At 46.5% G+C, this 144,179-nt stretch overlaps 1 protein-coding gene across 1 annotated transcript; it reads right to left on the minus strand.

The window, feature by feature from the left end:
• Positions 1–26,471: 26,471 nt before the first annotated feature.
• Positions 26,472–72,020, minus strand: SMPDL3A (sphingomyelin phosphodiesterase acid like 3A). The gene is made up of 8 exons (XM_075338290.1): positions 71,897–72,020; positions 64,480–64,693; positions 62,207–62,351; positions 57,146–57,242; positions 53,459–53,637; positions 44,689–44,869; positions 30,882–31,006; positions 26,472–27,086 (listed from the first exon to the last, which is right to left on the minus strand). Exons 1-8 carry the CDS (start codon positions 71,985–71,987, stop codon positions 26,748–26,750), a joined length of 1,371 nt encoding a protein of 456 aa, XP_075194405.1. The 5' UTR covers positions 71,988–72,020; the 3' UTR covers positions 26,472–26,747.
• Between the last annotated feature and the right edge of the window lie 72,159 nt (positions 72,021–144,179).

Here is a 144,179-nt window from a genome sequence, read left to right on the forward strand (position 1 = left end):
GTTTGTGGATGGCGGGGCGGTCTTCCGGGCCCGCTGTTGTGTCACGAAGACTGGGCTTGGTTGTCTCGTTACCAGTTTTGTAGCAGTGCTGAGGAGTTGTCTGCGCTGGGCGGGGGAGAGCCCAGAGGATTACGGGTCTCATTCCTTTGGGATCAGGGCAGCGATGGAGGCTTCTCGTTGGGGCCTTGGAGATTACGTGGTGAGACGGATTGGTCGGTGGGAGTCCTATCGTTTTCGGGGTTATGTGCGCCCACAGTTGTTATCTCATTGAGGTTTCGGTTGGAGTTTTTGTTTGTGTTGCTGTTGGGGGTTGTTGTTCCTTGGGCAATTTGGAATTGCGCTGTTGTTTGTTAAAGTTGTTTCTTTTATCATGGGAGTGTGTCTGATCTGGGTTTTGGGGCACTCTGTCGTTTTTCTGGGGGGGGCCCGTTGGGCTGACGCTCGTCCAAAATGGTCGGCAGTTGGGTGTGGACGGATCGCTGGCGTCGGTCAAGTGGATGGGAGTGCGTGGCATGGAATGGAGCAGGGTCGTGCCGGAGTTCGAATATTATTACAGGATGGTCAGACCTCCGAACGTGTTAGTGTTGCACGTGGGGGGGAATGACCTGGGTTCGCGGGCATCCCGCGATCTGATCAGGGACACTAAGATGGACCTTTTTTGCGTTTATGGACACGGTATCCGGGCTTGATAGTGGTGTGGTCGGATATTGTGGCCAGATTATGGTGGAGGGGGGCCCGGTCGGTGGAAAAGCTTAACCGCGCCCGGGCTCAAGTGAACAGGGTGGTTGCGCGTTTTGTGCGGAAAAATGGCGGTGTTGTGGTGAGGCACGTGGACCTGGAGTTGCCGAAGTGGCAGTTTAGGAGGAGTGATGGGGTTCACCTTAATGATATTGGTTCCGATTTATGGGACCTGGGTTTGCCTGATGGCGTGGAGCAAGCCTTGGGTGTGTGGCGGGTCCAGGCCACGTAAGGTGTCACGTGTCCTGTCCTGTGGCGGGGGTAGGTCTGGTCCAGAAGCGGTTGTAAGGGATTGGTAGCTGGACCGAGAGGCACTGTCTGGGTATGGTGTCTCCGGGTTCCGGTAAATTGCAGGCACGGGGTTCTGCAAAGTTTGGGGGGTATTAATCCGTGGGGTGATTAATACCTCATCTCTGGGTCGGAGTGTTGCGGCCAGGGATATTGGCGTAGGAATTGGTTTCTGGATCGGGCCTACATAAGGTTTTCATGTTTTGTTTATTATGTGTTACCTATTATTGTGTGTTTGGGGTCGCCCGTTGGACGGCGCCCCCTTGTGTTAGTATGTTAATAATAGGTAATAAAGGCTGCTGTGGCCAATTTGTTTAACCAAGTCATATGCAGTCGGTGTGTTATTTTAGGTTAAGTTGGGTATACTAACCATCACGACCAGAGAATCCTTCCTCAGTGGTCAAGAAAGCCATGGACCCCATAGGGGGGAGGGGCGACATGACCAGAGGGAAGGAAGGGAGTGAGGGGGTTAATAAAGTTGAAATAGGGCATTATGGGAGGATATAGGGGATTGGTGGAGAAAGGGTCCCTATAGGGGAGGGGGGGAAGTATATAAGTAATGGGGAGGGGTCTTACCTCCCCTTTTGACTCCGGACGGCGACAGATTCCCGCCCACCCTCCCTTTGTGGTTTGTGAAGGCGTTTTGTTTTTAGCTATGTTCAAAAAAAAAAAAAAAAAAAAAAAAAAGGGAAAGGTAATATTAAAAAAAAAAAAAAAAAAAACAAAAACCATTGTTGAAAGGGATGTATGTTAGTCGCAGCGGCGGGGGTAGGTCTGGTCCAGAAGCGGTTGTAAGGGATTGGTAGCTGGACCGAGAGGCACTGTCTGGGTATGGTGTCTCCGGGTTCCGGTAAATTGCAGGCACGGGGTTCTGCAAAGTTTGGGGGGTATTAATCCGTGGGGTGATTAATACCTCATCTCTGGGTCGGAGTGTTGCGGCCAGGGATATTGGCGTAGGAATTGGTTTCTGGATCGGGCCTACATAAGGTTTTCATGTTTTGTTTATTATGTGTTACCTATTATTGTGTGTTTGGGGTCGCCCGTTGGACAGCGCCCCCTTGTGTTAGTATGTTAATAATAGGTAATAAAGGCTGCTGTGGCCAATTTGTTTAACCAAGTCATATGCAGTCGGTGTGTTATTTTAGGTTAAGTTGGGTATACTAACCATCACGACCGGAGAATCCTTCCTCAGTGGTCATTATTATGTGTTTAGTGTTCCTTATTGGCTATATTCACTTTTACAATTATTTTTCTTTATTAATGTATATTAAAAAAAATCTTTAGCAACTTCAAGAGGTTAAAAAATAAAAATTCTTGTGTTCAGCTTCCACGCTAACTTGTATGTCTCTATGGTAACAGATTATAAACAAGTCTTATGTAACCAAATAGAGCTGTTAATAGCTGTTTCGGCAGCCAGTTGTAAACAGCGTACGGAGCCAAACAGCAAAGCTACAGATTAATTCCTAATTAAGAGAACAGGACCTGATCTGCAGTTCTCCTTAGCGGCCTGTAGAAATTGAATGAAGTTGTTCTGTTCCGTTCAGTTCAATGTTTGCTTTCTTCACAACCGGAGTGAATAACAGCTGATCGGTAGGGCAGCCGGGTGACAGACACTTACCAATCTGACATTTGTATCCTGAAGACAACAGCTTTAGTGGTATACAGCTCTGGACATTTGCATACTTTTTAATTTATTTTAAACAAAGTAGACAATGTTAATGTGACACCCTGGACTAGTCAGGTCGTCACAGGGTTCTGCACAATCTTTCTCTCCCCGTGCAGGGCTCAACCCCCCCATGGTTCTGGGTCCCCACCTTGCGGTACTGCCTCCACCAGCATCCAGAAATCCTAGTTACATCTCGCACCACACTCTGTCAGGCACACCAGTGGGCTGCTAAGCTGGAATAGGGCAGTCCACCTAGGGGACAGACAGATTGGTGGGAGGGTGGAAGTCAACGAGGGAGGAAGTGGACAGCAGAGCAGAGCAGACAGACAGAACAGGAATAGCTCTCAAGCAGTGAGGAGCTAGGGGAGCGTGTGGCTCCCGGGGAGGAGAAGACTAGGTCGTAGACGGTGATCTGGACCACGAGGAGTTGGAGACCCGGTCGCCGGAAATTGGGACTGGATGCTTAGCTAGTCTTGGAGGATAGCCAGCAGCGACAGTTCAATAGCCGGACTGGGATTGAAGGCATGTCGGGGTACATGGACCCTAGGTCGGGGAGAAGCTTCAAGCAACTCGGCAATTAACCTGCAAAGGACAGGGCCTATATGGACTGTTCCCACGAAGCTCAGAGATTGGGGGCACTAGCACAATGAGGGGGATAGGGCTTTCCAAGCAAAGTAGCCCACTAAAATCCCAAGCGTGAGCTCCTGAGAGCAAGCTCCTCTGCTACTCTTAGCAGGGAGCGGGACCTGGAAAGCTCCAAGCTGAGGGGCCAACTGAACACTCTAAAATACGGTACCAGGAGACAGGACACGGACCACCAGGCAGTACGGCAGGGGACGGGACCCGGAGGTGCTACCCCAAGAGGGCAGCGGCACCCAGAGACTTGGTTTACCACATTGTCAGTGTCTGCTTTCTTGTTGAGTGAGTACCTGATTAACCACTGTGACCAGCGAGCCTGCTCTCCCCCCTGCACTGTCCCCAACCATCCAGAGTCCCGGGGCCTTTCCCTACCCATGTAGGGTAACGTCATCTAGCTGCCACACTCCATCACCCGGGTACTCCCAACGGCAGTGGCAGTACTCTCTATTACCACACACCACGGGTGGCGTCATGAACAGTATATCTCCCCTGTAAATACCCCCTTCTTCATTCGGTTGTGACCCTTTAGCCCCCGGGTCCGGAGATTCTTGAGCCACGAGTAGCGACGTCCGGATCCGAGCAGTTCGACTGCTGCTGGGGCATTACATTAACATGACTCAAGCAATACACCATTCCTCTAGCTTCTAGTTTTGTTTTTGTAACACTTAGATACACGTCTTTAAGGACTTCAAGTAATTTAATTTTTTTCATATTTTCACCCTAGGTTACTATTATTTCAGTTATGAGAATATACACAAATAGGTGACAAAGGTGAAAATACAGGACTTTCTTAAAGCCCCACTCCAGTGATTTTGCTTACAGTATTTGCCTCTTTTGTTAGTGTGTTCAAGTGTTATGAAGGTAGGAACTCACTGGTGGTCATCTTCTCCCAGTTTGAGTAGCGTTCCAGTCCACTCCAGCAGTATGTAACTCCAAGGCCGGTGTCACACTTGACACGTGCCTTGCATGCATCTCGCGTGAGTCTCGCAGTGCATCGCCCGACACAGACTCATACTCTCCTCACAGGAGCGTCTCAGCTGCATAGAGATGCTTGCAACTGACCCACTCCTGTGAGGAGAGTGTGAGTCCGTGCCGGGTGATGCAACGTGAGACTCGCACGAGATACACGCGCGGCACTCGCAAGTGTGACACCGGCCTAACCTGCAGAATCAGTGTCAAGCATTGGTTACTCTCTCAGCTTGGGGTCAAATAAGCATAGAAAGAATTAGTCCCATTCTCATGCAGAAAAGTGGGTTGAATTTTTCTCTCAATTGTCATCTGTGTGCTGCCCATATGCAATATGTTTTCTTACTCTACAGCTATTAATAATTTACAGGACCATTTACAGTTTTCCACCTACAGAGTACGGCTAAAACCAGGAGAAGATAATGACCGGTGAGTATGTTACTACCTTCATTAAACTTACACACATGAAAAATCACTGCATTGGGGCTTTAAATACATATCATTAGTAAATCTATTGATTTCCTTCAGTGTTAGGGATGAAGTTTACTTTTGTTTTACCCAAGTGGTAGAAAATCAGCTGATATTCCTTTCTCTGGAAAGTAAGAATTATGAGGAGGAGCTGATCCTATGCATCATCTGAATGTTAGCTAGGGTTTTGTGCTCAGATCTGGTGAGAATTCAAGGTCAATAGATTAATTCATCAGTTTTGCAGCTTTATCAATTTATAGGTCCATAGATTACAATGGGAGACTCAATTCAAGTATTTTAAGGCAAAAATGTAGCAAATTATTTAAACAATGTATCCTAACTAGCAACTAGCAGTGACTTTTTTTAAAAGATTTACCTAAAACAAGAAGACTTACAGTACCTACAGGAATTAGGGTATGTGCACACGTTGCATTTTTGTGTGCTTCTCTTCTGCATATAAAAAAGCATCAGGGAGTCTCAGCTTACTCACGATTAAAGAAGTCAGATAAATCCTTGGGTTAACCAAGGTGATGGTGGCCGGCCGCCGCAGCCGGGTGTATTCTGGTCCCCCACCCGAGCTGGTGGTCCATATCTCTTCCCTCTGCACTGTGCTGTAGTGTTGTGGACTTCCTGGTCTGGAACTCGGGAGTCCGCTCCCAGTAATACTGTTGGGAGCCATGCCCGCTGACGCTGACCCGTGGGATCTACAGGCTCTGACGGATGCCCTATCCCTCTCTGTGGGTGGTTGTCTCTTTTTGGGACTAAGGTTGGGACAGGACCTATAATCCTGCCCTCAATAGGTTAATTAGCTAGGCCGTTGGTTCCGGTCCTGTCTTCAACGTCCAAGTACCCCCTCTGTGCACGGTTTCCGGGTGGGTCTCCGGTGTCGGTACTGGCGGGCTCCAACCCTGTCCCGGTCCACCTCGGATCTGCCGAGCCGTCTTCCCGACTCCTGCTAGCTACAGGCCCACTCTCTGCCATCTAGCCAATGTGTCCGGGCTCCGACCCTGACACCTGTCAGTTCAGCCTCAGGTTTATAGCAGAGGCCTGGACTTCACTCCACTTCACTCCACTCTCTACTTTTCACTCCTACTTTCCTGCCCCGGGCTCTCCAGACCCCTAAGTGGGCGTTTCCTTCCGTCTGCTCCCGCTCACTGGTGTTGCTGTCTTTCCCTGGGGGAGGTGACTAGGGTTTTCTGGTTTGCTGTGTGTAACCTAGGTGATGGAAGGTGTTATGCGGGAGCCTATGTGTGACTACCTGCAGTGTCAGGGCATCACAATCCCCCTTGGTTAAATACAGACCATCCACGGGCTGTCCGACCACCACCATTTATTAAACTTGAACTGTAGAAAAAGGGAATAAAACAGGTTTACAAGTATAATAACATATTTACATCGAGGTAACTTTCTTCCCTTATTGGAGGCACAAGGCTTAAACGTTGCTAACGGACCGGGCCACCTTCTGTTCGCCCCCACCACTCAAACAACCTGTTCCCTGGTGCCACCACTAAGACAGGTGACACCCCTTTACCCAAGTTCAGGAACGGGCCCAGGTAGCGCCCACACGGGCCGGGTAATAAGTTCCTTACCCGGCAGTCCTTGCTACGGGTCCCCACGGTCTGGAGGGTGGTCACCGTTTCTAATGGCGACTGACCTTGGCCGACTCTACCGCAGGCACTTCCTCCAACCTGCCTCTCCAGAGACCGGGTCGGTGTTGTATGAAGGTGGACGGTAATTATTTACAAGACTCAATAGTTCTTGGGTTGGCCTGCTAGTTCACGGCCGTGGTCCATGTTTAAAACAGTATAACTGCAGAACGGTCCCAACGGGGACACATAACTAGGGTAGCCGGGAATCTGCTACCACTGCTGCATAGGGCCGTGCGGCTCACTCGGCACCCGGGGAACACCGTCTCTGGACCAGCCGCAATACATCCTGGAACTCCGGGTTTCTATCGGGAACTGAGGCGGTATAGCAGGCGATGCGGTCGCTTCCAAGAGCTGTACTGGCCGGCACTCCCTGGCCGTGTAAGGAACAGGCTCCGGCTCCGGGCAGACCAGCAAGGCCGGGAGGGTCTGCGTTCCCTCCTCCCGATGCGGCACTGCATGGGCAGCTCAGCTCTCATGGGCCCACACCACTGCCACCATCCTCCGGACCTCCACTTTCCAATCCAGCACCTGTTGCAGTGACTGGGCTCGCACCCGGACACAGAACCTTGCCAATTCCCGCTCTTGCCAGGCAGCGTTCCCTTGGGGTAAGCGATCCGATTCTTGCTCCTCTTTAAGAAGTAGCACTCCGTCTCTGCCACTGCTAGGTGCCACTGCTCCAGCAGCCGGCGCGGCCCCGCCATCAGTATTGGGGAGGACATCTTCCCGCTTCTACCCCTTGGTCTTTTGCAAGCACTCTTTTTGCTCCGCTCTTTAGTTTCGATTTCGCCCTTAGGGTCATCCTTCCGGCCGTGTTCCCAGGGGGCGGGTCTTCGTCTTTGCGCCCTTTCTCGAGGAAGAAGACGCTGGGTTGTCCTTTTTCGCGCCTAAAAATGGCAGCTAAAATGGCGGTTTTCCAAAATTTTGCAGCGGAGCACCACTGAGAGTCCAAAACAAGGTGCACTTTCACCAGGTAAGTGAACAGGTAAGTATCCTGTTCGTGACGCCAGAAATCGAGGTGTGCCGCCCCCGTGCCAGCAGCCGGCACTGCTCGGATCCGGATCTATGGTACGGCTCAAGGGATCCTGCCGGACTCGGGGGTTGTGCAGACACTCTGACTAAAAGGGGACGTATTTGTACGGGGATGTTAGTATACTGTCTGTGATGCCACCCATGGTGTGTGGTGAGATGTGGCACCACCGCTGCTGTTGTGGGACACCCAGGGCGATAAGATGTCAGCTTGCTGTTAACCCCTCCGTGGGTAGGGATGGTGGCCCCGGGACCCAGTGACTTGGTGCAGGGGACGGTGATGGCAGGGACCAGTGCGCCTGGTCAGACCAGGGAGTCTCAGCTTATTCACTCAAGATTAAAGAAGTCAGACAAGTCCTTGGGTTAACCAATGTGATGGTGGCCGGCCGGCGCGGCCAGGTGTATTCTGGTCCCCCACCCGAGCTGGTGGTTCGTATCTCTTCCCTCTGCACTGCGCTGTAGTGTTGTGGACTTCCCGGTCTGGAACTCGGGAGTCCGCTCCCGGTAATACTGTTGGGAGCCGTGCCTGCTGACGCTGACCCGTGGGATCTACAGGCTCTGACGGATGCCCTATCCCTCTCTGTGGGTGGTTGTCTCTTTTCGGGACTTAGGTTGGGACAGGACCTATAATCCTGCCCTCAATCGGTTAATTAGCTAGGCCATTGGTTCCGGTCCTGGCTTCAGGGCCCAAGTACCCCCTCTGTGCACTGTTTCCGGTTGGGTCTCCGGTGTCGGTACCGGCGGGCTCCAACCCTTTCCCGATCCACCTCGGATCTGCCAAGCCGTCTTCCTGTCTCCTGCTAGCTACAGGCCCACCGTTTGCCACCTAGCCAATGTGTCCGGGCTCCGACCCTGACATCTGTCAGTTCAGCCTCAAGCCTATAGCAGAGGCCTGGACTTCACTCCACTCTCTACTCTTTACTCCTACTTTCCTGCCCCGAGCTCTCCAGACCCCTAGGTGGGCATGTTCTTCCATCTGGTCCTGCCCACTGGTGTGCCTGTCTTTCCCTGGGGGAGGTGACTAGGGTTTTCTGGTTGGCTGTGTGTAACCTAGGTGAGGGAAGGTGTTATATGTGTGACTACCTGCAGTGTCAGGGTGTCACAAACATTCAGCAGCGCGAATCCTGCTTTCTGAATGTCAGTAATCTAAGAAAATGTCATCGCTGATTGTAACCCAGCTTTCCAAGTATCAGCAAACTCAGAAAGTAACATTTCTGAATTTTAACCCAGCTTTCTCATGCCGGCGTCACACGGGACGATTTATCGCGGGATCGCATCAGCGATCGCACCCACCCCGTCGTTTGTGCGTCACGGGCAATTCATTGCCCGTGTCGTACAAAGTCGTTAAACCCCCGTCACACGTACTTACCTCCCACATGACCTCGCTCTGGGCAGCAAACATCCTCTTCCCGAAGGGGGAGGAACGTTCGGCGTCACAGCGACGTCACACAGCCGCCGGCCAATAGAAGCGGAGGGGCGAAGATGAGCGGGACGTAAACATCCCGCCCACCTCCTTCCTTCCGCCTTGGCGGCGGGCGCAGGTAAGCTGCAGTTCATCGTTCACGAGGTGCCACGCGGAGCGATGTGTGCTGCCATGGGAACGATGAACAAGAAGGACAGAAGGAGGACCGACATTTTGAAAATGAACAACGTGTCAACGAGCAACGATAAGGTGAGTATTTTTGCTGGTTAACAGTCGTTCGGAGGTGTCATACGGTACGATATGTCACACGATGCCGGATGTGCGTCACTAACGACGTGACCCGCGAAGACATATCGCCCGATATATCGTACCGTGTGACGCCGGCATCAGCGTCTGTAGCAGTTTCAGAAGGAATCAGCACTGAACTTTCACCAAAGTATCAAAGCATTTTCAGCAGTGTTTGAAAGTATCATCATTGAACTGCAGCTTTCCAATTGTGACCGGTCTCAGGGAAGATGTTGAGCACACTGGACAGGAAGTAGTTTAAACAGCGTAAAGTAAATAAATGATGTCGCAAAAACTTACCACCGTTTTTTCTGAAAATCCATGAGTCCCATAGTGCTCATTTTTCAACTCGTAACGAGAAGTTAATGGTTTGATGGGCGTGACTCAAGTACCCGAGTATAATGGAAGTAAATGAGAAACTCAAGTATTTTTCTGGGAAAAGGCATGGAGGTCATCATCTGGCCCCCAGTAGCCATGACAATCCATCATCACCCAACGATCATGCTTCCTGTCAGCGTGTGTTAAATGCCACAGAGATTGACAGCGGCATTTAACTGGTTACAAGCCGCAGGTGGATGTTCAATCCACCCATGACTGTTAGAGGCACTTGATGGCTAATTAAATCAGCTGTAAAGTGCCAGGGAAGATGCGGGCTCAGTGTGTGAGCCCGCATCAAGGGCAAGGACACAGCTGATGACGTATGTGTATTTCATCAGTCATGAACAGATTAATAGAGTTCTGACACCGTGTGGCCACTACACTAGGAGCCTCATTGCAGGGAGGAAATTACCGGAACTATAATCTCCCTGGCACCGTTTGGCTTTCAGTCATAAGGGCAGCACTGGCGTAATTTCAGTCACCACTCAGTGCATAGAGAACGACAGCTGTAACCATGTCCCTGGCATTGACTGATAGCAGGTTTAGCCTTACAACCTCATACTGTCTCACCTACACACTATGATGGTCACCACAGCTGCCCAATATACACTATCATGTCCACCACAGACCCGCATACAGTATAATGGTCCACCAGTCACTGATCTAGTATATTGGACCCTCAGCCTCTTATATATAGCTTAGTACTGAACACAGTATAATATCCACCAAAACCCCCAATATAAGATCCTTAACAGCCCCCAATACAGTATAGTCACCACAGACCCCAGTATGTTCTCTACAACTCCCAATACACTACAGTCACCACAAACCCGAGTATATCCCCTACAGCCCCCTATGCGGTATGGTCACTAATGCCCCTTTTAACGTATAATGTCCCTCACAGTCTCCAATTTAACATAATGTCCCCCCTAGACCCTCTTTTGATGTCCCCCACAGCTCCTCTTGTTATGTCCCTGCAGCAAGACTCTCTTGTTATGTACCTATAGCCCAAGAATTGTTTCCCCTACAGCCCCCAGTATATTGTCCCTCAAAGTCTCTCATATGATGTCCCCATCAACCCTCTTGTGATGGTGGTCCTGACATGCCCCTTTTTTGATAGCCTCCATGTGCCCCTCTTTTGAAAATCTGCCATGTACCCCTCGTTTGATAGCCCCCACATGCACCTCTTTTGATAGCCCATATTCATTAGGAAAATAATATGAGAAAATATAAAAAGGCATTCAGCAAGGTCACTACCCCTCAAAGTGCACCCCACCCCCCACCCCGTGGAGGCAGGTGGTAGAACCCTAGGCGGGTACATACCTAGTCTTGACTCTAGAAATGAGTACCCTATAAATGAAGTCCAGAGTCTGAGAGACAATCAGGTGGGGAAAGTGGTGATAGGGAAACAATGCTTGCCTTAGTAGGAAATATTCATCTTCTGAAACAACTCTGTGCTATGCTGTTTCCTTGTTATTCCCTTTAGAAAGTTATGAATAAACTAAGCGCTGAGTGTCATCAGTCTCTATGTTATAGGTTTGTGTACCTATACAAACATGTACCGTCAGCATTTCAGTGTTTAAAAAAAAAATCAAAAATTTGTTAAAAAATATTGGTTTATGTTGCTATTTTTTAGTCAATGAACCTCTGTTAGGGCTTCTGTTATTACATGTCCAGCTTACATTTTTGTTGATACCCAGGGGTGGAACAATCGTGGTCGCAAGGGTCGCCACTGTGACCTGGCACGGGGTTCAGGGGGCCCGAAGAAGTCAGCACTTTATTCAGCTGGATGTGTGTCCAAGTGCGTAGATCCAGCTGAAATATATTGCAGCACTAACTGTCTGGTCGCTGCACTGCACATTGCAGTATCGCAGGAGGCAGCAGCCAGTTCTGGAGCTAATACATGTCCCGGCTACTTAAGCAATCGTATATGCACTGCTCTCCTTGCCTATAATACTGAACACCTCTTTCCACTGAAGCCGATGCTGAGAGGTGGGCAGGATTATAGGCACAGTGATCACCCGGCCGCTGGCTTTGTGCATCTGCTGGGCGATGGTGTAGCCCATCTGGAAATCGGTGGATACTCCACTGGGCCCCTAACTCTGACAGTCTCTCCTCCAGCATACAGCACATATGCTGCATGTTCCATCCATTAGAAGAGGGGAGAAATGCTGATCATTGCCTCCTCTGCAGCACAGCCATCCATTGCACTGTATTCACTGCTCTGGAACTTCACGGGAGTATGGCTCCAGAGGAACACAATGCAACCTGAGGTGATTACTGGAGCTCCCTGAATGCTGACTCTAGCCCCACTACCCTCTTCTATCCTCCTATTTGGTCTCACAGCTGAACTCTCTTGCCCCCCTCCCCCACTTCCCTCTTATATCCTCCTATTTACCTCTCACAGCTGCACTCTAATGTCCCCTCCCCCACAGCTGCACTCTCCTGCCCCCCTTCCTCACTCCCTCTTCTATCCTCCTATTTGCCTCTTACAGGTGCACTCTCCTGACCCCCTCCCCTACATCTGCACTCTACTGCCCCCTTCCCCCACAGCTGCACTGACCTGCCCCTCCCCCACAGCTGTGCTGACCTGCCCATTCCCTCACAGCTGCACTGTCCTGCCCCCTCCCCCACAGCTGCACTGACCTACCCCTCCCCCACAGCTGCACTGACCTGCCCCTTCCCCCACAGCTGGACTGTCCTGCCCCCTCCCCCACTGCCCTGTAGCTGATGATATGCCTCACCGCTGTCTTGTGATGGTGGCCAGCTCTCATCATCTTCAGACATCCGACTTTCTTATTTCTTTGTATATACAGTGTGTTCAAAATGCAGACATACACAGTTTATAAAAATCTAGTGTATATAGCTGCATTTGTGCGAACATGTACATGTTTAGCATTTTTAAAATTCAGATACTAAAAAAGCAGAATCAATACTAAAAGGGCCAAAAAAACCTCTTAAAAATACCAAAACTCATGTACCATTAAAAAAACAACTACCATGTTTAGCTGCAACATGAATAAATTCATAATATTATTTATAACACAAATATAACATTCAGCAAAAAAAAAAAAGATGAATAGGGCTATATACTAGTATGAGGGACAAAGATTCAAGAATGGGATGGGAAAGCCGGGTGCTGAGGGAAAGAGGCACCACAGGACATGGATCTTCAGTCATTTCATCACGGTATACTATATAATGCAATTTGACATGATAGATAGTGATTTCCAGTACCCGGTAATCATCGGTAACACCTGTAATCAGTGGCCACCCTATGTGTATCACACCATAAGAATGATTTTAAGCCAGGCTGACTCAGAAGTGGAGTCGGGGATGGTGTCAGGTTAGGCCCGTTTCACACATCCGGCATTTCGCCGGATTGCCGGATCTGGCACACTCCACTCCAGCTCCGGTCACATGCTCCAATCACATGACAGTATGTGATCGGAAGTTGCTGCAATACTATTGTACTGTATTACACTGTACTGGAGTGTGCAGGATCCGGCAATCTGGCGAAAAGCCAGATGTGTGAAACGGGCCTTAGAGGCATTTTGCAGAGTTGTCATCCAATAACGATAGATAATTTAGGAGGCCATTAGACCAAGTACTGCACATTGATTTGTATGGTCTCTACTGGCAATAATGTGGTGTATAGTGAAATCGATATTTAACACAGCTGTTTCTGTATCAGTTCATTACTATGTTTCCACCCATTATGAAAGTAACCATTATTATCTGTTTGATATAATTGGTTACCCATACATTTGGCTATAAAAACTCTAGAAAATCCCTGAATTTGTGCATTTTATTAAAATAAACTGTCAATACTGCATTATATAGACATAAAAGGGCCACATAAGAAAGGTATTATTGGCAACAACTCAAAATATCAGTAAAACCGAAGCAAGAGAGTCTTTAAATTTGCCTAGTGACAAAGACACTCAGACAAGCCATAATTATAAATGTACAAAACATTTTATTTATATAATGCTGTAGGGATATCAAAAACATGTAACAAAAGACATAGAGAAAGGACCAAGGGAAAGAGGTGCTGGAGGGGAAACACCCCACGTGTCCCGGAAACAAGTCAGGGAGAACAAGTGTCCAAAAGATTTAAGAAACCTTGCAAGGGTTAAAGTAGCCCACGGGTAGATGAAAGCCCAAGTATGTAAAGGTGGCCTAATGAGCCAAAATAGTTCCAACTGTAGCCTAAACGGCAAAGCACCTACCAGGAAGATGGATCACCAAAGGACCGGGGTAGCACGTGGGGACCGGCGGTCCATCTTCCTGGTAGGTGCTTTGTCCTTTAGGCTATACTTGGAACTATTTTGGCTCATTAGGCCACCTTTACATACTTGGGCTTTCATCTACCCGTGGGCTACTTTAGCCCTGGGAAGGTTTCTTAAATCTTTTGGAGACTTGTTCTCCCTGACTTGTTTCCGGGACACGTGGGGTGTTTCCCCTCCAGCACCTCTTTCCCTTGGTCCTTTCTCTATGTCTTTTGTTACAATACTGCATTATACAGTTCTGGCCAAAATTAAGAGACCACTGTAAACCTTTTAGTTTTTCTGATCCTTCTCTTCATAGGTATATCCCCGAGTAACATATAAATTGTTCTTCCATTCCACAAACCACTGACAACACGTCTCCGAATCACCAAGCAAGAAACACTGCATACATTTTCCGAAAATGAGAAATGGTCAATATAAAAACAAAAATGCATTGCCCCCAGACTCCTTAAATAATGTAAAGAAAACAAGTCCACAATCATTCAGAAACAACACCAACAATGTTCCAACTCACGAAGAGTCCAGAAATCAACACCTTGTGGAATAGCCATGACTCCCAATCACAGCCTTCATGCTTCCTGGCACGCCCTCCACCAGTCCTCCACACCGCCCCACACATTTAACTATTAAGATCATCCACAGGCTGGGCTTCATAGCCTAGGTGTCATAGGAAGACCCAAGATGTCATGCAGGTCCACAATAAATCTCCAACTGCCACTATAACCAATTGGCACCCCTTGTTCGCATCACAAGGGGACAGTGATGGATTGCTGCATGCACAATTAGCCAACTCAAATGAATGGTCATTGACTGACAGTGGCATTGAAGTGGATACCCATCAGCAATTGGTGCTAGATATAACCTTTGCTGCTATAGCCAGATGCCAGCTGTATAACACATTCGACTTTTGCCTCTTTAGGAGCAAGCTCATTTTCTGAATCTGCTCCAACCATGCAAACCACAACTGTCACATACTGTTAAGTCAAGGTGCGCAGTTGGGTTAAAACTATATTGCAATAGCTAACATCAGAGCACGGTATACATATCAATAGCATATTGACTGAATTTTTAAAGGGAATCTGTCAGCAGGTTTTTGCTATGTTATCTGAGGACAGCATGCTGTAGTGGTTAATATACAGAATTAAACTATGTGTTTCTTATCTAGCTGTGTGCTGTTCTTAATTTGCAATGATTGTTTTAGCACCAGTAGCTTACTATTGCTTGGACTACTTCAGCAACATGTGACACCTAGTCCGACCATGCCCCTTTCTCTCATAAGCAGCTCACTGTCAATAGACAATATACATAGAGAGTTCTGATGTGGGTGTGGTTAGCTTTCTGAGCTTCGCTACATCTAAGAGCTATGATTGTAACAAATGGGAGCTCAGATGGGGTACTACTCCTGGTTAATAACAAATAATGATCCAGCACTCCAGATATAAATAAGCTCAATATTTATTTTGTAGCAAATCAAATGTAACATTTTGGTCTATAACTTAGCCCTTCATTACATCCAAGCAAAGTATAAGACATGTAATGCCATATGATTGTGAAGTATATGGCTGTCAGGGTTTCATTAATAATGCATTGGCGAGCACCATTTCTACAGGTATTCCACCATTTCCAATGCGCCTATCGGCTCTTATTCCCACCGCAGCATTAGTGAATCCCTACCTTAATCTACCATGCTATATACCTGACGGCCATATACTTCACAATCACATAACATTACTTGTCTTATATTTTGCTTGGGTCTGATGAAGGCCTAATTTATAGACTGAAACGTTGCGTTTGATTTTCTACAAAATAAATATTCAGCTTATTTATATCTGTAGTGCCGGATCATCAATTGTTATTACCTGAGATTAGTACCCCATCTGAGCACCCATCTCAATTTAACAACGGTGTGATGTATACAATAAAAGAACTCTGATTGTGTCATAACTGCTCCCCAGTAATCTAAGTGATAGATCATTGGAATCAGGATCTCTTTTCCTACATTTTACTGCTCTCAGATGAGGTAGAAAAAACCTGCTGACAGATTCCCCATGAAATGCATATTCAAGTTCTGTCGAAATTTCTTTGTAGCCTCATGCAGTTGAAGTTTGCTTTACTTCAAGTGGATAAAATACTTTTGTGCTTTCAGAGGTAAGATATACTTATAATGTTGAGTCTGCAGTCACCTCAACAAGTCAAGTCCCTTTTTAGAAGAAATGTGACAGAATCTGGTGTAGACAGTAAAATATGATGTCAGGAATTAAGAATATTCTAATATGAATAAACAAAATTGAGATTGATACACACAAAATATGGAATAGGCTCTCTGTATCTTGACAGCTTGATGGGCTAGACATTGCAAAACATATTACTGCTGCCATCTAGTGGGCAGATTTTATAATGCAACGATAATCTGTAAATTTAGAAGATGGTACTAATATTTCTGGAGTATTTCTTTTTCTGCAATGGTTAGCATAATTGTCTATGATTTCAATACCCTGCACAATAGAATTCTGATATAAACCTTCCATCAACAACTTGTATGGACAGTGCACCATGAAAGGATATAGTCCACACTAGCTCACCACAGTCGCATTCCTAATTGTGCTGTATATGGTGCACGTATATGGTGCACGGACCATGTGTGCATATACCTTTGGTGTTGCCAAGAACAGGCTAATCAAAATCCTAGGAACACTCTGCACCACACCCACCAGACACACCAGTGGACGGCCTGAGTGAAATAGGGTCGCCCACTTGAGGGATTGGTAAGGGGGTCAGGAGTGTTAGGAGTCAGTTACTTGTGGAGTGACACTCGAGAGGAGAGGTCAGGAGCTGGGCTCCATGAACTACTAGGTGGCAGACATTGGTCTGGGCCTGGTAGGAGCTGGACCATGGTCGCAGGGGATCGTGACAAGGGGCACGGACTGACAAGGAGGACAGCCGGCGGCCTTGTGCCATCACCGGGCAGGGGCCAGGGCACGACGGGGTACGTGGACCCTAGGTCAGGAAGTAGCTTCAAGTGTCCTGACCATTTACCCGAAGAGGACGGAGCCTTCAAGATCCGTTCTCCACCCACTCCAAAATCGGGGTACTAGCGCAACGAGGGGGATAGGACTTTCCCACGACACGGTTCCGAAAATCCCAAGCATGAACCCTGAGAGCAAGCTCACCCAGTTAGCCATACTGGAGAGCGGGACCCAATTAGTTTCAGGCTAAAGGGACCAACTAGAAGACAAGGTGCCAGGGGAAAAAGGTCACAGTGCAACAGGCAACACCAACGGGTACGGGACCCAGGCGTGCTCCCTCTCAGTGGCAGCAGTGTCCAGAACTTTGGATAACTACAGTTGTCGGTGTCAGCGTTATTGGACTGAGTGAGTACGCAAGTGACCCTTACTGTCCCAACGGCACCTCCCCGTCACCTTCACGGAGTCCCGGGGCATCCCCTTTCCTGTGGAGGGGTTAAACACCTAGCTGCCTACACAATCACCACCGGGTACTCCCAATCGCAGCGGTGGTACTCCGCCTTACACGCACCATGGGTGGCGTCACAAACTTTCCACACATCCCCTGTAGATAACCCCCTTGGTTTGGGGAGCTGTGCGGCCCCCGGGTCCAGAGCCTTCTCGAGCCACTGCGGATCCGGATCCGAGCAGCCCGGCTGCTGACGTGGGGGCGACACACCAGTGTATCCAGAAACAGCTTAAGTCAGTTTAGAACTTGACCTGCATAGACCAGAATACTTCCATCTTAAAAGTGTTGCCCAAAGCCTAATAATTGATGTTTAATTCTCTAATTTTAAAAACTAAGCCATGTGAAAATTTCCATTGAGAAGTCTCATATGGAACAGACGATATCAGGAAGCTGGTGCTGTAGTCACTCCCTACAGATGCTTTCACCATCCTGAAACGGGATATCATTAGAGTCTTTTTTTTCAGCAGCTTGGTTGTGCTCTATTGAGCATGCACCAGTTGTCAATTAAAGTGCCTGATGTCTCTACTCACCGCTGTTTCCTTTTAAGGCACACTGACAGTGCACTAAATCGCCGGTTGTCAATTCCAATGCATTTCCAGTATGTTCTTTTTTCATCACCATAATCACTGTGTTTTAAAAGTCGGTGATGGAGTGCATTGCCGGTGCACATTGGAAAGAAAAGAGGATACGTAGCATGCATCATAAGTTTACAACTGCCACATACTCAGTAGAAAAGACACCAGACCCAACTCACTGATGGCATCCCGTTTCAGGGCCATGAAATCAGTTGTGGGGAGTCACCACAGTGCCAGCCCCCGATCACATCCCAATTCAGATAAAGGAAAGGGGAGTGACCGCAGCCTCTGCCCTCGAGATCATTCCTTTTGAGACTTCCAGGTGCATTCGACTTCATGGGAAGTTAAAAAAAATACTCACACAGGAAGTATGTGCAAAGAGGAAATGGTAAGGAATTTCCCAGTGCTATAAATTACAAAAGTGGTTAATTTTTAAAATCAGACAAAAATTGACTCCTTTAATTTTATCAATTCAAAAAGCATTATGTCCTTTACATTGATACAACTCATGTCAAACAGTTTGGTTTTACTTGTATGTTCATTGGACAAATGTACTAGACATTTATATTACTCACTTACAGTATATAGTGCCAGGGCTGCCACTAGGAATTTCAGGGCCCCATACTGGCAAAATTTCGGGGCCCCCTTGAGGCTCCGCCCCAGCTCCGCCTCCACCCCAGCTCCGCCTCCACTCCAGCTCCGTCTCCACCCCACAAATCTTCCATAGTCTCACCGCCACTCTTGGAAAAACTTCACTTCTGCCTTGCTTGGAGTTGCATGGAGGATGCATGCAACTCCACAGCAAATAATTGACATGCTGTGGCCTCGGAAAGCCACATCGCAGGTCAGTTATTGCTGCAAGCTGTACATGTACAGTGGGCTTTTGATTTCTAGAAATCCCATCCACTGTGCATGTACTGTACCTTGCAGCACTAACACTGATCGTGGGCACGCAGCCTTAGCAGATTCTTTTTTACAGCCTGGCTATTAGGGCAGGGGGCACTAAACAGTATCTCTGATACAAAGGCCTTGCTGGTGCTGTATTTTCCTAAGGATATTCTTTATTACAGCCTGGATAATAGCGAAAAATCTCCTTAGGAAAATACAGCACCAGCAAGGCTTTTGTATCAGAATGTTGGGTGCCCCCTGCCCTAACACACACCTGGTTTAAACATCGAGGAGCTGCCCGCCAAACACAACCCACGGCCTCCGGGCCTTGACTAAAGGGGGCTTTACACGCTACGACATCGCTAATGCAAGTCGTTGGGGTCACGGAATTGGTGACGCACATCCGGCCGCATTAGCGATGTTGCTGCGTGTGACACCTATGAGCGATTTTACATCGTCGCAAAAACGTGCAATATCGCTCATCGGTGACATGGGGGTCCATTCTCAAATATCGTTTCTGCTGCAGTAACAAAGTTGTTCCTCGTTCCTGCGGCAGAACACATCGCTCCGTGTGACACCGCAGGAACGAGGAACCTCACCTTACCTGCCTCCCGGCCACTATGTGGAAGGAAGGAGGTGGGCGGGATGTTACATCCCGCTCATCTCCGCCCCTCAGCTTCTATTGGGCGGCGGTTCAGTGATGCAGCTGTGACGTCGCTGTTACGCTGAACGAACCGCCCCTTAGAAAGGAGGCGGTTCGCCGGTCACAGAAACGTCGCCGGGCAGGTAAGTAGTGTGACGGGTCTGGGCGATGTTGTGCGACACGGGCAGCAATTTGCCCGTGTCACACAACAGATGGGGGCGGGTACCCACGCTAGCGATATCGGTCACGATATCGCAGCGTGTAAAGCGGCCTTTACTGTGTAGCCTCCAGGCCAGGTGACTTGCTGTTTGTCGCCTTGAATCCTCCGCCGTGTTATGACGCTGCCTGTCTTCTGCGCCTGCGGACGGAATATTATATTCTTGATTATTACACGCGCTCACACAACCATATTGTCGCTCCGGAACCGCCGCGATATGGCATGATTTACAATGGAAGCCTATGGACGCCGGATCCAGCGTGATGTGGTAAAAAAACGGATGCGGCCGCCGGATCACTTTTTTTTAAACTGAGCATGCTCCAATTTATTGTAACAAACGGATCCAGCAAAAAAACGGATGAAACGGATGCAAAAACGGATGCGCTGGATCCGTTTTCTGACGGATCCGGTATACCGGATCCATAAAAAAAAAAGAAGCCAGATCTGTTGCATCAGGCACACGCCAGATTGTGCCTGATGCCAAAAAACTGATGTGTGAACATAGCCTTTCAGATACTGAGGTAAAAACTCACCAATACTGAACATGGCACATGACCTTAGGCTTTGTTCACAGGTGTTTTTTTCTGCAGCAAAATCTGAGCAAAAGCTGCAGTTTGTTATTAGCATGTATTTACATTAAACCAATTTAAAAAAAAAACAACAAAGAAAAAAAACTGCAAAATTACCCTATGTGAACATAGCTTAAATACTAAGGTAACAAAAACTCTAATACTGTACGTGTGCACGAGGCCTTGGACCACGAGCACACACTGAGTATTTGGTTAGTCTTTTACCTCATTATTTGTAAGGCCATGTGTGCACGGTCAGCATTTGGTGAGTTTTTTTTACCTCCGTATCTGTAAAAAATACTGAGGTAATAAAACCTCACCAAATACTCAATGTGTGCACATGGTCTTATTGTAGTAGTGAAACTATATGGGTTTGGGAATGGTGTCAGCAGATGTCTATGGCCTGCACACTGTGTGTGCTGCTCCATTTTTCGTTTCTCAGGTCATCAAAATGATGAGCCCCAGTTAGAATCGTCAGCCATATGCGTATATCTAATATATAGAGCTGAGTGTGTATATGTACAGTATGTATGTATGTGTGTGTGTGTGTATGTCCACTAAAGGAATCCGCACCGTCACATTTACAATCACGATATTTTGCACAGACACCCCATTTAACTCAGGGATCGTCATAGACCATGGGTCCCCAATTCCAGTCCTCAAGGGCCGCCAACAGTGCATGTTTTCAGGATTTCCTTAGTATTGCACATGTGATAATTTAATCACCTGCACAGTTGATGATTCCAACACCCATGCAATGCTAAGGAAATCCTGAAAACATGCACTGTTGGCGGCCCTCGAGGACTGGAGTTTGGAAACCCTGTCATAGACTATGTTTGAGGGGAAAATGTAACTCTGCGCTATAGTTATTCGCCAAAAAACCTCCTTACATTAAAGTCAATGGAGCTGGAAGCTACAGGTCATTAATAGGAGCTGTGATTGGTTGCTATAGGCAACAAAGGACATTAGTAGTATAAGAAGCTTATGATATCAGTGGAGAGACGGACAGAAAAGGAAAGAGAGAAAGGGAAAGAGACAGAGACAGCCAGGGAAAGAGACAGACTGCCAAGCAAGGAAAGAGACAGACAGACTGCCAGGCAAGAAAAGAGACAGACAGAGACTGCCAGGCAGGAAAAAAGACATACAGAGACTGCCAGGCAGGGAAAGAGACAGACAGACAGAGACTGCCAGGCAGGGAAAGAGACAGACAGACAGAGACTGCCAGGCAGGGAAAGAGACAGACAGAGACTGCCAGGCAGGGAAAGAGACAGGCAGACAGAGACTGCCAGGCAGGGAAAGAGACAGACAGACAGAGACTGCCAGGCAGGGAAAGAGACAGACAGAGACTGCCAGGCAGGGAAAGAGATAGAAAGACAGAGAGAGACAGACAGAGAAAGAGACAGATTACATGCACATATACACACACAGCCCTACAACAGGCACATTTCCTTACACAGACTATACATTACCTCATCTTGCAGCTCTTGGCCGTTGCAGTGCAGGAGAGCAGACACTGGGAGCTACACAGAGGCTGCAGCAGCTGAATAACAGGACCTGCCACATCACCGGTCATGTGATCAGGCAAGGTCCTTCATATCAGCCTCCGTTCTGCTCCAGTACATTTCAAGTACTCCTCTGCACCGATCATCACATAGATCAGAGCAGAGAGGACAGCTCTCTATGAGCGACCCGGGCCCCCCTCACTGCTCTGATGGCGGCCCCGTCACCTGAGGCCCGGTGAGCAGAGGAATGAAAAGGGAGGGGCCTGGGCTGTCAGTGTGGTGCCCTGGACTAGCCAGGTCGTCACAGGGACTACAACACGACACCCCCCACCCCAAGATAGGCACATCAGTCAGACACAAATCCTTGTTGCCCCCCTCCAGGGGCTGATGTCCACACCAGGTGGGGTGAAGCCAGGCGGTTGGCCCCACCCACTGAGGAGTTCACAGTCCTGGAGGCGGGAAAGGAAGTTAGTGGAGTTCAGCTCGGGCAGAGCTCGAGTGCAGTTAGGGAAGTGGTAGTAGAGGAGCAAACTGACTGTGTCTGGGTATGTGGCCCGGGCACCAAGAGCAAGGTTGGCAGACAGTGGTGGCCATCTGCAGGAGAGGCAGATCGACGCGGAACCGTAGGACCGGGGACGGGCGGTGGCCCGCCGGTACCGAACCGGGGAGCGAAGTGAAGGCAGCACAAACCGGCAGGGCCTGCGGACCCCGACCAGGCTTGGAGTCGCCGTTAAACAGGTCAAATCCGTTAGTGACCGGAACCACAGGGGTTTCCTAACAGCCAAGACCCGATTGAAGGCAACCGTCCAAACAGCAAAAGGGAAATACAGCTACCGCCACAGCTAGAGTTCCCAGGGCCAGAGCCTGCGGGCAAAAGGGCTCCTCCGGCACATATACACGCTGGGGAGCGGGTTACCGGTGGGAAGCTATCGGGACCGAACATACACAAAAGGTGCAGGGAAAGGCAGCCACCACCACCCGTCTGGGAGAAATCACAGCAGCCGGCTGCGGGACCCGTCCATCCAGCCATTTGTTTTACCAGAGACTTTGCATCCATTTGTGGCTGAGTGAGTACTACCGTGCCATCCGGCACCACGCTGCGCAGTCCAAGCGACCCTGCACCTTGCCAACCCTGCCTCCCCGTCACATCACCGGGCCCCGGGACCACCAACCCCCTACCCACGGAGGGGAGAGAAACATCCCAGCTGCTCCCTGCCATCGCTCCCGGGATCCCCGTCAATAGCAGCGGTGGTGCCCCAACCTCACCACAACCCGTGGGTGGCGTCACGGACCAAATCCCCAAACCAAACTACTCCTTTCACTCACAGGCGAGGAGCGCCGCTCGAGTCCCCGGATCCGGCCCACCGCTCGAGCCACCGTGCTGCAGCAGCAGCGCCGGACCCGAGCGACAAACGTGGCATCACGAACAGGATCTTACCATTCTACCGACTGGTAGAAGTGCGCCTTGTGTCGAGCAGCAGCAGCAGCGCCGAACTGAAGCGTGGTGAGCGCAGCGCCCCGCCGCCCGCAACATCAGCGGCCCTGACCCCTCCTGGCTTCTGCTCATGGGGCCCCTACAGGAGTCATGAACTCATGATTGTAATACCCTGATTCTACCCCCGTCCTGCCGGGCGGGCGGGTTTATAATGGGGCAATTTACTTTTCTGATCATGGGCCCCCTGGAGCCTCGGGCGGTAGCCCAGATTGCCCTCATTATAATCCGCCTATGCCCCTGGGGCCCAGTGAGGAATGAAAGGGGAGGGGCCCGGGCAGTCAGCGTGTCCGGGCCTCCCCTCCTGCCTGCTGCTCAGCTCACTGCACGGCCAGCCCTGCAAAATGTAGTGTGACGTGCAACGTCCACGCCCCCTGCCTCTGGGGCCTGGCGAGCACAGGAATGAAAGGGGAGGGGCCTGTCAGCGTGTCCGGGCCCCCCCTCCTGCCTGCTGCTCACTGGGCCTGCTACAGGAGTTCCAGTAGTAATGCCCTGATGGCGGCCCTGTATAGTGCTAATAAGCACATCACAGATATCATCACTGTTCCCTTTTGGGCTTTCAATCCAAATTCCCTATCAGTATATCTTTGGAGTGTGGGAGGAAACTGGAGAACCCAGAGGAAACCCATGCAAACTCATCTTACAGATGTGTCTTTGGTGGGATTTGAACCCAGGACCCCAGAGCTGCAAGACCGCAGTGCTAACCACTGAGCCACCGTGCTGCCCAACATAATTTTTATCGACTGATGCAAAAGAGGTGGCGAGGCTCTGATCTATCGGTGTTGAGTGCTGGACTGACTACTACTATTTTGGGTCTAGGTACATATAGATTATACACAACCCACAAACGCTATCTAAGGCCTCCTTCACACGTCCGTGAAAAACACGCACGTGTGTTACGTTCTGTTTTTCGGGTCCGTGTTCCGTTTTTATGTCCGTTTTTATGGTACGCGTGGCATCCGTGTGAATGGCGTATGCTAGCCGTGTGTGCGTGTGGAATGTCCGTGTGTGCGTGAGATACGTAAATGTAATTGTCCGTGTGTTGCCCGTGTGAAATATTGCGTGTGTGATGCACAATGTTGTTGCTACATACCCACTGACAGCAGACAGACAGCGTCGCGCGATGAAAATGAACTCGGATGAACTGTACCCGACTTCATTGTCATACCGCGGCTCTGTATGTGTCGCGTACTGATTAGCGGTCACCCGTGAAGAACTCACCGGTGACCGCTAATCCCCTGAGTGACTGAAGTGAGCAGCGCGATTAGCGCTGCTGTCACTCAAGTTACCCGCGGCAAGCTGGATCCTCCACCCGAGACCATAACTCATCAGTGACTTCATCGCTGTCATTCAGGCAACTTGCTGTCACAGTTGGAGAATCCAGCATTGGCCACGAGTAACCTGAGTGACGTTATCGCTGATCGCGTGACTCACCTCAGTTGCTGCGTGGAGCTGACAGGAGCGGCGGTGTTCTACTACAGCTCCTGTCACCTTCATGTAGCAGAGCTGGAAGCGACGAGGGACCTCCGTGGATTACGCCGGACATGGATGGGTTTTTGGGGCTTAATAAAGTGGTGAACGAGGGTATTTGTTAGTGTTTATTATTGCAAATAAAGGATTTTTTCACTGTGTGTGTTTATTAACTTTAAATTATAGGTTAATCATTGGGGGCGTCTCATAGATGCCTGTAATGATTAATCTAGAACTAAAGGCCCCATCACACACAGAGATAAATCTTTGACAGATCTGTGGTTGCAGTGAAATCATGGACATATTGTTCCATTTGTCACAGCCACAAACCTGGCCCTGATTGTCCACAATTTCACTGCAACCACAGATCTGCCACAGATTTATCTCTGTGTGTGACAGGGCCTTTAGTGGCAGCTATGGGTTGCTGCCATTAAGGGGTACTTTGCACGCTGCGACATCGCTAGCCGATGATAGCAATGCCGAGCGCGATAGTCCCCACCCCTGTTGCAGATGCGATCTCTTGTGATAGCTGCCGTAGTGAACATTATCGCTACGGCAGCTTCACATGCACTTACCTGCCCTGCGACACACGGCAGGCAGCCAATAGAAGTGGAGGGGCGGAGATGAGCGGGACGCAAACATCCCGCCCACCTTCTTCCTTCCTCATTACAGGCGGGACGCAGGTAAGGAGATGTTCCTCTCTCCTGCGGCTTCATACACAGCGATGTGTGCTGCCGCAGGAACGAGGAACAACATCGTACCTGTCGCTGCAGCGAAATTATGGAAATGACCGACACTACACAGATCACCGATTTTCAACGCTTTGCGATCGTTTATCGGTGCTTCTAGGCTTTACACGTTGCGACGTCGTTACTGGTACCGGATGTGCGTCACTTTCGATTTCCCCCCAACGAGATCGCAGTAGCGATGTCGCAACTTGCAAAGTACCCATAACTCCTTATTACCCCTATTACCAATGCACCAGGGCAAATCGGGAAAAGCCGGGTAGAGTCCCAGAACTGTCGCATCTAATGAATGCGGCAATTCTGGGCAGCTGCTGGCTGATATTGTTAGGCTGGGGGGCTCCCCATAACGTGGGGCTCCCCATCCTGAGAATATCAGCCTTCTGCCGTATGGCTTTTTCTTGGCTGGTATAAAAATTTGGGTGGACCGCACGCCGTTTTTTTTAATTATTTAATTACTTATCTTACTGCACAGTATAGACCCGCCCACCAGCTGCTGTGATTGGTTGCAGTGAGACAGCTGTTACTCAGCGTGGGGGCGTGTCTCACTGCAACCAATCATAGGCACCGGTGGGCAGGGAAAGCAGGGAATACTAGATTAATTAATGAGCGGCCGGCTTTTTCAAAATAGTAAAAGCCGCCGGACAGACAAGACAGAGAGACCAACCGACAGACAGAGAGAGACTGACCGACGGACTGAGGGAGCTTGACTGACATACACAGAAAAAAAAAAGACCGATATCGCTAGAAAAAAAGCACAAAACGTACACGGAGCATACGGAGATGCATCCGTGTCACGTACGTGTGCTCACGGACCCATAGACTTTCATTGGGTGCGTGTGTGCGTGTTCCGTGCAGAAAACGGACATGCATTCGTGCTATACGGATACACATATGTTTCACGCACACGGCCACATGCACCGTACAGAATAATTGCACGTGTAACTACAAACATTAATAACATTGGAGCACGTGTGTCCGTGTCTCCGGTACATACTGAAACGGACCAAACACGCACGTGTTTCAGGGACGTGTGAAGGGTACCTAACACTGTTATAATATAATCAATAAACAGGTGAGATATGCTTTTTTTTTCTTTTTTATTTCACATTTTCTTAGAATGTCCAAAAAATTTTCATATATAAAATGACTTCGTCCCTTTGGGTTGACGTTAAAAAAATGTATCCACTCCACAATTATTTTTGGTCAATAATGAGCTTGTCTTTTTCGAAGTTCTGTGGACAGACTTTTTCTGTTACTTCAACATTTTCTTATCCAAAAAAGGTTAAAAAGTAGTGATCAATAAAATTATCTCTTTCCTGTTTATCTTTGATTAAATATTTTGAATCACAGCTCTCCTTACAGAAAATTTGATGTATCCTCCATGTTGTTATATATTTTGAAGCTTGAAATGCAGCGTATGTAAGAGGGAGTATCAACATGTTGTATTGCGCAGACTTGTCTTTTTTTGCATAACTTCTCACAACCGACAGGGGTATCAAAGTTCACTATGTAATTCTTGTAGTAATTCTGGAAGTCAACACTTTGTGGCTTTTGAAATCTTGTTATAAGTACCTGTAAATTTTCAGGATGTAGATCCTGTATGTTGTACTCTTTGGTCATGATATATTCCAGCTTCCACTTGGCTTCTTTTCTTAGGTTTGCATCAGTAAGATTTAAGTAATAATGCCAGAGGTCCTAAAACACAGCAAGGAAAATAATATTATATATATGCCTAAAGGCAACCTGTTAAAATGTTAGTGATAGAAGAGTAGTATTGTATTCCCTGATAGATCAAAGGAGTCAAGAGCTAATGCAGTATTACTCACACAACAAGTGTGAGGCTACATTTGCACCCCACTTTTTGCTCGGGATTCAAATAAGGGCACTCGGAGGAGGCACGTGCGCAGATGAAGCTATCGGCTCCAGATCTCATCTGTGCATGCGCCACCTCCGGCCCACTGATCTCCCTCCAGTAGACTTAAGAAAAATGGCGCCCGGATGTGGCACATGTGCAGATGAGATCTCAGCTTGTCATTGAGCCGATAGCTTAATCTGCGCATGCGCCGACTCCAGGCGCCATTTCTTTGAAACCTTCACCACCAACAGCTTTTGGAAGTTACGTACTACATAGCATCTGGGAAATCCTCTACCCGCAGCAGTGACCTGCTTCACCAATGCCCCTGCCTCCTGTGATCCCACTCCACCCCCGCTGCCATCTCTCTTGGTAAGAGAACACCAGATCGTGAGGCTATGTGCGCACGTTGCGTACAGTTCACTGCAGAAATTTCTGCAGCGATCTGAAGAGCACATGTGCGCTTTAATTCGCTGCAGAAATGTCCGTAGTGAAGCCGATTCCATGCGCTCTGCCTGCAGCTCCTCCCATAGACAGAGCAGGAGCTGCCGGCAAAGCGCACGGAAGAAGTGACATGTCACTTCTTTTTACGGAGCGCTTCGGCAGTAGCCGAAGCGCTGCGCTCTAAAACGCCACGTGCGCACGGCCCCTGTACAATCTCCACAGACTGTGCAGGGGACGCAGGACGCATGCAGTTACGCTGCGCTACAAAGCGCAGCGTAATTGCATGTATTTACGCAACGTGCGCACATAGCCTGAGACGGACCCCATTTTTTCTTCACTTCATTTTTTCTAAGTTTCGGGTACGTCTTATAATCTGGTGTTCTTATAAACGGAAAAATACGGTATTTACTGATTAATTATAAGGTGCCTACCAAAGGAATTCTGGCAGCAGATTTTTGCTATTTAGTCTGAGAACAGCATTTGTAGAGACAGAGACCCTAATTCCAGGTATGTGTCACTTACTGGACTGTGTGTTATAGTTTCAGTAAAGACAATGTTTTATTAGCGGCATATTATAATTAGTGGACTAGTTGTTTCATGCCATGTAATCCTCCTGCTTGTGTAACCCTGCCCCCACACGATCAACAGCTTTCTGTCAATGTACAGTGTACACAAAAAGTTGCTAATCAGTGAATGGGCAAGGTTATACAGGCATCAGCATGTAAAGAACTGCTAGAACAGCCACTGCTCACAATGCACTGAGCAAGGAATGAAGCCGTGTCTCTATGACTGAAAGCCTCTCGGTAGCCAGGTTTTCACTATGACAGCCTCACAGCTTTTTAACACTATTAAAGGTATTCTGTCAGCCGTTTTTTGCTATGTAACCTAATCACAGCGTGAAGTTGGAGTTGAAATGGAGATTTCAGGGATGTGTCACTTATTGGTCTATGTGCTGGTTTTATCTCACAATGAAGATTTTATCAGGAGGAGATTATCACTGTCTGGACTACAGGGCTCATAAGCCCTTTTCCAACCATGCCTTCTGTTTTGATAAGAAGTTCACTGTCTATAGACAATGTACACAGAAAGCTGCGGTGTGGGTGGGGTTAACTTTCTGAACTCTGCTTCATGCTTGTCTTCAGCAAACGGTTTGCAGGCTTTTTTTGTGCATCATCTTCAGAAGTGGCTTCCTTCTGGGACACCAGTCATGGAGACCAATTTGATGCAGTGTGTGGTGTATAGTCTAAAGGCCCCGTCACACTAAGCAACATCGCTAGCAACATCGCTGGTAACGAACAACTTTTGTGACGTTGCTAGCGATGTTGCTGTGTGTGACATCCAGCAACAACCTGGCCCCTGCTGTGAGGTCGTTGGTTGTTGCTGAATGTCCTGGGCCATTTTTTAGTTGTTGCTGTCCTGCTGTGAAGCACAGATCGCTGTGTGTGACAGCGAGACAGCAACAACTAATGTGCAGTGAGCAGGGAGCCAGCTTCTGCTGAGGCTGGTAACTAATGTAAACATCGGGTAACCAAGAAGCCCTGTCCTTGGTTACCCTATATTTACCTTTGATACCAGCCTCCTCCGCTCTCACTGCCTGTGCTGCCGGCTCCTGCTCTGTGCACATGTAGCTGCAGGACACATCAGGTAATTAACCCGATGTGTGCTGTAACTAGGAGAGCAAGGAGCCAGCGCTCAGTGTGCGCTGCTCCCTGCTCTGTGCACATTTAGCTGCAGCACACATCGGGTTAATTAACCTGATGTGTGCTGTAACTAGGAGACTGGGGGCTGGTCACTGGTTGCTGGTGAGCTCACCAGCAACTGGTGTAGCCACGCTCCAGCGATCCCTGCCAGGTCAGGTTGCTGGTGGGATCGCTGGAGCGTCGCAGTGTGACAGCTCACCAGCAACCTCCTAGCAACTTACCAGCGATCCCTATCGTTGTTGGGATCGCTGGTAAGTTGCTTAGTGTGACTGGACCTTAAGCACTGACAGGCTGACACCCTATCCCTTTAATCACTGCAACAATGTTGGCAAAACGCCTACATCTATTTTGAAAAGGCAACCTCTGGATATAACACTAAGTACTTGCACTCAACCTATTTGGTCAATCATGGGGAGGTCTGCTCTGATGCAACCTATTTTATTAATCTCTGTATAGTCTTGGCTAGAGTGCTGCAGCTCGGTTTAAAGCGCACCAATCACCAGGAATTTCCTATACAACCTAAAGCCAGTGATATACTGGCATTCTCAGGCTGATTCTATACACACCTTTAGTTGTCAGCTAGGATGTATATTTTGTGAAACACAAGCAAGTAAAGTCTGTAAAATGCTTTTTGATTGGCAAGAGCTGCCAATCAGCTAATAGCTGGGGTGAGCTTTGATAGCGATTCCCTCCCCCTGCCTGTTGTTCCTCCCCCCATCTTTTATTTATGCTAATTCCATTATAGAAGCATTTTACCGGTTGCTTGTGCATCTTTTTCTACCACACTTGTTCTTTCCACTCAACTTTCCATTAATATGCTTGGATACCGCACTCTGAATAGCCAGCTTCTTAAGCAATGACCTTTTGTGGCTTACCCTCCTTGTGGAGTGTGTCAATGACTGCCTTCTGGATATCTGTCAAGTCAGCAGTCTTCCACGTGATTGTGTAGCCTACTGAACCAGACTAAGGGACTATTTTAAATGCTTAGGAAGCCTTTGCAGGTGTTTTGTGGTAATTATTCTAATTTTCTGAGATACAGACTTTTGGGTTTTCATCGACTGTAAGCCATAATCATCAACATTAACAAAAATAAACACTTGAAATAGATCACTCTGTTTGTAATGACTCTATATAATATATGTATTATTGTATTGAATTACTGAAATAAATTAACTTTTTGATGATATTGTAATTTGAGATGCACTTGTACTACCACTATTTACTTATTTCCGCATTAAAGAAGGGTACAAGATCATTTTGAATCTTTCTCTTGGGTTCTGTCTGTGAAATGGCCACAGTATAGATATGGTCCTATTACACATGTACCAAAATCTCACATGAACTCCAACTCATTTTTTTTTCAACCTTCTTTACAAATTAGCTCTAGCTGTTTGAGATTGGATGGAGAGCATCTGTGAACAGCAATGTGCAAATCTTGGCGCACATTCTCGATGTGTATTTGTGTATATATTATTCCTATACATAACTACTCACCTTTAAGTTGTAGTTTTTAGTATCATATTGATACAAGCGGAATCCTGGGTTATTTGAGTCCGGTTCTGAAGCGGACTTAATGGGAGTTACAGCAGGTGCAACAAATGCAGATCCAACTGGCTTGTCTGAAAAAGAATTATAAATCAGTGATGGATGTGTATACCAATGATCCAGGTCTATGTCGCGCAAACATACTGGCATTCAATGTAAAAATACAGACCTCCTGTAAAGCTTGGTGGTCAAGTCCCACCCATAGCTTAATAATGTAATAAGAATCCTGCACTCACAGGTACATAAAAATAAATGTCTCTATTTTTGAGCAATCCACGGTATATGACATATGATTTTTTGGTCTACACTAGCCCCCCATCAGATATAGAGCATATTACGAGGTGACTACAAAAAACTGGCAACATTAAATTCTCTATTTAGACCTTTTGGTTGCACAGTCTGAAGGCTAAAGATCCAATACACTTCTCTATTTATCACAGAGGAAGGCGGTTTGGATCTGAAGTCTTCAGACTGTATGCATATCTCACTAAAACGTTTACTAATGGGAACACATACTACGCACTATTCTTCTCCTTTGTTTCTTTCCTCTAATCACCCCCTTTTTTCTATTTATATAAACTCCAGTTCTATATTCTTATTTATCTCAATTCACCCGTATGGTTTAATCATATGTGTCCATACTTTATTTCTCTCACGTCTTTCTTTACATACAGTTATAGAGGCCAATAGTTGACATGGTGACGCTTCCTATCACTTCCATCACATATATGGCTCATCCTTAGTACATTCGGTACACGTTTTCTCACATCCTCTATAATTGCCACTGCCAAGCAACCTCTTGTTACTTCGGATGTGTTCCCATGAAGTGACATTGCAGTTTTTCCCTTTCCTGCAGAGAGGTGCATAGCATGTTTCCCCTGACATCCAACCTTATGTCACTTCTGGTGTGACCATAACATGTCACATTGTGGTTCTCCTTATATCCACCTAGTATCATTCAGGATATAGATGTCTACACTGCCGCGCCGACCATCACTTTACTTTTTGCATCACTTTAGTTATTGCCATCAGCCTATTCTGCTTTATCCAACTTAATTTTTAACTGTGTTTTTCTTTTCTGATGATTTACACTAAAACCCTGCTTTGTCCTGTAGCTCATTGGAAATACAAATTTTACAATACCAATAATAGGATTTATAGGATCCTGTCTCCAGCTATATTATTAATTATTATTATTATTATTATTATCTTGACTCCCTCTGAGCCATCAGTGGTCACCATCATTATTAGTTTCCCATTAGTGGATTAAACGATAAAACCCCAGATAAATGTTAGCGAATATACCATAGCTGTAGAGAAAGACATGGACCACACATCCAAAACATACATTAATCTATTGTGGCTAAACAAAAATGACAAAACTGAACATCAGCTCTTAATTTAACATTCTGATCAGACTATGTGAAGCCCACTGTCAGATCATGGTAATCCTCATAGTGGGTCACTAGCCTAAAAAAACCCTTTTATTATTCTGACCTGGGGGGCGTCAGGTCCGTTGGGTGTCGCTGGTCTTGGTCCAGCACCTCCTCTCTTCCTCTTCTTTGCGTCTTTCAGACGCAAATACATTTGAAAATCTGAGAGCCAACACTAGTGCAGAATTGAGGAGAGCTTGTCAGCCCCTGCTCTGATATGCAGCAGTGTGATCAGGTCAGCAAGCTGCTGATGTCATCATGCTGCTGCTGGTGCCACACAGGCAGTGTACCCGTCAACCCCTGTAAGTTCTCCATAAAGGAGCTGAAGATCAAATGTGTGCCAAGGGACACACACTATGGGGGATATTGTGAAAGGGGACACAATACTGGGAGTGGCAGTGGGATAGGGGGATATTATGGAAAGGGGCAGTTTGATCAGATATTTTGAAGAGGGTACGTGTGTGTAAGATGGAGATATTATGGAGTGGCTCAGTGTGGGGGAGACAGTGTGGAGAGGCTGTTTATGGGGAGGAATATTTTGGAGGAGTAGTGTTGGAGGATATTATGAAGAGGGGCTGCGTGGGGGGAGGAATATTAGGGAGGGAAAGTGTGGGGGGGTAATTTGGAGAGGCTCCATATAGGAGGGATATCATGGTGAGGGGCAGTATGGGGGAGATATTTTATGAAAAAAGAACTGAACAAGAGCTTTAATGGCTAAGAAATATAAATATTTATTAAACCCAAGTTTAAAAACACATGTAGGGACCATATATACATATAAATTAGATACAAGAAAACAAAATTTTAGTGGAAGAAGATGTGCTACTCATAAGTATGTAAAGCAATGGGGACAGATTCCAAGAACCCCACCCACAGTGAGGAGATGAACACAATGGCAAAGTATTAGTATCCAGCAGCCCCCTATATCCCAGATCTATATTATATAACCACACCAAACTCAGTTGAAGCCTATCATTAAAACTACTCTCACTCATGTAGAGGGATCTGCATTATCACCCATGATTACAGTAGCAGTGGTGGGATAACATAGTAAAAATAATTATGGCTGCTTAGCCATGAAAAAAGGGAGCCAAGCTCAGCCCGTCACAGACACCAATGAGCAACGGGGGATATATTATGCAGAGTGGCATAGTGGGGAAATGACATTATGGAGAAGGGTAGGATGGGGGAGATACTATAGAGAGGGGAATTGTGAGGCAACAATATGAAGAGACATAGTGTGGGGAGATATTATGGAAAGGGCAGTTTTGTAGGGGGATGATATTATGAAGAGATGTAGCGTGTTGGGCACTATGAGGAGACTATTATGGAGAGGGGTTTTGTGGGATATATTATGCAGAGGGGCAGTGTCATGGGGAAAAATCATGAAGAGGAGCAGTGTGGGGGAATATTATGGAGAGGGGCAGTGTGGGGAGAGGTATATTTTGTGTATGTAGGACAGTAAGAGGCAGTTATTTTTTCTAGGGGCGCGGTTTGTAAGATCATTTTTATTTACGGGCAGTATAATGATACTTTTATTTTCGAGAAAACTCTGTTGGGATGTGCTGCTGCCGACAGAGATGAGGAAAATCTGCACACAAGTTCTGGGTATGAAATCTCATTAGTGCATCTGTACTACCTGGAGGCAAAAAGCATGAAAACTACTCCAATCAGAGAAGAAGGAACCTATAAAGGTACCTGCATGTAAATGTTTATTTGTGATACTGACTATGTCTCGCCAATAGAGGTTCCTTATGGTCAGCAATCTAATGATGGCTGGTAACAATAACTCCCAGCATCTCTTTACCATTGTTAAGGACATACTGGGAATTATAGGTTCAAGCAATACAATTGTATCAATCCATAATGTGCTTCATGGCTATTTTAAAACTTAATCTCAGATCTGTAAGATTTGAGTACTTTTATGAGGATTTCTTGAGTTTCTGCTCCAAAAACTCAGTTTAAATAAGTGCTTGTTAAAACTGATACTTTTTTAGCAGAAACAAATCAGAAACTTTTCAAATTCACCTCAACTACTTAAAGGGGTTGTCCACTACATGAACACACTTTTCTCATTCCCCTTGTTCGCGCCTGTATAAAATAAATAAGCATTTACTCACCTCTGGTGCAGCCACGGTTCCAGCAATGTCTAAAGGCACGTTCCTGGGGTCCACGTGACATTGTTATGACACACAAGCCCCACGACCAATTAGCGCTCGGCATCTGCCCAAACATCTAAAAGCAGGGAGCAAGAAGCCAACGCTGATTGGTCGCGGGACCCGTGTGTTATAAAAAAGCAAAAAAGAAAATATCATTACTTACAGCAAGATGGAATTGCAGCTGTATATTGCTCAGGCCAAAAGACTACTACTACTCCAGCAGGATACAGCTAAACCCCCACTAGGTGGAGGCAACACAGGTGCAGGTGGAGCCATTCACACTCACTTCCAAATATGGAGGAGGTGATGGCTGGATGGTAAAACTGCACACTGGTGGCTTGCATAGAGCACTGTTCACACTAGCAGACGCACAGTCACAAACCCGCAGCCTATTAGGTGACGCCCATACTATTAGATCAGGCGGGCTGCCAAGCCGTACCCCCACTGCGCGCTACGTAGGGACAGAAACTCTGATAGCAAGGCCTAACAAAAAGGGGCCTGGCTGTATCCTGTACAAAAAAGTTTTTGAGGTTTTTTGTTAGCGTTATGGCCATAAGACGTAAGCCTACAACCCTCGTCACGGGAACCTCATGCTTGTAGGTCCCTACACTATATATAATATAAAAAAGCAAAAAAGAAAATATCATTACTTACAGCAAGATGGAATTGCAACTGTATATTGCTCAGGCCAAAAGACTACTACTACTCCAGCAGGATACAGCTAAACCCCCACTAGGTGGAGGCAACACAGGTGCAGGTGGAGCCATTCACACTCACTTCCAAATATGGAGGAGGTGATGGCTGGATGGTAAAACTGCACACTGGTGGCTTGCATAGAGCACTGTTCACACTAGCAGACGCACAGTCACAAACCCGCAGCCTATTAGGTGACGCCCATACTATTAGATCAGGCGGGCTGCCAAGCCGTACCCCCACTGCGCGCTACGTAGGGACAGAAACTCTGATAGCAAGGCCTAACAAAAAGGGGCCTGGCTGTATCCTGTACAAAAAAGTTTTTGAGGTTTTTTGTTAGCGTTATGGCCATAAGACGTAAGCCTACAACCCTCGTCACGGGAACCTCATGCTTGTAGGTCCCTACACTATATATAATATAAAAAAGCAAAAAATTTACCATCCAGCCATCACCTCCTCCATATTTGGAAGTGAGTGTGAATGGCTCCACCTGCACCTGTGTTGCCTCCACCTAGTGGGGGTTTAGCTGTATCCTGCTGGAGTAGTAGTAGTCTTTTGGCCTGAGCAATATACAGCTGCAATTCCATCTTGCTGTAAGTAGGGACCCGTGTGTTATAACAATGTCACGTGGGCCTCGGGAATGCAGCCTTAAGGACCCGTCACACACAACGAGATCGCTAGCGGGATCGTTGCTGAGGCACAGTTTCGGTGATGCAGTAACGATCCCGTTAGCGATCTCGTTATGTGTGACACCTACCAGCGATCAGGCCCCTGCTGTGAGACCTCTAGTCGTTGCCGAATAGTCCGGACCATAGTCTTCAAAGGCGATGTCTGCTGGGCAGGACGCATCGCTGTGTTTGACACTGTGTGACAGGGTCCCAGTGACTGCCAAAATCGTTATACAGGTCGCTACTGCGACCTGTATCGTTACTGCGTCATTGGTAAGGTCTGACTGTTTGACATCTCACCAGCGACCTCCCAGCGACTTACCAGCGATCCTTATCAGGTGGAATCATTGTCGGGATCGCTGGTAAGTCATTGTGTGTAACTGGGCCTTTAGACATTGCTGGAACCACGCCGGCACTGGAGGTGAGTATAAGCTTATTTATTGTTACGGGGGCAAACAAGAGGAATGAGTAGGGGGTTGTCCAATTAGTGGACAACCCCTTTAAAGTGGGTTTCTGGTGATGTATTAATGTATTGATGGTGGATCTGGTAATGTAAGTCCCCCTTTAAATTTTTTTGCAGCCTTTGTGAGTGGTTCAGTATGGCAATGTGGCCGTTGGACCAAAAATATTTTTGCACCACTGAACTATAGTCTGGTGGAAGGTGAAAAAACATTTTGTACCTTGGTACTAACATGTCTAATGTACCTTGATTATGTTTATGAGAATAAGTATGAATGAAAAGTGATTTTCAATTACATTTTCAGGGTAGACAAGTGGACCGATTACGGAATATTGCTATGGAGCCTTAAGATTAGAGATGAGCGAACCGGTCGCGGTTCGGCTCGAGGTCGGTTCGCCGAACGGAGCTCCCGTTCGAGTTCGGTTCGTCGAACGTTCGACGAACCGAACTCGAACTGCATAGGAAACAATGGCAGGCAATCACAAACACATAAAAACACCTAGAAAACACCCTCAAAGGTGTCCAAAAGGTGATAAACAACTCACAACACAACACAAACACATGGGGAAGTGACAAGGACATATACTCATGCGAAAACAAAACAGCTGGACAAGGAAAAAGAGGAGGAGACACAGATATATGAGTATATGCAAGGAAACATCGATGCCATTACTGTGCAACTTGAGCCCTGCTCATTTTAGGCTTCCAATCTGGATAAATTCCCTGAGCTCGACACGTACGCCTTGGGGATCTTGTCATGTCCTGCAGCCAGCGTTCTCTCGGAACCTGTCTTCAGTGCTGCTGGGGGTCTACTGGCAGATAAGCACACGTGTCTGTCCACTGACAATGTGGACATGGCTCTCAGAGGACTTTTCTTCCCCTGGGTCAGCCAGGGGACGGGAAAGGCACGCGTATTTTTGAGAGTGCTTAATGCAAAGCATCTTTTTCATTTTGAAAAGGGGGGTCAACTGATGCCAGTCAAGTGGGGTGTGTGTGGCCCAATTAGTGGCAACGAGGGAGACTGTGGTTGGAGTCCCCTCGCTGGGTTTCTAAAAGAACCAAGATGAACAAGTCATGGCTCTCAGAGGACTTTTCTTCCCCTGGGTCAGCCAGGGGACGGGAAAGGCACGCGTATTTTTGAGAGTGCTTCATGCAAAGCATCTTTTTCATTTTGAAAAGGGGGGTCAACTGATGCCAGTCAAGTGGGGTGTGTGTGGCCCAATTAGTGGCAACGAGGGAGATTGTGGTTGGAGTCCCCTCGCTGTGTTTCTAAAAGAACCAAGATGAACAAGTCATGGCTCTCAGAGGACTTTTCTTCCCCTGGGTCAGCCAGGGGACGGGAAAGGCACGCGTATTTTTGAGAGTGCTTCATGCAAAGCATCTTTTTATTTTTCAAAAGGGGGGTCAACCGATGCCAGTCAAGTGGGGTGTGTGTGGCCCAATTAGTGGCAACGAGGGAGACTGTGGTTGGAGTCCCCTCGCTGTGTTTCTAAAAGAACCAAGATGAACAAGTCATGGCTCTCAGAGGACTTTTCTTCCCCTGGGTCAGCCAGGGGACGGGAAAGGCACGCGTATTTTTGAGAGTGCTTCATGCAAAGCATCTTTTTCATTTTGAAAAGGGGGGTCAACTGATGCCAGTCAAGTGGGGTGTGTGTGGCCCAATTAGTGGCAACGAGGGAGACTGTGGTTGGAGTCCCCTCGCTGTGTTTTACATGATTTTCGAAGGGCATGACATGACTTAGAGGTTTTCTTTCAGCATCTGCAAACGGTTGGGTACAGAAATGCTGTCTTTCTAACCATTTTTAAAGAGGATTTTCGAGACCTTATGCCCACCACAGTGCCCCAAGAGCCGATGCCCAGTCGCCACTCCTTCTCCAAGAAAGTTGTGCCCGCGCTACACCAGCATATTGCACACATCATCACCGCTTCCTTGAGAAAGTCTGTGTGTGACAGGGTATATTTCACCACAGATACTTGGACCAGTAAGCATGGATAGTGGCGTTACATGTCGCTGACTGGGCACTGGGTAACTATGGTGAGAGATGGAGAAGGGTTTGCTGTACAAGTCTTGCCGTCCCCACGACTTGTGTGTCAATCCTTCCTCTGTATGTACAAGTTCCTCAACTGCTTCTGCCTCCTCAACCTCGTGTGGGTCCTCCACCTTGGCCCAAACCCTGTGTGGTCAGGCCACCCTTCCTTGTAACTGCGCCCAAGGAATCCCACACACCTCCTTACTATGCTGGCAGCAGAGCTCAAGGCCATCAGGCGGTCAAATGTTTACTTTGAAATGTAGGGGAAATGTGAGACACCACTGAGGAATTGTGGACGGTTAGCTCTGGAGAGTGAGACCGAGTTTCATCAATGGTTGTCTCCACTCAACCAGCAGCCAGGGAAGGTCGGGTGCGACAATGATGCAAACCAGTCTGCGACCCTTCTTCAGGGCAATGTGGCACACGTGCCTTGTATGGCTCACGTGTTGAACCTGGTTGTCCAGCAATTTTTAAAACACTATCCCGGCCTACATGGCCTTCTGCAGAGGGCACGGTGTAACGCCTGCCTGGATCGACACACTCAGATGGGCTGTAAAGGATAGGCTAGAGGCAAGCCACTCACCAAGCTGGACACCCAGAACCCTGAAACCCTTTAACCCCTATACAGTGATTTGGAATTACACAGGGCCCAAGTTGATCAATACCTGTGGAAGGCTGCAGTTCCAGAGAATAGTAGTCATGCAGGGTCAAAAACATTAATTGAGGAAGAGGAACAGAATGGGATGGCCAGGACTTAATCAGAAAGCAAGCAGAGGTGAAATGCGGATCGGCCAACGAGGTACATAAACAGCAAGCAGGAAAAGTAGTCAGGTAACAAGCACACAAACTCATAAAACTGAACTGGGGGTAACAGTAACAAGAGGTTCATAGCTTTGTCTGGCAGTGGTCTGCAGACAGGAGGGGCCTAAAAAAGGGTGTGGTGTCTTCCCATTGGTTGTAGCTGTATGATGGTACTTCATCTGTGAGATACTCACCACCTACATTCAGCCTGTGGTTCTGTATCTGTCAAGGTAACGCAACCCAGTGGATGACCATAACCTGCGTCCACCTGCGCCGCAGGCATCGACTCCTTTCCCATCATCAGCACTATGCACGAAAGGAACACATTGTCACCTGGCGACCGGAGTACAAATTGATTGAGTGGACTACGTTGGTGACTTAACAGCCGTGTGCGGCAATGATGCAAACCTGTCTGCGGCCCTTCGTCAGGGCAATGTGACACACGTGCCTTGTATGGCTCACGTGTTGAATATGATTCTCCAGCAATTTTTAAAATACCATCCCGGCCTACATGGCCTTGTGCAGCGGGCACGCTGCTATGTGCTCACTTTCATCCTTCGCACCCAGCAGCTCAACAACTTTCATCGCTCCTGAAGTCTTAGGGTCTGGTGGTTAAACGCCGGAAATGCGATGTTCCGACACGCAGGAATTGGAATCTGCACATTTTGCAGCGTCTGTGGCAGCACCGCAGAGCCCTGCTGAAATACGGTATGACGTATACCCTGGGCTAACTTGATCCAGAGGTGGTGCAGATCACGCTGCTGGAGTGGTGTCAGATCAAGGACCTATGCACCCTTCTACACAGTTTACAAATGTCGACGAAGATGTTTAGCACTAGCGATGCCATTCTCAGCGTGACAATTCTGGTCATCTACAAGATGGAGCACACTGTAAGCATTATTCGGAGTCAGGTGTTGGTCCAAGAGGAAGGGGAGGAAGTACAGGAGGAGTCATATGCAGAAGGGATAATAAGATGTACAAGGTCCATACGTTGAGCGGCACCTGGGCGGCAGTCATGGTGGGGGATAGGGATTAACAAGGGCGCATAGTATCAGCAAAAATTGTTGAGGAAGGTGCAGGAGCCCATGAAGAAATGGAGGACGAAGTTGTGATGGGCATGAAAGACTCAGCAGATGAGTGAAAGCTTGCTCACATTTTGGTTGTGCGAGGTTGGGGGGAGAGGGCAGAGGAAGGAGGCACGATTCTCACCTCTCTGCCACCAACAAACCAAGGACTTGGTCCTCCTGGATGCACAAGACACATGAGCGCCTTCTTGCTGCACTACCTACAACATGACCCTCGGATTGTATGAATTCGAAGTAATGCTAACTACTGGGTTGTGTGAGACTGTGACCGGGGTTATCTATGACGGCCGGTATGTCTCGCCCCGGTTGTGCTCACTCCATGATAGGAAGTAACTCCACTCCAGGGTTAATGCTGTTTCCCTACAGGCTTAAGGAAGGGTTAAAAGGAAACAGGAACGAGGGCAGATGTGCCGGGTGTGAGGGAGTGATCACATCTCCCTGAGTTCTCTGCCGGAAAGGCACATATGTACTATTGTGGACTTTTTCTTTGGATAATAAACCATGTGCTGTGAATCTTGGTGCCTGGATCCCGTGTCTTCTGCAGCGCAGCCGACGACGCTACCTCACAGTTGCCACACTGTTAGATCCTCGGTACAAGACCAAATTTGGCGAAATAATTTCTGCCATAGAAAGGGACGCACGTATACAGGAGTATCTGCAGAAGGTGGTACGGATTCTTAGATCTGCTTTTATCAGTAAACACCAGTGCTGCACAGAGTGAATCTCACCGCTTTGTCATGGATAGGAGGAAATGGTCTTTTACTTGTCCACATCTGAGGGACCGAAGGCTGGCTGCTGGGCTGAGATGGCATTGAGTACGGTGTCCCTGCAGAGTTGCACTTTTGGTCATATACCAAATGAGTTGAAAAAGGACAAATGATGGTGGAAAGGGGAACAGGTGTGTTGGAAAGGGGAAAAAAGTTTTTGTCCGTGGGTTTGGTGGTTAAGCAAAAGTAACATTTGATGAAGAAACACCATCTGTTACGGTGGGACTGGCAGATTTGGATAAGGTGGTATATACTATGTTACCGGTATATAACGAAAATTAATAAGAAAAGAAAAAGAAAGGTATATATCCCCATCAGCAGTCATTGTCCACCGTGCTCCCAGATGGAAAAGGAGAGGTTGGCAACTGGAAGGTTAAATGGAGGATACAGATCTGTGTGGCTATGAAACTAATAGTTGCCTGAACCGAGTTAGACGCCACTCGGATCTTGAGACTGGGAGCCCTGTTAGCGTCACAGGGTCCACACGCCCACCCAGCCCAGGAACTCCCTGTTAACATCACAGGGGCCATTCAGTACGCTGACCGTGTGCATTGGGGCCACACCCGTGGACAGCAGGCGCAGCAGCAGGCCTGTTAATGCCACTGGGCTGCACAAGCAGGACTTGTAGGACAGGAGCTGGTCTTAACCGTTCTGCGTTACCAACTGTGGTGGTGGCCTGCATCGACGCCCTATCCCTGCCTACCTCTGGCCTAAAGCCGCAATGGGTTCAACACATGGAGGTGTGCTCTTTCAGAGCATAATAGAAGACTGCGCACCTCCTTGTTGGCTCCAGCCCGTTTTATAACCTGGGTCCGCCCCAAACCAGGGTGGACCACAATGCACCTCCTGGAGACAAAAGCAGAGTGACACGTCATGAGTGGCATAACTAGCGTCCTATTTGGAACCGCAACTTCAATAATGACCTCATGGCTGCCACGACACAAACACCTCACCAGTCATCGTCTGACCATCAATAATGAGGTGACAAGTCATAGGGGCGGGCCTCTGCAAGCCATTTGGGAGTGGCCTGGCCACATCGTCAGGACACCTGATGCCCTGTGGTCTATATGGGCCCCCCCACATCAGGGGCAGGGCCAAAGAGTTCATTACTGGACCTAGTTTCTGATGCAGTAAGTGCCTGAGCATGGTCAGTTGCATGAAATAGAGTCTCTGAAAAAAGACTATCAGCTTTAGCATGGTGTCTCGGCACATAACAGGACTTAGACCCGGCATGGAATGCAAGTACCTGTGCAAAGAGGCTTTTCACACTAAGTGTGGGAGCATGCGCTGTATCCCGAAATGAAGACTTAGCGTCAGGAATGGCGCAGTCAGGCTGAGCATACTCACTAGGCGAAACACTGTAGTTAGGCTGCAGCTGGGGTAAATCGGCACACGCATGCGCACTAGCTGCCTCTCCACACTTACACGTGGAGGAGAAATTGCTCTTCGGGTGTGGACTTGGAGATGCTGTCTATGAACAGAAGGAAAAGCTAAAGAAAGCCTCACTTTCTATCCCTCCGAATTATCAAATGCAGCAATGAATTCCCTGAGTTTGCTATAACATTAGCGTAGCAAAATGTGCATGAGGGTGTCCTGCACAGGTGCTAGAAATAGCTTGGCACCAGTGGGGCACTAATGGAATACAACAGCCAGTTCTATGATGCCACTAAATGGCAGTATTTTTTGCTATCAATATAGCTTATTAAAAACAGAGCAGGAGGGTGTCCTGCACAGGTGCTGCACATAGATTTGCACCAGTGGGCCACTAATGGAGTCCAACAGCCACTTCTTGTATGCCACTAAGTTTACTCAATTTTTGGTATTATAATGTCTTAGTAATTAACAATGAGTTTGAGTGTGCAATGCAGGCAGACGTGCTGCAAATATCTTTGCACTAGTGGGACTATACAGAAGTCCAATAGCCACGTTTAGGATGCCACTAGGTTCACTGAGTGTTTGCTAGTATAATGGCTTAGTAACAATGAGTTGGAGTGTGCAATGCAGGCAGACGTGCTGCAAATATCTTTGCACTAGCGGGACTATACAGAAGTCCAATAGCCACGTTTAGGATGCCACTAGGTTCACTGAGTGTTTGCTAGTATAATGGCTTAGTAACAATGAGTTGGAGTGTGCAATGCAGGCAGACGTGCTGCAAATATCTTTGCACTAGTGGGACTATACAGAAGTCAAATAGCCACGTTTAGGATGCCACTAGGTTCACTGAGTGTTTGCTAGTATAATGGCTTAGTAACAATGAGTTTGAGTGTGCAATGCAGGCAGACGTGCTGCAAATATCTTTGCACTAGTGGGACTATACAGAAGTCCAACAGCCACGTTTAGGATGCCACTAAGTTTCCTCAGTGTTTGCTAGTATAATGGCTTAGTAACAACGAGTTGGAGTGTGCAATGCAGGCAGACGTGCTGCAAATATCTTTGCACTAGTGGGACTATACAGAAGTCCAATAGCCACGTTTAGGATGCCACTAGGTTCACTTAGTGTTTGCTAGTATAATGGCTTAGTAACAATGAGTTTGAGTGTGCAATGCAGGCAGACGTGCTGCAAATATCTTTGCACTAGTGGGACTATACAGAAGTCCAACAGCCACGTTTAGGATGCCACTAAGTTTCCTCAGTGTTTGCTAGTATAATGGCTTAGTAACAATGAGTTGGAGTGTGCAATGCAGGCAGACGTGCTGCAAATATCTTTGCACTAGTGGGACTATACAGAAGTCCAATAGCCACGTTTAGGATGCCACTAAGTTCACTCAGTGTTTGCTAGTATAATGGCTTAGTAACAATGAGTTGGAGTGTGCAAAGGGCAGGAGGGTACAGTGGCAGGGTTGTGGGTCTCTGGGTACAGGAAAGGAAGCCTGCCTTTCTATCCCTCCTAATGGGGAAATGCAGCGAGGAAATCCCTGACCTTAGCTACACAGACGCTCTCATCTTGTGTAGCTGTTAAACTCTGTTTTCAGGACCTGTCACCTATGGCTCTGACCCTGCCGGTACGAGCCTTTAAAAGGACTGATAGAAAGTGCTCTCCCTAAGCTGTCCAGTTGACATGGAGCGCATACAGCAGTATCGGCGATAGGACTCAGGACAGAGCTGCGCCAGTGATGTCTGACACCAAGGACGCAGATGAGATAATGGCGTCCGGACAAGCAGATACTCGTTTTTATAATGCAGGGACATGTGACATGGACATCCTATCACACATGCCGTTGCTTCTCTGGCTAAAAGTCCACTTAGCTGTGTGTGTGTCTGGGATTGGCTGACATGCTGGCCCTCCCCACTACACGCGCGTGCTTAGGGAAGGAAGACAAGGAAAAAAAATAATAAAATGGCGATCGCCATTATCCATACAGCAGTGATCTGAATGCGCTGTTCCCGCACACTATACACTGAAATTTCATAATAGTGTGAGTCACAGAGTGACTTACACTATTACAGCGGAAAGCTAGCTAGGAATTAGCTGGGTTTTTTGCTGCTAGAACCGTTCTCGAACGTATCTAGAACTATCGAGCTTTTGCAAAAAAGCTTGAGTTCTAGTTCGATCTAGAACAGCCCCTGAAATCACTCGAGTCGCGAACTGGAGAACCTCGAACCGCGAACCGCGCTCAACTCTACTTAAGATTTTTAGAAATGCCACTTGAATATTCTTACCTTTTTCATCCAAAACAACCATGATGCTATCACGGTGAGTATGTCCATAAAACTGTCCAGCAATAACATCACTGTAATTTCGGAAGATTGTCACCAGTTTTTCATTGAATCCATCTCTCATTGCTGGTATCAACATTGTAAATGGAAGAAATCCAATGGGAACATGGGCAATGATGTACACCTACAAAAATAATGTGGACATGTCACCAGAATAATAAACATAAACAAGGTACATACATAATTATTTGTAATATTGCTTTAAAAAGCAATTAAATGTAACAGGTACTTAAGATATTGACACTGAACTGGTTTACAATTCAGGTACTTTCCTTCTAGAATTCTAATATAAATGTATTATTTACTTGTGTATTTATTTTGGTTGTTATATATATATTTTTACATGAATAAAATTAACCTAACAACATATATCAAATACATACATTTCGATGCAGCAATTTACTCAAGGAACCATGAACAAGAAATGTTTCTCTTTCTATAACTTGTACCGGATCTCAATTTGCACAACAATATATTCCCTTCACTATTAACCACTAGATGGAGACTCAATCCTACAAATTCATTTTAGAGACTTGATATCCACTCTCAATATGTTGATGCCTCAGAATCTGCATTATTAGCATGAATCTAACTGGCAGTGGAGGGCCTGTGTGCTACCTACAGTGACTACTAGAAGAAAAACACTAACAGATTAAATTAGTTTAAAATTGTCCAACAGTACTGCATGTAATAGCTAATAATGGCAGTTTACATACAACTCCCAATTTTTCTACATGCTGCCTTTTTAAGCTCTGGATTAATGACCTTGCTGATCAGATTGGACATAAAGTGTCAGTCTTTGCTGATAACACAAAACTTTGCAAGATCATAAAACTGAGTTAAACTGTATATACAGTGTAACAGAATGATCTAGATGTCTGCTTGGACAAACATTCCGAGTATGACATAAAATGGAATCCCTGGTATAATTTAAATTGCAGCCTTTCCTGGTCATGTGTTAGTTTAGCCTGCAGACTGAATATATGTATGTAATCTCAACTCAAAAAAAGCTGTATCACATATACCTCAGTCAGGCTGTCATATGTGAAGTAATATATCTATTCCTCACTGAGCACAAAGAATCTTCAGGGTCATTCTCCTTAATGTTTATTTGTTTTCCAGTTGCACTGCTATAAAGATGTCAGACTAAAGCTGGGTTCACACATAGCGACAGCGACAACGACGTCGCTGTTACGTCCCCATTTTCTGTGACGCAACAGTGACCTTGTAAGTCGCTGTTATGATCGCTGCTTAGCTGTCAAACACAGCAGACGCAGCAGCGATCATAACGACACGCGTCGCTGTGCTACATGTGCAGAGAGTAGGGAGCTGCGCACACTGCTTAGCGCTGGCTCCCTGCACTCCTAGCTACAGTACACATCGGGTTAATTACCCGATGTGTACTGCAGCTAAATGTGCAGAGAGCAAGGAGCCGTGCACACTGCTTAGCGCTGGCTCCCTGCACTCCTAGCTACAGTATGTGACACCCTGGACTAGCCAGGTAGTCACAAACACAACATCACACACACCCCCTCCCCTGGATAGTCAACATCAGTCAAACAAAATCCTTGTTGCCTCCTCCAGGGTCTGATGTCCACACCAGGTGGGGTGGAGCAAGGCAGTTGGCCCCACCCACCGAGGAGTTCACAGGCCTGGAGGCGGAAAAAGCAGTTAGTTCAGTTTTGGAGTTGAAAGTGACAGGAGAGAAACTGTTAGTGTCTGGGTAGGAGCTCAGGCACTGTCAGCAAGGTCGACAGACGGTGGTGGCCGTCTGCAGGAGTTGGCGCAGTTCGGCGGAACCGTAGGACCTGCCGGTACCGAGCCGGGGAGCAGATCTGAACCAAGCACAAAGGCAGGGCCATTAGACCCCGACCAGGCTAGGAGCCGCCGACAACGGTCGAATCAGATAGTGACCGGGACCTCAGGGGTTCCCTCACACCCAAGACTCGACAGAAGGCAACCGTCCACACAGTGAGGATAAAAAGCCACCGCCATAGGCTAGAGATCCAAGGGCCAGCGCCTGCGGGCAAAAGGGGCTCCTTCGGTACATGCACGCCGGGGAGCGGACTAACAGTGGGAAACCATCGGAGTCAATACATTCTACAACGGTGCAGGGAAAGACAGCCACCATCAACATGTCCGGGGAGAGCAAAGACACTGCAGCCAGCTGCAGGACCCGTCCATCCAGCCGTTTGGTTTACCAGAGACTCTGTGAATCTGTGCCTGAGTGAGTACAACAGTGCCATCCGGCACCGCGCCATGCTGCCCCTGCAACCCTGCACCCCGGCCTTCCTGCCTCCCTGTACCACCATTGGGCCCCGGGATCACCAACCCCTACCCACAGAGGGGGAACCAAAATCCTAGCTGCTCCCTGCCATCGCTCCCGGGATCCCCATCACCAGCAGTGGTAGTGCCCATTATCACCATGACCCGTGGGTGGCGTCACGGACTATCCCCCCCAAACAAACCACCCCTTTTCACTCGTGGGCGTGGAGCGCTGCTCGAGTCCCCGGGTCCAGCCCACCGCTCGAGCCACTGAGCAGCAGCAGCACCGGACCCGAGCGTAGAGAGCGCGACCCCTCCGCCCGCGACAACTACACATCGGGTTAATTACCCGATGTGTACTGCAGCTACATGTGCAGAGAGCAGGGAGCCGGCACTGGCAGCGAGAGCTGCGGACGCTGGTAACGAAGGTAAATATCGAGTAACCAGGGAAAGGTCTTCCCTTGGTTACCCGATGTTTACCCTGGTTACAGCTTACCGCAGCTGCCAGATGCCGGCTCCCTGCTCCTTGGTCACTTCATTTCGTCGCTCTCTCGCTGTCACACACAGCGATGTGTGCGTCACAGCGGGAGAGAGACGACCAAAAAATGAAGCTGGACATTCAGCAACGAGCGGTGACCTCACAGCAGGGGCCAGCTCGTTGCTGGATGTCACACACAGCGACAGCGACAAGACGTCGCTGCTACGTCACAGAAAATGGTGACGTAGCAGCGACGTCATTGTCGTCGTCGCTGTGTGTGACACCACCTTAACAAATAAGCAGAGAAAGCTCTGAATCTCCAAATACAACATGGTTTAAAATATTTCTTCACACATTACAGCCAGTATCTGACTGAGGTGATACAGCATTTATGAGCTAAAACACATTAGCTGTATATCCTACTCAGCCCATACTGACACCTGAGTAGGATGGGCTGCAGTTTAGAATATCAGACATACCATTATATCTCGTCCTCGGAGAACCTCTTTAATGTTGATAAATGTTAAGTAATAGTATTGCTACATGTACATTAAATGGAAACTACTTGGGACTACAGAATAGGAAAATGACTTGGATATTCTTCTTACAAGTCTCTGGAGAGACCTGAAAATGTCTGTCCACCAACGTTCACCATCCAACCTGACGGAACTGGAGCGGATCTGCAAGGAAGAATGGCAGAGAATCCCCAAATCCTGGTGTAAAAAACTTGTTGCATCATTCCCAAGAAGACTCATGGCTGTACTAGCTCAAAAGGGTGCTTCTACTCAATACTGAAAAAGGGTCTGAATACTTATGACCATGTAATATTTCAGTTTTTCTTTTTTAAAAAAAATTGCAAAAAATGTCTTCATTTTAGTTTTTTTCTGTCAAGATGGGGTGCAGAGTGTACATTAATGAGAAAAAAGCAACTTTTTTGAATGTACCAAATGGCTGCAATGAAAAAAAGAGTGAAAAATTTAAAGGGGTCTGAATACTTTCCGTACCCACTATAGAGAGGGGAGAGCCAGCACTGTCTAAGAATGGCATGCAACAAATAAAAAGTGTAAAATTCACAAATTCATTCCTACTGTACTATAATGTAAAATGAGATTTTTAGCAAACAATTGATCATTAATTTGAGCCACCCCTGCCACGTCACGGCAAATCTCAATAGGGGGGTCCTACTCTATATAATATAATTTACCATTGTGCCATATGGCCTCCTAAATATTTTAATAAGCAGAACCATATAAAAGCAACATATATACCTGTGACATCTCAGATCTGCTCCCATGTTGAAAAGACAGACAACTTCGAATAAAAGCAGTCCAGGTGCCAGCATATGCAGCAAGGCCATACACACCAGCACAATGTCAGAACTAGCCCTCACAGTGTCTGACCAGCAGCGATGGATAAAGGCGGAGCAGGCCCAAGTAAATGGTGGTTAATTAATGATGCCTGTGGAACAGGGTAATGTGAAGAGGCTCCAACATTCATTTTGATAGTAGCAGAAGGAATTTGCAATTTCCGTACCCACTGTATGTTTGTATAGATACTGGCTGATGACTGGTCCATGCAGCATTACGTGAATGCCCCTATTCATTACACTGATCGTTGGCCTTTGCACGACTAGCACTTTATTTTTACCTATTGTGTTAACCCTATTTCCTTGTATATCATAAGCTGTCGAGCAGGGCCCTTATTCCTCTTGGGATGCGTTGAACTATGTGTTACTTTGAAAAGTCTTATCTTATTTTTACAAGTGCCCTCTGAATTGTAAACTGATGTGGAATATGTTGGCACTATAGAAATAAAAATTATTGTTTCAGAGTAAAAACATTTATCATGTCTCATGTGACAGCTTCCCTTCAAAGTCAACTGGGTATTGATTAAAGTGCAAGGAACACTTTTAAAGGTCATGCTGTGCTGGGGAATAAGGAAGTACTAGAGGATGCCTGACTATATCATAATAATATAGAAAAATATATACGTCACTCCACAAAGTAAAAATGGTGCCGGAATAGGGGTCCAGTCCATAAACAGTGTGAGGGAAAAACTCACTCAGAATCCAATAATAAGTGAAAGTAAGTTTATTATGGTTACAACTAAATATTGACGTTTTGGTCCACATTCTGGACCTTCCTCAGAATGTAACTGCTTAAGCATACCAAAAGGAAAAAGGAAAATAAGGAAGCAACCATTAAATAAATAACAATATAAAAAACAATAGTCCCTATTGTTATTTAATTATTGCTTCATATTTTTCTATTCTTCCTTCTGTATGCCTTAAACAGTTACATTCTGAGGAAGGTCCAAAATGTGGCCCAAAACGTCAGTGTTTCATTATAACTGCATCACAATATTAGGCCTAAGACACATGGCGACAAAAACGATGCGAGTGGAGTGCGATAAAACATCGCATGCCATTCGGACCAATATTAGCCTGTGTGTCAGCGCAGATGAGTGATTATTTTCTCAGCCCTAATCGAACCAAGAAAACAATTGGAGCATGCTGCGATTGTAATGCGATAATTGTTTCTCTCGCACCCATTCAAGTCAATGGGATGAGAGAAAAATCGCACTGCACTTGCGGTACACCAGTGTAATGTAAGTGCAGTGCGAGAATCGCAATAGCCGGCTACGGAGGAGAGAGGGAGATAAATCCCTCCCCTCCTCCGTGCTGGCCCGCACCTCCGCAGCGCTGGCCCGCCTCCCGCAGCTGAGGTCCACTCGCACAAACTGACTTCAGTCACAGGGACACTCGCATGACACTCGGCTCTGCTGTACTGCCAGCGTGAGCTGAGAGTCATGCGAGGGGATCGCAGTAATCCCCGTGTGGCCCCAGCCTTAAACTTACTCTCGCTTATTACTACATTCTGAGTGTTAAATTTCTCTCAGATATCTTAATAATAGGCGTCAACAAGCCCCCTATAAGGGTTGTCCAAGACTATTATATTGATAACCTACGGTATTTGTAAGACCGGTCATCAATATTAGATCACAAAGGTAAATATGATCCGAGTTGTAGCACCCAAAAATGTTCCCCATAGTGTAGAGAACTATGGTTTTCTGACTCTGTACACTATTCATATCTTCCAGCTGAGGCTCCAAGTATTAGCTGATTGGTGAGTTTCCTGGGTGTCAGATGTCCACCAAATATATATTGATGACCTATCCTAATAATTGGTCAGCAATATAGTACACCAGTAAAACCCCTTTAAAGAGAAATCTATCAGCAGGTTTTTGCCACCGTATTACAGGATAGGACCAATCGGAAGACATTATTATAGGATGAGGTCCAGGACAGGCAATGTTATTACAGGATAATAATATTAGTTTATGGTGACAAGTGGGGAACATAATTACTTTAGGAAGTTAATTGGCGGATGTAATTACTGTATAAGGCACAACTGGGGACATTATTATTATATAGTGCCAGAATTGAAGATACAATTGCACCACTATGGTGGTCATTAATACTATTAACCATTGTGGCCCATATATTATTAATTATTCATATATGAAGCCATAATATGAGATGTTCCAACCGCATTGAGGTGGACGCCAATACTATATGGGGGTAGAAATGGTGTATGTTACTGTTGTATTGTTGTCACTTGATAGGTATTTGAGTATAAAGACAGATATTACTACTGTATTGGGGCACAAAAAGTAATTTTACTATTGCATAGGAGCCACAAAAGGGTATATATGCATTAATATTGAATGGAGGCCACAGAGTGGGCATTTATACTGTAAAGGGTTCACATAGGGACATCACTACGGTAATTTATTTTACTTTTGGGGACACTATTAACATAAAGAGAACAAAAGGGAGATACTATTATTGAACAGGGCACCAGGGTGGTACCATTGCACTTTTCTTCTTCATTTGTGGCAGTGTTTAAATGGAAAAATAAAATGGGGTGTGTGCTGTAGACGTGGTCAGTCATAGATGTCTATATATAAAGGGGGCTTTACACGCTCCGACATCGCTAATGCGAACTCGTTGGGGTCACGGATTTGGTGATGCACATCCGGCCGCATTAGCGATGCCGTTGCGTGTGACACCGATGAGCGATTTTGCATCGTTGCAAAAACGTTCAAAATCGCTCATCGGTGACATGGGGGTCCATTCTCAAAAATCGTTACTGCAGCAGTAACGAGGTTGTTCCTCGTTCCTGCGGCAGCACACATCGCTCCGTGTGACGCCGCAGGAACGAGGAAGCTCTCCTTACCTGCCTCCCGGTCGCAATGCGGAAGGAAGGAGGTGGGCGGGATGTTACGTCCCGCTCATCTCCGCCCATCCGCTTCTATTGGGCGGCCGCTCAGTGACGTCACTGTGACGCCGCACGGACCGCCCCCTTAGAAAGGAGGCGGTTCGCCGGTCACAGCGACGTCGCCGGGCAGGTAAGTATGTGTGACGGGTCTGGGCGATGTTGTGCGGCACGGGCAGTGATTTGCCCGTGTCGCGCAACAGATGGGGGCGGGTACCCACACTAGCGATATCGGGACCGATATCGCAGTGTGTTAAGCCCGCTTTACTCTTTACATAAATGAGTCCTAGTTGGAAGAAGTCATAGTGGTGTGTGCATGGTATGAGGAAGACAGAAGAAAATGATGACTTCAATTGCAGACAAGTCACTGGATTTATAGTACTTGTTCTATATACACTTGAACTACAGAGCATCTGTGTATAATGTCACTAGTGGTAATATTAGTGTTAGGGCTGTGATTTTTGATACTGGCCAGTGTGGAGGTATTATTCGGTTATTATGGAGAGATATGAGGTCCAGTCATGATGTAGCGGTATATTTATCTCTTACACATGATGTTATTGTGACGCCTTGGCCTATCAGGTCGTCACAGGGTATTGTGCAATCTGCCCTCCCGCACAGTGTCCACCCTCCTTGGTAACGGATCCCAGTACTCCGGTGTTGTTAACAGCTAGTCCAATTAAAATCCTAGGAACACTTCCCACTTAAACCTACCAGACACACCATTGGGGGGCTTGAAGGGAATAGGGCCGTCCACATTGGGGGTTAGTCAGGAGAAAATGAGGACAGTGACAGTTGAGTTGAGAGTTGAGAGTTGAGAGGCGAGAATGAAGGAGTGAAGAGGTGAAGAGGCCACAGAGGAGAGCTCCTGTATACTAGGTGGCAGACATTGGTCTGGGCCTGGTTGGAACTGGAACCCGGTCGCAGGGGATAGTGTCAAGGGGCACGGACTGCCGAGGAGGGCGGCCGGCGGCCTTGAGCTATCACTGGGCAGGGGCCAGGGCATGACGAGGTACGTGGACCCCAGGCTGGAAAGTAGCTTCACGCGTTCCAGCAATTTACCAAACAGGGGTGAAGACTTCATGTGTCATCCCCAACCCGCTCCAAAATCGGGGTACTAGTGCAACGATGGGATAGGACTTTCCCACTACAGTCCAAAGAAATCCTACGCGTGAACCCTGAGAGCAAGCTATCTCCCCCGTTTCATTTTGCTCAAGTGGCCGCGCGACCCCCGGGTCCGAAGACCCCTCGAGCCACCACGGATCCGGATCCGAGCGACGGCAGAGGCCTGGCTGCCCACCTGGGGGTGGTACATTATTGGTATATTTGTCTTGGTATAGTGGATTTTGTTCAGTATCAGCATGGTGATTATATGTGGTGGAATATGTAATCATTGTGTGGCTGTATATATCTCTTTTATGTGATTTATTATTGGTATATTCATTTTGCTATGGTAGACTTATTTGCTAAAAATATAGTGATTTTTATTATTAGGTAATAGTATAACTTCTATTTATGCCAGATAGAGGATGAAAGAACACACTTAGGCCCCAATTCTCCAGATGGAGGCGAATGGGAGTGTTACAGTATATTTTAACAAAAATGCCTATCATACTGTATATTTGAGGCTAAGTGGACAGAGGCTCTCTCTCCCAATGCATTTTATGAACTATCATGTGTACTCTTTTGTTACCTTCTCATTGTTTTGGCGAGAAAGTTGTAATGTTTCTTGCAGCCATTCCAACTGATCAGCCGGGTCTGTTATGTTGAATGTCTCTTTATTTGGGCTATAGTACAAGTTGGTGTTTAAACTGATGATTCTAAGAGGGGGTGAAGATCCATTCAATTTGTAGATCTGGGAATAGTACCCGCCTGCAACAAGAGCGGGAAATATGTTATAGTAAAATAATCAAAAAAAATACCATATATGTATCATTTAAGTGATTTTCTTTGTGTGACAAAACTTTAATTTCATTGTTGCTGTAAGTAGAAGATATCTTTGAGAGGATTTTATAGAGGTCATATCACAAAAACATGTTTAATATTTATTTTCTGCATTCATATAATACAAACATATTTCTCAGAAATTCCATAAGAAGCCAAATATCTATAATTATCTGTAATGGCATTATACAGTTCATTATCTTTAAAGGGAACCTGTCATCAGAAATTTGGCTTTCAACCTAAATGTTTCCCCCTCTGCAGCTCGTGGGCTGCATTCTAGTAAGGTTTCTATACTTTTTGTGCCCCCTTTTAAACCAAAATAAATACTTTATAAAACTGTACCTTTCGGTTTGAAAATCTTGAAAATTATCCATGGGGGCGGGCCGTGTGGCGTCCGTTGCTGTATCTTACGCCGTCCCCCATGCTCCAAATCATCCCTCAGGACGCCGCCCACTGCGCCCGAGGTCCCGTGCACGCCGGGACACCTAGTGACGTGGTCGCAGGCACGAGTATGGGCGGCGCTGCGAATATCCGACGAATAGGTTGCCGCTATGGGAATATTCGATGGGCAATGTAAATCTATGGGAAGCCCGAATAGTTCTGAATAGTTGTTATTCGGGTTTCCATAGACTTACATTGCGCATCGAATATTCGCGAATAGTCGAATAGCGGCGACCTATTCGGCAGATATTCGCAAAGCCAAATATTTGAGGTATTTGATCATTCCTAGTAATAAACTGTATCTGCCTTCTCTGTTGGGAGCTCGCTTTTGTTTGAAATTTGATCATGTACAACTGTTCCAATATGCAGTAATGGCTTAGAACATCAATGCCAAGAAGAAAATAGAACTCTGATGATTAGGTGCGTGGTTAAAGAGGAACTTGTCATGGTCATGTACCTGTTTTTGGAGACTAGTGGCAGCTTGTGGACTGGAGCTCTTTTTCTCTATCTGGGACTCTACATTTAAATGTTTCATTTCCTTTGGCACTGAAGTAGTTAATGTAAGCTCTGCTACAGTTGAGGTCAGCTTGGCTGACTAAGTCGCTTGCGGCTCGTCGGGGGTCTGGGTCCTGCTTCCACTATGGGGATAAGAGCCTTTACATCAGGGCCTGTCCAGTAAGACCTAAGCCAACTCCATCGGACAAAAAGCTACATCCTCCTGCTCGGGTGGAGGAAAACGACCAGGCTGTGTACATCTCCTCCATCTACATGTCTCAGTTCACCATAACAACAGAGGTAGTTATTGGTAGGAAGACTGAGATGATCTCTGTGCCTGTGGACAGCGGAGCAGGTGCCAATTTGGTGGATTCTTGCTTTGCTCACGCTCAGTGTCTAATGTGTTGTACACTAACCAGATCCATTTCCATCCAGGATATTGAATCAGTTCCACTCAGCCAGAGAGAGTTAACCCATACCGTGCCAAATATTAACCTGCATAGGGTTCGGTGCATAGTGACTATCTGTCCTGCTATGTTTTGGAGGGTCTGCCCACCCCCATCATGCTAGGACTTCCCTGGTTGAAAAGGCATAACTCGGTGACTGATTGGCAGTCAGGGGATGTAGTCAGTTGGGGCAGTTTCTGTGAAACCAAGTGCTTGTGTACCACCATATCTGCGGTACTTATTAAAACCCATCTTCCTGCCCGTTAGTAACTGCCAAACCACAGAACAAAAGGGAGTGTGTGTCCAACTCCACCTCGGGGAAGATTAGGCCTCAGTGCAGCCCCTGTAGAGGTGATCGGGGGAGGGAAGTCATTTCCACTAAGTGTCCAGCACCAAAGCTTATGGTGTGGAATGGATAGAGAGACTCCTCTGTGCTTGGTTTGGTAAGGAGTTTTCCCTCTATTACCCGGTCTTGGTATGGTGATAAACGTCTAGGTCCAGACCTGTGCAAGAATGACTACATGTGCGTGTCCACCAAGAACACCAGATGAAAGTGTGTTTCTAGGGCTTTAGGCTTGAGGTTTGTCGGCACCTTTAGGGTAACTAACATTCTTAATCCTATATCCGTACAGCTGGAGCAACCCCCAGCACTTAAAACCTATCATGTAGTCCACAGGTCCTTGCTCCAGAAATGGGTGTTGCCTCTTACTGGTAACTGGAGGGACCTGTTCACATTTGAGGTAGATGATGTTCCCAGTCATGAGAGTCTGGAGGCCCCTCATTAAAGGGGGGTACTGTCACGGTTGTCTCCCTGTTTTTGGAGACTAGTGGCAGCTTGATCTCAATCTGGAACTTTGCATTTAAATGTTATTTCATTTCTTTTGGCACGAAGTAGTTAAATGTCAGTTTTTCTGATTGCAGCTCTCCTGCAGTTGAGGTCAGCTGCACCTGCTCTGTAGACACACCCCCTTGTGTTTAAATGGCCAGGTCTCCCAGCAAGCTTGGCTGACTATACAAACCATTTGTATGAAAGCAGCCTTGATGGAAGGAAGCTGCTATGGATTGTCCTGAATTTGGATCCCCTCCATTTTTGGTTCTTTATTCCCTGTTTGTCTCTCCTATCCTTTTTTCTCTTTAGTGCAGCGGTCGATCTAGTGAAATTCCCCCACCTCTCATTAGTCAGGACATCTATAGGGTTTTCGCAGGGACCCAGGGTGCTGCTTGGCGACAGTTGTGGAGACTGTATAGGGACTGGCTAGTAGTGTAGGGACAGGGCAGGTGAGGTTAGTAAGTGTCCATCTACCCTCTCACTAGTCCCAGGGACCACCATTGTTATTGTGTCCCCAGTGTTCCCCCATTGTCTGTGGTGTTTTTTAGGTGTGCTTTTTCGTTGTATGTTGGTCCAAACACGCTCACCACTCTCGTTGCGTGACAAACTTTCATTGGATTTTTTTAATTTAAACTAAGTCCTTCAATTGTCACCACTCCAATGATTTTGGAACAATTTTTATTATACTTTTGTAATGCTCTGTTTCAAAATTATGGCCTCTCCCCAGAAATACAGATGTAATTTTTTTCAAACCAACTGTGCATACATTGCAGAACTTCTCTGTGGGTTTTTCACCTCGACAATAGCCAATCAAAATAAGGTTGCACCCACAGATAAGTTGTGTGGGATACGCCCATTTGGTTGAAGGGAAAATTTGCATTTTGTTTCCAGAAAGCTTAATTTTGACATGTAAGGTCACCGAATAAAAAGAAATACTGTTCCAGTATCAGAGAATTAATAACAATTGAAGAAGGAACTCAGTTTATATAAAAAAAAAATCAAGGGAAAGGTCCTCTTTAAGCAGAAGTGGTGGCCTTGTAGCAATTAATTGCTGCCATTCCTTGCTCTAAATATGACCGAGATGTTAAGCATTGCTTGTTTTGTAAGTTTCTTGAGTAACATAGGAATTTTTCAAAGGTATCTGGTTTTGTTTCCTCTTTTGTCAAAGTCACATGATTGACTTTCAAATAGTAAACCATCATACATGTAGATAGTAACGTAATACCTTTCCAAAATGTGCTGAGAGCTTCTTCACAAAGCCATGGTTTCCAAAATTCGGCCACAGATGTATACACCTCACTTCCTGATACAGGCAACTGATCCTGAAATACATAGAGAGGACAATGGTGGACCTGTATTTGGAGCTACAATTGCAATAGTAGTTTAGGCAGCTTAGGCAACATAGTTTATAGAGAATCTCCACTTATAATGTGTTTAGGTCCAAAACTCCAAACAGTTTATTTCTCAGTAGCCTTATAGTAGTCTGAGGATTGTTTTTATTAAGTTTATGCTTCAAATCCCCTACCCAGACATAGAGCTAAAGGCGGTTGTGTCATCAGAGTCGACCCCTTTACTATTTCAGCAGTCTCACAGCTCATAAGTGTGTTTGATGGCACCTCTAGGGAACTGTATAGCATAGTGGCCATGTGGCGCCCCTGAGGCTTCCGTCGCCACAGGTCATTGCACCCCATCCAGCGGTGTGATGCCCCATTCTGGGAGAGGAAGAGAGTGAACTCCGGTCCCCTGGTAAATCCACACTACACCCATTGCTAGGAACACACTGGGACCAGGGAAAGTGGCAGACAACCCTCCCATGCTGCATGCTGGGAGGGGTCGTAAGACCCATCCCTGCTCCTATAGGGTAGAACAGGGCAATTGGGGAGGTGGGAGGAGCCATCTGAGAGCAGACACAGAGAGGAAGGTCAAGTTTAAGGAGTCTACCTCAGGGAGTGAGAGGGTGAGGAGCCAGCATGTAGTTGGAGAAGGAGAACGAGAAAAAGTGGGGAAGGAGGAGGAGGCCTGCTGGAGGCAGGCAAGGAGGAGAAGAAGTAACGGAAAGAAAGCTCCAAGTCAGTCAGGAGCTGAAAAGGAAGAAAGAGACGCTTCCTGGTGAAGATCCTGGGACTCTGAGGGTCCAGGTGACACCACGCAGAGAACAGAAAGGGTCCCAGGGCCACGGGTAGTCCTAGAGGTGCCACGGGTAGTTGTAGAGCTGCGGTGGCCTGTTCCACAAGAACATCGGTGGAGGGATCAAGCTGCAACAGGGGACGGTTCCTAGAGACTGGAGGAGTGCAAAGATCATCTCCAAACAGTAAAAACCGAGGCCCAGGGAATGTTGTAAACTCCCCGGGCCAGAACCCATAGCAGACCTTTCAGAAAAGGGGTAATCAGCCGACAGGTGACCCCCCAGCCTGGAGGCTGTAGTGCAGGCCAAGCCAGGTTTATCCTATCAAAGGCAAGGCTAAGGAAGACAGCAGAAGATAGAGACACTAAAGAGAAGGGTACCGGCTTTTACTCTCAGAATCACCCAGAAACGGCGGAGGTCCCTGACAGTGGTCCCAGCAGTCCAAGGGCCCTGGGCCCCGACAAGAATTGTGAGTAAAGAACTTGAACTGCACCCTTGAAGTTGCCTCTGTTATTTCATCTGCATAGACACTCACAAGCACCAACAGTGCCCCGGGCATTGCTCCACCTGTGAGGAGCAGTACCACCATTGCTGCTATAACATCCCCCGGAGGCCTCATACAGCAGCGGCGGCCTATTAGCCGCATACCACAGGTGGCGTCACGAACACAAACTTTATTCATCTAGCCACATATTTTACTGACACCCACCAGGGCCACGGAGCCGGGCCCCGCCACCACTGACTACCTCCGGACTAGTCCGGCCTGGCACCGGGTGTCCCATAGCCCTGGGGTGGGCGAGTCAGCCATTCTTGTGAACAGTTTTGGCTTACAAAATGTCCTTCTCTTCTGGTTGAAAGAGTGGCTATACAGTTAGGGACAGGGATCTGTGACATATATGTGACAGCATGGTGGCTCAGTGGTTAGCACTGTTGCTTTGCAGCACAGGGGTCCTGGGTTCAAATTTCCCCAACAAAATCTGTGCGACGTTTGCATGTTCTCCCCATGTTTGCGTAGTTTTCCTCACAGTTCTCCAGTTTTCTCCCACACTCCAGAGACGTACTGATAGGGAATTTATATTGTGCGCCCCAATGGAGACAGTGATGATCACTTCTGTAAAGTGCTGTAGAATTATTGACACTGTATAAGCACATAAAATAAATATGACCTCAGGGAGAACGTACACAAATAAATAGGGTGCACAGACAACCCCTTTGAAAGATGAACCTATTTTAATTTGAAAATAATGGAGGTCAATGGGCATTCTCATTAAGCAAAAACGAGAAGGATAACTATTTTTTAGGAACTCTGATCTTATAGAACAAAGGCACTATTACTAATGATGAGCTAGCAGGGTTCATATGCGGTGTTAAAAAAAAAATAGGCCTCCCTCCCCGGAAATACTCTGTTTATGGCTGGCTGTATGTGGGCGGAGTGCTGATCTGCCCAGTCATTGACTTCCATTATACTCGTTACACGAGTCAAGTCCATCAGAGCATCCGACCTGCGACTCAAGTATTGAGCACTTGAGCAATGTAGGGTTCACTCTCATTAACTATTATCCATGCTGTCAAGAATTAGAAACAGAAAATAAAGCAGATTTGGCAATTCTATCCAGTTTTTATACAGTTTTAAAAGCTACAGTAATAAAAAAAAAAAAAAAGAGAAGTAGAATCGGTTGTATACACACTTCTCTTCCCTTCACAGTTCACTCCTGGCACTCAAAAACTGCATAAAAATGACATCAGTATGACATGTGCGAATTTACTATATGTAATAAAGGCATTACATCTTTCCACAATGTATAATTTATAATCTAACAGATCTTCCCTGTTCTCTGCCTATTGGGATCTCATTAGTAACCCGTATCTGAGAACTCCCTAGTGCTTAGCAGGCAAAGGATTGCCTTACCCATTTTGCTTTTTCCGTATTTTTGTGAGCATATATAATATCAATATTTAATTTGTATGTGAAATATATTAATATTATATCCTTGGCCTCATTAATCTGACAAACTAGTGAGAATATTGATGCCTTTATCATCTTCACTAAATGGTCAGATGCTATCAGTGCAAAAAACAGAAGTACAGTGTCATCAAATATAGAAAACACATAGGAATTTCAAATAAAGCAAGTATAATGCTGTAGGGCTCAAAGATAAAGAACGAATCTTACTATTTCTACATTTCAACAGTTAGCAATATTGTAATTCACTCAAGATCTGCATATTTGTTCTCCAAAAACCCCAATGACCAACAACCTCCATGTTATACTCACTAGTGTCTGAGAACCTGAGCTACAGGAAGTCCTTTGGAGGGATTAGAAAAATGTTAGATGATTGCACCAATTTTTATTGAGACCAGGGGACCATTAATGATGAGTGAGTGTGCTTGTCATTGGTCGTTACTTGATCGAGCCTCGGGGTGCTCCGACGTGACTCAAGTACCTAGTATAACGGAAGATGATGGGAAACTCGAGCATTTTCAAACTCAGTACTCAAGGCTCAATTGAGTAATGAGCTGTGGCGAGGATGCTTGCCTATCAGTAGTGACCATATAACATGGGGGCCTTTTTACTCTCCCTTGACAGATGGGTTAGTTGAAATTCCACTGTGCTATCCTTATGTTCTCTAGAGGGATAAGCAATTTTTGATATCTTGAAGAGAACCGGTCAGGTCTCATAATGCTATTAACCTGCAGATATAGGTTTAATTGGCATGTTAATAGGGTTATGAAGATGCTTGGTTGCTGTACTGAAAATGTGGTACCAGGGGAAAATTAATATTATTTCTTATGGGACCCGCCGACTTTCAGTCATGTAGGCGTGCCTGGATCAATTAAAGTCAGCACTGACATCACTGACAGCGGTGGCTGTAAGCACTCCTCAGTACTGACTAACAGCTGGCTCTTTACTGATGCACTATTGAGCAGGCTGTCAATCCGCGCTTACAACCACCGCTCTCAATACCGTGAGCGGTGACAATAATTGCTCTGGGCAAATTTGAATAACTGAAAGTTGGCGAAATGAACTTCATTTCTCCATGGTTCTTCACTTTCAGTTCTGTGGCCGGGCACCGTTTTAAAATTAATAACCTGCAGATTAAACCAATATCTCTATACCTGCAGGTTAATAGTGTTATTGGACCTGATAAGTACCCTTTAATTCAGTCCATTTAACTTTAGGACAATATAGTATGTAGATTATATATATATATATATATATATATATATATATATTATATTTAACATTCTCTGATGTTTTTTGTGCATTACTGCCAAGTGTGTATCATTTAAGAAATACAAACAACTTAGGTATATAATACTGAGGGACAAGAGTAGGCAGATTGCAAACAAATAGACATTGTGTTGAGGCTGCCAGTAATGCTATAGGGGTGTTGATGGGGTATGAAAAGCTTTTACCAGGGTGCTACTTATTGAAAAGTGCCTACTTTTACACATCAGCGCTTCTTATAGAAGGAAATGTCTGGCTAAGGAGAGTGAGTTCAGCTTTAGAGAGTATATCATTAATATGAGTGCTGGAGCCAGGGATTACATAACCTGCACATGGCATGATGGCAGCTTAGGCTGCTTTCACACATCCGGTTTTTGCAGTGCGGCTCAATCCGGCTCAAAAACCTATACAAAGGATGTGGCGAAAAAATACGGATCCATTGCATAAGTTTTTTCATGCGGCCCGTCCGTTTTTTGACTGATGTGGCTTGATACTGAGCATGCGCAGTGCAAAAAAACGCATCCGGCGGCCAAATGCGTTTTTTTGCCACAGGACGCCGCATCCAGCGTCCATAGGCTTGCATTTTAAATTGCGCAGCACCGCATCGGATCCGCACAAAAAAGTGTGCCAGGCAACGTTCCATCCAGCCGCCGCATGGGCTATATATGCCGCATCCAGCAAAAACTGGACGCAACGGAAGGCCATACGGCACAATACGGCGCTAATGCAAGTCTATGCAGAAAAAACGCAACCGGCGGCAAAAAAAAGGTTGCGTTTTTTTTCTGCAAAGCGCCGTATTGTGCCGCTCAGCAAAAAACGGATGTGTGAAAGCAGCCTTATCTGACTGCACTAAGAATGGCAAATACAGAGCAGTATTTCAAGATTGATGGAAAGGGAGCAGAAAGAAGGGAGAAGAAAAAGTAGAAACATACCTGAGGCCAATAGTCATGATTACCGAGTGCAGGAAATACAAGCATATCGGGTAAAAGGCCACGAATAGTAGAGGTCATATTTCCAATTACATCTATCACCATTTTTGTGGACAACTCATTTGGAGGAACATGAGGTGGACTATCACTGTGGAAAAGAAATATAAGTTAGACTTGTGTGTGCTAGACAATATTGTATATTATTGAGGATTTTTCATATTTTACTACTTTTTATAGTTATTGATATGAAAACAAGGTTAGGGTTGGAAATCTGAATTTTTTTTGTTAGTATTTCTGGAGAGCTTATCAAAAAATCACAGCCAGCCAACAACTCGAATACTATAATTAATCATTAATAGTTTAATTAATATACAACTGCAGCCCAGAATACTGTTACAACGCCATTAGCTGCAATCACCATAAGCTGTAAAATGATAATCACAGTAATAAAAAACTGTATAAGTTTCTCCAGCTTTAAAAACAGGGTGAAAAACTGCCCTATATTTACAGATTGTCCAGGAATTTTTGGACATTTGGCAACTCTGTTCACAGTTAATTTTTTTTTAATTGGTGGAAACTCCTGAGAATGTGACTAGACAATGCTGAATCCTCTGAGCACCTAGAATAAAGGTATCGTCACACTAAGCAACATCGCTAGCAACGTTGCTGCTGAGGCACAACTTGCCAGCGATGTTGCTGTGTGTGACATCCAGCAACAACCTGGCCCCTGCTGTGAGGTTGTTGGTTGTTGCTGAATGTCCTGGGCCATTTTTTAGTTGTTGCTCTCCCGCTGTGAAGCGCAGATCGCTGTGTGTGACAGCGAGAGAGCAACAACTGAATGTGCAGTGAGCAGGGAGCCGGCTTCTGCGGACGCTGGTAACCACGGTAAACAGCGGGTAACCAAGAAGCCCTTTCCTTGGTTACCTGATATTTACCTTCATTACCAGCGTCCGCCGCTCTCACGCTGCCAGTGTCGGCTCCCTGCTCTCTGCAGACATAGCCAGACTACACATCGGGTAATTAACCCGATGTGTACTCTGGCTAGGAGTGCAGGGAGCCAACGCTAAGCGGTGTGCGCTGGTAACCAAGGTAAATATCGGGTTGGTTACCCGATATTTACCTTAGTTACCAAGCGCAGCATCACTTCCACACGTCGCTGCTGGCTGGGGGCTGGTCACTGGTTGCTGGTGAGATCTGCCTGTGTGACAGCTCACCAGCAACCCATGTAGCGACGCTCCAGCGATCCCTGCCAGGTCAGGTTGCTGGTGGGATCGCTAGTGTGACTGTACCTTAAGAGATAATATCTGGCCTGCGGGTTTTCTTTGGTAATTAGTTCACAAACACATTCTTGGTTCATTGTTTGCTAGTTCAGTGTTCAGTTTACTTATAAAGGCCACTTCACACATAACGAGATCGTAAACGAGATCGTTACTACGTCACAGTTTCTGTGACGCAAGAACGACTTCAATTGCGATCTTGTCACGTTTGACACGTACCAACGATTCACCCCCTGCTGCGAAATCGCTAATCGATGCCGAACAGCTTGGGCCATTTTTGGCTCGTTGGAGTCCTGCTGGGCTGCATGAATCTGTATGTTTGACACCCTATTAACGATTTCGTTGACGACGCAAATGCACGCCTACGTGACTCACTGCATTTTACTATGCCCCTAATGGGATTGGAATCGTTAACATAGTTGCTGTGTGACAGGGTCCCAGCGATTTGAAAGATCGTTATACGGGACGCATGCTCGTTCATAAACTCGTTATGTGTGACACCCAACATGCGATTTCAACAACGACTCATAAACGATCCAGAAAGTGTGACGTAGTAGCGATCTCGTTCACGATCTCGTTATGTGTATGACTGGACCTTAAGACTGCTGTGTCTGTAGGGACACAAAGGAACAAAAATTGTATACCCTGACCTGACCTGACATGGATTGTGTCAATATAGTATTGAAGCTAATGTGTGGTAAACTGTACTACCATATTGCAAAAAAAATCAAGCATTTTTTATTTTTTCTTCAGCCGCACACAACAAATTTAACAAAAAAAAAATCTCACATTATTTCCGAGCCAAATAATAAAGACAAAGAGCTCAAGGATGTAAAAAAGGAAAAGACAACTACTTCATACCAACCTGGAGACAGATTCCCTTTCACTTTTAATATACTTACGTATAATCATTTCTTATACTATAGGAAAATTGTGACATTTTAAAAGAGGATAACCTCTTTAACTTTGCAGTTAACAGTGGCATTAAATATCATTTACCCAGTCCATATCATGAAGTCAACATTTTGTCCAGATGTTTTGATATACTGGATCGATGATAAGATAAGTTCATACGGAGAATCACACATAAAATCTCCAAAAATTCCAGGACTTGAGGCATTGATACCCTTAGAGGACAAGCAAACTTTGGTGTGGTCATCAGTAAGGTGATAGGAAAAATCCAAATGAAGGTCTGATATATGCCAAAATTGGCCTATAGGTAAAGCAGAATATAGATTAGTATTTACTTGATCTTAAATTCTTTAAATTCTGGTATATTTTGGGATATACACCCCAGACATATTTACTGTATGATTTTATGTATTCAAAGCTATGTACAAAATGAGGATAAAAGATATTAAGATAAGAGTAAATCTATTTCAGGAGTAAGTATCTGTACCAATTTGAAAATACTAGATAATTAGGGTGAGGTGTCCGAATAGCCCATCCCCCCAGCTATGCCCCTCATAGAAGAAACATTGGACTTAATTTTTTTTTTTGCAATGATTCTAATAAAGAACTTTAATTAACATGCATAGAAGTAACACAAGTTCTACAGCATCTTATATATGAGGAACGGGATTCTGAAATTGCAAAAATTAAGATTTGGAAACTTTTTATGATCTTAAAGGGATATTCTCAAGTCTCTGAGTATCCCCTATCAATGAGATAGAGGATAAAGTCCCAATCACTGAAAGTGCAACCGCTGTGACCACCACCAATCACCAGAGCTGGGGCATGCTTTGGAGTGGTGGTTGATCATACGCACAACCACTCCATTCATTCTTGTTGTAGTGCCGAAGACCAGCTGAGTGTAGTGATCAACTATCCTTGGCAATCCCATAAAAAATTAATTATGTGTGCAGGATCCACCATAACTCCATTAACATGTTGTTCTACAGAGCCTTGGTTTAGGGATCATAGGGAATCCCAGTGGTTGGAACTCCAGGGATCGGAACGTTATCCCTTTTCCAAGGTATAGGGGAAGACTTTCAAACCTGAGAATAACCTTATAAGGGTACATTTCCACAACCAAAACACGACTGTCAATGATAGTGGGAACGTTCCCCAAGAGTTGCTTGTTAATTAGGTCAATTGCAGAACCTCAAAAAAAAGGTCATAGAGGTAAACTTAGATTTCAACAGTAAGTTGGGAAATATTTAGCAATGCCCGTTTTTTTTTCATTACTGTCATCAATTGGTTAGTCAGACAGTAGTTGTGATATGAATAAAAGCTATCAAGTGACGTAAATATGACTGGTATTGTACTGACACATTGAATGGAGCACAGGGAACCTTCCACTTCCCTGCAATTAGATTGCTCCAGCTCAAATATACAGGAAATTGTTCTTCAAGCATTGGTCATGTTTAACCAACAAAAGAGGAATCTACAAATTAACTCCTGCAAGCTCGCCTTTCCGCACTGTATGAGTTCTTTGGTTACCCCTCTATACAAACCCTAGTAGTATAGCACTCAAATGTTTACATGACTCTAGTAGTGTTATCTGAAATGTTCCACTCAAATGCCAGGTGATGTGCTTCATAAGGATGTGGCACCAAGGATAGTCAAATCTAAAGAATAGAGGGAGTACCATAGATGGAAATCCCCATCACTCTCAAACTTACATTTATCCTGTATCCAGTGGATGGGCAATACAAGTTTGTGGCGAGAATACCTCTGTAATTAAGCAAGTAAATGTCATTTGTTCAAAACTGGTGAGCAAAGTCCATTCTTACCCTCCAGCTCAGCAGCCTCTAACTGCAACAGACAATCTTCATAACTCTTCAATCTGAGCACCCTGGAGCACAAATGCCCATGTGTTCTTACATATGCAGAGTACAGATTAAAGGTGGCATATTTGCAAGCAGGATGTAATTAGGTTACTTCATTGGTGGCCCACTACTCACAAGATTCAATAATAGAAAAGAGTGGTCAATGCATTGACAGTCACAATCGGTGATGTCCCAAGTATATTACGTGTTCAAAGATTATTGTTGTCTCAGTAAGGCTTACCACACCCAGTTGCTGGTGTGTTCCACACTCTACTTAGACTCCTTCAATAGTTTCCCCACAACACAGTACCTGTCATGGAATGCATGACCAATTGGGAGAGTGACTGGAAGGGGTGGCCCTACACTTACCTTCAAGCTAAGGGGACGCCTTAGGCTTACCTTCAAACCAGAATTACGCTTGAAGGTAGCGACGTCAAGCCCCCAGCCTCTCCCTATCTCCTGTCCTTGTCCTGATGCCAATGTCCCCTGCACACCCACCACTCAAGGGGATAGACCATGACGGAGAACCCCCAAACCCCACCAACAAATAAATAACAAAATGGGGTAACAACTGGAACACTTTCACACTGAATTACACCAGGGAACTGCTAAAGGTGTACTGGGAGGGGTAACAAAGTAAAGGGGAAAAATAAACACAGGGAAGTCTCTCGCGACTAAGAAACAATTGACAGAAGCAGCAACCAACTCCTCACTACTACAGGCTTAGCTCCAGACTGAATCAAGCTCCAGACTGAATAGAGCACCCACTAACTCCTCATGTACCCAAAGGAAAAAATATACGTTTAATGTGCATGATCTCAGATGGTAAATAAAAACTAGCCCTGAGCCTGTCCCTAGTCACAAGACACAAAGTGACAATCGTGACAGTACCTCAACCATTGTTACTGATATTTCAGCTGTGTGCACCTTTATACACAACTACACCTTTTAGCACACTGATATGGGTATTTCATAATTATATTGGTTGGAGGAGTTGCAACCAAACCCACTATGACCTGGGGGAATGCTCTTATGACAACACCGATATTATTAAAAGGAACCTGTCACCAGTTTTTTGCCCTATAAGCTGCGGCCACCACCACTGGCCCCCAGGTCGCTGGGTATAGCATAAAAAACACTTTATAATACTCATCTAGAAGGTTGCTCCGGTGCACAACGGTCGGATGGGTGGCGCCGTTCTCCGGGACCAGCGTCTCCCCTTTAGGCCATCTTGGTCTTCCTTATTCTGAAGCCACGGTGCATGATGCGTCTACGTCATACACACGTGCCGGCATTGAGGTGAGTATTATAAAGTGTTTTTTTATGTTATCCCCCAGTGGTCTGGGCTCTTATATGCAGCATGTTAGAATACTGTATATAAGAGCCCAGTGGTGGTGGCCGCAGCTCATAGGGCAAAAAACTGGTGACGAGTTCCCTTTAAAAACCCATGACAGTTGGTACCTGGTAGGAGATTTTGCATTGAAACCCAGACGCTTAAAGTTCAGCCGCTGGCGTTTACCAACGGTGAAGATCAGAAATCACCATTTCTGATTCCTGAGTTTCAAGCAGAAAAAGGTTGAGAAGCATTGTTTTCTAATTCTTCTGACAGACACTTTGCTATGCCAGGATCTAATAAAGAAATAGAATATTAAATTGTGGCATAACCCTGACAATACGGACATCCACCTACTCCCCAAGACTGGGCGAGCCAATTGCCCCTTTAACAGTTCTGATCAATGCATAAACAGTATATTTTAAGAATATTTGACATTGTTGCTTGCTTATCTACAATTGCTATAAGATTGTTATTTTCAGCTCTTATTCTATAGATAAAAAGTTTTCCGGTGACACAACAACGAGCAATGTCAAATGTCAGGATTATATGTGGATATACTGGTTGCTCTAGAAACACAATTGCACTACATATTATACAGTGTATTGCTCTGGCATACTTCTTATGGTAATTCTGTAGAAAAGTCATTATCTCTACATGATGTGTATGTAACTCTAGCTTGTGCTTTTTGCCAATTGTAAATTTATTTAAGATTGTGATTTATTCCATTTATTAAAACCACTGCAAATAGGGAAATAGGTGGATGTTGCCTAAAGCGAAAAGTCTGATCATTGCATTCATTTTCTAACCCTCTTATAACATAATAGATGGAAATTAGATAGTTCTCTTGGGTCATTGCTTGACACCTATTACGTATTTCTTATGTGATTTCATCAATGCTCAGAAAAGATCAACTGACATAGGTTTATTTAAGGGAATTGGCAGCAGGATTTCACACCTCAAATTATTTATATGTGCATGTAGCTCTTTCAAAATCCAGCAATACATTTACATGGCCAGTCCGTTCTTCCCATTAGTGAGAAATCAGTGTTTTGAATGATATTCAAATGAGGCTATTTGGAGATCTGAAACCTCGGTCACTCCAGCTCTATTGACGGCTCAGCATCGCCTCCTTATTCTTGACTGACATTCTCTAAAGCGGGCTTAACACGCTGCGACATCGCTAGCGATGTCGAACGATAGCACCCGCCCACATCTGTGGCGCGTCACTGGGTGATCGCTGCCGTAGCGAACAATATCGGTATGGCAGCATCACACGCAATTACCTGTTCACTGACGTCGTTGTGGCCACCAAACAACCTCTCCTTTTAAGGGGGAGGTTCGTTCGGTGTCACAGCGGCGTCACTAAGCGGCCGCCCAATAGAAGCAGAGGGGCGGAGATGAGCGGACGGAATATCCCACCCACCTCCTTCCTTCCTCATTGCTGGCGACCGCAGGTACGATGTTGTCACACAAAACAACCTGCGTTCCAAACGAGGAACGATTTTTTAAAAATGAACGACGTGTACACGACAAACGATTTGTCACCTTTTTGCGATCGTTACTGATCGCAAAAAGGTGTTACACAAAATGACATCGCTAACGAGGCCGTATGTGCGTCACCAACACCGTGACCCCGACGATATCTCATTAGCGATATCGTTGTGTGTAAATGGGCCTTTAGCCATGTGGCATCAGGCAATGGAGCCGTCAGTCAAGCTGGAAAAGGCAGCGCTTTGCCAGGAATAGAGCTGGAATGACAGAGGTTTCAGATCTACAAATAACTCTTCAGTCTCTTTTCCTTTTCATTCAAATGCTGATTTCTCATTAATAGCGGAATGGACTGACAATGTAAAGGTATTGCTGGACTTATAGTTTTGGTGGTGAAATCCTGGTGACAGATTCCCTGTAAAGCCGACTGTGAACAATTAGCGTTACATGATCTAGTTTGCAATATTTTCGGCATAATGCTGGTGCTGAAAGTCTCATTAGTTCTATTTGAGGGTCTGTTAATGCTGTTGTGTCTGGAAAGACTGATCATTATCTCAAAACTTTTTTAGAATATTAGCCAATGAAAACATATTTGTAATCAAACATAATAAAATCTATGTATTAATCTGCATACTCTCAGATTGTCTAAGGCCAGTATACAGCTCTCATGCCATGAGCACAGATTTTGTATGCAGTGCAGAATGTCTACCCACAGTTTTGTTTAGTAAGAGGTTGACTTTACGCACTTGGCTTCATGATCGCTGTTTGCTTGTGTTTGTGCTGAGTCAGTGAGGAGACAGCTGATCAGAAACTTTCTGCTGAGCACTAAGAATATAAGCGACGTAATATGCAAAATGTGACAGAACACTATAAGGATTCAAAAGAATTCAGCTAATTGTTTTTTTCCCAGAAATATTTGCTCATGGGTTGTATCTGACATTATAGCTCACCTGCCTTTAAGTAAATAAGTGTTAAGGCCCAGTCACACACAACGACTCACCAGCGATCCCGAAAACGATGCGACCTGATAGGGATCGCTGGTAAGTCGCTGGGAGGTCGCAGGTGAGATGTCACACAGTCAGATCTTACCAGCGATGCAGGAACGATACAGGTCGCAGTAGCGACCTGTATAAAGATCTCAGCAGTCACTGTGACCCTGTCACACAGTGTCAAACACAGCGATGTGTCCTGCCCAGCAGGATATCGCCTTTGAAGAAAATGGCCTGGACCATTCTGCAAGGACTAGCGATCTCACAGCAGGGGCCTGATCGCTGGTAGGTGTCACACATAACAAGAATGCTAATGGGATCGCTACTGCATCACAGAAATCATGACTCAGCAGCAATCTCCCTAGCGAGCTCGTTATGTGTGACGGTACATTTATACTGGGAGACAATCCCACATTGTCAATGAGATTCCCAAAAACGCAGATCTACAAGACTCCACAAAGACATGTATAACACCTTTAGACAACCGTATCAATCGGACTAATATTGGACTGCAATGCTCACTAGTCGAGGCTCTCCCAATCCAAGCAAAACAGATTTAGATATTTCTGTGCAGCTGTCACAATTTGGTCAACTGATTATTTGACCAATATCGCAGCATGGGACTGAGTCTTAGATGCTAAGTCACACACAGAATATATTTAGAGTAACCTATTATCTGATTCATACTACCTGAACCACAGGCACTGGCTGGATTATTACAGCTTTCTATGTTTTACCCGGAAATTTTATGGCAGTTCAAAGAAAACATACTTTGTAAAGCCAAGAACTATGTGTGTCAGCTGACTAGACCAAAACAACTAGCGCACTTCTCCCCTCCCAGATCTATTTGACTGACAGATCTCTCCCTATCCACACACATAAAGAGAGATCTGTCAGTCTAGTAGAGTCGGGCCAACAGAGGCCACCGGGAACTGGCTTCAGACTAGTGGTCCAAGACGTCTACACCCCCGCCGGCTTTTCAACCTATGTTAATTCTGAAACACGGTAGCATTTCAGAATAAGATATACCATAACCCAGTCAGACTTTGGTTTGAATACTATGGATAGATAACAGGCTTCCTTTAAACTTAAACAAACATAAGAGATCTAGACCACATTTAAGGTACCTTCACACATAGCGAAATCGCTAGCGAGATCGCTGCTGAGTCACAGATTCCGTGGAGCAACAAAGACTTCGCCAGTGATCTCGCTACGTTTGACACATAGCAGCGACCAGGCCCCTGCTGTGAGATCGCTGGTCATGTCGGAATGGCCTGGACCATTTTTTGATCATCAAGGTACTGCTGGGCAGGATGCATTGGTATTTGACACCTTACTAACAACCCCGTTGACGACTCAGAGCTCAGACACGGTCCACTGAGATCATTATACAGGTCGCTACGGTCGGTGTATCGTTGCTGCGTTGTTGGGAAGATCTGACTGTTTGACATCTCACCAGCGACAATGTAGTGACTTATCAGCGATGCTTATCAGGTTGTATCATTGTCGGGATTGCTGGAAAGTCGTTAAATGTGACGGGGGGCTTTAGTTCAGGCTGAGGAGGTCAGCTAAACTAAATCAGATAAATGGATAAAAGCTAAAATATACAAGAAAGAGTCTACAGCTTACAGGCAAGTATAAGAGCAGTGTAGATTATAAGCACCAACCCCAAAAATGTTCCTATTAGAAAATAGTGCATTTTGCTATTATTCCTTGTACAGATGTTAAAGTGTTTTCACAGATGAGAACATCTTAGTTTTAGGTAGATAACTAGAGTACACACTTCGTTTGGCATACTAGCCTATTCATTACACACTGGCCACAGTACTGACCTTCTTGTTTACTGTACTCTCCGGGCTTCACTGGAAAAGCTGAGGTGGCCAAAGGGGCAAGAAGTATCAACCAAACATGAAGAGACCTCATGTTCTTCTGCTGGAGCAATGCGATCTGATGGCTATTCCTTCACAACACTTATACTTAGAAACTTCCTTGTTTACACAATGATAGGCGTGAGTTACTTCTCTGGTTACAGCAATTAACCTCTTCGTATATAGTAACAAGTATAGGCAAGAAACATGAAAGAAACAGTGGGGCTGTCTCTTTTTTACTAAAGCTGTCTCTTTTTTTTTAGACAGTATAAACTTAAGACTAGACATTTTCATAGGATCTCTTGTTGGTTGGTAAATTTGACACATCTTAAGACAGTCTAGTCTAAATTTATACCATTTGGTCCACAAAATACAAATGTTGCCCAAATATTAGAGCACAAGATCTCAATTTACACAACACTCTTCACCCATTCATTCATTCCTAAAAGGTCATAAAAAAAATAGCGCCCACAAGCTCCAATCTCCAGAATTTGCTTGATTATTTTATCATTTATTTCAGATTCTGTTGCACATTATTTATCATAAAGAATTTTAGGCACCATTCATTCAGAATGCAGATAAATGGTTATAACTATATAGCATGTTACTCACTATTTTTTGTAACTTGTATTTTCTATCTTGGCATTTGTGCTACTACTGAATTATATATAATCCTTTTCAATCCACTTTTCTTGCGATGTTGTTTAGCTTAATGATAGCCTACATAATGCCCATAAGAGCCAGACTATAATAAATGCTACCCCCACAAGACAGCTATGGAAACTTACAAATGAAGATGTACATACCAAATCAATAATCAAGGTCTTTTAGTGAATCAACAAATATGCAGATAAAATCACTTATAATAGGACGATATGACAACATCTGACTGGACATAATCCTGATATAGAAGAGAATAAAACCAGGTGATCAGTATATCTAATCATAGATAAATGGCAAATAAACAGATTACTACAAAGTGTTAAAGGCCCCGTCACACTAAGCAACATCGCTAGCAACATCGCTGGTAACGAACAACTTTTGTGACGTTGCTAGCGATGTTGCTGTGTGTGACATCCAGCAACAACCTGGCCCCTGCTGTGAGGTCGTTGGTTGTTGCTGAATGTCCTGGGCCATTTTTTAGTTGTTGCTGTCCTGCTGTGAAGCACAGATCGCTGTGTGTGACAGCGAGACAGCAACAACTAAATGTGCAGTGAGCAGGGAGCCAGCTTCTGCTGAGGCTGGTAACTAATGTAAACATCGGGTAACCAAGAAGCCCTGTCCTTGGTTACCCGATATTTACCTTTGATACCAGCCTCCTCCGCTCTCACTGTCAGTGCCGGCTCCAGCTCTGTGCACATGTAGCTGCAGCACACATCAGGTAATTAACCCGATGTGTGCTGTAACTAGGAGAGCAAGGAGCCAGCGCTAAGCATTGTGCGCTGCTCCCTGCTCTGTGCACATTTAGCTGCAGCACACATCAGGCAATTAACCCGATGTGTGCTGTAACTAGGAGAGCAAGGAGCCAGCACTAAGCGGTGTGCGCTGCTCCCTGCTCTGTGCACATTTAGCTGCAGCACACATCGGGTTAATTAACCTGATGTGTGCTGTAACTAGGAGACTGGGGGCTGGTCACTGGTTGCTGGTGAGCTCACCAGCAACTCGTGTAGCCACGCTCCAGCGATCCCTGCCAGGTCAGGTTGCTGGTGGGATCGCTGGAGCGTCGCAGTGTGACATCTCACCAGCAACCTCCTAGCAACTTACCAGCGATCCCTATCGTTGTTGGGATCGCTGGTAAGTTGCTTAGTGTGACTGGACCTTAAAGAAGTGTGCAATCTACACCCCCATCACTATTATACCCCATAGAACACATGTACAATAAATTATTAACTAAGAATAATATAAATAACAAACCACGGAGTAACCGTAAATCCCACAATAGGGAAGTTTAAGCAAAACAGTAATAGCCTACAAATACGGCCGGCAGGAGTGGCATGTATTAGGAGAAGGGCAGACACAATATGCTCCAATGCACGTGTGAAGCCCAGGTGTAGCAATGCATTACCTTCAGGCACTCCACGTGTAGGGACAGTCTGGTCACAGGAAGGTTATCTTCTTTAGGATGTCGTGACATCACTCTCGGTATTGCGGTCAGGGGACCACCACTGCAGGTTAGGGGATGCCTGGGGCTGTTGGTAGAGGCAGATGGTGTGGCCCCCAAGAGTGGGGCTGGCCTCAGGGTCCGGTTTGAGTGTGTGGAACCACAGGTCGCAGAATGACTCACACGCACAATCAGAATGTCTTTCAGGGGTTTTACTCACATCAGGTGGCAGGGTGAGTAACCTGGGCGTAGCTGTGATGAACCAGGGGAAACCAGGAATTCCTTCAGGCTGACTTGTGAGGGTGACTACCGACTCACCTTCCTAGCCCTTGTGTTTTTGGGGTGACCCCGACTTGTAGTCCTGCTGGGGTCACCCAGGGAAGTTGCTGCTGCCTGTTCTCCCCCTTTTCGGCCCGTCTGCTTGTAGCCTAGACCAGGTCACTCCGGCTGCTTGCCTCTTGTGAACTATGGGCCCTCTCTTTGCTACATGGCTGCGGACTCTGTGGTGTAATGGTAAGGGTATGAAGGGCCCCCACCGGCAGGTTGAGCAGACCAACTGAATGGGCCCCTGCTCTGGGAACCTGTAACCCGTACGGGCCTGGTACCTCCCTGGCAGTCCCCGTACTCAGCCACCGCTTTGCCTCCTGCCTCAGGTAGTTTTCAGGTGGCACTATCAGGTGACCGTTCTCCCGTCAGTAGCCACTGCACGTGCGTTGTCAGGACCGTGACAGCCTGAGGGGCCTGCTTCTTGCGACTGCTCTCCCTGAGCTGCACTAACTGACTGGTTCACTACTCCCTCCCTTCTGTGCCTGCCTACGCAACCTAGCAACCAGACTCTCTATCACACCCCTTGAATGGAGATGGAGGCCACGCCCCCTCCTGGATTCCCCAGGGGTCCCTTCAAAGGTCCATGTGGGAGACCTGGCTACTATGCGCCTGTATAACCACACCTCGGTCAGCCTTCTGGATTACCTGTGTTGTACTGCCCCCAGCATGGGTGCAGTACTCAGTGGTGCATGACTAGGTCAGGGGCACCACACATGTGCGAACGTTGAATATTTGGTTTCTGAAATTTCTACACCATTTCTGCATTTCTTGGCAGAAAAAAATGCTGTGCAAAAGCGCACATTTTTGCCACTTTTTGATACGTTTTTTCATGCTTTTATATTGTTTTCAATGGTAAAAAAAAACGCAGGCAAAAATGCAGGAAAGTTTAACACGCTGCAGATACATTTCTGCACCAAATCTACAAGGAAAAAAAACCTCAACATGTATGCCACACTTCAGATTTCTCATTGACTTTGCTGGCATAAGGAGGTGCTTGCAGTTTTGTGACAAAACTGCACAAGAAAAAAAACGCATAAAAAATGCTATAAAACTGTGTGCACACAGCCTTAGGCAGGCTTTGCACGTTGCAACATCGCAAGCCGATGCTGCGATGTCGCACGCGATAGTCCCCGCCCCCGTCGCAGCAACGATATCTTGTGATTCCTGGCGTAGCGAACATTATCGCTACGCCAGCTTCACATGCACTCACCTGTCCTGCGACGTCGCTCTGGCCGGCGTCCCGCCTCCTTCCTAAGGGGGCGGGTCGTACAACGTCAGAGCGACGTCACATGGCAGGCGGCCAATCAAAGCGGAGGGGCGGAGATGAGCAGGATGTAAACATCCCACCTTCTTCCTTCCGCATAGCCGCCGGCGGCAGGTAAGGTGATGTTCCTCACTCCTGCGGCTTCATACACAGCGATGTGTGCTGCCGCAGGAACGAGGAACAACATCGTACCTGTCGCGGCAGCGTAATTTTGAAAAAGTCGGAGCCCACACCGATGATACGATAACAACGCTTTTGCGCTCGTTAATCGTATCATCTAGGATTTACACACTACGATGTCGAAAGTGATGCCGGGTGTGCGTCACTTTCGATTTGACCCCACCGACATCGCACGTGCGATGTTGCAACGTGCAAAGCCGCCCTTAGCGTTCTTGCAAAAGTCCAGCAGTTTCCCATTTCAATCAGGTAAAATAAACAATTGTGTGCATTAGTTTTATGAAATCTCATTGCTTTTGCTGGGACTGTAAAATCAGCTCTTCATTTACATCAATCTCATTAAAAAGCTGCCAAAAAAGCTGCAAATATGTAACATCTGAACATAGCCTTAATAGTTGGACCATCACTCGCCGTATTTCCCCGTCATCTATTTCCCCATTGTATTTCCCCATCGTCTATGTCAGGGAAGAGATGTCAAACTCAAATATACAGAGGGCCAAAATCTCAAAAATGGATAAAGTTGAGGGCCAACCTAGTCGCAGGCCCCACATAGTACTCCATAGAAAATAATGGGCCCCTCTCAGAGCCCTCCATGCAGAATAATGGGCTCCACATAGCCCTCCATACAGAATAATGGGCCCCACATAGTCCTCTATACAGAATAATGGGCCCCACATAGCCCTCTGTCACGACCCTGATCTTATCAGGGTGTCACAGGGAACTAATATAATGCAGCCACTGGTGTGGTATATAAAGGAAGGACCTGAAATACAGCAATAATACCTAAAAAATAACTTTTATTAGTTCCTCTAAAAATAGGGAAGGATCACCTTGCCTATGCATAAAAAATATTCAGCTTTAGGGTTAAACGTATTTCAAAATCCTCCATAGCAATAGGGGGACTAGCATACCCTGTATATATGCAGTAACACCTAAATGTCAATTGGTGCTGGCAGATAACTATTTAACCAAGATGTCCAAGATTTTTCACACAACTGCTCACTCAGACCCTGTTCACAGATCGGCAGCAGTGTTAATTACATCCAATATTAACCTCCAGTTGCTAATAGGAGGTTTTTTTTATATAATGACCATAATACCCACAGGTGTTTGGTCAGAAGGAACAATATTCCTCACATCTGGTTAAAAGATTAGCAATATCCAGGAATTCAGATAGTCTATTTGTTAACCTGGTATTGTCTGAAAGGGAACAATCTCACCCATTTGCTGGTGTCTTGTCTCCCAAGGGAACTACGATACTTTTTCTTATGGTGCAGAACTCACCCTCCATGGTTCTGGGATCCTAACTATTGGTATTGCTTCCATCAGTATTCAAATCCTAGCCACACCTCACACCACACCCTGTCAGGCACACCAGTGGGTGGTCTAGCTGGAAAAGGGCCACCCGCCTAGGGGTCAGGCAGACTGGTGAGAGGGACATAGTCAGTTTAGAAGTAGCCCTCAGAGAGTGAGGTGCTGAGGGAGTTGTAGCTCCCTGGGAGACTATAGTTAGGTCGCAGACAGTGGTCTGGGACTGGAGGAGTCGGAGACCCAGGTGGCATCACAAACACTTATCCCCTGTAAATAACCCCCTTTAATTTTCGAGTGGCTGCAAGCCCCCGGGTCCGGAAACCCTCGAGCCATAGCAACCCCGGATCTGAGCAGTTCGACTGCTGCAGGGGCAGTACACCTCGAAAACTTTGGCGTAACAAACAGGATTCGGACTGGGACCACTAACTTGGGTGGCGTGCACCTTGAAAAATCAGACCTGCGGTGTTGAAATTCGGTTCCCGACATTTTCCGCCATTTTTGGTGCCTAAACGCCATCTTCCCGACCAAAAGAGCGTGAAGCTGAAGCTCTGCCCCTCATCCAGAGAGCGCAGCTGGAAACTGGAGAGCTGGCTGTGGAAAACCAAGGGGGTGTAATGGGATGTAACAGCGGAAGTGGAGCAGGGTCGCCAGGACTCATAAAGCTCCTGGAACCCGCAGAGACAAGATGGCGGCAGCAAGGGACTGGTCACCGGAGCATGCTGCACCCGGGAACGCAACCTGGATCGAAAAAGAGACCAAGCAGCTCTGCAGGAGGATGCGGACCCAGTTCCTCTACATACTGAACCACTGGAGAGAGGAAATGAGGAGCTTGGCTGTGGCGGTGCAGGCCCGTGAGATGGAGGCCCCGCGCAAGGAGCGGCTAAGCAGCTACCCAGTCCCGGTCTGCCCCCGGCCACCGCGATCACCCAGCCACCGTCACCCTCGGCAGACGCCGAGCCACTAACCCAAACACCGGCAGTGGAATCTCCAGCCCCAGTAGAAAGCGAGCAGGCCGCAACACCTCCGGCCTCACTACTGGCCAGACCAGACCAGGTGGCAACTTTTCAAGTCCCATCATCGGCCCGACCAGACCCGGCCGCATCACTGAGCCCATACCTCGGTACGGAGCACCTGAACTCTGCTATCCTGGCTGTGGAACAGCTGGTTCCTTTATCTACCACAGCGGAGGCGGAGCCTGTTGAGATAACGGTTCCACCTCCGCGTGGCCTCCCGGTGGCCGCCGGGGCTGCAGGAGTCTACCTACAGCCAGTTTCCATAGAGGAGGCGGAGCCTGATGCCAGCACCCCCTATTGGGAAAGACAGCAGCAACGGCTGCACTCCGAGATTGCCACTAGAGAGGGCGCCGGCAGGAGATCGCCACCCACACCAACCGAGAAAAGGATCACTTGAGGAAAGCCACCTTCCGAGTCAGAGGACTGTGGTACCGTGGCCTGGTTGAGTGCTTTGACCCCATTAAGGGGTGGGGGTTCATTGCGGAGCTGGGCCTTGCTGCTGAGGTGTTCGTCTCCAAGAGGGATGTGGTCAAGCACCTTACAAGGGGACACCTGGACTGGAACTTGACACCAGGTGACATGGTCTCATATTGCCAGCATTGTGGGGATCAGGGCTTGTACGCCTTGGAGGTTAAGAAGCATGTGAGGATGGGCGACCGGGTCATGCCAGCTCCCGCCACTGCCCCCGACTACTATAGAGAATAATGGTAGCGAAACCCGGCTATCTTAAAGTTAAAAGTTATGTTTACGTTGTTACCATTGTAATGATCATATGCAAATGTTGAAAATTGTTGATTTACCTACCGTGAATTACCCGTAAACGTTACCTGATTTGCAGTTCTACTTTATTATTAAACATGGATCATGGCTGCAGGACTGGCAGCGGCCAGCACAAACTTGTGCTTATTGTATATAGTTGCACCTTGTGCGCCTACCAGAGTCGTCTTTTACACCTCCAGGACTTCAACACTGTCACCAGGGACTGCCAAGGTGCCTAGAAAAGGGGTGTCAACCAGGATTAAAGGTGGCATCAAGGATCCTGGTTGTTTGGTTGGTGGGTTGAAGGGAGAGGGACAATGGGAATGGACTGTTCGCAGGAAGGGGCTGCAGCGGAGCAGGCTGAGCCACCGACTACCGCTACAACCGGTAGCATTCCCCGTTGTTCTCGGAAATGAACTCTGAGAGTTTCGTAACGTTCAAGTATATTGCCTCCCCTGTGTGGGATGAATGAGTATGCATAAGTTGTTATTCTTTCTTAAAGTTAAAAAAATAAATAAATCCTCTGGGTGTCCTGTAGCTCGGGGACAAGCTACGTTTAACCAACAGGGAATGTGACGCCCCTGATCTTATCAGTGTGTCACAGAGAACTGCACTCCTTTTTCTTATGGTGCAGAACTAGCCCTCCATGGCCCTGGGATCCTAACTATTGGTATTGCTTCCATCAGCATTCAAATCCTAGCCACACCTCACACCACATCCTGTCAGGCACACCAGTGAGTGGTCTTGCTGGAAAAGGGCCACCCGCCTACGGGTCAGGCAGACTGGTGGGAGGGACATAGTCAGTTTAGAAGTAGCCCTCAGAAAGTGAGGAGCTGAGGTAGTTGTAGCTCCCTGGGAGACTTTGGTTAGGTCGCAGACGGTAGTCTGGGACCGGAAGAGTCGGAGACTCGGTCACAGGGTATTGGAGACGGGTGACCAGACTTAGTTTTGGAGAACAGTCGGCACCGGAAAATCTATTAACCGGACCGGTACCGGGCACGGCAGGGTACTGGACCCTAGATCAGGGAGTAGCTTCACGCAACCTGATAATTAATCTGTGCAGAATAGTCTCTTTATGAACTTTCCCCAGGAGCTCAGAGATCGAAGGCACCACCACAACGAGAGGGATAGGACTTTCCAGCTTATGTGGCCCACTGAAATCGCAGGTCTCAGCCATCGAGAGTACAGCTCCTCTATTTAACCATAGGGAGCGGGACCCTGATAGCTTCAGGCCGAGGGGTCACTCAGAAACGTCTAAACATAAGTGCATGGAGGCAGGCTTCCGACCGCCAGCAATACCAACAGGGACGGATTCCCGGACGAGCTCCCCAGAGTGGCAGCGGCACCCAGAGACTTGGTTTACTTCTGTGTCAGAGTCTGCTTAATGGTTGCACCAACATCCACACGTCCTGAGTGAGTACGCTTTTTGCCCTGAGTCCTGCCTGCCCGCCTGGCCTGCACCACTCTTCCCTACACCTCCACCATCCACAGTCCCAGGGCCTCCCCTACCTGTGGAGGGAATGTCATCTGGCTACCCCACTCCAACTCCCCCGGGTACTCTCATCGGCAGCAGCGGTACTCCCCTTACCACGGGTGGCATCACGAACACTTATCCCCTGTAAATAACCACCTTTCATTTTCAAGTGGCCGCAAGCCCCCGGGTCCGGAGACCCTCGAGCCACAGCAACCCCGGAACCGGGCAGTTTGACTTCTGCAGAGGCGGTACACCTCCATGCAGAATAATGAGCCCCACATAGTCCCTCATACAGAATAAAGTGTGTCACATAGCCCCTCATACAGAATAATGGGCCCCACATAGTACCCCAAACAGAATAATGGGCCCCAAATAGTACTCCAAACAGAATAATGGGCCCCACATAATACCTAAAACAGAATAATGGGCCCCACATAGTACCCTAAACAGAATAATGGGCCCCACATAGTACCCCAAACAGAATAATGGGCCCCACATAGTACCATAAACAGAATAATGGGCCCCACATAGTACCCTAAACAGAATAATGGGCCCCACATAGTACTCCAAACAGAATAATGGGCTCCACATAGGCTTCCTTAAAGAATAGCATCACAGGCCACATAAAATCAGGCCACAGGCCAGAGTGTGACATATGTGGTATAGGGGGAAATAAAACTGCAGGTGCCATTAGTAAACGTAATTTTACCATTTTAACATTATACTACTTTACCTGTGACAGACAGACACATCCTGTTTAATTTATGAAGGAGGTACAGTATATCTATCGCATTAATGATGATCCAGAGACCAAGACAGATTGCACCGGGGTGGTAGACTGAGCTTGCTGCTGTACCACCGCCTTTGATTCAATCACCTGAAGAGACCAGGTCTGTAATTGTCTTACTAGTGCAGCATCCCGATCCATGTTAAAATGTAGTGAAAGTGAGGCAAGCTATAATATCACATTGTAACATCAGGATAGTGAGGGACAGGGTGCCCCTATGCTGTGCCTCATGCTAGAGGACCCTAGGCTATCCTTACCCTCTGGATTACCTCTAATGGTGGAGAAACCTGTGTCCTGTGCCTGGATATTTTCCGTGCCAGATATAAGCTGTTACCACCCCAGGGATAGAAGGCTTAGGAGTGTTATAGTAACACTCAGACACACTGCAAACTCACAGGAAGAAATAGTAAGAGACTAAGGAGAAAAGTAAGAGCAGGAAGGTACAACAAAAAGACAAGGGTTAACACCACAACCGCTCACAGCAATAATTTACAACAACCAGCAGTAAACGTGGATCACAGCACCTACCCAGGCTAGTGTAGGTAAACTATAGCTGGCATTAATGAAATTGTCCAGCCAGCATATACAGTATAGGAGGTGAGCAAATGTAATTGGCTCCCCACAGCATGTGATCAAATAGAATAACAAACAGCCCAGCAGAGTTAACCCTTGCTAGCCAGCCTAAGCCTATGGGTCGACACCCGGGTCTTCATGCTCTGATTACAGACCTCAGAAAAGTTAAAAGGCAGAGTGCCAGAATCTGTGGTTTCCGCAGATCCTGACACCATCATAACAGTTCCCTATTACCACCACACCATCCTCCCTTATGAACCATGTCCTATACCACAGCTTTCCCCTCTCACTGTTTTCCCATACACTCTCTATCTACACACTGTTCCCCCACCATGCTAACCTTTCTCCATTCTGCACCCACATTTCCCACTGACTACTCTCCATATCCATTCTATGCCCCCTTTTTCATACTATGCCCTTATAGTGCCCACCATATTGTCCTCTGCAAACTGTACCCCCCTCCTCATACTATCCCTCTAGATGGTATGATAGTCACCACAGATTGAGATTCAGTATGATAGCTACAACAGCCCCCAATGTAAATTATGATGTCCACCACAGATCCTCCATTCAGTATGATATCCATCACAGCCCTCCAAAATAATTATGATGTTCACCAGAGCCAGTTTTATTATATGGTTACCACAGCTTCCAGTACACTTTAGTCACCACAAACCCCAGTATGTCCCCTACAGCCCACTATTCAGTATGTTTATGTAGCACCCCACGGGACTTGCAGGGCTTACTCGACATCGGGCCAGTGGTTTTATGGGGTTGCTGTGAATGGCCTGACCCGGCTCCGTGGCCCCGTCGGCTACAGATAAAGAAAGTCCAAGGGGGGATGGGGGTTTGCTTTGCAGAACCACCTGTGGTGTGCGGCCAGGGATTAGCCGCCACTGCGAGATGTCGCTCTCCTCTGAGGCTGATGTTACCGCAGCTCAGATAGCCCAGTTCCCCACAGGTGGGGCGAGCCCCAGGAAGGACAGTGGCAAAGGGTGAAGGGCTATTTGCGCCGAAGCGCGGGGCAGCGGCGCCGGCAAATCAGAGTCTCACACAGATGTGGTTCCAGGGGTTTTACTAACAGTTCGTGTGGTGCGCCTTCAGAGTACCGGTCATCGCCGCGATGGGCCCCAGCCAATCCTGGATGAATGAGAGGTCACCACCGGTGTTGTGAAGCGTGTGAGACCTCCTCCTTGTGCCTTGTAGAGTGGATATCTGTGGTGTGAAGCTACTTGGGGACCCTATTGTCCTTGGCTTTAGTTGCCGTCCCGTACTGAGCCACTGCCAGCATTGGAAAGCATAGAAAGTTTTTGTTATCTTGACCTCTAAATTGCAGTTGAGAAACCAGAAGCAGATTATTCAGCTGCAAAGATGGATGGAGGGATGGAGGGAGGGATGGAGGGAGGGATGGATGGATGGAGGAAAGATGGAGGGATGGATGGAGGGATGGATGGAGGGATGGATGGATGGATGGATGGAGGGAGGGAGGGAGGGAGGGAGGGATGGATGGAGGGAGGGAGCGAGGGAGGGATGGAGGGAGGATGGAGGGATGGATGGAGGGATGGATGGAGGGATGGATGGATGGATGGATGGATGTATGAATGGAGGGATGGATGGATGAATGGATGGAGGGATGGATGAAGGGATGGAGGGATGGATGGATGGAGGGATGGATGGAGGGAGGGACGGAGGGAGGGACGGAGGGAAGGATGGTGCGATGGATGGAGGTAGGAATGCAGGGAGTGATGCAGGAAGGGATGGAGGGATGGATGGAGGGATAGAGGGATGAATGGAGGGATGGATGGAGGGATGGATGGATGGATGGATGGATGGATGGATGGAGGGATGGATGAATATATAGATATATGATAGATACAGACATGATAGATAATAAAAAAATAGAGTAATGTAATTTTATTACATTTTTTTATAAAATAATAAACATCACAAATCAGCAAATAACATGGACATATTTGGTGTCCCTGTAATCGTAACGACCCAAACAACACAGCGATCAGATTATTTATGGGGATCGGTAAATGGCAGGAAAAAAAGGTGCAATTTATTATTTTTCTTTATTAAAACCCATAAAAAATGTAATAAAAATGTATTGTTGAGGCCATGTTCACACGTAGCGTAAATGCTGCGTTTTTTCTGCAGGTGTCTGCACCACGAGCGCAATAACATTCTTCTCTGACTATTGCGTGTTTGCGGTATTTTTAATGCATTGTTCCCCTATTTGATACATGTCTGTTGCAGATATGAATCCTGAAGCTTATAAAGGAAAAAATCACCAAATCCGCACAGTTCAGCGGCGTCTTTAGACGCAAAAAGGGCGGAAATTTCATTACTTCTCATCCACTTTGCTTGGAAATTTAGTCCGTTTTCCCATGTAGTGTAAATGCTGCATTTTTTTCTGCCGTTTTATTACACATATATTTTGCTGTGTTTAGTTGTCCAATCAAAGTAGATGTGATTCCACGAGAAGACGCAGCTGAACTCTGCAGTTTTGGTGCTTTTTTCCTCTACAGGTTTCGATGTGGAGCTTAAAAAACACAGGAAAAAGCTTCTCTCTACAATAAAAACACTTAAAAACGCAGATTCACATCTGAACCAAAAACGCATTAAATAATGGAGAAAAAACAAAAAATGCAGCAAAAATGGAATAACCAGAGAACATTGTTATTGTGTAATTTGGTGCAGACCGCGGCAAAAACAAAAAGAAACAGAATTTATGCAACGTGTGAACACAACCTTATAGGCACAAGTAAGCAACATCTCATATAGTAACACATATAAATGTAAGAAAATTCTGGCTGCTAAGACTACTGTATGAATGAACAGTCCGGGGCTTCTGCTAAATGACCCTTACTGAAAAATGGGTGTGGCTAGGGGTGTGGCTAGGGGCGTGGTCGGAAATTGCCGCCGCAGGCTTTGTCCCTCTTTCCTTTCTTCAAAAGTTGGGAGCTATGGATAAAGTACTGCATCTTATATGAGCTACATTACCCTGTGACGACTGAAGCCTCAGAGGCACCACATTCACCCAAACCTCCCTTACAGTATCATGTCTCCAAAGCCCCCAGTATAATGTCCTCTACTATCTCCAGACAGTATGATGACCTCCACATATCCAATATAATATTATGTCCTCACAGCCCAGCTATAATGTCCCCCACAGTCTCCCATATAATATCATGTCCTCCACAGGCAGCCCCTCTAGTTATCTTGTTATATCCCCATAATCTGCCCCCTATGTCTGTACCGCCCCGCGCTCGGCTGCAGCCGAGCCACTCGGATCCGGAATCGTCGGTGGGTGGCTCAAGCGCCTCCGGACCAGGGGTCACGTCGCTCTGAAAGGATGCTGGCGCTACGTAGGGGGTTGGTAGGTAGGTTTACGGCCGTGGCCGTGGTTTGAGTTAAGTTTGTGACGCCACCCACGGGTTGTGGTGAAGACACCACTACTGCTGTTTACTAGGTCCCCTGTGACGGTGTTGCGCAGCCAGGTGTTGACCCCTCCGTGGGTAGGGGGTGATGGTCCCGGGGCCCAGTTGTGAGGATGCGGGCGGATTGGTGTGGTGCGGGGCGGTGCGCGACCCGAAGGCACAGTTGTACTCACTCTGACAGATACACCGGAGTCTCTGGTAAACCAAAAAGATGGTGGTCGGTGCCCACAGCCAGCTGCTTCTGGTCCCCCACCCAGTTTGGTGGTCCCCGCCTTTCTCCTGCACCTTGTTTTGTAGCTCTGGACTGCCTGCGCTTCAGTGACGGGAGTCCGCTTCCCGGCTGTGTGTGTGTCGGGAGAGCCCGTTTGCCCGCAGACGCTGGCCCGTGGGATCTCTCTGCCTGAGCGGTGGCTTTCTACCCCCCTCGTTGGGCTGTTGTCTTAAGTCGGGACTTGGTTGGGAAAGGACCTAAGGTCCAGACCTCAATCAGTGAATTAACTTAGTCCGGTAGATTCGGGACCTCGTTTCAGGGTCTGAGTACCCCCCTGTGTGCTCCGGTTTCCAGTCAGTTCCCCGGTTCGGTACCGGCGGGCCCCCCTGGTGTGTCCATTAAGCTCTGAGGGAGGTAACCAAAGTTTTAGGTTGGCTGCTGTTACCTTTTTAGGGGGACAGGTGTTTGTGCAAGGGTCTGTCTGTGACTACCTGGCTAGTCCAGGGCGTCACATTCCCCTTTGATTAAATGCAGACCGTCCGCGGACTGCCCGACCACCACCGGTTTATTATTGTAACTGTAAAAGATAAAATGGAAAACATTTACATTTATAATAGCATTATTTACATTAAGCATTTTTTTATGGATTCTTCCCTTGCGGGAGGCATATATCTTAAACGTTGCAAACATGTAAAACCAACATTTTATTAACCGGAATGGGGCAGGCCTGGGTCCTTCCGTTTGCCCACCCAAATAAACCTAGCCTTGATGCTGCCTCTAAAACCAGGTCGGCACCCCTTTTCCCCAGTCCAGGAATCGGGTCAAGTCCGGGTATTGCCCACACGGGCCGGGTAAAAAGTTCCTTACCCGGCAGTCTTTCAGAGGCCCCACGTCCAGGGGACCCCTGACCCGAAGGGTTGTCACCGGTTTGCATGGTCATGGGACCTCGGCCTCCTCTGCCGCAGGCCCTTCCTCCAACCAGCTTATCCGGAGACTGTAGGACCTGGAAGGGTGGTCCAGGATTAATTACAAGCCTGAAAGTTATTGGGTGGCCTGCAAGTTCTCAGCCATGTCTATGACAAACGGGGCAATAACGGGATCAAACAAAGTCATATTCCAATTTTTTTAATATAAAATACACACATTTTTTTTTAATATAAATAATTCATAAAATAGACACACAATGTGACAGGGGGAGATAAGGTGCAAGAAAATAGGGCAGCAGGTTGTCATGAAATGTGATAGTTCACGAGCACAATATTAAAGTGGCACAAGTAGCAGCAAGTACCCAGTATGCAATTTTAAGGCAACAAATATGATTTTTATTAATATAGTCGCATAATGCCATGAATGCTGGAGTCCGCCCAAAAAGTCCAGAATAAAGTGACGACTATTCAGCATAGGAATCTCAATGCCGCAAACCGCGAGAATACACATCAGGACTTATATGTTAAATAACATCAATGATTACAGGGAATACCCTGAATAGCTGTATTGGATAAGGTCACATGTCCATGTGTCATATCGCGGGTGCAGGCAGAGGTCCTCAGTAACCCCCCGAGGAAGCCCTACGCGAAACGCAGCATCAAGGCACCTGGACAGCACGTGCCGTGAGATTCCTATGCTGAATAGTCGTCACTTTATTCTGGACTTATTGGGCGGACTCTAGCATTCATGGCATTATGCGACTATATTAATAAAAATCATATTTGTTGCCTTAAAATTGCATGCTGGGTACTTGCTGCTACTTGTGCCACTTTAATATTGTGCTCGTGAACTATCACATTTCATGACAACCTGCTTCCCTATTTTCTTGCACCTTATCTCTTCCTGTCACATTGTGTGTCTACTTTATGAATTATTTATATTCAATAAAAATTTGTATATTTTATATTCAAAAAATTGGAATATGACTCTGTTTTTCTTGATTCTCTCTTGGTTGGGAAAGGACCTAAGGTCCAGACCTCAATCAGTGAATTAACTTAGTCCGGTAGATTCGGGACCTCGTTTCAGGGCTGAGTACCCCCCGTGTGCTCCGGTTTCCAGTCAGTTCTCCAGTTTGGTACCGGCGGGCCACTACCCTCTCCCGGTCCCTTAAGGTTCCACCAGGCCATCTTCCCGGCTCCTGCAGGCGGCGACCACCGTCTGCCTCTTGGCCAAGGGGTGTCCAGGCTACGACCCAGACCCTGTCAGACGTTACTCCTCTCTCTTTCACCTCCTAAACTAATCTGCTTTGACTACTCAACTTGACTGACTTACACTTCCTGCCTCAGGCCCTCTGAACTGCTCGGTGGGCGTGGCTAACCACCTGGCTCCGTCCCCCTGGTGTGTCCATTAAGCTCTGAGGGAGGTGGCCAAAGTTTTAGGTTGGCTGCTGTTACCTTTTTAGGGGGACGGGTGGTTGTGCAAGGACCTGTCTGTGACTACCTGGCTAGTCCATGGCGTCACATGTCCACACAGCCATCCCCTCATTTCTCACCACAACCAGCCTTCTTAATTCTTATGTCACCACAAGTCCTTCTTATGTCCCCACAGCTAGACCCTCTTATATCCCCACAGCCAGCCCTTCTTTTGTTAGCCCCTATTCAATGGAAAAATAAGAATAAAATAAAATTAAAGAAAGCTTATATCTACCTAATCCAGGGTCCAAGTCCATTGCAGCATTTGTCTCCCGTGCTATTTAGTACAGCAGTACATCACAGTGTTTGACATCCCCTACATGCTCTGTCTTCAACAGGGCAGAGACCGTAATTAACCTGCATTCTGATGGAGTTCCTAGCAGGGCAGGGAGCTGATTATAGCTACAGTACTCTGCTTCTGTCTTGGGTGAATACTGACTTCAATTGTATTTGCAAATAAAATTGTTTGCAGGGAGGAAGTAACAGCCCAGGTGCAGGCAAAGAGAGCAGGGGGTTCACTATGCCTGCAATCGGACCATCGGTGTCTTGAATGGCTGCGGCCGCCAGAAGGTGATGGGCAACAGCAGGCATTCAGCAGTCACTTTTTTCTTTTCACAAAGTGCACCCCGCTCAGGGAGGCAGAAGGTAGCACCCCTGGCGAATACCTACCCTGCCTACCACTTGTCCTGGCCCTGATATTATGTGACCTGTTCTGTGACATACAACCTGTGGCTGCCTGTCATAGAAGACTGTTATTTTTACCATATACAGCAATCAGTTCTCTAAGAAAAGTAACAAATAAAGTAAAAAAATAGAAAAAAAATATTTTTAATAATATAAAAAATGTATAAATTTTAATCATGACCCTTCTTAAAAGTAGAAATGTAAAAGATATCCATATTTGGAATCACTGTGACCAGAAAAGTCTGATCCATGGAAACATAAAATGAATCAAGTTGATCTGTAAACGCTGTAGTAAGAAAAAAAATCTATAGATATCACAATTGCGGTTTTTCTGTCACTGCAGTAATGTGAAATAAAATCAAAAAGAGATGATTAAAGTAAAGTATGATATATTACCTAAAATTGCATATTGAAAACAACATCTCACAATACAAACAACATGCCCATGTAGAAGGGTGTCCTACAGATAGAACCCCTCCCGAAGATGACGGATGTTATGTTCTGACAATGTATTTTATCTGTTGCTTGTATTGTGCCTTTAATGTATTTTAGAGTATTACAGTATATGTAAGTGTTCCTGTGGGTTATGTCACAGTCCTGCCAGCTACCACCAGATGGCACTGGACTCTCTAGGTGCTAGTAGGGAGTTCAGGTAGAAGATACAGTGCCAGAACTACAAGGGTTAATGAAAGAAACCCTGCTAACAGGTTATGGGGATTTTGGAGGTAGGATTTCCGGGGTTTAGTCAGTAAGTGTTACAGATGAAGTGAGAACAAGTAATAGAAAGTGCAGTGTGGTGTGCTAAAGAACAGGCACAAACATTGGGCAGGAGGAAGACTGAAGTTGGTGACCTACAGAAGGTTGTTACAGAGCAGTGTCCGGGAGATATAGCAGCATCGCCTCCGTGGTCAGCAGGCACACTTAGGTAGTGTGGTAGAACAACAATGCCTTATTCCAACATTTCCACTTCTGGGGTCCTCGGATGTTAAACTCAGGGTAGCCTATCCTTAGGGGAGAAGTTACTTGCCAAAAGACCCGGAGTGGAGGATCTGCATACTCTCAAGAGCTGGTGGGACTCTGTATATAGCCGATATGGGCAGAGCCGTGTTGCACTGTGTAACAATGCCTGTAAAGTACGTGTGCCTCTCCAAAGGAGAAGAATGTCAGTGTTTCAGTAAAGTTAAAGTGTTATTCAGCAACCATGAGTGTGTCTGTGATTATTCAGGATCGTCAGCCTGTGAAAAGAACCCTCAGGTAACCACACCACACCGGCTCCATCAAACATCCCAACCCTGTTTCATGTAATGCGTCAGGCACATGCACGACTACAACCTCAGGCCTTGGCCAATGCCCGGACCGACCCTACACCCATACACAGCTTTATTAATAGTAATATGGTAATAAAGTTATAGGTCTCAGAAAATGGTGACACAAATCAATTTTTATTTCGAAATTCAGAAGCCAATAAAATAGTAAAAAAATCTAAACATGTTTTGTATCTATGTAATCATACTCACCTAGAGACTAATGTTTCCAGGTCATTTTTCCTGTACAATAAACTTTATAAAAATAAAACAAAATCAACAATGGTGAAATTGCATTTTTTTTCCTCATTTAACCACAACTGGAATTTTTTGGTCATTTTTCGTTACTCTATAAAGCGAAATGAGTCATTCAAAACTACAACTCAACCTGCAAAAAACAAGGCCGCAAATGTGTATGACAGTGACAAATTTAATATGTTATTGCTATATAAAAAAGATAGCTAAAAATTAAACCGACCCCCCCCAAAAAAAATTTACTGTGGAGAGATAGGGTTAAAGAGGACTTTTTACCAAAGTTTACCTGTTGAACTGGAAACATGATGCAATAGTGGCTGTAGAGCAGACTTAAACAATTTTTTTCACCTCTCCGTTGTGGACATATTAACAATCAATAAATTTGGCACTTTTATTAGTTACATTTTTAAGTCCAAGTGATAGTTTTCACTGGGGGCATAATCTTCTTCTCCCTGTTTGATGTAACATAGCTAAACTCAACTGGATTACCTCTCCCCTACATTGATTCATGCAGGAGGTTAGACCAGGAGATCAGTCTGTGTGACATAATATATCTCACACACTGAGAAATCTGTTCTAATTTATGGATAGGGCATGTCCTTTCCTATTAAGCCAGCTTTACACCTTACAATTAGGTATGCGATCTCGTATGCGATGTGACACGCCCAGGTCGCATATGCGATTGAATGAGATTGCACGTAGGTCGTTCATTTGCTGTCACACGTGCGTTAGTAGTCTATGTTAAATTGATCAATTTTGTGTGCGATCCTTTAGATCAGGTGTTCTGTGACGTATGCATTGGGCACCCTTTTTTTTTTATTTATTTATTGACTTGCCAAGCGTGTGTAATGTGTAGGGATGCGTTTTTACTATGTCATCTGCCATTCAGCTCTGCTGCATGGCCGCTGACAGCAGCCACAGACAGCCATGTAGCAGCGGTGAATGGCAGATGACAGCAGACACAGACAGAGCCGCACTGTCAGAATGAACTCGGGTGAACCTCACCCAACTTCATTGTCATGCTGCGGCTTTGTCTGTGTCGCGTCCTGATTAGCGGTCACCAGTGAAGGACTCACCGGTGACTGCTAAACTCCTGAGTAAGTGAATTGAGCAGCCCTCTCTCATACTCACCGATCCCCGATCCCCGGCTCTGCACGGCATTCACACTGCTCCGGCAGCTTTTACTGTTTTGAAAAAGCCGGCCGCCCATTAAACAATCTCGTATTCCCTGCTTTCCCCGCCCACCGGCGCCTATGATTGGTTACAGTGAGACACGCCCCCACGCTGAGTAACAGGTGTCACACTGCACCCAATCACAGCAGCCGGTGGGCGTGTCTATACTGTGCAGTGAAATAAATAATTAAATAATTAAAACAAACGGCGTGCGGTCCCCCCAATTTTAAAACCAGCCAGATAAAGCCATACGGCTGAAGGCTGGTATTCTCAGGATGGGGAGCTCCACGTTATGGGGAGCCCCCCATTCTAACAATATCAGTCAGCAGCCGCCCAGAATTGCCGCATACATTAGATGCGACAGTTCTGGGACTGTACCCGACTCTTCCCGATTTGCCCTGGTGCGTTGGCAAATCGGGGTAATAAGGAGTTATTGGCAGCCCATAGCTGCCAATAAGTCCTAGATTAATCATGTCAGGCGTCTATGAGACACCTTCCATGATTAATCTGTAAATTACAGTAAATAAACACACACGCCCGAAAAAATCCTTTATTATAAATAAAAAACACAAACATATACCCTGGTTCACCACTTTAATCAGCCCCAAAAAGCCCTCCTTGTCCGGCCTTACTCCAGGATGATGCAGCGTCGCTTCCAGCGCTGCTGCATGGAGGTGACCGGAGCTGCAGGAGACACAGCCGCTCCTGTCACCTCCACACAGCTAATGAAGACAGCCGCGCAATCAGCTGAGCTGTCACTGAGGTTACCCGCTGTCACTGGATCCAGCGGTGGATGCAGCGGTGGCCGCGGGTAACCTCAGTGACAGCTCAGCTGATCGCGCTACTCACCGCTGCTCCTCTCACCTCCACGCAGCAACTGAGGTGAGTAGCGCGATCAGCTGAGCTGTCACTGAGGACTCCTTGTTCACCTGGGTCTCTCTCCATACCATTTAATCGGCCGCTCTGGCCTGGATTCTAGTCTCTCAATTGTTGTGGGCTGTCACGTTTCTCATCACAGTTCCTAAGAACATATCTAAAATTATCTCTGTTTACATACCTGTAACATAGCAGTCTGCTATCAAGCCTAAAGGCTGCTTTACACCAGACAATCTATCGTGCGATAGATCGTCGGGGTCACGGTTTTTGTGACGCACATCCGGCATCGCTGGCGATGCCGGCCTGTGTGACACCTCCTAGCGACGCAGTATCGCTCACAAATCGTGAGTCGGGTACTGCTCGCTAGGTTCCATAATATCGTTTAATTTAGTTGATCATCGTTTCCGTGGTAGCACACGCCGCTCCGTGTGACACCACGGGAACGATGAGCAGCTCACCTGCCGCCGCCGGCTCTATGTGGAAGGAAGAAGGTGGGTGGGATGTTTACGTCCCGCTCATCTCCGCCCCTCCGCTTCTATTGGCCGGCGGCCGTGTGACGTCGCTGTGACGCCGAACGTCCCTCCCACTCCAGGAAGTGGACGTTCGCCGCCCACAGCGAGGTCGCACGAGAGGTAAGTATGTGTGATGGGGGTTACTAACTTTGTGCGACACGGGCAGCGATTTGCCCGTGACGCAAAAAGGACGGGGGCGGGTACGATCGATTGTGAAATCGGTCGTACCGTGTAAAGCAGCCTTTAGGCCTTGCACCACTGAAATCTCAGTACTAATTTACTTTTCCAGTAAAACAGCTCCCTTTGTCAACCCATTAATTCCTCCCAGTATGGGCGAATCTCAACCATTAACCCTACATGTACCCAACTAAATGCATTCAAGCTTCAACCATACAAAACATCTTTAAAACAATGCATTGCATTGAATAACATCACATTTTCTTCAAGGGGAGTGTGGACAGCATCTCCACTTCTCCTTACACATGCACACCTCCTGGACCACGATACATGTTTCAGCATGATATCGATTACTCTCGTTATACTGTTAATACTTTACGACTAAAGTATTTTGTAATACATCTGAAGCAAAGTTTCCATATTAGTTGATTTGTTTTTTTTTCAGTGATATTTGGTGTTGCAAAATTAAAAATGTAATTTTTGTTGGTGATATGTGTACGTGTATATGTGTATGTGTATAACACAGTTCATACTAATACAGATTAAAGTAATGAAATAGTAAATGCTCATCCAGGAAAAATCTGAAAGGGAAAGACTGCTGTTATCATTGTTAGAAGTGACCCTATATATCATTTAATATAAAGACGCACAGGTACCTCAATAATAGTAGATGAAAATATACTGATATAAGCGGGAGAACGATAATCAGAAAATGCGTTGTAAAGGCACAACGCTGTAAACAGACATTTTCTGGATACATTAACATTTCTTTGCTGCTGATCATCAACTAAGCAGTGTGTCAAATTGTTACAGCTTACATCAGTTGCGTGGCAACAAATTCATGCATGAAATCACTCCCTATTGCATCAGAGCCTAGGGATGCAAGTAAATGGATGGACTAAGCAATGCCTGCTCTTTATTATACTACTGTAGTATTATTTGATTTTGCTAGGCCCTGTTTACATCCCATGGGAGACCTACTTTTGGAGTTTACATGGAAAAATGCTCCTGGTATATATTTATGAAACAAATGTGTCCTTTTGGTCTCCATCGTGTGAATATACATTATGTCAGCATATTATCTATAAAGTGAAGCTATCTACACTTTTTAGAAAAAAAGCATGCATTGCTGTGCAGTATACTCCTGGTTTTAGTTTACAAATACTGATGCAAAATGCTGGCCAAAAAACTGCCATGGAAAGTAGTCAGGGGCAAGTAATGTTTGGTTCCAAACCCAAAAATTTTGAGACAGAAACAAATTTTGCTTTACACAGAGTTTGCCAGTTCAGTGTTTTTAGATTTTTTTAGTTAAAGTTTTCATAAAGGTTTTATACTTTTATTGCTAAGTTTGTGCCAGACTGAATATTTACAGTGTTGACTAGAGATGTCCAAATATACTCCAGTGGACTTGAATATTACTTCAATTTTACAAAACTCTACAAGCACTAGAATGCTGATTTTTTAGTAATTAGTTTATGCATGGATTCATCAATATTGCGGCCATTTGTTGCCATTTTTACCTACCGTAAAGGGCCTTTAGAGTGTGAAAAAGCAAAATGATCCCTATAGTGTTTCTCACTATCATGTGTTTTGTTCTCATTGCATCTTCTGATCACTGCAGATTGCGTGACACACCCTTTGCACATTTGGACAGAACAGTCACGGGAAAGGAATGGAGGTAACTGGGGAATAAGGGCTCCTAGACTGACCCTCAGGCTAGGGGGGCCCTAGCTATCCCTGATCCCAGAATTACCTCTGAAGGTGAGGACGTCTGGGCTGACACTCTGGCCCTGCTCCTAACCAGCCCTAATCTAGTACCCCCTCTCCCACCACCCAAGGGGGGGACCAGGATCAGAGAGGTAACCCCACAGAAAATAGACAAATAGGGGGGAGGAATCAAAACTCAGTCACACTGCACCCAAACACAGAGGTATAAGACAACAAATGGTGAAGGGAAAAACCAAAGCAGGGAAGAAAATATAAGGCAAGGGATAACTTCAAAACAACAGCAAAAATACAGCAAGACTTGCTCAAGCAGCTACAAACTGACTCCCTCTCTCCATGGCAGAACTTGGTAAAGTGTGAATCTGTAAGGGCCCAGGGACAGAGGACCTCAAATGTTCTATATGTCACAGTTGCTGTTCTGGCACGAGGTTGCAGGGTCCGTGTTCCCTGGGTGGTCTACCAGGCCCTGATGTTCCCTGCTATCCACCCCCACACAGTATCCACAGCTGATGGACAATCTACAGACACGGTCTTGGGGATAACAGTTGCTTTAATACAGCGGGAACAAAGGAAAACAACACGGAATATACTGTATGTTTCAGTCTTTTGTGGGTAGGCCACGACAAATACAGCTTGGAGTTGAATGCTGAAGTGCAATTAGGGTTCTGGAGCTTTTAAGAGCATGATTTGTTTCAGATTTAATTCTGGTATGCTTTAGGTTCAGAGTCTCTTGAGCTTAGAGGGTAGATATGATACAGTAATAATAAAGTGTCTATAATATATGACATATGTGACTATAGTGTGTCTACTATACTATACTATAGTATATAATAATAAAGTGTAGTGTAATATAGTGTGTTTTAGTTTGTCCACCTGTTTTTGGAGGATTAATCATAGATTCTCAATTGGATTAAGATCTGGGTAGTTTCCTTGCCATGTACCCAAAACTTCAATGTTTTGTTCCCAAAGCTACTGTTACGTCACCGCCGGAGTCTGCTCCAGCGACTTCGGCTCCGATCGGCAGGCGACGCCGTGTTCCTGCCGTGGATGGTGCTGGTGATGGGAGAGAAGTCGATGCCAGCGGCACCAGTGGGCGCAGACTCCGATCATCCACTGGACTGGGTTAGCTTAGGATCTGCAGTACCGCTGGCTGACTGTGGGTGGCATGTGTCTTCCAGCTGAAGTTGCCAGCGTTTAGCTACAGCCAATGGGAAGACACCACACCCTTCTTATTTCCCCTCCTGTCACATGATTACTGCCAGATATAGTTCTGATTTTCCTGGCTCCTGTTACGTCCTATTCTGTTTGGTGATTCCTGTGTGTTGACTTCTGCGTGTTTTGACTACCCTTCTGCCTACTGTTTTTGTACCTTGCTGCCCGACCCGGATCTGACCTCTGCTACGTTTACTGACTACGTCACTGCCTGCCGATTCTGTCCCTGTTCCGCAATTCCTGGTTTGACCCTGCCTGACTACTACTCTCATCGGACTGCAGCCTTCCACAGGTAGTGATCTCCAGTTTCCGGTGTAATTCCAAATCCCTGTATAGGGGTTAAAGGGTTTCAGGGTTCTGGGGGTCCTACTTGGTGAGTGGCTTCCCTCTAGCCTCCCCTTTACAGCCCATCTGAGTCTGTGGATCCAGGCAGGCGTTACATTATATCTGGCCCTCTAACCAGGAGAGAAAAAAAAAAAAATGGATTCTCTCCATGCTGTGCTAAATCAGGTGCACACCCTTTCTGGGCTTGTACATGGACTGACACAGCAAGTGCAGGATCTCAGGTCTGCTCAGGTCCAAGCCCCCGCTGCAGTACCTAACTCAGCATGTCCAGAGTCCCGTCGACTGCAAGGGAGCAGATCACGTGGTGGAGTGCCTGGATCAGAGAGGCAATCACTTCCAAGGCAGCAGCACCACCTGAGTGGACCCCAGGATACCCGCTCAGGTGCCCAGGTACTTCCTGCAGACCCTATGAGGTTAATGTTACCTGTCTCATTGTCTCACCAGGGAAAATCTGTACGGCTGCAGGCCTTTGTTGATTGTGGCTCTGCTGCTAATTTTATAGACACTATTGTAGCAAAAGAGCTGGGTTTGACTTTGCTCAGGTTAAATGCACCTATTAGAATATCTGCTATCGATAGTACACCTCTCACCCAGGGTGTGGTTACTTTTGTAACTCCAGAGATCTCCATGCTTGTTGGTGCTCTGCATGTAGAATCTGTACCATTTTTTGTTCTTGAGAATCTGATGTCAGCAGTGGTATTGGGCATGCCTTGGCTGCGTAAACATAACCCCGTCATAGACTGGCATCAGGGTGAGATTGTGCGATGGAGCCCTGAGTGTCAGGAGTAGAGTTGAGCGCGGTTCGAGGTTCTCCAGTTCGCGGCTCGAGTGATTTTGGGGGCTGTTCTAGATAGAACTAGAACTCGAGCTTTTTGCTAAAGCTCGATAGTTCTAGATACGTTCAAGAACGGTTCTAGCAGCAAAAAGCAGGGCTTTTACAGCTACAGTGTGCAGTAGCCATCTCTGGCAGCCTGCCAGAAGCTGGTAACCAAGATAAACATTGGGTATCCAAGCAAAGCGCTTTGGTTAGTAACCCGATGTTTATCCTAGTTACGTGCAGGAAACCCACACTTCCCCGCTCAGCTCACTCCGCCCCCTCCTGCACGCGGCATGTACACATACACACACGTACACATACACATACGTACACATACACACACACACACACACACGTCCACAGCCATGCAGTCAACGACACTGACATCATCCTAGCACTCTGCACACATGGTCCCGCTCGGCTTACCTGCGGTAATGAAGTCCCGACCTCAGCGCTGTCACTGTCCTCCATGGCCGCCGCTTGTCACATCACCTTCTCTCGCTTCTGACCCGAGACTGACTAGCGGTGACGTCACGGGCCTCTCGCGATACTTGGCTGTAAAGACGGCGGTCATTGAACTCAGTGACAGGTGCTGTCGGCAGTGCAGGAGATCAGCCAAGGTAATGTACCTCGCTGACAGCAGCACTTGTCATGCCCTGCAGTGACCTGGGCTGACCCATTAATGTTAGCTCAGGTCACTGCACTGCTCTCCCAGCCAATGGGGAACATCCTGTTCTTCATTGACTGGGACAGTGTGGATCGTCATGGCAACCCCTTGGATTACACCAGACCTGGATTTGTTTTTCTTTCTAATAAATTGGTTAAAGAGGGATTGTATTGGGTAGGGTTTTTTCAAATAAAAATGTGTTTGTCATCTATTTTTTTTTATTACTGACTGGGTTGGTGATGTCGGGTATCTGATAGACGCCTGACCTCACCAACCCCAGGGCTTGATGCCAGGTTAGATTACACATCTGGTATTAACCCCATATATTACCCCGTTTGCCACCGCACCAGGGTGCGGTTTGAGCTGGGGCGAAGCACCAGGATTGGCACATCTAATGGATGCGCCACTTCTGGGGCGGCTGCGGCCTGCTATTTTTAGGCTGGGGAGAGTCCAATAACCATGGACCTCCCTAGTCTGAGAATATCAGACCCCAGCTGTCTGCTTTACCTTGGCTGGTGATCCAATTTTGGGGGGACCCCTACGTGTTTTTTTTTTTTTTAATTATTTATTTAATTTAAAATAACAGCGTGGGGTGCCCTCAGTTTTGGATTACCAGCCAAGGTGAGGTTGCCAGCTGTGGTCTGCAGGCTGCAGCCGTCTCCTTTACCCTAGCTGGCTACAAAACTAGGGGGAACCCTACGTCATTTTTTTTTTTTCATTTTTTTGGCTAAATACAAAGCTAAGCACCCCTTAGTGCCACATGAAAGGCACCAAAGGGTGCAAAATTACAAAATGCAGGAGAGTGGGACATTATGTGTCTTTCTGCCATTATAATGACAGAAAAGACTGATATGAAGTGCACAAGCACAAGAAAATCACCAGAGCGCTCTACGCTGTGAAAAGCAGTAGAAAATGGCAATGGAGTGAACATGTGACCGCCTCATGTAGGATGAAGCTATGGATCCTGGGTAAATTTATGCATTTACCCTCCTTCAGTTTTTTTGCAGTACACAAAAAAAACAGAAGGCACACGGATGACAAACAGATGACATACGGACCGTCTACGGAACGGAAACGGATGCCACACGGATGCACCCGTGAAAAAAAACGGACTGTTTTTTGCAGACCGCAAAAATGGATCGGTCGTGTTAATGTAGCCTTATTCTGATCTGCCGTTTATAAACAGGCAGAAATAAGTGAATAACGCCCCCCAGCGTCAGAAAATCTCCGGGGTTTCAGGGCTAGCTGAGACCCTGGAGATCATGATTCAGGACGGTTTTTCCGGTCCCCGCTCACGTGATCACAGGTATACACCGTACACCGATGATCACGTTACAGTAAATGACAGCGCCGGTAAAAAATTATTTATCTTCCATCTGGCATGAACAAACATGATAAATCTCCTCCCCGGTCCCCCGGTGTCGCCAAAGTGCCCCCCCTGATGCCCTCCCAGAAATCCAAGATGGCCGCGCGCACAGCAGCGCGCCGGCCGCATTCACCCTACTCCTCTGATTTCTGTCGCATGTGCCATGACACATGCGACAGAAAACTCCTCCCCAGGCCCTGCCAGGTCACCCCCTATAACCACACCGGTGTTCCCCGGTGTCCCACGGTACCTGTGCAGCTTTGATCTCCCCACGGCCCTCTCCTTCACAATAGACGCTGCCGCATGCACAGAGCGGCTGTCAGCTCAGCTTCCTGTGTTCAGACACAGTGAGTGGTGGTTATGCATCTGTAAGCTAAATGGGCGGCATGGTGGCTCAGTGGTTAGCACTGCAGTCTTGCAGCGCTGAGGTCCTGGGTTCAATTCTTAACAAGGACACCATTTGCAAGGAGTTTGTATGTTGTCCCTGTGTTTGCGTGGGTTTCCTCCAGGTACTCCAGTTTCCTCCCACACTCAAAAGACATACTGCGCTATGGAATTAATAACGCTATATAAATGAGTAAATTATTATTATTACTGCAATGCCCTGCTCATGAGGTAAGGAACATAATTGATCAGGAGAGCTATATACTACATTTCCAAATGGAGGGATTTGCTTTTATAGTTTCCCTGCTCAACGACTACCAAACATGAGAGTCCGTTATACGCCACAAGAAAACACATCTAAATAGCGAGCTCTGTTGTTAAGTATTCATTCAGCTGGATAACTGGACTTAAAGGGGTATTCCATCTCCAAGATCCTATCCCCAATATATAGTAGGTGGAATAGCAATAATATCAGCAAATACCAATATTTGGAAATGTAGAATAGTTCTCCTGATTAGGCATGCCCTTACCTCATGAGCAGGGCATTGCAGCTTTGGTAGCAACCATTAAGACATGGACTCTGCTGCTGTGGACCCAGGGAGAGTGAGTGCAGATTCATTGCACCCACACTCCTCACATGAAGGGTCTGCACTCCTAGAAAATGGGGGATACGTTCCCTGAGTGTCCCCCCCCCATATTCTAGACGGTCTAGAGTCGTCGTGGGACCCCTTTATTTTTTTTCTTACAATAAATTGGTGAAAGAGGAAATGTTTTGGGGACTGTTTTTTCAAATAAATTTCTTTTGTCGATTTTTTTGTTTTTGTTAGTACTGACAGTTTATGATGTTGGGTATCTAATAGACGCCATGACATCACAAACTGCTGGGCTTGATCTCAGGTGACTTTACAGCTAGTATCAACCCGATTTATTACCCCGTTTGCCACTGCACCAGGGCACGGGATGAGCTGGGGTGAAGCGCCAGGATTGGCGCATCTAGTGGATGCGCCACGTCTGGGGTGCCTGCGGCCTGCTATTTTTAGGCTGTGAAGGCCCAATAACTATGGACCTTCCAACCCTGAGAATACCAGACCACAGCTGTCCGCTTTACCTTGGCTGGTGATCCAATTTGGTGCGCACAGTGCGTTTTTCGCGGCGTTTTTGCGCGTTTTTCGGGTGCGTTTTTGGCCTCAAAACTGCAGGACTTTGCTTCCCCAGCAAAGTCTATGAGTTTTCATTTTTGTTGTCCGCACACATCTGTTTTTTTTACCTGCGTTTTTGAGTAAAAAAAAAAAATGGACATGTCAGTTCTTTCCTGCGTTTTTCTGCGTTTTCCGCCCATGCAATGCATTTGAAAAACGCAGCAAAACGCAGAGATCAAAAACGCACCAAATCGCGGCAAAAACGCATGCGTTTTTTGATGCGTTTTTTCGACGCAGGTGCGTTTTTGTGCGTTTTTAACGGCCAAAAACGCACAAAAACGCAGCGTCAAAAAGAAGCAGTGTTCGAACCTAGCCTAAAGCTGCCAGCTGTGGTTTTCAGGCTACAGCCGTCTGCTTTACCCTAGCTGGCTATCAAAAATGGGGGGACCCAACGTCATTTTTTTTTTAACTATTTTTTAAATAGAAAAAATTAATGGGCTTCCCTGTATTTTGATTGCCAACCAAGGTAACAGCAGGCAGATGGGGGTGGCAGATGGGGGTGGCAACCCATAGCTGTCTGCTTTATCTGCGCTGAGAATCAAAAATACCGCGGAGCGCTACGTCATTTTTTTTAAAGATTTATTTTTACAGCACTGTGATGTCCAGCAATCAAAATACAGGGAAGCCCATTTTGTTTTTAGTTATTTAAATAAATAATTAAAAAAATATATATGGGCTAGCGCTGCATTTTTTGTATTGCTAGCTAAGGGTAATCCAAGCAGCTACTGGCTGCTAACCCCCACTGCTTGGTGTTACCTTCACTGGCAATGGAAAATCCAGGGAAGCATTTTTTATTTTTTTTGCCAAAAAAACTACAAAAAAAGGACGTGAGCTTTGCCATATTTTTGTATGCTAGCCAGGTATAGCAGGCAGGTGCTGGAAGAGTTGGATACAGCGCCAGAAGATGGCGCTTCTATGAAAGTGCCATTTTCTGAGGCGGCTGCAGACTGCAATTCGCAGCAGTGGGGCCCAGAAAGCTCAGGCCAACCTGTGCTGCGGATTCCAATCCCCAGCTGCCTAGTTGTACCTGGCTGGACACAAAAATGGGGCGAAGCCTACGTCATTTGTTTTCTAATTATTTCATGAAATTCATGAAATAATAAAAAAATGGCTTCCCTATATTTTTGGTTCCCAGCCGGGTACAAATAGGCAACTGGGGGTTGGAGGCAGCCGTAACTGCCTGCTGTACCTGGCTAGCATACAAAAATATGGCGAAGCCCACATCATTTTTTTCAGGGGGCAAAAAACTTTTGCATAAAGTCCTGGATGGAGTATGCTGAGCCTTGTAGTTCTGCAGCTGCTGTCTGTCTGTATGGAGAAGAGCAGACAGCAGCTGCAGAACTACAAGGCTCAGCATACTCCATCCAGGACTGTATGCAGAAGTTTTTTGCCCACCAAAAAAATGACGTGGGCTTCGCCATATTTTTGTATGCTAGCCAGGTACAGCAGGCAGCCACGGGCTGCCTCCAACCCCCAGTTGCCTATTTGTACCCGGCTGGGAACCAAAAATATAGGGAAGCCCGTTTTTTTTAATTATTTCACTTATTTCATGAAATAATTAAAAAAACAAATGACGTGGGCTTCGCCCCATTTTTGTGTCCAGCCGGGTGCAACTAGGCAGCTGGGGATTGGAATCCGCAGCACAGGTTAGCCCAAGGTTTCTGGGCGCCTCTGCTGCGAATTGCAGTCCGCAGCCGCCCCAAAAAATGGCGCTTTCATAGAAGCGCCATCATCTGGCGCTGTATCCAACTCTTCCAACAGCCCTGAAGCCGGGTGGCTTGTTGGGTAATAATGAGTTAATACTAGCTTTGTTTTACTAGCTAGTATTAAGCCAGAGATTCTTAATGTCAGGCACGTTTGACCCGGCCATTAAGAATCTCCAATAAAGGGTTAAAAAAAAGACACCACACAGAGAAAAAATACTTTAATAGAAATAAATACACAGACACATTAGAGACTCCATCTTTATTACCCCCTGTCAGCCCTCCACGATCCATGGTCTTCTGTCTTTCTCGTTCAACAAATGCAGCTCTGCTCCATCACTGCTGCATGGGGGAAGACGCTGCTGCTCCCCGTGCAGCCTTCACTCCGTGAAGGCTGCACGGGAAGCAGCGTGCAGCCTTCACTCCGTGAGTGATCAGTGCTGCTGGCTGTCAGCGGTAACGCTGACAGACGCGTTAGCATAGCAACGGTGCTCCCGGAGCCGCGGTTAGCGGTGACGTCACCGCTAACTGCGTTGCTATGGCAACGGTGATCTCCGTTAATAACACAGCCAGTCCCTAACGGAACGGGGAGTCAACCGTGTGCTTGAGCATGTCGCCGGTACACGGCGATACACAAATGTGCACCGTGTACCGGAGAGATGCACTCGCAGGTCCTACATGACGCGTCATAGTCATGTGACCAGTCTGTAGCCAATGAGATAATAGCCACGTGACTGGTCACATGGCTATTTTGACGTCACGATAGGTCCTGCATCACTGCTGGCAGTGCTGGTCACCGGGAGGATTCAGCGATCATCGGATGGAATAGCGGCAGGAGACAGAGTGCAGGAGGGATCGCGGGGACCGGTAAGTGTTATGGCAATGCTTATTAACTGTATGTGTACATTTATCATGCATTTTTATATGTTTGTGATTGCCTCCCATTATATCCTATAGGTTCGAGTTTGGTTCGTCGAACGTTCGACGAACCGAACTCGAACGAGACCTCCGTTTGGCGAACCGAACTCGAGCCGAACCACGGCCAGTTCGCTCATCTCTAGTCAGGAAACGTGCATGTCTTTATCTGTGAACCTAACTAGAGCTGAACCTATCTTCATACCTTATGCATTCAGGGAATTTGCTGATGTGTTTTCTGTATCTGAATCTGAAAAATTACCTCCGCACAGAGATTATGACTGCCCCATAGATTTGGTCCCCAATTCCCGACTCCCCAAAGGTAAAATGTATAATCTTTCTGGTCCGGAGCGTCAGGCCATGAAAGATTATATAGCAGACAGTCTGCAGAGAGGGTTCATCAGACCATCCAAGTCACCAGTCGGCGCTGGATTATTTTTTGTTGATAAGAAAGATGGTGGCCTCAGACCTTGTATTGACTACCGTGAACTGAATGCTATTACTGTAAAGAATCAGTACCCTCTGCCACTCATCCCCGATCTGTTTAACCAGCTCATAGGAGCCTGGTGGTTCACCAAGCTTGATCTCAGGGGAGCATATAACCTTATCCGTATCAGAGAAGGGGATTAGTGGAAAACTGCATTTAATACTCCAGAGGGACATTATGAGTACCTAGTAATGCCTTTTGGATTAAGTAATGCGCCGGCTGTGTTCCAGAACTTTGTTGTTGACATTTTCAGAGATATTTGTGGTCAATATGTGGTGGTCTATCTGGATGACATCCTGATTTATTCTCCTGATGCTACGTCACATGTCCAACATGTATGCACTGTACTCTAGAGACTCAGGGAGAATTCCCTATTTGCTAAATATGAGAAATGTGTTGTTTTTTTTTGAGGCAGAGGTTAATTTTCTGGGTTATATATTGTCTGCAGAAGGCTTCCGCATGGATCCCTCTAAGCTTCAACCGATTAAGGAGCAGCGTTTCCTTGGATTAGCTAATTATTATCGCAAATTCATTAGAGATTTTTCCAAAATTGCCAAACCCCTCATCGATTTGACTTTAAAGGGGGCTGATGTGGTTAATTGGAAGCCAGAGGTGATCCATGCCTTCTCAAACTTAAAAGGATGTTTCTCCTCAGACCCGATTCTGGTTCAGCCTGAGCTTATGAGTCCGTTTATTGTGGAAGTCGATGCATCCGAGGTTGGAGTGGGAGCGGTGCTATCACAAGGTACTCCGTCTCTTACTCAGCTTCGTCCTTGTGCCTTCTTTTCCCGCAAGTTTTCTCCCACAGAGAGAAATTATGACATTGGTAATCGTGAGCTGTTGGCTATTAAATGGGCCTTCGAGGAATGGCGCCACTTCCTCGAAGGCGCCAAACATAAGGTCACAGTCATCACAGACCATAAGAACCTCACTTATCTGGAATCTGCTAAGAGACTCAATCCTAGGCAAGCTAGGTGGGCATTGTTCTTCTCCAGATTTGATTTTGTGGTAACATTCCGGCCCGGTACCAAGAACACCAGAGCTGATGCACTTTCCCGTAGCTTCTGTCCCTCTCAGTCCGAAGACTCTGAACCAGTGCATATTCTAGCTAAAGGCATTATTATGTCATCGGTTTCCTTAGATTTGATAGAAGAGGTCCATAATACCCAAGACCAAGCTCCTGAAACCACCCCTGTCCATAAACTGTTTGTCGCCCCCTCACTGCGCCTACGGGTACTCCAGGAATCCCACAATTCTATGCTGGCAGGTCATCCTGGTATCGGCAATACCCTCCGATTAGTAACCAGGAATTTTTGGTGGCCAACCGTAGCGAAAGATTGTAAGGAATATGTACTGGCTTGTGAAACTTGTGCTCGAGCCAAGACACCCCGTACCCGCCCTGACGGATTTCTCCAGTCCCTACCTACTCCAGTAAGCCCTTGGACACATCTCTCCATGGACTTCATCACTGACCTTCCACCCTCAGAAGGGAAGACTTGTATCTGGGTAGTAGTGGATAGATTCAGCAAACAGTGTCATTTTGTTCCTCTGTCCGGATTACCCAATTCTGAAACTCTTAGCAAGTTGTTTATTAGGCATATTGCGCGGTTACACGGGGTTCCGGAAAATATTGTTTCTGACCGAGGAACACAGTTCGTCTCAAAATTCTGGAGGGCGTTTTGTAAAAAGATCAATATAGAGCTATCTTTTTCATCTGCCTACCACCCAGAGACCAATGGTCAGACCGAATGTTCCAATCAAACCCTTGAACAATATCTCCGGTGTTATGTGTCTGACCGTCAGTCTGACTGGGTGGAATATCTGCCGCTAGCTGAGTTCGCTATCAATAATCAGTATCAGGAATCCATCAAGACTACCCCCTTTTTCTGCAATTTAGGGTTGCATCCACGTTTTGCTTCTTTTTCTTCCGCTGTGGTGGATACTCCTGAGGCTGACTCAACTGTGGACAAATTAAAGGCTATCTGGTCTGAGGTGAAAGAGAACCTGAAGAAGGCAAAGGTTGGTCAAGCCTCCTCTGCTAATAAGAGACGTTCCAAGGGCCCTAGCCTTGGAGTTGGGGACAAGGTATGGTTATCCACACAGAATATTAAACTCAAGGTCCCTTCTGCTAAGCTGGGTCCGAGATTTATTGGACCTTACGAGATAATTGAGGTAATTAATCCCACAGCTTTCTGCCTGCAACTCCCCTCATCCTTCAAGATATCGAATGTGTTCCATAAGTCCCTCCTCAAGTTATATCATGTCCCCATTCACCCAGTCAGTGACCCTCCTCCTCCTGTTGTGGTGGAAGGTAACTTGGAGTATGAGGTACAGAGAATACTTGACTCCCGTATTGTCAGAGGGGCGGTACAGTATTTGGTGCATTGGAGGGGTTACGGCCCCGAGGAGAGGTCATGGGTCCCTGCGAGCGATGTTCATGCTAGGGGTCTGGTCCGACGGTTTCACCTCCAATTTCCTGGGAAGCCGGGTTTTGAGGGTCCGGAGGCCCCTCGTGGAGGGGGGGTACTGTTACGTCACCGCCGGAGTCTGCTCCAGCGACTTCGGCTCCGATCGGCAGGCGACGCCGTGTTCCTGCCGTGGATGGTGCTGGTGATGGGAGAGAAGTCGATGCCAGCGGCACCAGTGGGCGCAGGCTCCGATCATCCACTGGGCTGGGTTAGCTTAGGATCTGCAGTACCGCTGGCTGACTGTGGGTGGCATGTGTCTTCCAGCTGAAGTTGCCAGCGTTCAGCTACAGCCAATGGGAAGACACCACACCCTTCTTATTTCCCCTCCTGTCACATGATTACTGCCAGATATAGTTCTGATTTTCCTGGCTCCTGTTACGTCCTATTCTGTTTGGTGATTCCTTTGTGTTGACTTCTGCGTGTTTTGACTACCCTTCTGCCTACTGTTTTTGTACCTTGCTGCCCGACCCGGATCTGACCTCTGCTACGTTTACTGACTACGTCACTGCCTGCCGATTCTGTCCCTGTTCCGCAATTCCTGGTTTGACCCTGCCTGACTACTACTCTCATCGGACTGCAGCCTTCCACAGGTAGTGATCTCCAGTTCCCGGTGTAATTCCAAATCCCTGTATAGGGGTTAAAGGGTTTCAGGGTTCTGGGGGTCCTACTTGGTGAGTGGCTTCCCTCTAGCCTCCCCTTTACAGCCCATCTGAGTCTGTGGATCCAGGCAGGCGTTACAGCTTCTAAGTTTTCACTTTTTTGTGTGACATGGTGCTACATCATGCTGGTAAAACTTTGCTCATCGTTAAATTTCTCTTGGATGTTTAGGAAAAGTTGTTCTTGGAGGATGTTTAGATATCATTCTTCATTCATGGCACCGATATTAGGTAAAAATGTGAGTTAGTGAGGTTTCTTGGATGAAAAGCAACCTCAAACATATATGGTCTCAGGAAGCTATACTGTTGGCATAACACAGAAATGGTAGTTTCTGCTTTTTCTACATTCTCCCAGTTGTCTCAAAGAGTCTGAAATTGACTATAATAGAATATAACTTTACCGAGTCCTTTGCAGTGTAATCCCTGTACTTTGTGCAAAATATCAGTCTTTCTTGGATGTTTTTCTTGGAGAAAAGTGGCTTTCTTGGCACCAGGCCAGCCTCCAAAAGCCTTTGTAGTGCCCCTGAACCCTTCAGGGTACTACTAGGTACTATATCCTGTCACGGATGCAGGGCCTACTCCCAGGGACCTGGAAGCTCAATGCCGGTACTAATCAACACACATAACATCCCCAGTTCCCTCACCCAAACAGGGATGACTGAGTAGTTGGGGACCCAATGGATGGCCACCTAGGGGTGGAGCCGATCCAGTCCACTAGCCAACAACCTGGGGGGGAGGAGAATAGACAGTAGTGAGTAGAGAGAAGAGACAGTAGAGTGGAGGAGACGGACGTGTCTCAAGACAGGGTTGTTTAACGGTTTCTACGTCACCACTGGAGTCTGCTCCAGTGACTTCTGCTCCGATCGCCAGGCGACGCCGTGTTCCTGCTGTGGATGGTGCTGGTGATGGGAGAGAAGTCGATGCCAGCGGCACCGGTGGGCGCAGGATCCGCTCATCCACTAGGCTGGGTTTCCCTGGAGCCTGCAGTGCCACTGGCTGACTGTAGGTGGTGTGTCTTCCAGCTAGAAGTTGCCAGCATTCACCTGCAGCCAATGGGAGGCACCACACCTTTCTTATTCCCCCTCCTGTCACATGACCACTGCCAGAGAGAGTTCTGATTTCCTGGCTCATGTGCTGTTTGTATTTTGATTCCTGTGTGCTAACTTCTGCGTGTTTTTTGACTACCCTTCTGCCTGCTGCTTTTGTACCTCGCTGCCCGACCCGGATCTGACCACTGCTACGTTTTCTGTTTACGTCTTTGCCTACCGATTCTGTCCCTGTTCTGCTATTCCTGGTTTGACCCTGCCTGACGACTACTCTCATCGGACTGCGGCCTTCCACAGGTAGAAATCTCCAAGGCCCTGTGTAATTCCAAATCCCTGTATAGGGGTTAAAGGGTTTCAGGGTTCTGGGGGTCCTGCTTGGTGAGGGGCTTCCCTATAGTCTGTCCATTACATCCCACCTGAGTCTGTGGATCCAGGCAGGTGTTACAATGGTGCCCTGACTGGTACAGGAGTGTGGTTGCCAGTGAGAGTACGACGAGGTACCCCTGGAACCAAGGCACTGATGGGCACAGGCCCCTAGGTTAGGTGAACATTTTAAAATGCCTAGAAAATACCTGCACAATGAGGGGACCTTCATGGATCTCACTGACCCAAGAATCCAGGGGCACCAGTAGTAACAATTGAGCCAGGAACTGGAACCGAACACCGACCTTAGAAGAGTTCACACTGCCTGCCAAACGGATGAGAGCCTGACAACTGACAGGAGGGGACTCCCAGACTCCCCAATCTACGGGGTTCCACAAAATGACAAAGAGGTGCAGGGGAAAGAAGCCATCAGGGTACCACATTGGCACTGGGACTACAGGGATCAGAGGTCTGAACCAGCCGTCCAGCGTCACCATCTGCTGTGAGTAAAAAGCAGAGTTGCACTGCATTCCCATTGTGTGGTCTCTGTTCTTTCCACGCCTCACCCCATCATCTGCACCCTGGGGCTCAGCCCTACTTGCGGAGGGCCCAACAACCCAGGTGCAATTACCACCAGCCCCAGTGGACATAAACTGTGCAGCAGCAGCTCAACTACTTAGCCGCAACCTGCAAGTGGCGTCACAATATAAACTCTTTCATCTCCCCTGTATATAAACCCTTATTAAAAATGTCCTCAGGGTCATGGAACCGGGGAACGGCCATAGCACACCCGTGATACAGCATCCCCGTATATATACGGCCCGGGACCGAGTACCCCATAGCCCTCGGAGACACGGCTTTTCCTAGCGTCACGAACAGGATATGGACTGGACCCGTTAACACGGGTGACGTGCGCCTTATGGACTGTTTTTGCAAACAACTACCGCCATTTTATTATCTGTGAAAAACTGGCTGCGCCATCACTGTGATTCTGCCACCTGGGAGTGTACAAGATGTAAAATCGAAACTGGCTGCAGGAGGCCGGGAGAGCCTGCTGCAGAATGCTCCCTGGTGTGCTAGGGGGAAGGCAGCTCTGAATCGCAAGCCCAGCAAACCAGAGAAAGGCGAGATGTCTGCTCCAAGGGACAGGAAACTGGACCGGTCCGGCAGGGGGACCGCTGCCTGGCTAGAGGGTGAAATGGAGTGGCTGTGTATCCAAATGCGGGCACAGCTGATTCAACAAATCATGGACTCTTGTGCAAAAATGCAGGGGATGGTGGTGATCGTGCGAGCCCAGGAGGAACGGGCCTTGCATGAGGAGCGGCGCCAGGAGCAGGTAGGAACAAAAACCTCGCGGTCCCCAGCAGTCCCCTTGGTGGCGTAACCCGTGTCTTCTCCAGCTGCTAACAAGGCGACGCACCCGGTTCCTTCCCCGGCTGCGGACCAGGCCGCACCACCTCTATCCACGGCCAGATCAGACCTGGCTAAAACCCCTTCTCCGGAGGAGAAGGATCCAGATGTTCCGCATTTCCCAGCCAGATCAGACCCAGCCACATCCCCTTCTCCGGAGGAGAAGGACCAAGATGTTTCACCCTGAAAAGCTCGACCAGACCAGGCCGTGCCACCGGGTTCAGTCCTGGAAGAACTGGCAACCGACAGTGAAGTTGCCGGTGACCAGGCTAAATGCCCACCCGCTGACGGGAACCCGGAAGTGGACTTTTCGGGTCCGGCGGGCCCGGTCTTCGAGCCGGTATGGGGCGTGGCTGTAGCTGGGCAACGGGCTGTCGTGGATGAAGAGGTCCACGAAGCCTGCCAAGCCACCATCCAGCAGCTGGCTCAAGAGCAGAAGCAGCGGGTGACCCATAAAAAGCAGGTGGAGGCCAGCAACCTCCAAGAAAAGCAGAGCCTGCGGCGGGCCTGCTGCAAGGCCCGTGGAGTTCAGTACTGTGGACCGGTTTGATAAACGGGGGTGGGGCTTTATTTCCGAGCCTGGGTTGTATGCTGGGGTGTTTGTTACCTGCCAGGATGTGCTGGACTACCTCCAGAAGGGACACCCCGACCATGACCTGCACCCGGGTAATATGGTCACTTAGACCCGACATGATGGAGAATGGGGCTGGTATGCTCTAGATGTGCAGAAAGTTACCGTGTTGCCATCCACCGCTTCCTCCATTCCTGACCCCTTTGTGAGCGCACCTGCACTGTGGTAGCTGAACCAGGTTACCCAGTTTTTGTTACTTGAGTTCTAAAAATGTAAATAATAGGAAAATTGTTGAATAACAGTATTGCATAGTTTTTGATAAAAATGGACCACTGGTCATTGGACTGGGAGTGACCCGAACTCTTGCAGTGTAAATAGTTGCACTATTTGTACCAAAATCACAGTACAACCTATGCAAGTGTGGCACCCCAGGGTTCAGTTGCCACAAATATACCTGTACCTGGGCAAGGAAGGATCTCCACATCAGGTAATCCCACATACAACATTTCCACTCCAAGCCTGGAGGGGGAGCTCTACAAGTCGAGTTCAGGTGAGGTCCCCTTTAAAGCCAGGTTTGGAGGCGGAGTCAGAGAGACAGTTGACAGTTGGAGAAAAGGAGACTGTGCGAGCAGAGAGTGAGGGAAGACATCAAAATGGAGAGAGCAGTGCTTAGCCTGCACAAGTAACTGTGTGACCGCCTGAGGGATCAAGAGTGAGGCAAAAGAGGAGAGACTGAGGAGGTGGAGCCTGACCGGTTCATCCCCAAGGAACAGCGCTGATTATCGGATATCGGCGTCTGAGATTGTGAGGGATCTAATCTGCCCAGCAATAAAGACCGGGGGCCAGGGAAACTGCAGATCTCCTGGCCGCAGCAGCACCTGAAGGCAAAGCCGCTACACAGAGCTTAGGGACCGCAGTGAGTACAGCAGTGCCCCTTAGAGAAGCTCCCGCCGCCTGCCATACAGATGAAGACAGTGAGAGAGGGACAAGGTATAGGTACAGGCAGCCTAGTACCAAGGAGAAACATAGCGCAGCAGGGAGGCCACACAACTGACCTGGTGCAGAGATCCTGAACTGTTCCCAGATTACCCAAAAACTGTAACATCAGAAACTGAACCCATTTTTAATAACACCTGCAAGTAAAACCTGGTCAGAGTTAATGAATTGGTGTGACGCACTTTATTTCTTTCATCTGAGAAGCCATAGGCTGCTGCACTAAAGTGACAGTTGAAAAGGCTGTGAAGAAAAACCACCATATCTGTGTACTACTAAAACTGCCCTGGGGACCCCGCTTCACCTACGGGAAGCGTAAACAACTGGCTGCCCAACCATCACCCCAGAGGTCTGACCTGCAGCCCCAGTAACCATACTGGAACCGTAGGTGGCGTCACGAAATACTTTTATTTCTTTCTTTCTTTATTTATTTTTTTCTTTATTTTTTTTTATTTTTTTATTTTTATTATTTATTGACTTTCAGCGACCACCAGGGCCATGCAGAGGGATGCAGCAGTCTTGAAATTGCCAAACTTTTGAAGCGTGATCACCGAACAATCAAGCATTTCATGGCAAATAGCCAACTGGGTTGCAAGAAGCTTGTTGGGCAAAAAAGGCGAAAATAACTGCCCATGAATTGAGCAAAATCAAGCGTGAAGCTGCCAAGATGCCACTAGTTTGGCCATATTTCAGAGCTGCAACGTTACTGGAGTATCAAAAAGCACAAGGTGTGCCATACTCAGGGACATGGCCAAGGTAAGGAAGGCTGAAAAACGACCACCTTTGAACAAGAAACATAATATAAAACGTCAAGACTGAGTCAAGAAATATCTTAAGACTGATTTTTCAAAGGTTTTATGGACTGATGAAATGAGAGTTAATCTTAATGGACCATATGGATGGGCCAGAGGCTGGATCAGTAAAGGTCAGAGAGCTCCGACTCAGACGCCAGCAAGGTGGAGGTGAGGTACTGGTATGGGCTGGTATCATCAAAGATGAACTTGTGGGACCTTTTCGGGTTGAGGATGGAGTGAAGCTCAACTCCCAGACCTACTGCCAGTTTCTGGAAGACAACTTCTTCAAGCACTGGTACAGGAAGAAGTCGGTATCATTCAAGAAAAACATGATTTTCATACAGGACAATGCTCCATCACATGCATCCAACTACTCCACAGCCTGGCTGGCCAGTAAAGGTCTTAAAGATGAAAAAATAATGACATGGCCCCCTTGGTCACCTGATCTGAACCCCATAGAGAACCTGTGGTCCCTTAAAAAATGTAAGATCTACAGGAAGGGAAAACAGTACACCTCTCGGAACAGTGTCTGGGAGGCTGTGGTGGCTGCTGTACGCAATGTAAATCGTAAACAGATCAAGCAACTGACAGAATCTATGGATGGTAGGCTGTTGAGTGTCATCATAAAGAAAGGTGGCTATATTGGTCACTAATTTTTTGGGGGTTTTGTTTTTGCATGTTAGAAATATTTATTTCTAAAATTTGTGCAATTATATTGGTTTACCTGGTGAAAATAAACAAGTGAGATGGAAATATATTTGATTTTTATTAAGTTGCCTAATAATTCTGCACAGTAATAGTTACCTGCAAAAACAGGTATCCTCCTAAGATAGCGAAATAAAAAAAAAAAAAACACTCCAGCTTCCAAAAATATTAAGCTTTGATATTTATGAGTCTTTTTGGTTGATTAAGAACATGTTGTTGATCAATAATAAAACAAATCCTCTAAAATACAACTTGCCTAATAATTCTGCACACGTGACAATTTTCAAATTTATATTTTTTAAATATTTAGAAAACAATATATCATTTGATGTGCACTTCCCAAATACTTTCTACTTTGTGTTGGTTTACTACATAAAATCCCTATAAAATTAATTTAACCCCTTCACGATCGAGGACGCACCGGTATGTCCTAAATCATCTCAGGATAATCACAGCTGGCTGCTGCAGTGACCAGCAGCGATCCCTTCAGATGTCTGCTGATTTGAACAGGAGACATGTGCGGCTAACAGGTGCGCCTGTTAAACCCTTAGATCGCACTATCAAAATGTGACTGTGCAATATAAATGGCTGCAAGTTGGAAATTGCCTTTCCACGCTGCCATCAGAGGCCCCATAATGCGATCACGGGGAGCCAATGGTTACCATGGTAGCATTAGGTCATGTGATGACTCCTGTTGTTATCATGATGTAGTTCCTGTTACAGTTGACAGAGGAGCAGCTCTATCAGGAGTGCAGTATTTCTGTGCAGCTGTAAAGCTCTATCATCAGATATTAATGCGATCAGACTACTGATCCTTATAGTCCCCTAAGGGGACTAGTAAGAAACAAAAGTTGAAAGTTTTAAAAAAGAAAATAATAAAAATCTTAAAAGTTCAAATGACCTTCCCTTTGCTCCATTGAAAATTAACAAATGTGTGTAATTTTTTTTTTTTTTTATCAATGCATTCAGAAATATCAAAATATAAAATCAATTAATCTGATTGGTAAGCAGTGTAGCGGCAAAAAGATTCCAAACGCCAAAACTACATTTTTTGGTCGTTGCAGATTTTCCGCAAAATGCAATAACAGGTGATTAAAAATAGCATCTGCACAAAAATGGTTCCTTTAAAAATGTCAGCTTGAAACACAAAAAATAAGCCATCACTGAGCCCCATATCCTGAAAAATGAGAATGCTACGGGTCGAGGAAAATGGTGTAAACAGTGCACCACTTTTTTGGGACAAACTTCTGAATTTCTCTTAACCCCTTAGATAAAAGTAAACCTATAAATGTTTGGTATCTACGAACTTATACTGACTTGTGGCAGCAAACCAACACATCAGTTTTACCATACAGTGAACACAGAGAGTAAAATACCCCAAAAACAATCGTGCAATCACACTTTTTTGCAATTTTTCCGCACTTGGAATATTTTTTGCCGTTTTCCAGAACACTACTTGGTAAAACTCATGTTTTTATTTAAAAGTAAAACTAGTCTTGCAAAACACAAGCCCTCATATAGCAAGATTGACGGAAAAATAAAAAAGTTACTGCTCTCGGAAGAAACTGATCAAAAAACAAAAATGAAAAATGGAAAATCGCCCGGGGGTAAAGGGATTAAATTTGTGTGTGTAATGTGAAAAAAATGTGAAAAGGTATATATATTTTGTAATGATGTATGTATTTCTAGAAAAGAAAATTGAACATTGAGTACCATAAAGGTAATAACCCACATTACTGACATATTGCCTTTAGTGTCCAGCATTCTGTTGTGATAAATTTCATAAAATAAACACTAGAAAAATAGAAGGGAATCAAGCTTTCTATGCTTAGAGAGGTTTTTCACATGCTAGTTGTGAATCAAAATGTCCACTAGAGGACACTATTTCTTTACAGTTTTCATTTTCTGACTATATGATTTTAGAGGGGAAGGGAAACCATAAAAAATAGTAATTAAAATTCAAGAATAATTCACAGCAGCAAAAGGGCAACAGTGTTTACCTGCCCAGGCCACAGAATCAAATACACTAACAGGACGCAGCAAAACCCCTCAATAAAAATGGAGGCAACAGGTACAAAACACTGATGGAGCAACCACTCACACACAGCCACTCCATGGAGGATGTGAGTAGTAACAGTGAGGTTGATCCGGTCAGTGCCGGAAAGTCATGTAGGTACAGAGGGATAAGCGGAGCCGGAGTCAAGTGAGAGCTGAGGGTCAGAAGGCCAGGAGGTATAGTCAGGAGACGGAGGGGAGCATAATCGTAGTCAGATAGCAAGCCGGGGTCAGAAATCAAGAGGACAAGTAGGTATAGAGGAGGGAGCGTAGGTGGGATAACAAGGCAGAAAGCGGGTTAGAGAGACAAGGAGGGAAGACAAGACAGGAAGGATGGAGGTCAGGGAAAGTAGTAGTAAGTAGTGGGCAGAATCAGAACAGCTACACAGGAACCAGAAGTGCACACTGCAGAGCAGGACCTATCACTGGCGGCGTACCGAGGAAAACAGTTCCAAGATAAGGCAGCGTGACCCCCGGAACGAGGCATGACAGAATGGGCTCTTTCCATCTGACCTAACCTCAGAGAGTGCAGATAGCAAGAAAACAAACACATACAATAGCTCTGCACAAATACTTGAATCTAGACAGATGTATTACAAAGTTACTTATTTTCATGAGTATTATTAATTACTAGCTGTACTACCCAGCTTCGTCCGGGTTAATAACTGTTGTTTCCCTGTCTGTCTATCTATCTCTTTCCCTGTCTGTCTATCTATCTCTGTCACTTTCCCTGTCTGTCTCTTTCCTTGTCTGTCTCTTTCCTTCTTTCCCTCTGTCTATTTCCTTGTGTCTGTCTCTTTGTCTGTCTCTTACCCTGTATGTCTCTTTCCCTCTCTTTCCCTGTCTGTCTGTTTCCCTGTGTCTGTCTCATTGTCTGTGTCTGCCTCTTTACCTGTCTGTGTCTGTCTCTTAACCCGTCTCTCTCTTTCCCTCTCTTTCCCTGTCTCTTTCCCTGTCAGTCTGTCTCTTTGTCTGTGTCTGTCTATTTGTGTCTGTCTCTTACCCTGTCTATGTCTGCCTCTTTCCCTGTCTGTGTTTGTCTCTTTCCCTGGCTGCATTGTGACACACCAACATTCCATTTAAGGGCGTGGCTGCGCATTCTTCTGAAGTTATGGCTGCACTGTGACTCCCAGCTCCATTCGCTTTAATGGAGGCAGGTTTTTTGGTGAATAACTGTAAAGCGCGGGGTTAAAATTTCCCCTCAAAACATAGCCTATGACGCTTTCGGGGTCCAGAAGTGAGTGTACAAAATTTTGTGGCTGTAGCTGCGACGGTGCGGATGCCAATCCTGGATATACACACACATACATACACACATTCAGCTTTATATATTAGATTAATTTGAAATAAAAGTAAAATTACATTTCATCATTTAATATTAAAGACATATTCCTAGGACATACAGTATTTCACAAAAAAGAATACACCCTTCACATTTTAAATATTTTATTTCATCTTTTCATGGGACAACAGTGAAGATATGAGACATGCCCAAAGTGTCAATATTTTGTGTAGCCACCATTATTTTCACTACCTTAACTTTCTTGGGCATATAGTTCACTAAAGGTTCATAGGAGCTACTGGAATCCTTTCCACTCCTCCATGACGACATCACGGAGCTGGTAGATCTTAAGGCTATGTCGCTAGCGTTAGCACCCGCCCCCGTCGTTCATGCGTCATGGGCAAATCGCATCCCGTGGCGAACGATATTGCAGGTACGTGTCACATGAACTTACGTTCCCAACGACGTCACTGTGGCCGGCGAACAACCTCTTTTTTAAGGGGGTGGTTCGTGCGGCATCACAGCGACGTCACACAGCAGGCCACCAATAGAAGCGGAGGGGCGGAGAGCAGCCGCATGAACATCACTCCCACCTCCCTGCCGGAGGACGCAAGAACGCTGTTGTTCGTCGTTCCTGGGGTGTCACACGTAGCGATGTGTGCTGCCTCAGGAATGACGAACAACCTGCGTCCAAAATGAGCAATGATATTTGGGAAATGAACGACATGTCAACGATCAACGATTTGGTGAGTATTTTGGATCGTTAGCGGTCGCTCGTATGTGTAACACGGAACGACGTCGCTAACGAGGCCGGATGTGCGTCACGAATTCTGTGACCTCCAGCGATATCTCGTTAGCGATGTCGTTGCATGTAAAGTGGCCTTTAGAGACCTGGTGCTCCTCCACCCCCTGTTTGAGGATGGCCCATATATGCTCAATAGCGTTTAGGTCTGGAGATATACTTGGCCAGACCAGCATCTTTACCTTCAGTTCATTGAGCTAGGCAGTGGTCATCTTGGAGGTGTATTTGGGGTTGTTACCTTGTTGGAATACTGGCCTTTGGCCCAGTTTCCAAAGGGAGAGGATCATGCTCTTCTTCAGTTTTTCACAGTACATGTTCATGTGATAGTTACATAGTTACTAAGGTTGAAAAAAGACCTAGGTCCATCTAGTTCAACCTTCCTCCACCAGTTCTACATTTGGTCACTGAGTCATTTATAACCAACAATGTTGTGTGTACTGAGGAAATCATCCAGCCCTTTTTTGAAAGCTGTTATAGTATCTGCCATTACTACCTCTTGTGGTAGGGTATTCCACAGTCTGGCTGCTCTAACTGTAAAGAACCCTTTCCTATTTAGCTGTCGGAATCTCTTTTCTTCCACTCGCAGTGAGTGCCCCCTGGTCCTTAGTATTGTCTTCGGAAGAAATAAGTCATGTGCCAGTCCTTTATATTGACCACACATATATTTATACATATAAATGAGATTTCCTCTGAGACGTCTTTTTTCTAAGCTAAACATATCTAACTTTTTCAACCTGTCATCATATGGGAGGCCTTCCATTCCTTGTAGTAGTCTAGTTGCCTGCCTTTGAACTGACTCTAACTTCTGAATGTCCTTTTTAAAATGTGGAGTCCAAAACTGGATCCCATATTCCAGATGTGGCCTTACAAGTGATTTATAGAGGGGTAATAATACGTTGGGATCGCGGGATCTAATCTCTCTTTTTATACACCCTAGAATCTTGTTTGCTTTTGCAGCTGCTGCTTAACATTGAGTGCTGCTGCTCAGCTTATTTGTAATGAGAATACCCAAGTCCTTCTCCTGTTCTGTAGTCCCGAGTTTACTTCCATTTAATCTATACGCAGTTATAGGATTACTCCGTCCTAGGTGCATTACTTTACATTTATCAACATTAAATCTCATTTGCCAAGTATCTGCCCATTCTGACATCTTATCCAGATCTTTTTGTAATATTATACTATCAAGGTCAGTTTTTAATATCCTACATAGTTTGGTGTCATCAGCAAAGACTGACACTTTACTATCAATCCCATCCACAACACAAGGTCATTAATAAAGAGATTAAAAAGAATTGGTCCTAGCACAGATCCCTGCGGCACCCCACTGCTGACTATGGCCCATTTAGAGAATGTTCCATTTATGACTACTCTTTGTTTCCTATCTTTTAGCCAATTCCTTACCCAGTTGCATATAGTTTCCCCCAGTCCTTGCTTCTGGAGCTTTAGTATAAGCATATTATGTGGTACAGTATCAAATGCCTTTGCAAAGTCCAAATAAATCACATCAGCTGCATTACCAATATCCAGGTTTGCACTTACCCCCTCATAGAACCCCAACAGGTTGGTTAGACACGACTTATCTTTCATGAATCCATGCTGTCTGTCAGTTATTATATTATTTTCTGCAACATATTTTTGCATGTCATCCCTTAAAATGCCCTCAAAAACTTTGCATACTACTGAGGTCAGGCTTACTGGACGGTAGTTGCCTGGATCTACCCTCTTACCTTTCTTAAATATCGGTACCACATCAGCAATCCTCCAATCCTGAGGCACCAACCCTGTTACAAGCGAGTCTAAAAGATGAGATACAGCGGTCTGTCAATTACGGAGCTCAATTCCCTCAATTTTCGTGGATGAATGCCATCTGGCCCTGGGGATTTGTCAATGTTTAATTTACTCAGACGTAGGCGTACTTCATCTTGTGTTAAATTGATTATATCTGGTGGGGAACTTTGCTTTTTCACTTGTTGGATGATGCCTGGTACAGTCAGTTCCTTGGTGAACACAGATGAGAAATGCCTATTTAATATCTCAGTCTTTTATTTGTCCTCTTGTTATTATATTTTAAGGGGCCAATACTATCCTTTGTTTTCCTTTTGGCATTAATGTATTTATAAAAGATTTTGGGATTTATTTTAATGTCATTGGCAATTTTTGTTTCAGTAGCTAGTTTTGCTTGTTTGATTTCTTTTTTGCATTGCCTATTGATATCTTTATACTCCTGCAATGCTATTTCTGTATTCTCAGCCTTCAAGATTTTAAACGCCCTTTGTTTTTGTTTTATTATACTTTGTACAGTCTTATTTATCCATAGTGGTTTCTTTTTATTCCGGGACGTTTTATTACCAGAGGGTATAAGTTTTTTACAGGACTCTAGCAATATACCCTTAAACTTTCCCCATTTTATGTTCAGTATCCCCAGTTACCATGACTTTGTCCCAATCTACACATTTAAGCTCTTCCTTTAATTTGTTGATATCAGCTTTCCTAAAATTCCAGGTTTTAGCATTTCCCCTTTGAAATGTTCTATTGAATATTACGTTAAAGCTTACCATATTATGATCGCTGGTGCCTAAGTGCTCCCGGACCTGTAGATCTGAAATTGTATCCGGTCTATTTGACAGGACCAAATCTAGCAAATTATCTCCCTTCGTCGGTTCATCTACCATCTGAGAGAGGAAATGGTCTTGAATGGTAGATAAGAACTTACAGCTTTTAGCACAACCAGAAGATTCTATGTCCCACTGTATGTCTGGATAGTTGAAATCCCCCATAATAAGAACCCGATTATTATTATTAGCTGCCTTTTCAATTTGTTCCAGCATTTCACCCTCTATTTGTTCAAGTATGTTAGGAGGCTTATAGCAAACTCCAATTAGCATTTTTCCATTATTCTCCTCCCCATGTACATTTACCCATACTGACTCTACATTGTTGCAGTTCCCCCCAATGTCATCATTCAACACAGGTTTTAGGTTAGATTTGATAAATTTACATACCCCACCACCTTTTTTGTTTTTCCTGTCCCTCCTAAATGTACTATGACCCTGTATGTTTGTCACCCAGTCATGGCTTTCATCCAGCCAGGTTTCCGTAATGCCCACCACATCATAATCCATGGTTGACATAAGAGTCTCCAATTCATTCATTTTGTTTGCAAGACTTCTTGCGTTTGCCAGTAGACATTTAATCCTATTAACACCTTTATTACTCCTAGCCTCCCTACGTTCCTTGCATGTCCCATCCCCCCTAATCCTTCATTTACCCCTACCATCTCACTGTCTCTATCTGCTCTATCTATCCCCTTTTTTGCTCCACTACCCTCCCTCCCCCCAGATCCTAGTTTAAAAGCTCCTCCATCCGTCTGACCATTTTCTCCCCCAGCACAGCTGCACCTTCCCCATTGAGGTGCAGCCCGTCCCTACCGTAGAGCTTGTAGCCGACTGAGAAGTCAGCCCAGTTCTCCATGAACCCGAACCCTTCCTTCCTGCACCAATTTCTAAGCCACGTGTTTATCTCCCTAAGCTCCCGCTGTCTTTCTAGTGACGCTCGTGATGCCCCTGGACTATTCAGGTCGTCACAGGGTACTGCACAATCTTTTTCCCCCCGTGCAGGACTCAACCCCTCATGGTTCTGGGTCCCTATCTTGCGGTACTGCCTCCACCAGTATCCACAAATCCTAGTTACACCTTGCACCACACCTGTCAGGCACACCAGTGGTCTACTTAAGCTGGAATAGGGCAGTCCACCTAGGGGTCAGACAGAGTGGTGGAAGGGGGGAAGTCAGCGAGGGAGGAAGTGGACAGCAGAGCAGAGCTGACAGGCAGAACAGAAGTAGCTCCCAGTGAGGTGAGGAGCTGGGAGTAGCAGCTCCCCAGAGAGCAGTGTTAGCCCTCGAGCTGTGAGGAGCTCGAGGAAGCTGGGAGTTGGAGCTCCCAGGGGAAAAGCAGACTACTAGGTCGCAGACGGTGGTCTGAACCCGGAGGAGTCGGAGACCTGGTCGCGGGAGATTGGGACTGGGTGCTTGGCTAGTCTTGGAGGATAGCCAGCAGCCGCAGTTCAATAGCGGACTGTACATGGACCCTAGGTCGGGGAGAAGCAACCCAGCAATTAACCTGTGGATGACAGGGCCTACAGTTAGGTCCAGAAATATTTGGACAGTGACACAATTTTCGCGAGTTGGGCTCTGCATGCCACCACATTGGATTTGAAATGAAACCTCTACAACAGAATTCAAGTGCAGATTGTAACGTTTAATTTGAAGGTTTGAACAAAAATATCTGATAGAAATTGTAGGAATTGTACACATTTCTTTACAAACACTCCACATTTTAGGAGGTCAAAAGTAATTGGACAAATAAACCAAACCCAAACAAAATATTTTTATTTTCAATATTTTGTTGCGAATCCTTTGGAGGCAATCACTGCCTTAAGTCTGGAACCCATGGACATCACCAAACGCTGGGTTTCCTCCTTCTTAATGCTTTGCCAGGCCTTTACAGCCGCAGCCTTCAGGTCTTGCTTGTTTGTGGCTCTTTCCGTCTTAAGTCTGGATTTGAGCAAGTGAAATGCATGCTCAATTGGGTTAAGATCTGGTGATTGACTTGGCCATTGCAGAATGTTCCACTTTTTTGCACTCATGAACTCCTGGGTAGCTTTGGCTGTATGCTTGGGGTCATTGTCCATCTGTACTATGAAGCGCCGTCCGATCAACTTTGCGGCATTTGGCTGAATCTGGGCTGAAAGTATATCCCTGTACACTTCAGATTTCATCCGGCTACTCTTGTCTGCTGTTATGTCATCAATAAACACAAGTGACCCAGTTCCATTGAAAGCCATGCATGCCCATGCCATCACGTTGCCTCCACCATGTTTTACAGAGCATGTGGTGTGCCTTGGATCATGTGCCGTTCCCTTTCTTCTCCAAACTTTTTTCTTCCCATCATTCTGGTACAGGTTGATCTTTGTCTCATCTGTCCATAGAATACTTTTCCAGAACTGAGCTGGCTTCATGAGGTGTTTTTCAGCAAATTTAACTCTGGCCTGTCTATTTTTGGAATTGATGAATGGTTTGCATCTAGATGTGAACCCTTTGTATTTACTTTCATGGAGTCTTCTCTTTACTGTTGACTTAGAGACAGATACACCTACTTCACTGAGAGTGTTCTGGACTTCAGTTGATGTTGTGAACGGGTTCTTCTTCACCAAAGAAAGTATGCGGCGATCATCCACCACTGTTGTCATCCGTGGACGCCCAGGCCTTTTTGAGTTCCCAAGCTCACCAGTCAATTCCTTTTTTCTCAGAATGTACCCGACTGTTGGTTTTGCTACTCCAAGCATGTCTGCTATCTCTCTGATGGATTTTTTCTTTTTTTTCAGCCTCAGGATGTTCTGCTTCACCTCAATTGAGAGTTCCTTAGACCGCATGTTGTCTGGTCACAGCAACAGCTTCCAAATGCAAAACCACACACCTGTAATCAACCCCAGACCTTTTAACTACTTCATTGATTACAGGTTAATGAGGGAGATGCCTTCAGAGTTAATTGCAGCCCTTAGAGTCCCTTGTCCAATTACTTTTGGTCCCTTGAAAAAGAGGAGGCTATGCATTACAGAGCTATGATTCCTAAACCCTTTCTCTGATTTGGATGTGAAAACTCTCATATTGCAGCTGGGAGTGTGCACTTTCAGCTCATATTATTATATATATATAATTGTATTTCTGAACATGTTTTTGTAAACAGCTAAAATAACAAAACTTGTATCACTGTCCAAATATTTCTGGCCCTGACTGTATATGGACTGTTCCCTCGAAGCTCAGAGAAAGGGGGACTAGCGCAACGAGGGGTATAGGTCTTTCCAAGCAAAGCAGGCCACTGAAATCCCAAGCGTGAGCTCCTGAGAGCAGGCTCCTCTTGCTACTCATAGCAGGGAGCGGGGCCGGAAAGCTCCAAGCTGACAGGCCACAAAGTACACTCTAAAATACCGTGCCAGGAGCAGGCCACAGACCACTAGGCAGTACTGCAGGGGACGGGACCCGGACGAGCTCCCCTCGGAAGACAGCGGCATTTAGGGACTTGGTTTACCACATTGTCAGCGTCTGCTTTCTTGCTCAGTGAGTATCTGATTAACCCCTGCAACCAGCAAGCCTGCGCTCCATTAGGAGTCCCGGGGCTTTTCCCTACCCGTGGAGGGCAACGTCATCTAGCTGCCCCACTCTATCAGCCCAGGTACTCCCAACGGCAGCGGCGGTACTCCCTATTACCGCACACCATCGGTGGCGTCATGAACAATATATCTCCCCTGTAAATACCTCCTTCTTCATTCGGGTGTGGTCCTTTAGAACAACAAAGTCCACATTCGGGTGTTCCAGGGCTCATAAGCGCAGCTGTTTGCAGTCCTCCACTGATTATAACCCCTCCAGGAATTGCTCGATCATCATGTTGCTCCCTTCTGGATCACTGATGGGGTCTACATGTTTCAAGGTTCTAGTGCTGCTTGTAATCTTAGGCATAGTCTCTGATACTGTCCTGGGACCGCTGCTTGCAATTGTAAAATCCCATTCTCAGCTCTGCCTCTGTACCGGTTTCATAAACAATTTTCAGCTTCTCAAAGATGGTGTTCACTGATCCCCGGTCGTTATCTGACCAGGTGTCTACTTCCAGCTCTGCTGCCCCCGTTAACTGTCCCAGCACCACAGACGCTCTTTGCCTGCCGGTCATCGCATACATGTCCAAAACGGTGCAGGATTTCTTTTTAAATCCAATTAAGGTGTCTGGTTTGCCATCATACCGGGGCAGCCACGTCGCTCCTGGGACATACGGCAAGGTAATCGGCATGATCGGTCCTACCACTCCGGATCCGGGTCCTGCTTGCGCTCCCGGAGCAGGTACCACGGCACTCCCGTCGTCTTACGAATGCATTTTTCCCGTCTCCCTTGGTCTTTTCTCACCACTCTCGCGAGGACTGGAGCACTTCGGGAGCTTCCGGGTTAGGTCACTGCCCCCTTCCGCCCGTGCTTGCAGGAGTTGTGGGATGGGATCCCCTTTCACAGCCTTTTCATCACAGCGATGGAGCAGTTGGTTTTTCACACAAAATGGTGACAGTTGCACAAGTCACAAAAACAGTCCATAAGGCGCACGTCACCCGGTGTTAACGGGTCTAGTCCAATCCTGTTCATAACACCAAAAAGCTGAACCACCCCAGAGCTATTGGGTACTCGGTCCCGGGAATATATTTACGGGGACAGTTCACTGGGTGGCCGTTGCCCAGTTCCGTGACCCTGGGGGTCGCTTGAAGGGGGTTATGTACAGAGGAATATTTATAGAGTTTGTATCGTGACACCATTTGCGGGTTGCGGTTATGGGAATGGAACCGCCGCTGCACAGCTTCTCACCGCTGGGGCTGATGATAGTGGCAGCCTGGATGTTGGGCCCTCCACAAGTAGGGCCGAGGACCCAGGGGGTAGGTGAGGGAGCTAGGCGTGGAAAGAAGGTAGGTCACACAAGGGATTGCATTGTAATTGGGTTCTTTACTCACAGCAGGTTGATAGCTGGTACCCGGAGGAAGGCTGGTCCTAACCGCTGGTCCCCTTAGTCCCATTGCCAGTTTGTTGACCTGGTGGCTTCTTTCCCCTGCACCCTTCTCTAGTTGGTGGGTTCTCATGGTTTGGAGTGTCTGGGGTCCCCTCCTGGTATTCTCTTGTGTCACCCAGGGAATGAAGTACTCGGTCCCGGGCAGTGTATCACTGGGGAATGTCACTTTGGTGGCCGTTGCCCGGTCCCGTGCCCTGGGTGCTTTTTAGTGGGGAGTATTTACAGGGGAGATAAGAGTCATTTGTGTGATGCCATCTGCAGGTTGTGGTTAATGTTGTGGAACCACCGCTGGTGAAGTGGGTACTCCCAGGGCTGGTGGTAATCGCAGTTGTGGTGGTAGGCCCTCTGCAGGTAGGGCTGAGCCTGGGAGGTATGTAATGTATTTATAATGAAGGCCACACTTGGGTTGTAATTAACAGTCTCCACTCACTCCAGACCCTTGGACTTCTGGTTCAGGTCCCTGTATTTCCAGTGCCAGTTGATGACTCAGTTGCTCTGTCCCCAGCACTCTGTGTGGTTGGGACCCCAAAGCCTGGAACTTTGGGGGTCACCCAGATATGATACAGCGGTCTGTCTGTTCGACTGGCAGTGTGGACCCTGTGGGGAGGTGTGTGTCCAAACCCTGATCCTTGCTTTACTGCTGATGCCTCCGGAATTGTAGGTCAGTGAGGCCCGTGAAGGTCCCTCACCATGCAGGTTATTGCCAGGCCGTCTGAAACTGTCACCTGACCTAAGGCCCTGTGCCCTGTGCGTGCTCTGGTCCCAGCGGTACCCATGTGTACCTGCCCTGGCAACCACTCTCCTGTGCCTCCGGGTCACCATTACATGACCCAGCTCTCAGGCACATCTGTCTACTCTCACTTCTACTTCAGACTCACTGCAGTCCCCTCCCACCAGGCTGTCTAGTTCCCTGGTCGGTCAGGCTCCGCTCTCTAGGTGGCACTCCCCTTGTCTGACTAGGCAGTGTCCCCTGGTGTAGAGCGGTAACTAGGATTTTGGTGTGTCTAGGTGTTGCTGGCACTGGTGTTCCAGGTCCCAGGGGGGTAGGTCCTGCATCTCCGTGAGGATGCAGTTCCCTGTAGTGCCCTGAGTGGCTCAGGGGCGCTACACTCTCAGACTTTAGTCCGTACGGCGGCAGTTTGAACCCTGTAGGGTTGGTGTTCCATTCTGGTCCCTAGTTCCCCCATCAATGTTGGTGCCCCCGGACTTTACGATCAGTGAGTTCCTGGATGGTCCCCTCACTGGTGCAGATTTTATCAGGTCTGCCTGGAGCATTTGCCTGACCTAGGACTCTGTACCTCGTCGATGCCATGGTTCCAGGAGTACTCCACCGTACTACACCGGCAACCACACGCTTTTGCCCTCAGGTCACCGTCACACACTCCCACTAGTATGGTTACTTCCGCCTCCTCTCTTCTCCACTCACTGACTCTACCGACTCTACTGATTGTCTGACCCCTCCCACCTGGTTGTCGTCTAGCGAACTGGATTGGCTTCACCCCTAGGTGGCCATCTATTGGGTCCAACTCTAGTCTGTCACCGGTCCTTGGGAATGGGGAAAAGCTGGGATTATACTATGTTTTGATGTTACCGACACTGGTTTTCCGAGTTCCTGGGGATAGGCCCTGCATCTTTGACAGGATGCAGTACCTTGTAGCTCCTGATGGCTTTAGGGGCGCTACAAAAGTAGCCAGGGGAGGAAAAGATAAACAAGATCCAATCCACAAAGTCCTGCACTAAAAAGGCAACTTAAAGAAAGACCACAGAGTTAACACCAAAAATGGTGTTTTCAGAAAAGTTTTGGCACAATAAATACATTTAGTTTTTATCTAATGCTTCAATTAAATGAAAAATGTTCCAATAAAAATACTTGACACCGGGTGTAGAATGGGTTCAATAGTAAATAGTAATGCGCGGACATAGACTGTAAAAGTACGAATCCGCATGGTTTCAGACATATCTGAGTGCCGGACCAGGGCCCAGAATTATCAGGGAATTCAAGCTAAGGCACTCGGGTGATAAAAAATAAAGAAAATAAGTATGAAGCAAGTGCTTCATACTTAGAGTCTCCGGTGCAGCAGTAACTGCTTCCAGGCCGCTCATTGTTTTTCTGGCGCCACTCATTATCGCTAATCCATATGTATTGCTTTGTCCGCCCTCTGACAGTCCTAGTGTCTTTGATCGGTTGCAGTCAGACATGCCCCAGCCTGTATGACAGCGTCTGACTGCAACCAATCAGAGATCCTGTCTACTGGTCATTATCGTGGTAAAAAAATAAATTAATTAAAAAAAAAAAACCTGGCATAGGGTCCCCTTATATTATGATATCCAGCATAGATAAAACCCACTGCTACAGGTTACAGCCCCCAGCCATACGCTTATCTTGGATGTGTATCAAAATAGCAGGAACTGCATGTGGCTTTTTTTATTGAGTGGTTAATAAAATGGTGAAAGGTTTTTTTTTGTATTTTATTTCAAATAAAAGAATTTTTCGGTGTTTGTGTTTATTTGTTTTCATTTACAGATTAGTAATAGGGGGGGTATCAAAAACACCTCCCATTACTAATCTAGGGTTTAGATGCAGCTGTGATCTGCGATTAACCCCTTATTACCCCGACTGCCACCGCACCAGGACAATTGGGATGAGCCTGGTAAAGTGCCGGGATTGTCAATTATAATGAATGCAGCAATTTCAGGCAGCTACAGGCTGCTATTTTTAGGCTGGGGGGGACAATAAGCATGGGTCTCCCTAGCCTGAGAATACCAGCACCCAGATTTCGGGCTTTATCTTGCATGGATATCAACATTGGGGAGACCGCACGCCAGTTTTTAAAAATAATGATTTAATTTTTTTAAAAAAATGTTTTTATTATTATTATTATTATTATTATTATTAATAATAATAATAATTTTGGGAGGGAAAAACTTAATATGTGTGTATATGTTTATATACATATTTATTATATATAATTTATTTTATTTTTTTTCAGCCAGCAGTTTTTCCGAGAGTGGCAGTGGACTGTGGAAAGTTTGAGTGGTGGACGTGGAGCTGGGGTGGAGTTTCAAGGGGGCCCAAAAATGTTGCCAGTATGGGGCCCTAAAATTCCTGGTGAATGCATCATAAATTTGGTATCAGTAGGATTCCAAGGAAGAAAGCAGACTTTTTATAGTATACACATGATTAAGGCTGGCCTGTAATTTCACAAGCAAACATATAGCTGTTCTGTGTGTGGTTGAGCTCCATGGGCTTCAGACTTCTGTCTCAACATACTCATTAGAATGGTTGAAAGGCAGGAGGTTGCTACAGATGATGATCAAATATTAACTGCATATCCTTTTTTTCATTAACTTCAACTTTCATGACCCATTGTCCTAGCATTCATATAACTGCTTGACTCTTATGATATTAAAGAATCCTGTTCTGGCAAATTGTTGTGTGTTCTCTTGCTGACCCGGCATTCACTGTAATGAGCCATCTACCGTGTATTGATTGATTCCCTATTATTAGCCTATGTAATTATGTGTCTGTCACTGTGCTCAAGTCTGTTCTAATTTCTGGTACATGATTGGTGATACTGAACATACAGTACAGTGGATATGAGGCCTACACACCCCTGTTGAAATGCCATTTTTTTTTTCATTTAAAAATAACCATTTCAAGAAGAATCATTTCACAACTTTTTCCACCTTTAAAGGTAATCTATCAGCAGGTTTTTCATAAGTAAAGACAGCAGGCGATAGGGGCTGAGATACGGATTTCAGAGATGTGTCAGTTATTAAGCTGTGTGCTATTGTCTCCATAAAATGAGTGTTTTATTATGAGGAGATTATCACTGCCAGTAATAGAAGGCTCATGCTTCCTGGTCTAACTGTGTCCCATTCTCTGATAAGCAGCTTACCGTCAATAGACAATGTACACAGAGCATATTAGCTTTATCAGCACTGTTATGTTACATCTAAGAACTCTGATTGTGTTACAACTGCTGCACCCCTTAAGGCCCAGACACAAAAACAACTTACCAGCGATCCCAACAACGATACAACCTGATAGGGATCGCTGGTAAGTTGCTAGGAGGTCGCTGATGAGATGTCACACTTAGCAACGCTCCAGCGATCCCACCAGCAACCTGACCTGGCAGGGATAGCTGGAGCGTCGCTACACATGGAAGCATGCTGCGCTTGGTAACTAAGGTAAATATCGGGTAACCAACCCAATATTTACCTTGGTTACCAGCGCACACCGCTTAGCACTGGCTCCCTGCACACCTAGCCACAGTACACATTGGGTTAATTACCCGATGGGTACTCTGCTTCGTGTGCAGGCAGCAGGGAGCCGGCTTGTGTGGACGCTGGTAACCACGGTAAACATCGGTAACCAAGAAGCCCTTCCCTTGGTTACCCGATATTTACCTTCGTTACCAGCGTCCGCCACTCTCACACTGCCAGTGCCGGCTCCCTGTTCCCTGCACTCCTAACCACAGTACACATCGGGTTAATTACCCGATGTGTACTCCAGCTACGTGTGCAGGGAGCCGGCACTGACAGCTGAGAGCGGCAGACGCTGGTAACGAAGGTAAATATCGGGTAACCAAGGAAAGGGCTTCTTGGTTACCCGATATTTACATTGGTTACTAGCGTCCGCAGAAGCCGGTTCCCTGCTCACTGCACATTTAGGTGTTGCTCTGTCGCTATCACACACAGCGATGTGTGCTTCACAGCGGGACAGCAACAACTAAAAAATGGTCCAGGACATTCAGCAACAACCAGCGACCTCACAGCAGGGGCCGGGTTGTTGCTGGATGTCACACACAGCAACATCGCTAGCAAGTTGTGCCTCAGCAGCGATGTTGCTAGCGATGTTGCTTAGTGTGACGGTACCTTTAAACTAAGTGATACATCATTGGAATCCGGGTTTCTTTTCCTACATCACGCTGCTCTCTGATCAGGTAGCAAAAGCTTGGTGACACATTCCCTTTAATGTCACCCTTAATCTGTTTAAAATTATTAAGAAACAAAATGAAATAATTTTTAAGGGAAAAATAAAAATAACAAAAATGTGGTTGCATATGTTTGCGCACATATGGTTCAATAATTGGTGATGTGGTTGTGTTCAGAGTTAGCATGCTAAATAATAGTCAGTTCACAGCTGCCACCATTTAAAATTATCCTGATAATCTCCATATAAAGTTTTGCTTTTCCTGACATTCTCTTAGTTGCATTTTACAGCAAAAGCCTAGGTCCATAAATAGTTTAAAACACAGCAAAGTTATCAGAAAGCCATGGACCCCATAGGGGGGAGGGGCGACATGACCAGAGGGAAGGGAGGGAGTGAGGGGTTAATAAAGTTATAATGAGGGGCATTATGGGAAGGTATAGGGGATTGGTGGAGAAAGGATCCCTGTAGGGGAGGGGGGGGGGGGAGTATAAAAGCGATGAGGGAGGGTCTTACCTCCCCTTTTGGACTCCGGACGGCGACAGATTCCCGCCCACCCTCCCTTTTTGTGTTTGTGAGTTGTTTAACTATGTTCAAAAAAAAAAAACAAGAAGACCACAAGGAATTATTATAAAGGGGATGTATGTTTTGTCGCAGCAGCGGGGGTAGGTCTGGTCCAGAAGCGGTTGGAAGGGATTTGTAGCTGGACCGAGAGGCACTGTCTTGGTATGGTGTCTCTGGGTTCCGGGAAATTGCAGGCACGGGGTTCTGCAAAGTTTGGGGGGTATTAATCCGTGGGGTGATTAATACCTCATCTCTGGGTCGGAGTGTTGCGGCCAGGGATATTGGTGTAGGAAAGGGTTTCTGGACCGGGCCTACATAGGGTTTCATGTACAGTTTATTATTATGTGTTACCTATTATTCTGTGTTTGGGGTCGCCCGTTGGACGGCGCCCCCTTTGTGGTAGTATGTTAATAATAGGTAATAAAGGCTGCTGTGGCCAATTTGTTTAACCAAGTCGCATGCAGTCGGTGTATTATTTTTAGGTTAAGTTTTAAGGGGTATAGTAACCATCACGACCGGAAAATCCTTCCTCAGTGGTCAAGACAAGAGAAGGGTACAAAAAAAGTATCCAAGCCATTCGATCTATGTGAAGATGGTCATCAAAAAGTGACTTAAATTTGGCAAAACACTCACTTTATGCAGAATTGGACAGCTCTCAAAAATAATGAAAAGACAAGAAAAAAATCATTCTGGCACGCAGCCAACAGGCCTAAAGAGACATTAAACCCTTCACCACCCAGCAATGTTCCCGTTTTTACGTCCTTATGAAATGATAGTTACTGCAGATTTTAACCCCTTCACAACCTAGCGGGTTTTCCATTTTTCCCTCCCTTTCTTCCAAGAGCCATAACGTTTTTTTTATTTTTCCATCAATATAGCCAGATCAGGGCTTGTTTTTTTGTAGAATGAGTTGTACTTTGGAATGACACCATTCATTCTGCCACATATTGTACTGGAAAATGGGAAAAAAAATTCCAAGTGCGGTGAAATTGCAAAAAAAGTCCAATTGCACAATTGTTTTGAGGTTTTGTTTTATTTACCATGTTCACTAAATGGTAATAATGACCTGGCAGTATGAATACCCAGGTTAGTATGAATTTGTCGATACCAAACATGTATAGTTTTTATTTTATATACATGATGAAAAAAAATTAAAATATTTGTAAAAAAAATATTTTTGGGGCTGCTAGGATTTCTTTCTTCTTCTTTGAGGCTAGCTAGTTTCTTAGGCGGTGATGAGGCTTCTAGGTAGAGTAGGCATGCTCCACCACTATTTCTAGTTGTGTATAACTAGTCAGGGAGGTGCTGCTTGTTAGTTGCCAAACACTCTTGTCCTCTTTTTGCCCACCACTCCAGTGCTGTATACCCCCAGAACTGTTTGTCCCTACCCCAGTGCTGTAAACCCCCAGTACGGTCTGTCCCTCCCACTCCAGTGCTGTATACCCCACGAACTGTTTGGCACCACCACCCCAGTGCTGTGTACCCCCCAGAACTGTCTGTCCCCTCCACCCCAGGGCTGTATTCCCCAAGAACTGTATGTCCCCTCCACCCCAGTGCTGTATACTTCCAGAACTGTCTGTCTCCTCCCCAGTGCTAAATACCCCCAGAACTATTTGTCCCCACCACCCCAGTACTGTATACCCCCTGAACTGTCTGTCACACCCACCCCAGTGCTGTATACCCCAAGAACAATCTGTCCCTCCATTCAAGTGCTGGGTACCCCGAGAACTGTCTGTCCCCACCACGGTGCTGTATACCACCAGAACTGTCTTACCCCCCCCCCCAGTGCTGTCTGAGAACCCAATCCTGCCCTTTAGCCATGTTTATTCAATTTCCTATATAGCCAGGTCCCTTGCTTCCCATACACAAGCAGGTTTCAACCGCACGTAGAGGTAACATTAGGTACCCATGCACACAAGCAGGTTTTAACCGCATATAGAGGTAACATTTGGTTAGGGACCCCATAAATAAGAGATTACCGTGAAGTTGGTTTTGGAGCAGTAATGAATTGATCAATACATTAGTTAAATATCTCTTTTTTCAAATAGTCCTCAGCAGTTATGCAATATCACATTTCAATTTTTTCAATTTTTCATATGGAAAATTGTATTTTTCATTCCTTATGTATTATAAAGCAGTTATGCTTGTTCATATTTCTATGAATTTGGTGTGCAGCTTTCACTTCATATAGATTGTGTATTTTTTGGCTAGCACTAGAGATGAGCGAACCGGTCCCGGTTCGGCTCGAGGTTGGTTCGCCGAACGGAGGTCCCGTTCGAGTTCGGCTCGTCGAACGTTCGACGAACCGAACTCGAACTGCATAGGAAACAATGGCAGGCAATCACAAACACAGTAAAACACCTAGAAAACACCCTCAAAGGTGTCCAAAAGGTGACAAACAACTCAAACACATGGGAAAGTGACAAGGACATATACTCATGCGAAAACAAAACAGCTGGACAAGGAAAAAGAGGAGGACACACAGATATAGGCATGGCACGCCATTCTAAAATCATGTAAAACACCGCAAGGTGACTCCAAGCGTAGTCTCCCTTTTTTTCCAAAAATTGGGCCCCACACACACCCACCCATTCAGTGGCAGCAGTTGGGCCCCAGTTGTACAATTCACAGCTAGATTTGCATCAAGCACATTCAAAAATACGCCATAATTAACCGTCCCCAGGATGACACCGGGGTAGGTAGCAAAGTCTTTCCTGATCCCAGCTCTGTTCATCTTGGCTTCTTTTAAAAACACATCAAGCAAGGGTTACTCCAAGCGGAGCCTCCCTTTTTTCCAAAAATTGTGCCCCACACACCCACCCATTCAGTGGCAGCACTTGTGCCCTAGTTGTACACTTCACAGCTACATTTGCATCAAGCACATTCAAAAATACGCCATTCTTATCCGTCCCCAGGATGACACCGGGGTAGGTAGCAAAGTCTTTCCTGATCCCAGCTCTGTTCATCTTGGCTTCTTTTAAAAACACATCAAGCAAGGGTTACTCCAAGCGGAGTCTCCCTTTTTTCCAAAAATTGGGCCCCACACACACCCACCCCTTCAGTGGCAGCACTTGTGCCCTAGTTGTACACTTCACAGCTACATTTGCATCAAGCACATTCAAAAATACGCCATTCTTATCCGTCCCCAGGATGACACAGGGGTAGGTAGCAAAGTCTTTCCTGATCCCAGCTCTGTTCATCTTGGCTTCTTTTAAAAACACATCAAGCAAGGGTTACTCCAAGCGGAGTCTCCCTTTTTTCCAAAAATTGGGCACCACACACACCCACCCCTTCAGTGGCAGCACTTGTGCCCTAGTTGTACACTTCACAGCTACATTTGCATCAAGCACATTCAAAAATACGCCATTCTTATCCGTCCCCAGGATGACACCGGGGTAGGTAGCAAAGTCTTTCCTGATCCCAGCTCTGTTCATCTTGGCTTCTTTTAAAAACACAGCAAGCAAGGGTTACTCCAAGCGGAGTCTCCCTTTTTTCCAAAAATTGGGCCACACAGACACCCACCCCATCAGTGGCAGCACTTGTGCCCTAGTTGTACACTTCACAGCTACATTTGCATCAAGCACATTCAAAAATACGCCATTCTTATCCGTCCCCAGGATGACACCGGGGTAGGTAGCAAAGTCTTTCCTGATCCCAGCTCTGTTCATCTTGGCTTCTTTTAAAAACACATCAAGCAAGGGTTACTCCAAGCGGAGTCTCCCTTTTTTACAAAAATTGGGCCACACAGACACCCACCCCATCAGTGGCAGCACTTGGGCCCTAGTTGCAAACAGGATGTTTTGATTTGCATCAAGCACATTCAAAAATACGCCATTCTTATCCGTCCCCAGGATGACACCGGGGTAGGTAGCAAAGTCTTTCCTGATCCCAGCTCTGTTCATCTTGGCTTCTTTTAAAAACACAGCAAGCAAGGGTTACTCCAAGCGGAGTCTCCCTTTTTTCCAAAAATTGGGCCACACAGACACCCACCCCATCAGTGGCAGCACTTGTGCCCTAGTTGTACACTTCACAGCTACATTTGCATCAAGCACATTCAAAAATACGCCATTCTTATCCGTCCCCAGGATGACACCGGGGTAGGTAGCAAAGTCTTTCCTGATCCCAGCTCTGTTCATCTTGGCTTCTTTTAAAAACACAGCAAGCAAGGGTTACTCCAAGCGGAGTCTCCCTTTTTTCCAAAAATTGGGCCACACAGACACCCACCCCATCAGTGGCAGCACTTGTGCCCTAGTTGTACACTTCACAGCTACATTTGCATCAAGCACATTCAAAAATACACCATTCTTATCCGTCCCCAGGATGACACCGGGGTAGGTAGATAAAGTCTTTGCTGACCCATGACTTGTTCATCTTGGCTTCTTTTAAAAACAATGTAAGCAAGGGTTACTCCAAGCGGAGTCTCCCTTTTTTCCAAAAATTGTGCCCCACACACCCACCCATTCAGTGGCAGCACTTGTGCCCTAGTTGTACACTTCACAGCTACATTTGCATCAAGCACATTCAAAAATACGCCATTCTTATCCGTCCCCAGGATGACACAGGGGTAGGTAGCAAAGTCTTTCCTGATCCCAGCTCTGTTCATCGTGGCTTCTTTTAAAAACACATCAAGCAAGGGTTACTCCAAGCGGAGTCTCCCTTTTTTCCAAAAATTGGGCCCCACACACACCCACCCCTTCAGTGGCAGCACTTGTGCCCTAGTTGTACACTTCACAGCTACATTTGCATCAAGCACATTCAAAAATACGCCATTCTTATCCGTCCCCAGGATGACACAGGGGTAGGTAGCAAAGTCTTTCCTGATCCCAGCTCTGTTCATCTTGGCTTCTTTTAAAAACACATCAAGCAAGGGTTACTCCAAGCGGAGTCTCCCTTTTTTCCAAAAATTGGGCCCCACAAACACCCACCCCTTCAGTGGCAGCAGTTGTGCCCCAGTTGTACACTTCACAGCTACATTTGCATCAAGCACATTCAAAAATACGCCATTCTTATCCGTCCCCAGGATGACACAGGGGTAGATAGCAAAGTCTTTCCTGATCCCAGCTCTGTTCATCTTGGCTTCTTTTAAAAACACATCAAGCAAGGGTTACTCCAAGCGGAGTCTCCCTTTTTTCCAAAAATTGGGCCACACAGACACCCACCCCATCAGTGGCAGCACTTGGGCCCTAGTTGCAAACAGGATGTTTTGATTTGCATCAAGCACATTCAAAAATACGCCATTCTTATCCGTCCCCAGGATGACACCGGGGTAGGTAGCAAAGTCTTTCCTGATCCCAGCTCTGTTCATCTTGGCTTCTTTTAAAAACACAGCAAGCAAGGGTTACTCCAAGCGGAGTCTCCCTTTTTTCCAAAAATTGGGCCACACAGACACCCACCCCATCAGTGGCAGCACTTGTGCCCTAGTTGTACACTTCACAGCTACATTTGCATCAAGCACATTCAAAAATACGCCATTCTTATCCGTCCCCAGGATGACACCGGGGTAGGTAGCAAAGTCATTCCTGATCCCAGCTCTGTTCATCTTGGCTTCTTTTAAAAACACAGCAAGCAAGGGTTACTCTAAGCGGAGTCTCCCTTTTTTCCAAAAATTGGGCCACACAGACACCCACCCCATCAGTGGCAGCACTTGTGCCCTAGTTGTACACTTCACAGCTACATTTGCATCAAGCACATTCAAAAATACGCCATTCTTATCCGTCCCCAGGATGACACCGGGGTAGGTAGATAAAGTCTTTGCTGACCCATGACTTGTTCATCTTGGCTTCTTTTAAAAACAATGTAAGCAAGGGTTACTCCAAGCGGAGTCTCCCTTTTTTCCAAAAATTGTGCCCCACACACCCACCCATTCAGTGGCAGCACTTGTGCCCTAGTTGTACACTTCACAGCTACATTTGCATCAAGCACATTCAAAAATACGCCATTCTTATCCGTCCCCAGGATGACACAGGGGTAGGTAGCAAAGTCTTTCCTGATCCCAGCTCTGTTCATCTTGGCTTCTTTTAAAAACACATCAAGCAAGGGTTACTCCAAGCGGAGTCTCCCTTTTTTCCAAAAATTGGGCACCACACAGACACCCACCCCATCAGTGGCAGCACTTGGGCCCTAGTTGCAAACAGGATGTTTTGATTTGCATCAAGCACATTCAAAAATACGCCATTCTTATCCGTCCCCAGGATGACACCGGGGTAGGTAGCAAAGTCTTTCCTGATCCCAGCTCTGTTCATCTTGGCTTCTTTTAAAAACACAGCAAGCAAGGGTTACTCCAAGCGGAGTCTCCCTTTTTTCCAAAAATTGGGCCACACAGACACCCACCCCATCAGTGGCAGCACTTGTGCCCTAGTTGTACACTTCACAGCTACATTTGCATCAAGCACATTCAAAAATACGCCATTCTTATCCGTCCCCAGGATGACACCAGGGTAGGTAGCAAAGTCTTTCCTGATCCCAGCTCTGTTCATCTTGGCTTCTTTTAAAAACACATCAAGCAAGGGTTACTCCAAGCGGAGTCTCCCTTTTTTCCAAAAATTGTGCCCCACACACCCACCCATTCAGTGGCAGCACTTGTGCCCCAGTTGTACACTTCACAGCTACATTTGCATCAAGCACATTCAAAAATACGCCATTCTTATCCGTCCCCAGGATGACACAGGGGTAGGTAGCAAAGTCTTTCCTGATCCCAGCTCTGTTCATCTTGGCTTCTTTTAAAAACACATCAAGCAAGGGTTACTCCAAGCGGAGTCTCCCTTTTTTCCAAAAATTGGGCCACACAGACACCCACCCCATCAGTGGCAGCACTTGGGCCCTAGTTGCAAACAGGATGTTTTGATTTGCATCAAGCACATTCAAAAATACGCCATTCTTATCCGTCCCCAGGATGACACCGGGGTAGGCAGCAAAGTCTTTCCTGATCCCAGCTCTGTTCATCTTGGCTTCTTTTAAAAACACATCAAGCAAGGGTTACTCCAAGCGGAGTCTCCCTTTTTTCCAAAAATTGGGCCACACAGACACCCACCCCATCAGTGGCAGGACTTGGGCCCTAGTTGCAAACAGGATGTTTTGATTTGCATCAAGCACATTCCAAATCAACAAGCATTTACTCTCCCCAGGATGACACAGGGGTAGTAAATTCCTTCTGGATCCATGACTTGTTCATTTTGATGAACGTCAGTCTGTCCACATTGTCACTGGACAGATGCGTGCGCTTATCTGTCAGCACACACCCAGCAGCACTGAATACACGTTCAGAGACAACGCTGGCAGCTGGACACGGCAAAATCTCCAAGGCGTAAGTTGCGAGCTCTGGCCATTTTTCTAGGTTTGAAGCCCAAAAGGAGCAAGGCTCCAGTTGCACAGTCATGGCATCGATGTTCATTTGGAGAAACTCCTGTATCATCCTCTCCAGCCATTGAGTATGTGTCAGACTTGTTGTCTCTGGTGGCCTTGCAAAAGAGGGTCTAAAAAAATTATGAAAAGATTCCATAAAATTGCTGTTACCGGCACCAGATACGGTCCTACTGGTACGGGTAGACTGTTGAAGATGACGAGACCGTCCCATGTTTGTCAAGTTACAACTGGGAGATTCCCTCCCTGCACCTGCACGGTTGTTTGGTGGAAAAGCCGAGCTAAGATCGAGTAACAGCTTCTGCTGATACTCCTGCATACGTGCGTCCCTTTCTATGGCTGGAATTATGTCACAAAATTTGGACTTGTACCGGGGATCTAATAGTGTGGCAAGCCAGTAGTCATCATCACTTCTAATTTTGACAATACGACTGTCATGTTGGAGGTAGTGCAACAAAAAGGCACTCATGGGTCTTGCGCAGCCATGCGGACCAAGTCCACGCTGTGTTTGTGGCATAGAGGTGCTACCCGTTCTTTCTTCCTCTGACATCTCCCCCCAACCTCTTTCAACTGAAATTTGACCAAGGTCTCCCTCATCCGCTGAGTCTTCCATGTCCATGGACAGTTCGTCCTCCATTTCTTCATGTTCTCCTGCACCTTGCTCAACATTTCGCCTGCTACTATGCGCCCTTGTCGATCCCTGTCCCACATGGTCCCATGCCTGCTGCGTTGGTGATGATGAACGTCTGGACCTTGGTGATGTTGTTGTCCCTTGCGCATATGAATCCTCCTGTAGTTCCTCCCCTTCATGTTGTCCCACCCCCTGACTCCGAATAGTGTTTAGCGTGTGCTCCAGCATATAAATGACTGGAATCGTCATGCTGATAATGGCATTGTCAGCGCTAAACATATTCGTCGCCATGTCGAAACTGTGCAGAAGGGTGCATAGGTCCTTGATCTGAGACCACTCCATCAGGGTGATCTGCCCCACCTCTGCATCTCGTTGTCCCAGGCTATACGTCATGACGTATTGCACCAGGGCTTTGCGGTGCTGCCACAGTCGCTGTAACATGTGGAGAGTTGAATTCCAGCGTGTCGCCACATCGCATTTCAGGCGATGAACCGGCAGGCCGAAAGACTTCTGGAGCGTTGCAAGTCGCTCTGCTGCGGCGCTTGAACGGCGGAAGTGAGCTGACAGTTTTCGTGCCCTGTTCAGAAGGCCATCTACGCCGGGATAGTGTGTTAAAAATTGCTGGACGACAAGGTTCAACACGTGAGCCATACAAGGTACGTGTGTCACCTTGCCCAGGCGAAGTGCCGCACCCAGGTTTGCAGCATTGTCGCACACGGCCTTACCAGGCTGCAGGTTGAGTGGAGACAACCATTTATTAAACTCGGACCGCAGAGCTGACCACAACTCCTCAGCTGTGTGACTCTTATTCCCAAGACATGTCAAGCTAAAGACCGCCTGATGCCGTTGCGCTCTGCTGCCAGCATAGTAATGAGGCGTGCGTGATTCCTTCTGCGCAGTGAGAACGCTGGTGGCCTGACCAGGCAGGCTTGGGGCGGAGGTGGAGGACCCAGATGAGGTGGAGGATGCAGAAGCTGTGGCGGAACTTGGACAGACAGAGGATTGACACACAAGTCGTGGGGACGGCAAGACTTGTGCAGCAGACCCTTCACCATCTATCACCATAGTTACCCAGTGCCCAGTCAGCGACATGTAACGTCCCTGTCCATGCTTACTGGTCCAAGTATCAGTGGTGAAATGCACCCGTTCACACACAGAGTTTCTCAAGGAAGCGGTGATGTTGTGTGCGACATGCTGGTGTAGCGCGGGCACACCTTTCTTAGAGAAGTAGTGGCGACTAGGCATCTGGTACTGGGGCACAGCGACAGACATAAGGTCTCTAAAATCCTGTGTGTCCACTAGGCGGAAAGGCAGCATTTCGGTAGCCAACAGCTTACAGAGGGATAGAGTCAACCTCTTAGCTTTGTCATGGGTCGGAGGAAGTGGCCTTTTATTTGACCACATCTGAGGGACAGAGATCTGGCTGCTGTGTGTAGACGGTGTTGAGTAGGGTGTCCCTGGAAAAATGCAGGTTTGTGAGGAAAGTGCAGGCGGAGACATGATGTTGCCTTCATCCAACGTTGGTGCTATCGATGTCTGAGAGAGCTGTACACACTCACTTGTTTCCCCTTCCAAACCAACTGACGACCTTACAAGCAAACTGCCTGTTGCGGTTACAGTGGTGGAAGTTTTGCGTGGAAAAACAGGTGTGACAGCTGTCCCCACAGTCCTAGAAGATGAAGAGCGCGCGGATGCACTGGAAGGGGCGGGCGGTGGATGGTTCGCTCCGCTAGGCCGCATTGCAGCACGGTGAGCTTCCCACCGGGACCTATGATATTTATTCATGTGACGATTCATGGAAGAAGTTGTCAAACTGCTGAGGTTTTGACCTCTACTAAGAGAATCATGACAAATTTTACATATCACATGATTTGGGCGATCTTTTTCTATGTCAAAAAAGGACCAGGCTAGGCAAGGCTTAGAGGCCATGCGACCTGTTGATCCACCCCGAATAATGCTCATAGGCAGAGTGGTGGCTGAGGATGCAGTTGTAGACGTGCTACCAGTGCTCCGACTCTGTCCAGGAAGGCGCAAGGTAACTTCGTCGTCGGTTGCATCCTCCTCCACCGCCTCTGTTGACCTCCTCGAGTGCGTGACTGGGGGTTGACAGTAGGTGGCATCTAGAACTTCATCATCAATTGTTGTGTTTGCACTCCCCTCCCCTTCAGACCGAGCCTCTTCTTGCCCTGACCGAATATTTAAGTTGTCATCCCAATCGGGTATCTGCGTCTCATCTTCATCAGTATGTTCCTCATTGTCTATAACCACAGGTGTTACAGTTTGTGACAAAGGGTCAACATTATGCTCAGAAACTTGGTCCTCACGGCCTGAATCAGAGTCACAAAGGTTCTGGGCATCACTGCAGACCATTTCCTGTTCTGTACTCACTGTAGCTTGGGAGCAGACCTCTGATTCCCAGGCTATAGTGTGACTGAACAGCTCTGCAGACTCAGCCATCTCAGTTCCACCATACTGTGCAGGGCTGATGGAGACTTCAGAGCTGGGAGAAATCAAGTGTGATTGGGATGACAACTCAGAGGACTGGTGTTTTTTGGATGCGGTACTTGAAGTGGCTGAGAGGGCACTTGTTGGACCACTTGAGATCCATTCAAGCATTTTCCTTTTTTGCCCATCATCTACCTTTCTTCCTGTTGTTCGTGTCCGTAAAAAAGGGAGCACATCGGATTGTCCACGGTAAGTAGTAGACATCTTACTTTTGCTGGTAGATGGTCTATCTTCAGCAGATGATAATGGAGCTTTGCCACCTTCCCCACAGACAAAACCTTTTTTGGCTTTTCCACCACGCCTCTTCCCCTTTCCACCAGCATCTGTCATTTTGCCACTCATGTTGATTGCGACAAGATTGTGGACTGAAAATGTGGTAGTAAAAATTGAGAGGTGGTGAAGATTGCAGTGGTGGTCTAGCTTTATTAACAGCAGAATAATAAAGAATAAATATCCCTGACAATGCAACTTAGTTATAATGAGTTGGAGTGTGCAACGCAGGCAGATGCGCTCTGCAAATGTCTTGGCACTAGTGGGACTATAGCAAAGTCCAATAGCCACGTATAGGATGCCACTAGGTACACTGAGTGTTTGCTAGTATAATGGCTTAGTTATAATTAGTTGGAGTGTGCAACGCAGGCAGATGCGCTCTGCAAATGTCTTGGCACTAGTGGGACTATAGCAAAGTCCAATAGCCACGTATAGGATGCCACTAGGTACACTGAGTGTTTGCTAGTATAATGGCTTAGTTATAATGAGTTGGAGTGTGCAACGCAGGCAGATGCGCTCTGCAAATGTCTTGGCACTAGTGGGACTATAGCAAAGTCCAATAGCCACGTATAGGATGCCACTAGGTACACTGAGTGTTTGCTAGTATAATGGCTTAGTTATAATGAGTTGGAGTGTGCAACACAGGCAGATGCGCTCTGCAAATGTCTTGGCACTAGTGGGACTATAGCAAAGTCCAATAGCCACGTATAGGATGCCACTAGGTACACTGAGTGTTTGCTAGTATAATGGCTTAGTTATAATGAGTTGGAGTGTGCAACACAGGCAGATGCGCTCTGCAAATGTCTTGGCACTAGTGGGACTATAGCAAAGTCCAATAGCCACGTATAGGATGCCACTAGGTACACTGAGTGTTTGCTAGTATAATGGCTTAGTTATAATGAGTTGGAGTGTGCAACGCAGGCAGATGCGCTCTGCAAATGTCTTGGCACTAGTGGGACTATAGCAAAGTCCAATAGCCACGTATAGGATGCCACTAGGTACACTGAGTGTTTGCTAGTATAATGGCTTAGTTATAATTAGTTGGAGTGTGCAACGCAGGCAGATGCGCTCTGCAAATGTCTTGGCACTAGTGGGACTATAGCAAAGTCCAATAGCCACGTATAGGATGCCACTAGGTACACTGAGTGTTTGCTAGTATAATGGCTTAGTTATAATTAGTTGGAGTGTGCAGAGGACAAGAGGGTACAGTGGCAGGATTGTGGTGCTCTGGGTAGAGGAATGGAAGCCTGCCTTTCTATTCCCTCCTAATGGTGAAATGCAGGGAGGAAATCCCTGACCTTGGCTGCACAGACGCTGTCTCTGTTTTCAGGACCTGTCACCTTAACTCTGACCCTGCCGGTTTGAGCCCTTAAAAGGACTGCTATAAAGTGCTCTCCCTATGCTGTCTAACGCTGTGTATGCAGCGCATACAGCTGTATCAGCTATAGGACTCAGGAGGACGGAGCTGCGACAGTGATGTCTGACACCAAAGACGCAGAAGACAGATAATGGCGTCCTGGAGGAAAATGTCCGGTTTTATAATGCAGGGACATGTGACATGGACATCCTATCACACATGCCGTTGCTTCTCTGGCTCAAAGTCCACTTAGCTGTGTGTGTGTCTGGGATTGGCTGACATGCTGGCCCGCCCCACAAGACGCGCGCGCTTAGGGAAGGAAGACAAGAAAAAAAAAAAAAAAATGGCGATCGCCATTATACAAACAGCAGTGATCTGAAGGCGCTGTTCACGCACACTATACACTGAAATGTCATAATAGTGTGATTCACAGAGTGACTTACACTATTACAGCAGAAACCAAGCTAGGATTTTGCTGTTTTTTTGCTGCTAGAACCGTTCTCGAACGTTTCTAGAACTATCGAGCTTTTGCAAAAAGCTCGAGTTCTAGTTCGATCTAGAACAGGCCCCAAAATCACTCGAGCCTAGAACTGGAGAACCACAAACCACGAACCGCGCTCAACTCTAGCTAGCACCCAATTCACATTTACAATGTGAACACGGGGGCATCCGCTACGTCTTGAGGAAAGAAGGTTTAATCATAATCACAGACGAGGATTCTTTACTGTACGAGCAGTGAGACTATGGAACTCTCTGCCGCATGATGTTGTAATGAGTGATTCACTACTAACATTTAAGCAGAGCCTGGATGCCTTTCTTGAAAAATTTAATATTATCAGTTATGTATATTAGATTTTATGACAGGGTATTGATCCAGGGAACTAGTCTGATTGCCGGATGTGGAGTCAGGAAGGAAATTTTTTCCCCATTGGAACTTGTTTGCCACATTGGGGTTTTTTTGCCTTCCTCTGAATCAACATGTTAGGCTACGGGTTGAACTAGATGGACTTAGAGTCTCCCTTCAACCTTAAAAACTATGATACTATGATACTATGAATGGTGTTCCAGCAGTCTTTTTGACTGTATACACCCAGAACTGTCTGCCCCTTGACCCCAGTGCTGTATACCCCCCAGAAGTGTTTGTCTCCCCACTTCAGGGCACTATACTCTCCAGAGCTGTATGTCCCTCCACCCCAGTGCGGTATACCATCCCAGAGCTGTATACTCCCCAGAGTTGTATCATCCCCCACTCCAGTGCTGTATACCCCAATAGCTGTATGTCCCCCCCCACCCCAGTGCTGTATACCCCTTCAGAGCTGTATGTCCCCCTCTTGAGATTTATATGCCCCCATTGCTGTATGTCTCCAGCCTCTCCTGTGATATACTGTATATAGCAGTCAGTGTGTCAGTGTGCCATGTGCGGCCATGTTTGTTAGCCATGGCTACCAATAAGCGCGGTACAGCCACATGCCCAGGAGGAGCTGGATGGGAGACAAGGGTGGGAGGTGAGTGAGGCTGCTGCCAGCTTCCCCATATTAATACCTCTAATGTGTCTGTGTGTGCATGTATGATGTGTGTCTATGTATGTCAGTGTGTATGACTTGTCAATTTAGGTGTATTGTTGTGAATTTGTCTTTAAATATGTCTATGTGCATTTCTATGTGTATATGGGGCCCACTGAGACTCATTCACCCAGGGCCCACAAAAACCTGGAGCCAGCCCTGGATGTACTGGAAGTTGTAGGTTCATGCAAAGCAAATATGTATGGGTCTGACCTGACATTTCAATTGATGTACCATGTACTGCTTGTGGTACTGATTATGTATTTCTGTACTGATGAGGGTTTTGATGCTGTTTTCTGAACTGATGGGGTAATATGGATATATTTCTGTGCTGCTGGTGGTTCTGATGATGAATTTCTGTACTGCTAGTGGTTGTGATGCTGTTTTTCTGTACTGTTGGGTATTATAATTATGTATTTCTATTCCTCTGCTGGTTCTGGTGCTGTTATTAGTTCTGATCCTGGACACAAGTAACAATTCATAAATTGTAGGATTGGACAACCCCTATACTTAGAATTGGGATATACTTCTTAATTGTATAAGTAAAGGGCTTATCCAAGTTTGAGATAGAATTCAGAAGCCTGCAGTCCTGCAGAATTTAAACAATAGTGGACGGTCATGTGAGCGCATGTATGAGATTTTTATATTTCTGACCACATTTTGATTTGACATGTCCGGCCTCACTC

The sequence above is a fragment of the Anomaloglossus baeobatrachus genome, chromosome 3 (assembly GCF_048569485.1).
Source record: "Anomaloglossus baeobatrachus isolate aAnoBae1 chromosome 3, aAnoBae1.hap1, whole genome shotgun sequence".
NCBI classification, from domain to species: domain Eukaryota; kingdom Metazoa; phylum Chordata; class Amphibia; order Anura; family Aromobatidae; genus Anomaloglossus; species Anomaloglossus baeobatrachus.

What these genes read in the sequence shown, in the direction of transcription:
- SMPDL3A (XM_075338290.1), bottom strand. Translation starts at nt 71,987, where the DNA reads ATGAGGTCTCTTCATGTTTGGTTGATACTTCTTGCCCCTTTGGCCACC. An exon ending in ATCATGACTATTGGCCTCAG is followed by an intron (nt 57,243 to 62,206) that starts GTATGTTTCTAC and finishes TATGTATTTCAG; the next exon opens with GATCAGTTGCCTGTATCAGG. An exon ending in TCTCAGCACATTTTGGAAAG is followed by an intron (nt 53,638 to 57,145) that starts GTATTACGTTAC and finishes CTCTTGTTGCAG; the next exon opens with GCGGGTACTATTCCCAGATC.